The following is a 121,896-nucleotide window of genomic DNA, read 5'->3' as shown; positions in this document are numbered from 1 at the left end:
TGTCACGGATCTATCGCCTGTGAGTTTCCCATGATTTTTTTCTTTTCTTCGTCTGGAGAAGAAGCTAACGCTGCTCTCAGCTAACGTGCAGAGAGACCTGATGGCAGAGGGATTCCGCAGACCCGACCCTCTCATTTTTGACGGAAACATCGCCGAAAATTGGCGGATTTTCGAACAGGAGTACGAAATCTTCATAGAGGCGGCGCACTCAAACAAGCCTGCTAAAACAAAGGCATATATCCTCCTCAATAGAAGTACGAGCACCAGGCGACAACGGAGCCGTCCTCAGTCGATCGTATTGTGGGGAGTCCAGGGAGGAACCAGAGTGTTTGAAACGGAAATTCCGCGAAATATGTAACCCTCAAAACAACAAAACCGTGGAGAGACACAAGTTCCACTCACGAAACCAGAAGCAAGGTGAGACAATAGAATCTTTCATCAGTGACTTAAAGATTAAGGCAAAGAATTGTCATTTTGGAGACCTGACAGATGAACTGGTTTGTGACAGAATAGTGTGTGGGATCAGTAATGACAGTATAAGAAAGACTTTGCTACGCGACAGTGACTTAACCTTATCTAACGCCATTTCAATCTGCCGAATACATGAGATAACTGAGGAGAATACTAAGGCCCTAGCCAAGCAACAGACAGCCACCACTGTTGATGCCATTCAACCAGGTTCCAATCGGGAATATAAAAAGACAATACACCCCAAGCAAGTAAACATAACACCAAGACTATTGCAAATTGTGGCAATTGTGGAAACAGCCATGTCGCACAGAGAGATAAATGTCCTGCATTTGGCCAGCAGTGCCATAACTGCAAAAAGTGGAATCATTACAAGAAATGCTGCAAGTCCACGCCACATGGTTAAAGTCATGAAATGAACAGCTATGCAAAGAGAAGCCAATACAGACAATCAGTGCAGCAGTTAGAGCTAGAAGAGCCAGAATACAGTGCCACTGACGACACTTTCTATGTGGATGGCGTGGTGGAGTTCACTGATGTGTGTGTGGACACTGTCAATCCCCTGAAAGAGGAACGAGATGAAGGATTCGTCACGTTGCAAGTACATAACAAATCCATCGAGATGAACGTTGACACGGGAGCAAAATGCAATGTGATATCAAAAGACACCTTCGAACAACTCTCAAATGGGCAAATAGTGAAATGCAGCAAAACCACCAACCTAGTGGCTTATGTAGGCTGACCAAACGTCCTCTTTTGCCCGGACATGTCCACTTTTCACATCCCGTCCGGGTTTTTTTATAAACTGATGATAATGTCCGGTTTTCCATGTGTTTGTGTGTATGTGTTAGAGTGCGGCACGGGCCGCATATTTCTGTCCGAACCCGAACCGAGCCCGACATTATTTAATGACCAAAGCACTGAGTTTGTGTCACACACTTGTTATGGTTACAGGCCGGGCGTACTCAGCGGAGAGGGAGACCTCCGTGTTTGAGACGGGAGCAGGAGGCAGGAGGTCCGACGCTTCTAGCGAGAGGAGAGGGAGAAATAAAACAAAATAAGATACAATGGGAAAAACCTGTCTCTCTCTTTTATTTTATTTTCATCATTTAATCAAGTCGGAGGCGGGCAGCTGGAGGTCCGAGACTTCCAGCGAGGGAGAGGTAGAAACAAACAGCCAGTGTGTGTCTGTGTGTGTTATGTTCAGGTGTTGTCACGTAAATAACAGTGCCCAAGCAATAAACAGGACAGACAATAGGATTTTATTTATTTTTACACTATATTTTCACTGAAAGCTGACCGAATCCGACCCGAGCCCAAATACAATTTATAGCTACATTTTTGACCAAACCCGCCCAACCCGTCGGGTACCGTCGGGCTCGGATCGCCACACTCTAGTGTGTGTATGTGTCCCCTATCTATAGGGGCCTATCTGAATTTCTGTCTTTGAGAGAGATTATTTTGTAATATAACTGAATTTTCTATCCATACATTTTAAATATATTAAAATGATAAGGCATCTTTGAGTAAACTGCGAGTATCATTTAAGTAGGCTATGTCGTGGCCGGTCGAATGTCCTCTTTTTTGGAAATCAAAATATGGTCACCCTACTTATGGAGGCAGCAGAATACAGACTGCTGGTTTTGTCACACTGTCTTGTTGTCTAGATGGACAGCAACACATGCTTCCTTTTTTATAGTGGAGCATGATGTGGTACCACTGCTGGGATTTCGTGCATGTGTGCACCTGGGACTTGTTGCATTGAGCCCACACGTTCACCAGATCGGCACTGAAACCACTGTTGAAATCACCAAAGACATTTTTGACCAATATAAAGATGTGTTCAGTGACGAGCTTGGAGAACTCCCGATCACATACTCCATGACCCTGGATCCAGCTGTACAGCCTGTCGTCTGACCAGCACACCGCATCCCCTTGGCGATGCAAGCACGAGTCAAAGCAGAGCTTGACAGCATGACACGCAAAGGCGATATAACCACAGTGTCTGAAATTACAGACTGGGTTTCGTCCATGGTCGTCGCACACAAAAAGGACAAACAGGAAATAAGGTTGTGCATTAACCCCAAAGATCTGAACACTGCCTTAAAGAGACCCCACTACCCAATGCGTAGTGTGTCATATGTCAGGTGCAGCACTGTTCTCAGTGCTTGATGCAAAGAGCTCATTCTGGCAGATAACGCTTGATCACGAGTCATCCATGCTAACCACATTCAGCACACCCTTTGGTCGCTACCGATTCCTCCGCATGACATTTGGCATAAGTTCAGCAAGTCAAGTCTTCCAACGCTCAGTGGAGCAGCTGTTTGAAGGGTATCCATGTGCCATCATAGTAGATGACATCATCGTTGGGGGTCGTGATGCTGCAGAGCATGATGCCAATTTATAAAAGGTGTTTCGCCTCGACCAGGTCTGCTACGTGGGTATTGTGTTCACAAAAGAGGGCCTGAAGGCTGATCCCACAAAGACAGAGGCGATCACAAAAATGCCAGTCCCTGAAGATGTCCCCGCCATACAGTGATTCCTCGGCATGGTGAATTATCTTGGGAAGTTTATCCCAAAACTCAGTGAGCTTGCAGCACCTCTGAGACAGCTCACACATAGAGACACTGCATGGAGTTGGCTGCCACAGCACCAGCAAGCATTTGACCGCCTCAAATCATGTTTATCCAGCCCTCTTGTTCTATCCTACTATGATGTGAGAAAGCCTGTCACGGTGACCTGTGATGCATCACGTTACGGCCTTGGAGCTGCATGTCTACAGGATGAGAGGCCGGTAGCTTATGCGTCTCGCACGCTCACAGACACAGAAACACGTTATGCTCAGATTGAAAAGGAGCTGTTAGCGGTAGTGTTTGCATGCACCAAGTTCAGAGACTATATCTATGGGAAGGCAGCGGTCGTCGAAACTGACCACCAACCTCTCGTCACAATCTTAAAGAAGCCGATCCACACAGCTCCTGCCTGCCTGCAAAGAATGCTACTTCAGTTACAAGCCTATGACATCACACTGGTCTATAAGAAGGGTAAGCACATGTACCTAGCCGACACCCTGTCACGGTCCCCAGACACAAGTGCCTCCCAAGCATCAGTTATGAATGACACATTTGAAGTAATGTCTGTCAACTACATCTCAACTGCTAGGCTAGAGGAGCTACGGGCCCACACAGCACAACACCAAGTCTTACAGACTCTCAGCACTGTTATTCAACGTGGTTTGCCTGACAAAGAGCGCCAGCTTCCCCTCCCCATTCGTCCTTTCTTCCTCTACAGAGACGAGTTAGCGATGGAGGATGGCATCGTTGTTAAGGGTCACAGAACTGTCATTCCACACTCCCTTCAGCAGGAATACATCACTATCATGCACAGAGGTCACCCAGGCTTGGAGTCAACCAAGTGCAGCGCCAGGATGACAGTCTTTTGGTCAACAATGAACAGAGACATCACAGACAAGCTGCTGTCATGCTCAGTCTGCTATAGCACCCGGGCACACCAACAGAAAGAACCCCTACAGCCGCACCCAGTTCCAGTTTTGCCCTGGTCCACAGTTGCTACTGATGTGTTCGAGTGGCATGGACAACAATACATGGTGCTGGTTAGGGCTGCCACTAACGATTATTTTAATTGTCGACTAATCTGTCGATTATTTCTTCGATTAGTCGACTAATCATTTCATAGAAAAATGTGTTAAAATGTTGAAAAATGTCGGTCTGTCTCGCCCAAACCCCAAAATTACGTCATCTAATGTCTTGTTTCATACTCACGCCAAAGGGTTTTAGTTCACTGTCACGGGAGAGTGTGTAAAGCTGCCAATATCTGAACGTAAGAAGCTGCAGTAAGAATATTTTGGGGTAGTTTTATAGTACTTTTCTATAAAAAATGACTCAAACCAATTAGTCGACTACTAAAATACTAATCGTGGCAGTCCTAATGCTGGTATACTCATATTCAGGGTGGTTTGAAATCGACCTCCTTCGTAATGCATCTTCAGCAGCTGTGATCACAAAGCTCAAGCAACATTTCTCTGTTCATGGATCACCTCACACCCTTATCACCGATAATGCAAGATATTACACAAGTCAGCACTTCAAGGAGTTTGCCAAGCAGTGGGACTTTGTTCACGTCACCAGCATCCCCGAATACCCACAGTCAAACGGACTAGCTGAACGGGCAGTTTCCAGCGCCAAACAACTGATGGAGCGGTCTCATCGAGACGGGACTGATGTCTTCCTCAACCTGCTGAATATTAGGAACATCCCCCGCGACAAAACATTGGGCTCACCTGCGGAGTGTCTGATGTCACGACAGACACGTTCAACTCTTCCTGTCAGCAACAGACTGCTAGCGCCAGCCCCAAAGTACACAAAGCAGGTCACTGCCCAGCTCCAAATGAAAAGACTCATCCAAAAGCAATACTACGATGTCTCAAGTCATCCACTACAGTCACTGGCAGAAGGACAGGTCATCAGGATGCAGACAACCAAGGGACATGACTGCCTGGGCATCGTAAAGGAAGTGTGCAAAGAACCACGCTCCTATATCATCCAATCTGATGGGGGTATCTACAGGAGAAATCGCCGCCACATCCTTCCTGTTGCTGAGCCGCCACCACCACCACCACCACCACAGGTCGACACTGCAGGCTCTGATCGCCAGTCAGCTGACCCAGCTGAGCCAGACATTCCACCTTCCACACCGCAGACGCTGCAGACGCTGCAGACACTGCAGACGCCACAGCCATCTCAGGTGATACTTCAGCACGCTCCCAGCAAGCAGCAGAGACCTGCAGCTTACTCTTCTACCAAGGTAACACACATTAACAAACCATATGTGACACGAGCAGGTCGTATTTGTAAGCCAAACCCAAAGTATGGACAATGAACTCTGGGTATTCATAGCCCACTGACCAGAGACACTTTCAAGAACAAGGAGAGACAGAAAAGTACACAGGACTCTAAGGGACTCTTATGTGTAACTATTGTGTTCATGTGTACTACAAAAAAAAAAAAAACACTGGAAAAGAGTTTTGCACTCCATCGTTCTCTAATTGAAATATTCACAGCCACCATTGATGTATTTGATCCACTTTATGTTTGTTGACATGTTATGCATACAAGAGGTGAACATTATACAATATGAAAGTATAATTTGGCTGGTTGAGTTTGTATCCAGATTGTTGTTGAAACTACTGCTGGTTGCCATTGGTTACAGTAATACCTTAAAGCAGTCATGCAGTGTTTCCCATTAATTAACAAAACTATGGCGGTCCGCCATAGTTTAATTTGACCCGCCATAGTTTCTAAATAAAAGATTTAGGCTGCCGAAAGTATTGACTTCTCATGATATAAATAATATCTCGAACACCGTAGCGTTTTGTGCCGATGTGCTCAGGCTGTCAGATCCAGCGCTCGACAGTGGGAGCGTTTCACTCCACTAAAAATACATGTCTGCGAACTGTAAAAAATATTTAAGGGCACATGTGCGCATAAAAAAAATCAGCCGAAGCAGCCTATATTTTTGTCAATAAAAAAATATGATAATCTAACCGCAAATGTTGGAGGAACTCCAGCCGCCTTCCCTCTTCCCTCTTCCCTCTTCCCTCTTCCCCGTGTGACACGGTTATGGGCGGTTTTCCAAGCCACTGTCGGCACAATGCGCTCTTGCACCGCAGTAGCACATACACAATGAATGGGTTCGTCAGCGGAGGTCTGCGCTTTGCGCGCTCTGTGTGAAAAGGGCTTAAGTCCCGCTGTCGGCAACGTGGAAATAAGTCAAAGTGTGGAGGAGATGGACTGGGTTAGGCGGCGGATCTCCAGGGAAGCCTGCTCCGTTCTCCCCTCTCAAATGATTTCAACTCTAAGCGCAGCGCTCGGGCGGAAAATCAGAGCGGTGCGCGACGCCCTCTCCATAGACAAACAATGGGACAGCCAGCGCAAAGCGGTTTTACAGCTGATCATGTGTAGAGGCCTTTAGGGACCGTTCACCACGGTACCGCTGCTGGGCAGGGTGGAAATAAAGCCCTTTTCACACAGAGCGCGCAAAGCGCAGACCTCCGCCGACAAACCCATTCATAGTGTATGTGCTACCTTGGTGCAAGTGCGCACCGCTCTGCCGCCGAGCTGAGCGGTGTGCGAGAGTGCACATGTCGCGGCGTCTGTGCGCTGTGACAACACCTCGGCGCCACGCATCCAATAGCAGAGAAGAGCCTGAAGTAGACCCGAAAGCGGTCACCATGGAGCTGTAGCTCCTGAATGAGCCTGTACTCCCCGAAATCCTGTCCTCTGCGCCCTACCCCTCGGTGGGCGCTGCGAAAGCTCTGTGTGAAAAAGGCTTAAGTCCTGCAGAGTTTCAGAGGACCTGGAGAATGTTTTATGATAGTTATAACATTATATAAGATAATCATATTGCAAAGATAATGTACAGTGCCCTCCAAAAGTATTGGAACAGTGAGTCCAATTCGTTTACTTTTGTTGTAGACTGAAAACATTTGGGTTTGACATCAAAAGATGAATATGAGACAAGAGATCAACATTTCAGCTTTTATTTCCAGGTATTTACATCTGCATCTGATACACAACTTAGAAGATAGCATTATTTGTAATGGAACACAAAATTTTTAGGTGAGCAAAAGTATTGGAACATATAAACTTAAAATAGATTAAAGTGAATGAAACTTAATATTTAGTTGCAAATCCTTTGCTTTCAATAACTGCATCAAGCCTGTGACCCATTGACATCACCAAACTTTTGCATTCTTCTTTTGTGATGCTGTTCCAGGCTTTCACCGCAGCCTTTTTCAGTTGTTGTTTGTTTTGGGGGGTTACTCCCTTCAGTCTCCTCTTCAGCAGGTAAAATGCATGCTCTATTGGGTTTAAGTCTGGAGACTGACTTGGCCAGTATAAAACCTTCCACTTCTTGCCCCTGATGAACTCCTTTGTTGTTTTGGCAGTGTGTTTTGGGTCGTTATCTTGCTGCATGATGAAGGATCTCCCAATCAGTTTGGTTGCATCTGACTTCTGAGTTCATTTTGCTGCTGCCATCATGTGTTACATCATCAATGAAGATGAAAGAGCTCGTCCCAGAAGAAGCCATGCAAGCCCAAGCCATGACATTACCTCCACCGTGTTTCACAGATGAGCTTGTATGTTTGGGATCATGAGCAGATCCTTTCTTTCTCCAAACTTTCGCCTTTCCATCACTTTGGAAAAAGTTAATCTTTGTTTCATCAGTCCATAAAACTTTTTCCCAGAATTTTTGAGGCTCATCTCTGTACCTTTTGGCAAAGTCCAGCCTGGCCTTCCTATTCTTCTTGCTAATGAGTGGTTTGCATCTTCTGGTGTAGCCTCTGTAGTTTTGTTCATGAAGTTTTGTGCGAACAGTAGATTGTGATACCTTCACTCCTGCCCTCTGGAGGTTGTTGCTGATGTCACTAACAGTTGTTTTAGGGTCTTTCTTTACAGCTCTCACAATGTTTCTGTCATTAACTGCTGATGTTTTCCTTGGTCTACCTGTTCGACGTCTGTTGCTTAGTACACCAGTGGTTTCTTTCTTCTTCAGGACATTCCAAATGGTTGTACTGGCTATGGCCAATGTTTGTGCAATGGCTCTGATTGATTGTCCATCTTCTCTCAGATTCACAATTGCTTCTTTTTCACCCATAGACAGCTCTCTGGTTTTCACGTTGGTTCCACCTCTAAATGCAGTCTGCACAGGCAAAACCTATCGTACCCAATCTGAAACTGAGCTCAGACATTCAGTGCTATTTATTGTTTGAATAATCAATGTAATTGGGAGACACCTGGGCAACAAAACACACCTGTCAGTCACTTGTTCCAATACTTTTGCTCTCATGAAAAATGGGTGGGTTCAAAAAAAAGGTGCTATCTTCTAAGTTGTGTATCAGATTCAGATGTAAATACCTGGAAATAAAAGCTGAAATGTTGATCTCTTGTCCCATATTCATCTTTTGATGTCAAACCCAAATATTTTCAGTCTACAACAAAAATAAAGGAATTGGCCTCACTGTTCCAATACTTTTGGAGGGCACTGTATATAAGATAATAGCATTAAAGACAAAATTAAATTGCAATAGGCCTACTTTTTCAGAACTTGATGATTTTACTTTTCTGTACATTTTGTATACAAATTCATTAAATAATTTTGCTTGTAAATGTCTATTTGCATCACGTTTATTACGGAAAACACATTATTTGATCAATTTACATTGTGCCCCTAAAGTTCTTTGTGCGCTCCTTACTTTTTCAACTTAGGAGCACATGTGCTCCTTGGGAAAAAAGTTAGCGTCAAGCCCTGTGTTGTTTTACATTCCCGGCTGTAGTAGCTCCCCAGGTTTTGGTGTGTGTTCTTTGTGCTCGCTGCTTATTCTTAATAAACCACCAAGTAAGTTTAAAGTGCGAACCAGTGACTTATTTCCACATACACACATCAACAGTTACTTTGCTAAACCTAAATTCAAAATAACAAAGGCTGGTTGTTAGTTAGCATGCAATAGCATGCTAGCAAAATTTTACTTAGCTCCTATTGTAGTAACGTTAGCTGTCATTCCTATCTTTTCAGAAAATAAACATAGCCAGCTGCTTCTATTTCACATGGATATACAGCACATATAATAGGCTACAGACAGCAAAGTCTGAGTGAAACAATTGAACGTGAGCTCTTATGTGGTGGGACATTTTGTTTCACCTCATCAAGTCACACATAATGTTATGTCTGGTTCACACTACACACATTTCCGACAGTCAGTATGTCGCATTACATGATTGTGGAGTCATAAAATCGTGCCTTTACTTGACTGACAGACATGAGTACTTCCATTAGCATCAAGCCAGCAAAGAATGTCACTTCTTCAAATTGGAGGATATAAAGTAAGAAAATGAAAAAATAGTGACGGGGCTTTTACTCACCACAACTGCAGAGGCTACCACATTCATTTGAAAAAGACTATATTATCAACGGGCTGTTATTTATTATTCCCTCTGTGTTTTCATATTTTTATTTTTCATCCGCTCCTGTTTGCCTTGATAAAGTTAATGCATCACGCCATCATTTCAAAGTCAACACCTCCTGTGTGTGTTTCAAATTTAAAGTCCTCTATAACTTTGGATGAGAGAATCCCTTCATTTTCTAAAAAGGCTTTTATTGTGAAACATTTGCAGGAACTTATTGTGGAGGATTCAGTGACTTGCATGTTTGCATACGGTACTTCAAATGTAGCTCCTGCATCTGGTGGTGCTGTTTATATTACTACAATAACATTTCATGAACACACACAGTGACTGAAATAATAACAATAATAATAATAATGATAATAATAAAAATGTCTGTCAGCCAAGTCACGGCACCATTTTATGACTCCAGAATTGCCTTATGTGACATAGTGACTGTCGGAACGGACAGAAATGTGGTGTAGTCTGAACCAGGCACTAGACTTCCTGTTGGGATGTCCAGGTGTCCCAGACGTGGCGTCGGTTTTCTATGACTAACTACACGAGATGGAACGATGGATTATAGTGTACGATGGATTGTCGTGTATTGTTGGTCATGATCCATGCCGACACTGTACATCACTGCGTCGGGCTGGAATCGAGCTGATATCCTGTAGTCTTACCAGCATCACCTGTGACACAAACAGTCTGAAATTTCTCAGACTAGCAAACATTTTCAAAATCAGTTCACCAAAACTTAACCATATTCACATTGGCATTACTATATGCAGCCTATTGTCAGCATGTGAAACTGCAATGTCTAAAAGGTGGTTTTCATACAGTTTAACAATAAAAGTTCAGCAGTGTGCAAATTTAGAATGGCTGCAGCTCAACTATAATGCAATTTTGAATGTGCTTTTGGATGCTGAATATAAACTGTTCATCACAGGCCAATTATATATCTATGTGGTTTGTTATGTGAGATATGTGGGGCTTATAGGCATGTAACGATATGTCGAATTTCGCGGTGTCGCGATAAAATAAATTCTCAATACCATCGTGGGAGTGCCACGGTAGTTATATAGCTGCGTTCTCCTACAGAGCCGGTAATATGACTGTGTGACTACATTCCCCATAATCCTTTGCATGCAACTGCGCACGCAGGTGAAAGCAGACTAGTGCAGCTCAGCCTCTCAGCCTTTGACTCTGACCCGTGCGTGACCGGAGGAAACAGCGAATAAAAGTAAGGAGATTGACTGTTCTTCTCTATTGATTTTCTCCGTGACCGACAGAAGCCACGCATATCACGTAAAACAGTGGAATCGTGGCTTTCCGACAAGACCAAGCACTTGTCGGTAGTCCAATGTTTTCACAATGAAAAAAAATGATAAAGTTACACTAAAATAATGTATAACAAAGCTTTCATACAGCTCTGCACACACATTACTTTTGGATGGATTACTCGCGAATGCAGGGTCGCACAGAAATGCCACGCATATCACATGAAAGCGCATCTCCTGTTCTAGGGTCTTCTTGATGTCAAGATTGTCAACCTGGCGTGAACAAACTGAGTGAATGTGTGTTTTTGAGTTTTTCTATGACTTCAGGGAAATGGCTGGGCTTTATTTATTTTGGTTTTCTTTTACACACATCTCTCTCTCTCTCTCTCTCTCTCTCTGTCTCTCTGTGTATCTGTGAGTGAGGGATTGTTTGTTATTGAGTTTACATTATTTCTAATTTGTTAATTTTGTTGTTGTTGCAGGGTCTGATTGTTCTAAGTTCTGTAAATTTGATGAATATTAAGACTACTCTATCCTCACAATTTGATGTCATTCAGATGACTTTCTAGTAATAGTATTACACTACTTTTGTTCAGAGTAGGTTAAAAAATACTGAATGTTTCCATTTTCATATTCTGTCCCTATAGTTTTAATTGACATGACTTTGTTATGGCACTTTAATGTCTGCCTGCCTAATGGGGGGCAGTAATGGGGGGAAATGAAAGCACATGTTCAACTGTGTGTTGATTTGTTTATGATACGCTTCCAGGATAAAAATAACATGCTGTACAGTGTACATGCACTATTGTTGAATAAAATAGCTAATTTTAACAATAAATTTTCTCTTTTTTTCCCCTTGTATAAATATCGTGATATATATCGTATCATGAGTTTCTGGTATCGTTACATCCCTAGGGGCTTAAGATGTTATTTGGGGGATAATATTACCCTCTTTGCATGATTTGATTTAGCTTTCTAATACCATTAAGTCACATGCTACAATTTGTACACCATTCTTATTTACATGATCATTTTCTTTTTTTTTAAAGATTTTTTTTTTTTTTAAGCCACCGACGCCCCTTACATGATCGTTTTCATGTAAGACTTAGCTCAATTAACGATTTTTTGTCAAATACAGTGACTAATTTAATGCTTTTTAATCCTACCCTAAAATGACTTGTTTTGACCATTATTCCCTGAAAAGCGACAGCACTACTGAATCAGTGGGGTGTCTGCTGCAAAAGCAAGGTGTAAAAAAGATAACCATATGAAATAAACTTAGGTATTTTGTTGTTTAGGTATTTGTACAGTTTCTGCACGGAGACCTTTTGTTTAGGTTAACTGAGCTGAATCTTTTGAATTTCAAAAACAGCCTATGTAAAGTCTACAAACACGATGGTTTTTCAATCTCAGTGGCAACATAATTTTACAAACATATACTTTGTTTCATTAGTTGCATATAGTAGTCAAATTAGGTAAGTTGTGATATCAAGATCATACCACCATGTTTAAAATGGGTTGGTACCCTTGCTTCTACCCTTGTCCTTGCCATCTAGCAAGGCATTGTATCCTTGAGCATAAAGATAACCTGTGAAATTCCTGCTGGCTGCCTTCACGGACTGATGATTTAGTGGACAGCCTGAGGGAAGATTATGACGCATGGCAGAGGAGTGAAGTCTTTACACGGAGAGGAGCAGCAACAGGTGATTAAGCAATAGACAGCCAACAATTTACTGTACAGCCATCTGAATCAAGAAACAACAGAACAGACTCACAAGTGAAGCCTTAAGAAAACTTTTATATGAATAAAGTTATATGAGTTTTATGTGAAACTTATTCAGATATCCTTATTCCAATAACATCCTGTTAAGAATAGTATATATTGTAATAGGAAATATCTGTGCTCATTTACATCTGTGAGGTGCTAAGCCCAACAAAATGTCTTTTACTCTGGGACACCCACCATCTGAGATACTGGGATGTAAACTAGATCAAACTCTGTTTCTGTTTCTCCTAAGGTTGACTGGATTAATTAAAATTAATTGTTGCTTTTTTAGGTAGGGTAAAACACTGTATCCAATATTGTATTTTTGATTTTGATTTTGGTTGGTTTGGGTTTTTTCAGCAACAGGGAAGGAGGGAGGAAGGTTAGTACCATGGACAGTGACCTTCCCACTTCTGCCACAGGGAGGTACACCTGAAGTATAACAGCCCAGAGTCTGTAAGTAAACATTACATTTGTCTAATCTTGGAACCTTTTGTCTATTGTCTGACAACAATAAAGCTTCTTGGAGCAACGGCCGTTATCTGAGATCTGTTGTACCCAGTAGATATCCAGGCTAAAACCCCTTTCATGTACTTCTCATTATTTACACTTTGATTAGCAACTCGAGTCGGGTCTGGACAACATTTATGTTAATCTGTATAAACAGGTTTTGCTTATGAATGCAGATAAGTTGGAAAAAAGCTAATAAATATCTAAATTGTTGTCAGACAATAGCCCATGGGTCCCAAGATTGCTTTTCGTCTAATGCGTTCTGCCTCTTTTGCTCTCCACATGGACTGCCTGCTTAGAAGTGATTGGTCAACTATTGGTCTACTCTTACAACAAATGAAAACCAGAACGCTTCAGATACCGTCTTCTATTGTTGCCTACAGATTCTGCATATAAATCAAGATTACATTTTCTCCACTAAATTACAGAAAGTGCATCCAGAAGGACACACAGTGCAAACAGCTCTGATGTAACACTCAGTATCTTCTGATGGGAAAGAAATTCAGTCCACATAGTATGCTTCCAGTCTCAAAACAAGTAACATAATTCATGTATGCACACACATATTTTTAATACAAAACTCACAGTTGTACAATGCTTTTCTGTTTTTGTATCAGTTTTAAGAATGACAAGCAAAGTTAACTCTGCTATCAAACATTGCACTCACTGTCAATTATGCACATTTGGAGCAGTTAAAACCACAGTGATAAGCACAATGTGTCTGATTGGTAGAACTGCACCTTTCATACCACAGTATACAGTTTAGACTATGCAGTCTTAGCACTGGGGGGTAACAGCACTTAACAACAATTGAAAGCAAGTGAGGTTTCAGAATTCTCAAAGCCGGTGGTCAAATAATGCTTATGGCATTTTTAGATAGGGGCATACATACTGGTACACTTCCAAGAAACATATTTACACACACTACACACTTACTGGCACCTGAATGCATACTTATGTATAAAAGAACACATGATTATGGTTTCAGATGGAGTCAGTGAGCCAGTAGGAATACCGTATAATACACAGCAGAGGTGTTTTCTCCAGACTAGTTTACTCCTCTAGAGCTAAGTGCCACAAACCTTTCATAGAACAAAAGCAATATTGGTTGAAATCTAGTTGCCCTTAATAAATATCTGAGACTTACAATTGTACAGGGAGGCTATATTCTGTTTCAGCTTGTTCAGTCCATCTGTTGGTGCATCTGTTGTTTTACTTATAGGCAGATTGCTCAACCAAGGTCTCCATTTATGTAACTACAATAAACAGCCTCTGACAGCAACTCCTGCTGGACCACAGTTAAGTTCACCAGTGAGTTCAGGTAGTAGAGATATGATAAGAAGAAGATTGCAGGTTGTTATAGGGCTGAATGGTAATCCATCGAACAAATGGAGCGCATACCTGAGTTCTTGATTTTTCCATCCTAACTTCCTCAGTTGTTCTTCCTAAGCTTTCTCTCACTTTGACCTTGTTTAAGTTTTCTCCCTTATCTGAATTGAGGATCTAATAACAGAAGGTGACTTGTATTGTACACATCATGAAACCCCTAGAGGCAGATTTATGATTTTTGATATTGGGCTATGTAAAGAAAAATGACTTGCCTTCACTTGAGAAGTAACACAAGAACTACAATAGGTAACTGTTGAACAGGAACTTGCATTTAAGTTTACTCGATGGCTTCCATGATAGAGTTTCGAAAGGATGTTATACAGCAGACCCTGATATACCAAAACCTTATCAATAAACGTTGCTTAGCCAAGGTAACAATAGGAGGTCATTCAGAACGTCCTCCATACACTGTTGAAAATGTCTTTCCCTTTATACCGGAATTCTGACCTCCTTTACTTAGCGTAAATCTATTCCAGGCGAAGAGCACTCAGCCCTCTGTCAAAGGTCCCATTCCCAGCTGTCCACAGTCCTTGTACCTCCAACTTCTGCAATCACATGTACACACAAGGGAAGGTGTGAGGCACCTTGTCTCTCTTAAGTTTGAAATCTGAGCCAACTGTGGTTTTAGATGAGGTTGCTATTGTTAGAATGCTTGTTATTCATTGAGAGTCACTTGAGGAGGTGTTGAGTATTGGACCCTGCCTCCATGTGTCCTTCTCTTGTCTTACTCTTTATGCTTGCCTCCATTCAGACAATGAAGTTTGTGGCTGGTGCATTTGTGCACAGATCTGGAAGACTATAGATTTAGAAGTTGTTCTTCTGATGAAGACTGAACATGGCACATAACAGAGACACAGGGTAAAAAGGTAGGATTTGAATTATATGATAATTGTGTTGTTCATCAAGTGAAATATGACATATGCCCAATCTATAATTTATGCACAATAAATGTAAAATTTTTCATAAAATCTTACTGCAATATGTGTAATTCGAGTAATGTTGTTTTGAAAGATAAATATAGATAAAAGCGTTCCTTTCCATGATGACCCTTGTCGTGGGGATATGTGGTGACATTGTAGTGATTGTAGTCAACTTATTTTAAGTATTTCTGCAATAGTACCAAAGGCTAAAGGCTATGAGATGTTGTATTTTATGCTAGTAAACATACTTTGATGTATTCTTGTAAGTTTTTTGTAATGTATTTGAATAATTTGCTGATGTAGAAATTTCGCTTCATTTGTAATAATGCTGTATGTTTGAAGTGCCTTTGGTGATAAGTTCCTTAGCATTTCATGCTTGTCTTTCTAGGCTTTTTTTGGAAACATCACAAATCTTAGGAATGAGACACCCTCAGCAAGCGTACCTCAGTGTAACAGGTAAGGATATAAGAGAATTGCTGCTTCACATCTCATCATTATCAATGACAGGTCTATCTCTATAAAGAGGTCATAATTATTTGCCAGTAATGTTGCCACAATACTGGAATTTCTAACTTTGATACAAAACATTAAAAGATATGAATGTTCCATACCATTTTTATACCACAGTAACAAATTGACATTGAGGGTATAAAATATATTTTTTTAATATGCCTCTGCGCCGGTGACAGCCATGGCTGTGCATGTTTTCAGATTGTCTGTCCGTCAGTCCTTGCATCTGTATGTCCATACGTTTGTCCATCCCATTCTCATGAACGTTATATTTTGACAAGGAATTTCCTTAAATTTGGCACAAATATCCACTTGGACTCAAGGATAAATTGATTTGATTTTGGTGGTTGAAGGTCAAGGTAACAGTGACCTCACAACTCAGTCACTCTGTTAAACACAATCTCTCAAGAGGACCTGGAGGGATTTTTTTTTTTTTTTTTTTTTAAATTTTGCACAACTGTCCACTTGGAAAGATTGTGATGGTCAAAAGTCACTATGATCTCACAAAACTTGTTTTGGCCATAACTCAAGAATTCATACACTAATTAGGACAAAAATTTAAGACAAAAATCAAAAGATAAGTGGAGACATTTATATCCAAAAGGTCAAAGATCAACTTCACTGTGACACCACAATATTTTCTGGTCTTTATTCAATGTCATAACTCAAAAACAGAGGGAAAGATATTTGGTAAGATACTGAATTGGAGACACTCATCTTGAACATGTGCTGAATGCTGCCATGTTGAAGATGTGAGGGAATCATCCATGTTTTGGAGTTTGTAGCTTCTTTGCAGCATCCATATTCAAAACATCGACTACTATCATGGCTCAATCTGGACAGACACATAAACTGCAACTTGACTTGGTTGTTGGCATACAACCATAAGGAGGTAATTCTAGTTAGAAAATAAATGTAACAAGGCTATAACATGACAATGTTGTTTAGTAGCAGAGAATAGCAGAATGACTGTGGGAAAAAGTTTGAGAAAGTTCAGCTGTTACCGGTGTAACGATACTGCAGGAAATTTGTATTGAAACCTTTTCAAAAAATGCTGTGTGTATCGAAAAATCCATAAATATAATCTCGATAGATATTTTTAAAAAAACACTTCATGGTAACGTGAATTATGTTGTGGATATAATCAGTCTATTTTAATTAACAGTTCAATCACAAAGATTTTCCTGTTTAGTACAATGACTCTTTATCACGACTTAACTGAAACCCTTTATAACCCTTCTCACAGTGATCGCAGTTATTATCTGCAGGCTATTTGTGTCAACAAAACAAATTAGGGGGGCAGACCCATCAACTGCCCAGCATCCAATGAAATCATGCTTTGTAAAGATCATTCAAGTCCAGCAGGACTCTAGTGGTTTAACTCTAAACCTGCTGCAGTGATGTAGAACTGCACTCCAGGATTTGTGTCCCTACACTGTGATAGCACTGTTGGGTGTGAAACAGAGCATATTTCTGACCACACAGAACCCCTCCCTCCACCCTACCCCAACAGTGTTGCTGGATATGGTCAAAGGTGCAACACAAAATTACATTAGTGGTGTATGAATTATCTATAACTAATCACTCCTTGATGGGTGGCAACTAAAAATTGATATTGGTAACTGTTGATTCCAAGACATGTTGTTTGTTGCGTGGTAAAATTAACAAATTAAAGTTTTTTTCATTAAGTATTAACTGTTTTATGGAAGATACAACCAGGTTATAATGCAGAGTGTGTACTGTATACAGAAATCTAGTTGATCTGCTTGAATGTATGTCAGTATGTCACAGCATAAATATAAAAACTTCACAAGGTGATAAACCAATCACGCAGACAGAGATTCAGATTTTAACGAAAAATGCTGCTTTGAATTGTTGTGCAATGATATGTGCAGCTACAATCCCATATTTTACATGTAGGTTATAATTGTGACATAGATACTGCATTTTAATTATGTAGTAATGGCTACATCAGCCATAACTGTAACTGTACTTAACTATTTGAAGGCATTTATAAACATGCAAAATACCCCAGTTAACTTAATGATCACTGGTAGGATTTTGTTCAAGTGTACCAATATGAAGTTGCAGAAAAAGCCAAGGCACAGTTTGAGATGCAGATTACTTTATTCTACTGAACAACTGACATGCTTAGGGAGACACCATTATTCAGATATCAGATGCCTCAGAAACAAGAATTCATTCCATGAGCTTCACTCCCCATCATGTCCTTTCTGAAATAAGAGAAAAACAAGTCAATAGTGAAATATATAGTTCTTTGTTATTTTAAAATGTTACTTCTAAATGCATTATATTTTTTGACACAGTGGCACAATCAAAACAAAATGTTGTAAATTCACTGTCCTACATTTTAGTTTTGTGCGCACAGTATATTACTAAACAAGTGGCATTAATGGGTTCTAGTGATATACTGAGTGGTTAATAAACAATATCTTAAGCCTCGTTTCCGGCAAGCAGTCCGGTTCAGTTCAGTTTAGTTCAGTACACATTAGAACTGTTATTTTTCAGTTTCCATTGTGAAAAGTTGTGGATTGTACCAATAGAACTGTCACCATTTTTGGTCACTATTCTGCTGGGGTGCCTAGCAATCAGATCCGGTACTAAAAGGTGGAGCTAGAAACACTGCAGTGTGTTGATTAGTCAACAACTGTCACTTGCTCAGGTCTTAGTTGTAGCTGGTTTTGAAGGTTCTGTAACCACTGTTCATGCCATGGCAAGTTTTTCATACATTGGTAAACTTTAACTATAAAATGAAAGGATGTTTTGCTGCCTCGTGCAGCAGCCATAGACCGAGAAAAAATAAATAAGTCGCTGTGTTGACTGCGGGCAGCTACTGGCAGCTTTGATGGTGGAACCTTTACTTGTAATGCTGCTCAATGCAGTCAGTCAACTCAGCTTAAATATGACAACTCAGACCATTCCATTTGTTTTTGTTGGCTCTCTTGGATGACATATGCTTTAGGATTGGATCTTTAAGTGTTTAAAAAATGTATATGTATTACAACCGACATATACTCTAATCCTCATCTGGAGAAAAAAACTCAACTCCACTATAGTGCACAAACCCACTATATTTAAATATCCCATGAAGAGACTTTAACTCTTTAACTTTCTTTTTTGTTCTAAAGATGTCGGTGCGCCAACCCTGTCCTGTGGACAATAACAAGGTGCAGACATCCCTCTGTATCACAAATGAAGAAGACATACAGCAGAAGCTGGACGGAGCTGTGAGTAATAACCCTGCCCATATTTCAGAGTACTGTCTGTGGTGGAAACGCTTAATGGATCTACAGTGTATCGGTAGGGGTTACTTTTGGTTCTAAAGGTACGATACCAAAGGTTTTTGGTGGAAACGGCTTTAGTGTTTTATTTGTGATCCCAATGCATTTCATGTGATAAATCATTATATATTTTATTCATAACACATCATCCTGATTGCAACAGCACTGTATTTACTTTAACTCTGAATGGGCACAAAACAGGCACATGTAGAGTTCCTGACATAAAACAGGATAAAAATCAATAACTGACCTTTGACCCCACATCACGGCTCTTGGCACGTAGCTTGTTGACCTGAGACTCAGCGATATCAGCTCTCTCTTCAGCTTCATCAAGCTCATGTTGAATCTTACGAAACTTGGTAAGATTACTGTTGGCCTGTTCCTCCTGTGAAACAGAAATGCAATATCCTTATTAGTGCTTGACTTTACTGCACTTATGTTGTTGATGTTATGAAACTTTACTGCTGACAATAGTTTTTTCAATTGCATTTTCATATAATAATCAATTATGTTTAAGATTATTTATCAGTGTTAATTGACAGAATGTTTGTACTGGACTGTGCAAATCTAATGCGGTTTATCAAGGGCTTATCAGTCAACTCTATCCTTATGCTGATAAGAAAATGCTTGTTTTGGCCGTAGTGTCTAGCTCTACCACATAGCTCTCACTGTCTTGATCAGGAAATAAGCACACACAATAAGCTTTGACAGTTTTAATGCTTTTTTTTCTCTATTAGTCTCTCTAAAATACTAAGAGTACTTACAGCTTCCTCTGCAGCTCTCTTGTAGGATTTGACCTTTAGCTGTAGCTTGTCTACCAGATCTTGCAGACGGGCAAGATTCTTACGATCCTCCTCTGTCTGAAAACAACAAAAGACCAAAGACTTGTAGTTCTAATAGAAATTACACTTTCAGTGTTACACAATTTTGTAAATGAGTTAAAACTTGCCTGGTAAGTCAACTCTTTGATTCGTCTCTCATATTTTCGTATTCCCTTGACAGCATCGCTGGACTTTCTTTGTTCAGCCTCTACTTCACATTCCAGTTCTTTGATCTGTGAAGGAAATGATTTGAAGATTGAGTTTTTTATATTTCATATTTTTGTGTAGGCTTTTTGATTGTGAGGAAAAACAGTTCGAAGATCTATGATATAGTCTGATTTTGATGATTCAGTATTTTAATTAGGTTGTTCACTTTAAATTATTTACACTCACCCTGGCCTCGAGCTTCTGCAACTGCTTCTTGCCTCCCTTCATTGCAATCTGTTCAGCTTCATCCAGACGGTGCTGCAGGTCTTTGATGGTTTGCTCCATGTTCTTCTTCATACGCTCCAGGTGAGCACTGGTGTCCTGCTCTTTCTTCAGCTCCTCTGCCATCATGGCAGCATCAGTAATGGCCTTCTTGGCCTTTTCCTCAGCATTTCTGCACTCTTGTACTGCTTCCTCTACTTCAGTCTGAAGCTGAGCAGTATCAGCCTCCAGCTTCTTCTTTTGATTTATCAGACTAGTATTCTAATTTGACAAAGTTAATAATTAATAGTGGTATTTCCATTGTGAAAACAATGAATGTAAAACAAACACAGTAGAATGTATTGATGATTGCTGCATCTCACCTGTGAGTGCAGTAGCTGCACTCTTTCACTAACGTCCAGCAGCTCTTGCTCAGCAAGTTTGCGACTTCTCTCAGCTTGCTCCAGAGCACCCCTGAGCTCCTCCACTTCGGCCAGAAGTAGGTTGTTGCGTCTCTCAACGATGGCACTGTTTTCCTTTAGATCATCATTGGCTCGAAGAGAGTCATCAAGCTGGAGTTGAGCATCCTGGAAGAGTGGAACAATTATTGTGAAGCAAGGTAAATCAATTAATAACATACTATGTCCAAGGTGTTCTTTAAAAAAAAATGCAAACCTTCAGGTGTGCATGAACAGCCTTAAGTTGTTTCTGAGCCTCAGCTGCCTGCCTGTTGGCCTGGCTCAGCTGAATCTCCATCTCATTGAGGTCTCCCTCCATCTTCTTCTTCAAACGGAGGGCCTCATTCCTGCTTCGAGTCTCGGCCTCAAGAGAGCTCTGAAGAGTATCCACCATACGCTGTTGGTTTCTCTTTGTTTGCTCCATCTCTTCATCTTTTTCAGACAGCTTGCGCTCAATATCAGCCTTAATCTGGTTAAACTCAAGCTGGGCTCTGAGAATCTTGCCTTCCTCATGCTCCAGTGAGGCCTGTCATGAAATAAGAATGAAAATGAAATATATTTCAAGTTATTACCAATATTAAAAAATGTTCTTAAGGTTCACCATGAGCACTTTGAATTCATCACACCTCTGCTTCCTCCAGGGCTGTTTGTATCTCAGACTTCTCTTGTTCCAATTGTTTTCGAATCTTCTCAAGTTCATGAATGCTCTTTCCACTCTCACCAATTTGCTCAGTGAGGTCAGATATTTCCTCTGAGAAACAAAATGTAACATTATCACTGGTTTACTCATGACAACAAATTCTTCAATGGAGGCGTGAGCTGGTGTCACCCTTACCCTGCAGATTCTTATTCTCTCTCTTCATGGTCTCCAGATGTTCAAGAGATTCTTCATAGGAGTTCTTTAGTTTGAAGAGCTCAGTGCTCAGAGACCTGGCTTCCTTCTGAGAGCTCTCCAGCTCTGTTTGAGACTCTTCATACTTCTGTTTCCATTCTGCCAAGATCTGAAATATATGTGCTTCAAGGTCAGTTACACTGTCATTCTTCAACTGAAAGAGTAAAAGTGCCAAATGATTTTTAAATTTAACCTTGTCAAAGTTTCTTTGCTTCTTGTCCAGAGCAGCAGCAGCAGCATTAGACCTCTCCACATCCACCATGAGATCTTCAATCTCATTCTGCAGCCTGTGTTTGGTCTTCTCCAGAGAGGAACATTTAGCATTCACTGCTTCTACAGCCTCCTCGGCCTCCTGCAGACGCTGAGCCAGCTTCTTTCTGCATTATGACAGAATTCATTCATGGTTAATTGCTTTTAAACTTTGCCAAATTGTTGGAGTGAAAATACATTTTTACTCACTTAGCCTCCTCCAGTTCCTCAGTTCTCTGGATGGCATCAGTTTCGTACTTAGTTCTCCACTGAGCCACCTCAGAGTTGGCCTTGGACATGCTGCGCTGAAGTTCAGCCTTGGCCTCCTGCTCCTCCTCATACTGCTCCCTGAGCAGGTCACAGTCATGACGTGCAGACTGCACTGCATGGGCTAAAGCATTCTTGGCCTGAAATGAAAGCATATCTCAGTGCATCTTTATACCAACATCTGTAACAAGTTCTCACTTGTATTTGGTTGCTACCTTGACTTCCTCCTCTAGCTGTCTTTTTAGGTCTTCAAGTTGTTGAGTGTAGGACTGTTTTCCTCTGGTTAGTTGAGACACCAGGGAATCCTTTTCCTCAAGCCGCCTTGAAAGTTCACCTAATTTTGATGGAAGAGCCAAATGAGTACTTCATTATATCCCACACAAAACACACTGCTTAAATCAAATGCATACCATTCTCAGTCTGAAGCTTTGCTTTCTGCATGGTGAAGTCATTGATGGCACGCTGTCCTTCCTCTGCCCTTGTTTTATATTCATTCATCTGGTCTTCCAGAGACCGGCACATTTTCTCCAAATTGTTCTGGAAATAAAAAACATTAACACTGGCACATGACCTACCTCAAAAATATAAAAGGTGGTTTAGACTAACAAAATAAAATGTTCATCAACCAGTAGGCAGAAAAGGGATTAAACAAGAGTTACCTTTGCCTTAACAATCTGCTCCATATTGGAGACGACATCATCCAGCTCCAGTCTGAGCTCACTCTTCTCCTTCTCCAGTTTCTGCTTGACTCTCTGCAGGTTGTCGATCTGCTCTCCCAGATCAGCAACACTGTCAGCTTGTTTCTTCCTGAGAGTGGCAGCAGTGGCTTCATGCTGCAGAGTGGCCTCTTCAAGGTCTCTGCGGAGTTTCTGGAACTCAGCCTCCCTCTTCTTGTTCATCTCAATCTGGGCAGATGTTGCTCCACCAGCCTCCTCCAACCTCTCACTGATCTCCTCCAGCTCTCTGGATAAGTCTGCTCTCTGCTTCTCCACCTTGGCTCGGGCAGCTCGTTCTGCCTCAAGCTCTTCCTCCAGCTCCTCGATGCGGGCCTAGACCAAAATGAAAGCAAAACCCTTAATGGAATTTTTGGATTTTGACTGAACTATGAATCATTGTTTTGAAATTCCATGTCCATGCACCATCTTAATCAAGTTTCTTTATCCTATTTAAATTATTACCTGTAACTCCTTCAATTTTTTCTGGAGCTGGGCACTCATCACTTGTTCATCTTCTATCTTGCCAATAAGTTGGCTGATTTCAAAATCTTTCCTGTGGATAAAAAAGAATAAATTGACACGTTCCTGCTGATACATATTTTAATATCTGTTTTTATTTTTATAGAGCAAAATTTATGTTACTTTTTCAGCCTCTCTTCGAGTTGCTGCTTGTCATTTTCCAGGTCCATGAGACTCTCTTGAGTTAACTTTAGGTCTCCCTCAAGCTTCCGCTTTGCTCTCTCAAGATCCATACGCACTTTCTTCTCTTGCTCCAGGGACCCTTCAAGCTGTGGGTGGTAATGACTAACTTTTTATCAAGCCATTATTTTACATGTTAAAAACAAATGCATCTGATCTTGTAAATTCTTACATCATCCACTTGCTGCTCCAGCTTAACCTTGGCCTTCGTCAGAGTGTTGACTTTGTCTTCTTCACTCTGCAGGTCATCCAGTGTTTGCTGATGAGCTTCCTGTAAGGCTTTCTTTTCCTTTGTCAACTTAGCAATGATTTCATCCAAAGCAGCCATCTCCTCAGTCAGGTTCTTAACCTATGGCCAGAGGATTTTTTTTAATCAAGGACTTCAACACAAGTGAGTTGTTTTGTTGTTAATTTCACAACAATTAGTGTTTGTGGTACCTTGTTCTCAGTAGCGTGCTTCTCTTTCTCCACTTTGGCCAGAGTTAACTCTAAGTCATCAATGTCTTTCTTCAGCTCAGAGCACTCATCCTCTAATTTCCTCTTCTTAGCAGTCAGTTCAGCATTCAACTCCTCCTCATCCTCTAGTCTTTCTGACTGCTCTTTGATTTTTGCCTCCAGCTGGATCTTGCTCTTAATCAGCCCCTCACATCTTTCCTCAGCATCACACAGATTATCTTGCTCCTGTTATTTAAAAGGCACAGCATTAAACACTGGCAGACTTGGTTTTAGTTTAATATTTTTTCTAATGCTGACAGATTGTGAACATACAGATTGAACTTGAAGCTGCAGGTCATTCTTCTCTTGGAGAAGAGAGACCATTTTTTCTTCCAGTTCCTTTTTGCGAGCTTCAGATTTTGCGTAAGCCTCTTTTAGTTTGGCAAACTCTTCCTTCATGGTGGCCATCTCCTTTTCAGTCTCTGCTGATTTCAATAGGGGTTTAATCTTGAAGTACATCTTCATCCAGGGCCAATTTTTGACCCCCATGAAGGCACGGATGTTCCACTGGATCACAAGTAGTGCGTCCCTGTAGACAACAAAAAGTTGATCATAAAGCCATTTCCAGCAGGGATAAATCCATGATTTTTTTTTTTACTACCTCTTTTCATTGAGAAATAACAAACACAACACGTGAGAACAGCAATGTGTACATATGCCCAAATTAGATACCCACATTTCCTAAATACGCTCATGTTTTCATATCCTCACATTAACATGTACAAAATGAAACAAATAAATCCAGTTTTAACCTGATTGCAGAACTGTCTTTTTCAATATGACCTAAATCTATTCCCACCCCTCACAGTGCTCTCCCATGTTTGATATTTGGTTCAATGGCAGTTGTACTGTTTGGTTTGTGTACGTAAGGAAGAGCGCATGTCCATTTTGAGGTACTGCTTTTTGTGTGGATATGGTTCCTTAATATTTTCTTATAGGTTGATAGGTTTTTCTTGAAGTTTTCCCAGATACGAGTTAAGGGTCTAAGGATAGAGGATGTCGCAAGATTTACAGACTGTAAAGCTCCTTGAGCTTTATGAATAAAACTGACTTGATTTGAGCTGACTTACAGATTTGGGCCTTGCTGTGAGCAGTTACCTGCGTTCAACAATCTTCTGGAATTCAATTCTCGCCAGAAGTCCTCTTGACCGGGCTTGGATGCCAGTGATGATTAGTGCTAGTCGGTCATCTCGCATTTCCTCCAGCAGACCCAACAGTCCAGCTTTGAAGAACACCTTTTTTATTTTAGGCAAATTAGATATTCAGTTGTAACATACAGTGTATGTTATGAAAAATGCATTTTGTATATATAATACCGACCTTGGTGTGCCCCAGTTTGTATTGGTTATGGTCAATATCCAGAGAACCTAACAGTTTCTCAGCAGCCTTCTTGTTGTCGATGAATTGTCCCTCAGGAATTGCATTAGGGTTCAAAATACGGTATCTGACACAAATACAACAAATAAAATATGTAGGATGTTGTAAAAAAAAAAAAAAAACAACATATAATAATACCACAACAATTTAGACAAGACATTCACTGTCACTGGTAGTTATAAATTTGGGTTTGTCAATCACATGTCAACCTCTGTTTGAAGTCTCCATAGAGAATCCTGTTTGGGAAGCCCTTTCTGCAGATCCTGATGCCTTCCAGCACACCGTTACAGCGTAGCTGGTGCATCACCAGAGGGTTCTCCATGGCCCCAGGAGTCTTGGTCTCATTGGGGATGATGCAGCGTACAAAGTGAGGGTGAGTTGACCTCAAGTTGGTCATCAGCTTGTTCAGGTTCTCCTGCAAGTTTTAATGCATAACTTTGAACACACTTTATGTTTTTGTTGCGTTTGACACGATAACTTCAAAAAGACTGTATTGTAAAAGACAAATGTATACCCAGATGATTTAATCCAATATGTTAGCAGAACTCGGTAACTGTATCATAGCCATGGGAAAGTATGTACACAGTACTGTTGGTAAATTATTAACTTTTCTGTCTTGGTTTGCTTAGATACCCTTTTCATCTATGCTGTTTACAAAAACCTTGAACCTACATGTGAAGTGTGCAGAATTAAACTCCTTCTAACTTGGACACATAACCACTACTTGAACATGTGAATGAAAAAAAAAACGATAAATATCTTACCCTGTGCAAAGCTGATACTGTTTGGAAGGATGAACCTTTCTTCTTGCTGCCACCTTTGCCTTTCCCACCAGAATCAGCTATATAAAAAATTATAATCACTCACATTTCATTGACAGAAAGATGTACAAAAACTGTTCAGTGATTGAATCTGTATTAAGATGTTCACCATTGTCAACCATTACTGTATGTTTTAGTATATTTACATTAATTATAAGTAGTGAGTGTCAACATACCTGACTCAGCTCCTGCATAATTTGCAAAGAGGGTAGCTAACAGCTTGAGAGTAGACTTCTGGAAGAGTCCAACAACGGTCTCATTCAGAGGATCCTTGTTCTTCACTAGCCAGTTGTTGATATTATAATCAACAGTTCCAGCATAATGAACCAGGGAGAAATGGGCCTCTGGTTTCCCTTTGACAATTCTGGGCTTCTGAAAGTTACCAGATTTCCCCAGATGGTTGTCATAGAGCTTAGCTTTAAAGGTGGTATCAGAAGCTTTGGGGAACATGCACTCCTCTTCAAGGATGGACATGATACCCATGGGCTGAGGGGACAAAAATATGAGTGGTTGAAAACAGTTACAATATTTTCAGTCAGTCTTTATGTTTGTCTGGACATGTAATAGTCCAGTATCTCACCTTTTCAATCAGGTCAATGCAGGCCTGCAAGTCCATCCCAAAATCTATGAAAGTCCATTCAATGCCCTCTTTCTTGTACTCTTCCTGCTCCAGCACAAACATGTGGTGGTTGAAAAACTGTTGCAGTTTTTCATTGGTGAAGTTGATGCACAGCTGCTCAAAGGTGTTGAACTGTAATTACATTGATAGTAAGCAAAATTACCTCAGGAATAAAAATGTTAAACAAACATGTTTACCCATGTTTATTAGTTGTGTATTCCATTCAAAACTCACATCAAAGATCTCAAATCCAGCAATGTCCAGTACACCAATAAAGTACTGACGGGGCTGCTTGGTGTCCAGGGACTGGTTAATTCTCACCACCATCCACAGGAACATCTTCTCATATACTGCCTTAGACAGTGCACCGACAGCATAGTACACCTGGGGAAAAGATCATTAGTAACATCTTTATAAACTTAACTTTTTCTTAAAATAAGCTATCCTCAAAAGGTTCCCTCAAGTAATTACCTGAGCGACATTTTGTCCCTTGGTGACCCACTCATTTCCTACTTTGACTCTTGGGTGACAGAGACCTTTGATGAGGTCAGCAGAGTTCAGGCCCATCAGATATGCAACTTTGTCAGCAACTGAGAAAGTTAAGATATGCATCAGTCTCATATGCATAAGGCTCTGCCTCTTTAACCTGACATTTATCGCTAGACTGTAGTATTACACTGCATTAGTTTTAGCATATTGTAACTAATAAACAGGTACGTGAGTGCAGTGAGCAAAAACATAATCATTTGAAAAGTTTTATTTTTATCATATTATTGTGTCTCAGGAACGGCTAGGAGTCTGGATCTATGTTGCACCAAATCTTAAATAATAATAATAATATTAATAATAATGATGATGATAATAATATGTTACATTTTGTATTATATATTATATAATAATAGCCATCTACATATCACAGCCTCTCTCACCTTCAGTGCCATCAGCTTCTGCCTGCTCTTCTCGCTGCTTCTGCTTAAACTTCATGTTACCATAGTGCATGATGGCACCAGTCAGCTTGTAAATACTGTTCTTCTCTTCTTGAGTGAAGCCCAGCACATCAAAGGCGTCCTGAATAAAAGAAAAATAAATAATTATGATATTTTCTTATTTTGATCTAAATTGATGTTTGATTAAAATGTTGCTTTTGTCAGTCAAAAATTCAGCTCACATCAGTGGCCATCAGCTCTTCAGAATCATTGATAGAGGCTACTGTCGTCTCTCCTTGGGAGATGAAGGCGTAGTCATAGGGGTTGTTGGTGATGAGCAACATGTCTAATATTACAGTCACAAAAAAGAAAATATTTATTTTATGATAGAATGCATACAGTAGTACAGCATGGTAATAATAACCGTATGTCACATGTATAGCCCAAATCACTTTGATGTTGCCTCAACAACAACAATCACTTACAGGTAGAACACTGGCAGTTAATTAGAATTATGGAGATATGTAAAATCAGCAAACTTGATGATTTCTGTCATCATTTTCAGCCATAGCTCTAACATTTGAAAATATATAGTTTTTTTTTGTTTGTTTGTTTTTAAGATATTTTTTGGGGCATTTTTAGGCTTTTAATTGATAGGACAGATGAGCGTGAGGGGGGGGACAGAAAGGGGGAGTGACATGCAGCAAAGGGCCACAAGCTGGAGTTGAACCCGGGCCGCTGCGGCAACAGCCTTGTACATGGGGCACCTGCTCTACCACTAAGCCACCGACGCCCCTGAAAATAGTATATAGTTAAACACTGTGGTGTGACCTATCTGATGTTTCTGCTGTGCCTATTGTATGTACTTTGTTGCAGTGTAATCACCTTGGATAAACCAAATCTACCAGTACTGAAAACAAGCAATGTACTGCTGTGGACAGGGCCGCAATTAAATGTATTTAGCCACCAAAAACTTAGAATCAGTGTAAGTGTACACTGTATTTTGAGATTTGCTTCGCTTTACCTTACACACGAACCAACTGACCCCGCAGTAGACCAGCAACTCAGTGTTCTGCTAAGTTAAATTACTGCTTTTGTGAATGGATTTTGGTTGCTTTGATATAACAGCTTCAGTTTCCTTTTGGAAAAGGCCATTTAACAGAGAGGTAACGCAGTGAAAATATTCTATAATATAGCATGCGCTTAACCTTTATTTAATTTGTCTTTTTTGGTGGTCTTTTTCTAGATGTTTAAAAACTAAATAATTGAGGCAGTGTTTGTTTAGCAATGTTTGATTTTATGTATGTGATGCAACAATTTTCTACCAGTTATTGTAAATAAACATTGTGATTCTATCTATATTGTACACTTACCCAGAAGTTCTGGTTTTTGCTGAGACAAGATCTGGTAGAAAATGTGGTAGTCCCGCTCAGCTTTAAGCTGATAGGTCACACGAGACTTCTCCAGGAGGTCTGTTAGAGGTATAATTAATGTTACTGTGTTTCAGTATAAAATAATTTGCATAATAGGCATGGGTTTAACTTTAATTACAAGAATCTTACACTCAGCATCATGCAACTATACAAATTTAACAGTTTTGTACAGAAATAACACATTTTCTAAAACAAAATGGTCAGAACTGCCACAATTTAATGTGATCAAACATTTAAATACTTTTTGTTAATTGTGTTTTATTGGCACATTGGTTGAGAGGTTAGCATTAAGCTCCTGGGTTCAAATTTGCAATAGCCTTTCTGTGTGTCTGTACATTCCCCTAGTCTCTGTGCGACTTTCTTTGGTTACTCTGATTTCCTATGTGCAGGTTAGGCAAACTGGTGACTCAAAATCTCCCATAGGTTTGAATGTGAGTGTGTATTTGTGTGTTCCTTTAGTATGTGTGTTAGCTCTGTGATAGTCTGAAATCCTGTCACTAGTCTCTCACATACTTTCATTGGTTCTAGCACCACAAGTTATAAAATGAATAGGTGCCCTAGAAAATGGATGTAGAGATGTATTTAGTTTCACTTACATGTTTCGATGTCAGCAGAGGCCAGCTTTCCTCGGTTGTCAAAATGAATTCTGATAAATTTACCCTAAGAGGAAAAGTAGTGTTCATTTATATTTCTAATATGAAAAAATAACCTTCAGTGATAATCAAGTAGCCTCACTGCAGTCACACAGACACTCACAAATCTGGAGGAGTTGTCATTCCTGATGGTCTTGGCATTCCCAAAGGCCTCAAGAGCAGGGTTAGCCTGAATGATTTGATCCTCCAGGGTACCCTGAGTTCATCAAACAAAGACACTTCAGGTTTACAGCCATTTTTGAAAAGCTTTATGAAAGAGAACTCGACTTACTAACTTATTTAAACTAAATAATTTACAATTGATTTTTTTATTGTATTATATTAAGAAATATGTATGTAATACACACCTTCTTTTCAGCAGCTTGGTCTTTCTTCGCACCTGGAGCAGCAGCAATGCTGGCAAAGTACTGAATGACACGCTTGGTGTTTACAGTCTTTCCAGCACCAGATTCTCCACTGAAAGAGAGACAGAAAGTTTTAGTCTAAGATCCATGACCCTTAACTACTGGAGAGATTTTTTTTTTCTTGGCAACGTGACTTACGTGATGAGGATCGACTGGTTTTCTCTGTCTGTGAGAAGAAGAGATTTTCAAAAAAATTGTCAAATGTATAAGTAAAAAACGTAATGACATTAGAGCTTTTGAATAAAATTAAGGCTTAAGTAGACGTTTTACCTGCCAGCATGTACTGGTAGGCATTGTCAGAGATTGAGAAGATATGAGGAGGAGCTTCACTCCTCTTCTTTCCTCTGTAGGCAACAACCACCTCTTGGTTGTAGACTGGCAGCCACTTGTAGGGGTTGACAGTCACACAGAAGAGCCCAGAGTAGGTCTGCCATAATAAAAGAGGAATAGACAGTTGGGGTTTTAGATGCTGAGATGTCTCATTAATGAAGTAGTTACAGTTAAAGCCATCATCTTACAATTAAAGCCATTGTCTTACATAAATCATCCATGCTGCGTAACGCTCTTTGAGGTTAAACAACACAGCAGGCTCATGGAGGAAGGTGAACATCGCCATGTCCTCAATTTTATCGAACTTTGGCGGGTTCTGAGGGTGAACATCACACTCCTTCACTGTCACAGTCTGCAGAAAGAGATGACACAATTTTAAACAAAGGTTTAAACATGTATTAGCCTATATTTGAACTGAATTGAACTGAACTGAAATGATGTACATACCTTTCCAAATTCAGTCTGGACAGTGACAGAGTCACCGTCACGACTAGTGATGGAACCTTTGACATACTCAACCTCTGGATCAGGAACAAAGCACTCCTTCTTCATGTCAAATGGACGTGTCTGGGCTTCTAGACGCTCCTTATCTGACTTCCTAAGATAAGAAGCAGCTGTCCCAAACTCTGCCATTGCGGCATCACCCATTTTTTAACCTTTAACAAAAAAACATTTTGTGGCCTGTGATTTTCTTTGTACACACATATTTGACCCAATGATGATTAACATAAGACCCAACGAAAACACATACAGTCAGGTCCATAATTATTTGGACAATGATACAGTTGTCATCATTTTGGCTCTGTACACCACCACAATGGGTTTTAAATGAAACAATGAATACCTGCTTAAAGTGCAGACTCTCAGCTTTCATTTAAGGCTTTTTTCAAAAATGTAGTATGAACTGTGTAGGAATGACAACCATTTCTTCACACAGTCCCCCGAATTTAAGGGCTCATAAGTATTTGGACAAACTAACATAATCATCAATTAAACAGTCAGTTTTAATACTTGGTTGCAAATCCTTTACAGTCAATGACTGCCTCAAGTGTTGGACACATAGGCATCATCAGATGCTGGGTTTCTTCCCTGGTGATGCTCTGCCAGCCCTTTACTGCAGCCGTCTGCACTTCCTGCTTGTGTTTTGGGTGTTTTGCCCTCAGTTTTGGCTTCAGCAAGAGAAACGAATGCTCAGTTGGATTCAGGTCAGATGATATGACTTGGCCATTGCAGAACATTCCACTTCTTTGCCTTAAAAATGTCTTTGGTTGCTTTTGCAATATGCTTCAGGTCATTGTCCAACTGCACTGTGAAGCATTGTCCAATGAGTTTTGAAGCATTTGGTTGAATCTGAGCAGATAATGTAGCCCCAAACACTTCAGCTTTCATCCCGCTGCTCTTGTAAGCAAGGCAAGACTTCACTAGAATAAATACAGAGGGTTTATCACAAGATGCAAACCATTGGTTAGCCTTAAAAATGGAAGGCCAGATTAGAGTTTGTCAAAAACCATCTAAAAAGCCTGTACAGTTGTGGAACAGCATACTATGGACAGATAAAACAAAGATCAACTACCAGAATGATGGCAAGACAAGAGAAGGAAGAAGGGAAGGAACTGCTCATGATCCAAAGCACACCACCTCATCAGTGAAGCATGGTGGAGGTACTGTTATGTCATGGCCATGTATGGCTGCCAGTGGAACTGGTTCTCTTGTATTTATTGATGATGTGACTGCTGACAAGAGCAGCAGGATGAAAGCTGAAGTGTTTGGGGCACCATTATCTGCTCAGATTCAACCAAATGCTTCAAAACTCATTGGACGATGCTTCACAGTGCAGATGGACAATGACCTGAAGCATACTGCAAAAGCAACCAAAGACATTTTTAAGGCAAAGAAGTGGAATGTTCTGCAATGGCCAAGTCATATCATCTGACCTGAATCCAACTGAGCATTCGTTTCTCTTGCTGAAGCCAAAACTGAGGGCAAAACACCCAAAACACAAGCAGGAAGTGCAGACGGCTGCAGTAAAGGGCTGGCAGAGCATCACCAGGGAAGAAACCCAGCATCTGATGACGCCTATGTGTCCAACACTTGAGGCAGTCATTGACTGTAAAGGATTTGCAACCAAGTATTAAAACTGACTGTTTAATTGATGATTATGTTAGTTTGTCCAAATACTTATGAGCCCTTAAAGTTGGGGGACTGTGTGAAGAAATGGTTGTAATTCCTACACGGTTCATACTACATTTTTGAAAAAAGCCTTAAATGAAAGCTGAGAGTCTGCACTTTAAGCAGGTATTCATTGTTTCATTTAAAACCCATTGTGGTGGTGTACAGAGCCAAAATGACGACAACTGTATCATTGTCCAAATAATTATGGACCTGACTGTACAAGACAAACAACATAATATGAATAATGAACCTAGAAAATGTACATCCCCACACAAAAATCAGTACTTGCACAATCATTGTCTTTTTAGCATACCTGTATTCTTTAAAACATTTTATCTTTAGCTTTTTTCCTTTAATAAAAGGATGCACCTTTGACATTAAATTAAAGATTCAAGAAGGTTATTGTCATATGCACAGTAGAAAACTCAGCAGTTGGCACTGTACAATAGACATGCAGAGGTCCTTCACATGTAAGAAAATTGGATTACAGGCCCTTTTTAATGTGACAACAACCCCAGAATGTCAGAATCAGAAAAGGCATTATTTGTTGCATGACATATGCATGTATCAACAGAAAAGGAAGATACTTAATAATTGGGTAAACTGTTGAATTCCATAATAAAGAAATGATTGCAGTCACTTAAATGTAGCTGTAAATTTTACCTGAGGTGTTTCCCTCCACAAGTACTTGGGATCTGTGTTATTTGTATTTTGCAAACAGAAGCAGACAGAATGTCATGTTACATCATTATCTGAGACAAATCAAGTGACAAGTATAAAAAAGCAGTAACACAACGGATCTCCTCAACCACAATGTTTCACTAACCCCTTACGAAATGTTGTTAGCAGTAACAACTGTCAATATAGAGCACTCTTCACTTATGAAGCAGCAGTTTCCCATTTGAGTGGATGTTTTTCTTACCTTTGACCGTCAACCTTTGTCAAGTGAAATGATGGATCCAGTGGCTGACACCAGACTGCCTCTCTTAATAAAGGTTGTTAGTCAGCCAAATATGGGGATGCATATCAGAGAAATGGCATCCAGGTTTCCTTTCACAAAAAGCATTCTCCAAATTGGGTAGAGCCATGGGCTGCTATTGTTGCTCTCACCTTGTGAACAAGAGACTAATACGATAGACTGGACATGACAAAGAAAGGGGAAGGCAGGAGGTGGGGGAGAGGGGACAAGCTGCAATCTATCAAGTAATTCTCTTTTGTCTCCATAAGTTACATAAAGTAGTTTTGGAATGATAATCAACATCAGAATATCTAATGATAATTAAGTTTACTTGATACTGGAAATTTGATTATTAAAAGTTTCTATGCTTTGATTGAATTACATAAATCAATGCCTGGCAAAACTTTCAAAGACATCATTATTATAAAAGGGACTAGAGAATCCCTTTCTATCCACAACACTCAAATTAATTGTGATCCAATTAATTATTAATCTGTATCATGATCAAGACATGATAGGTCCTATGATACTGTATGCTCCAGAACAGCACTAATGGCACATGTTCTTTCTTAAAATACATTAATTCAAATGCTTGTAATTAAGGGCCATTTGTTAAGTAGAAGTTAGATCCACTGTTCTATATTATAATGGTGGTCCTATTCATATTTTATCATAGACTGTGCCTCTATAGTGTAAATAAAGTAGGCACGCAGGATTTATGTGACATCAAACATCTCGAGATCTGACGTTCAACAATAGTCCGTCAAGTGATAGGGTGTGAAATACATTTCAAGAGGGAGAATAAAGAGCTGCAGCTGTTGTCTACAGATAGGCAAGACAAGGCCAAGGTCACAGCTGTGAGATCCCTTTTTCATCACTCACCACTGTTCACAGATATATGCCTATCTATATCTAACCCTGGTCATTTGGCATTGTGTCCTTTCTTTACCATCAATAACATTGTTCAGACACTATGCAATCCAACTCCTGGTTATATTACATGAAATTTCAGTTACTTGAGCTGACCTTTTGAGACAGACACTTATCAATGACCTGAACCAGGACTGCAAGCACATGGGCTTTTAAAGTCAAGACCATTGAAATAGTTAAAAAGCAAAATCTGTAGGAACTTTCACTGACAATGCTCTCCTAGGATGTCAATACAGATATCCATCTGCAATACCCACAGTCTCTTTGGATCAGACACTAATCTAGGTACTGGATGTGGTGAGAGAAAGACAACAATCACTCCCTTCTATCAGTCTTTTGTAGGCAGTTTCCAGCATTGTGGTTTAGGTCTTTGCATTACATATATGTAGAAAATAGTATAAAAACAAACCAAAATGTAAAGTATAAAGTAATAAAGCTAGATAATTGTATTGCTATTTGTAATTGTACTGTATATGATGTACAATTAAGGTGTCAGATGTTGCAATTGTACCCTAATGTGTGTGTGTCATTGATAAAACAATTTACCTGGCCTGTGCATATAGAAAAATATAGATAAGGCAGCCCATTCTTATTCCCAAGTCATCAAATACTAAGGCTTTGTTATGCCCCTCTGTGTGGGATCCTAATGCCAAAGGCATCCTTTGCCGTCTCTATGACACACACTAGGCTTTCATCTAACTCTAGTGTAAACCCATACCTTGCAATATTTGATGCTCAGAGCAACTGTAATAGTATAAAGAGCAAGGAAGTCTGCGTATGGAGGGAGGGATTGTGAATGGGTCAAAGACAGGACTTTCACCCAGGAGAGTGAAAAAGATTGGTTGCATCATTAGTCCTTTTTTTAGGGTCCTAACTATCAGGATAACAAGACATAAAAAGTGCTCTACTATTATGTTAGTTAGAAATTAAGTAACTTCAATAATAATTTTATTTTAATTAGTTCAGCATTGAAAAGAGCCTTTACTTTATTGTTAAATTTGGTAATTGCCACATACTGCCACTAAAGAACTGTCAAGTTAAGGGTGACAAAATGCTAGATGTGCACATGGTTTTGCAGATGATGTTATCTTCTTTTTCCTTTGATGTGCAGTATTTATCATCATAACCATTTTTTATGTATTATGAAGGCAGTGACTGTGTCTGTGAAGTCTTCATATAATTTTAGGGTGTATATTTATTCTGATGACATTGAAACAAAGTTCCCTTTTTTCTTTCAAGCATAAAATACCCTGACTATGCAGAACAGATCAGTTCAAGATCAAATCAAAAGGTTTTATATGTAAAAAAAAAAATAGGTTTTATATGTAAAAAAAAAGTTGTCTGCTCAAATTAGCACAAACTAGTCATGTTTTTAGTTATCATTAAAGAATAAAAAGATAGTTTGACTGCAGTGTTGGCAGTTGTATTTTTAAAATCAGAATTTTAAATCTCAGATGTTTCATTTTTTCATTATATTATCACCTCTGTTTGATTGCTCCAATACAGGTGAATTTCCATTTTTAAGAAAAGAGTAACAATTTATCAGAATGAATATAATAAATAATAACCCACATACACAACATATATTTGTGTACTGAAACAAATTCATATTATTGTGACTATACTCCAGGCTTCTGTCCAAAAGTTGCCTGTTGCAAGTGCCCTTGGCCTGCTTCTGTTGACATGGCATTGTTTTCTTCTCTTTATCCTTGAGCACAAAGATAACTTGTGAAATTCCTGCTGGCTGCCTTTGGAGGCTTGGTGGTTTAGAGGACAGCTTGGGGACAGCTTGTGACGCAGGTAGTCAGGACAGGCTTTTATTCTTTCTTTGATCAGCAGCAACAGGTGATGAGACGAGAAACCTATTTTGCACTGTATGTATGTATATGTAGTGTAATACTGGATACTATATCTTGATGCAAGAATATGCTAAATGAGTCTGTATTCAGATGAAATTTTAGAAATTGCACAAAACTCAAGTGTTCCATACTATGAAGGACAATGAGGCCTATCAACCTGAAGCTACTATGAATGATGGCAACCAGGAGCTTTCTTAAAAATGTAATACGATTTTCTTGGCCTGACACAGTTAGGTATTAGGACAAAATGAAACTCTTGTACAAATACAATCCTACAAAGCATGCTGGCCAGTAATGCAAGTGGAACCTCAGCTGTCTTCCTTTCTATGAGATCACATCTCACCAGGTCTTGACTGTGCTTGCTTTCAAACTAGAATTCTCGTCGCCTTTAAAGGCCATCCATTAAAGGTCTCATTCCCAGCTGTCCATAGTCCTTGTGTCTCTGACTTTTACAATCCCATGAACACGTGAGGGAAGGTGTGAGGCACCTTGCCTCACTTAAGTTTGAAATTAGAGCCTGCAAAGCTATTGTTAGTATTTGTTCTTTGTTGTAGTGAAAGGTCCCTTCTAAGGGGATGTTGAGCTCTGGTGGAGGCAAGGAGTTGACTGTTCTCTTGCCTTGTCTTCTTCCCACTAATTCAGACCGTGGACCTCCGTGTGGACTCAAATCCTGAGTACTGCTTGTCTTCTGACCAGGACATGACAAAATAATGGAAAGGTACTGTTGACTCTTTAAAGCTTTTATTGTTCACTTTTTTCAATGCAAAACTTGTAATCTGTTGGAAAATCTTCTAATTTGGAAAACTGATAAACTGTTAATTTTGCCACAATATACTCTTAATGCCAATGTCCTATATTGATTATTGAAATGGTATTTATTGAATTCTTGGAGGACTCTATTCCTGAATACGCTAAATCCAGATTATCTGATGTCAGTCAGACATCTTTGTCAAGTCCGCCTCTTCTCTGTGTTCCAAATGGCCCTCCCTTGTCTGGCTTTGAAAAGAAGATGCTTGTTACCAGAGAAAGACTGACCCCCACTACTGATATGAAGGTTAGTAGTTTCAGCTTAATTAATTTAGATCATTTGACATTTAGTCTGTAATCTTATCAACATAGAGGGAATGTAAATGTTACATCTATGTAAAAAGCAAAGGTTGGGTCACCCCTGGATGATGTGAAATTTTCTGTCCAAAAGTTTTGGTGAAAACAATTTTTTTAATTTAATTTTTTTCAAATTTAAATGGGTGAATGGTTATTTTTTAAGTTGCAGCTACCATTCATAATAGTAGTTTAACAGTAGAAAATTTTGCTTATGTAGTGCACACTACACTACTCCATTTTTTATAGTATTATTTTAGTAGTTTCAAAGGGATTATTGATAAGGTTTTTGTTTTACGATGTCATACATCCACTGTTATCAGACCTTTCTGCTGTGGTGTTTCTGTAAAAACCTGTCGTAGTTCATTTGTTAAAAAGCGTGTGCACTACTATTTTGTATACATTCATTTCGCTCATGTTTGCTATCCAGATCCTCCACTAATAATCCCAAACATTCCACTTTTGCTAAAGAACTACTGCAGACAACTGCAATGTGTCCTATGCAGTGGGCATGTCTCCTCAGAAAAGCTGTTAGTCAACTAGTCAAGTAAACTCTGTACAAATATGTGTGCAGTTTATTGGTTGGTTGACCCATGTAATATTGAGAATGGTCCTAGCAGACTCTGCTGCAGTACTCTGCCTAGTCAGCCTTTTCAGTGAGGGACTGAGGCAGCATCATTCTGCAGTCTCTTCTTCTTATCACACTGTTACTTATGAAGCCTCTTCAATACTATTTATTTCACATTTTTTACAATCTGATTCAAATCCAGAAACCTTAAGAAGCATTTTAATTGTTGTATTTAATTTGGAAAAAATACTTTTTTTGTGTTTATTTTTAATTGGCATGTTTTAAGAAAAATAAGTTGTAATACTTGAATTCTAAAGAAAAGGTAAAACCATAAACATCTTATTAATTATTTACCAGCTCTGTAGTATGATCAGTATTAAAATAGCGCAATTGGTGTTATCAGCATGTAAGATTTAATGAAGAGAAAATGCGTGAGCACACTCTGCTCATCATGATGCTGAGTTACTTTTGCAACATCAGATAAATGAGGTTGAAAAAAGTCCAGTGTTCGCTGATAACAAATGTAGTAAGTAAACAGTGGAGTAGTTTACAGTATGTTCTCTCCTACGAGACACATAGTTTGAAGCCACAAAGCATTATCCGCATTGTTTTTTGTTTTGTTTTTGGTTAAGATTTACATGATGGGAACAGCTAGAGTGAACATGATAGTACATTGTCTTCACTGAGACAATTTAATTATATATGTAGTAATACATGTAGACCCCTTTTTTAGTTTTCAGGATCATGATTCATTTTTCCTTCAGGTGAATTGTTGGCAGTGTTTTTGGCATCGTGGCAACTATTGAAAATGTTGGCATTGTACATTTCTGCAAATCACAGATATGTTATATTTGCACCTTTCATATGTATCATGTGTATAATTATAAAGTGACGTAGTAGATGAACTGACTTTGTCATCAGGAGGTGAAGGGGATGGAGGATGACGTGACAGAGGCGAGATGTCTGCCAAGCTGCAGATCATTGTTTGAGAGCAACAAATAATAGAACTGGTTGTGATATAGCGAGTCATTGCTACGTTTCCAGCAGCTTTTTAGGCATGGAAACAGGGTTGGAAATCAACACCAGCCACCAGCCAAACACTGGTAACATGTGCAAATAGCTGATAGATTTGCTTCACTCACCAGTAAAATAAACAGTGGTTTTCTATTTAGTGGCAGGTAGTGGTTTTTGAAATCCACCAGTCACAGTTGCAGACGGACAAAAGTGTTCATTTCCAGCCGTCAATGAAATGCAGTTGTTTTTTAATGAGACATCACTGCGTTTTCTGCTGAGACAGTTCCCCCCAAACTGGGTAATTTTATGAACCTTAACAGGTTTCACAGTTTTTATTTTGGGGTTTTCGGTCCTTTTTTGGCCAACTACAATTTGTTGGTGTGAAATCACAGCAGGTGAAATAAGGCTAGATATTTTTGTCTGTTTTTATAGATGATACTTAACACACACATATAGTTAGGATTATTGATTTGACTGGGTATTAGCAATTCATGTTATAGGTCTGTCCAAAAAAAATAGACTTTTGGCTAGACTGCAGAGGCGAGGCCAACCTTATAAACCTGAAGGTCTGTCCATGAGTTAATTGAGTGTAGTGAGTGAGTGAGTGATTAAGCGATACCATTGGTCAGAGTAAGTAATGAAGTGTTGGTGTTTCCCCATTAGTCGTTGCTCTGACGCTGACAGTACCACGTAGCATAATAGCATAGTGAAATTAGCAAGCTAACAGGCTAACTAGCCAGCCACCTGGGCGGAGGAAAGAGAGGATCCCTTCATCTATTTGTTTGAGGAACAGCTGTGTCTATATGACACAAACCTTACATTTATTTAGACGTTATTTACGTTTACATGTGACAGTGTCAGAACTAGTTCCATCACCGTTATGGGGAGAAGGTGGAAACAAGAGACTGATTGAAATTTAAGTGAATATTACATGTTAGAATGTTGGAACAGGTACTGCCACAATAACAAAATGTTCCCTTTGGTAATTGGCATTGATAGGAAGTATTACAAACCATCTTTATAGGCAGAACTTGGCTTTGATAGTAGCCGATGGCTGTGCAGCCTTCACCAGTCATCCTGGGAGCTACATCAGCAGCTGAAGCTGAAGAGGGTAGAGGAGGGTTGTGTACAGCTTCAGAGAAAGCAGGTCCCTTTTGCTGTGTGACTGTGTCTAAGTGTACTGTTCTTCATTTTAACATGTATTTACATGAGTTTTTTTTGATTGGACTGCAACAACAGGGACAGCTCCCTGTTGTTAATGAAAAGTCCAGAAACAGTTTCAGATGCACATTACATTTATTCTACTGAACAAGACATGCTTAGGGAGACACCAGGCAGCAGGTGCCTCAGAAACTGATCTTTTTTGAGGAAACTTCACTCTCCATCAAGTCCTCTCTGAAACAAAAAAAGAAAATATAGGATAAATTGTAAGATGTGTTTCTGATTGAATAGTATTATTTCAGTCCCTGTGTCATAAGGGATTGCACCAATATCACCTATACTATTTGTCCTTTAGGCCCCTCAGAGTAGTATTCTAAATGTAGTAATAATATCCAATGCCCTGCTGAAAAACAACTGCCAAATAACGATGACCAGCGTCTTGTTGTTGTACAGCTTGTGAACAAGATTTTTGGCACTGCGCGGTGACATTTTTTCTGTCAAGGGAACTTGCAAAGTATCAGATTTTTTCCAATTTTCGAATGTATGGGCTAGGAATGTATGATAAATTGTTGGCTGATAATGGGACATTTCTATAATTATGCATTATTCCGATTATTAAAATTATAGCTGATAAATAGCGCCAATCACATGAGGCCAGACTGTTTTCATTGACTTAACAAGGCCAGCATCTACAAGTCTGACTCAGTGGATGGTAGTAAATGTACCTTTAAACTCTGGCTACGTGTGTGTGTGTGTGTGTGTGTGTGTGTGTGTGTGAGACATAGTTGTGTGTTTACCTACATTCAGTTTTAATGTGTGAGGTGAATAGATAGCGCATCGCTATTCTACTTGGTGGTTGGTTAGTCTGTCGTGGGTTGGTGGGATGACACCAGGGTGTGTTTATAAAAATGCAGCGCGATGATATAAACATTTCATACACCAGATGTAAGGCGGACCTGCTGACGCACATTCAACCTGTTCACATGAATCAGCTGTCATTGTTTCTGTTAGTAGAGACTCCACTCTGCAGTGTAGTTTATACACTTTACTGAGAATTACAAAGTAACACTGGGCTTCATAATCTGTCTCTCTCTCACTGTTAACTATAAATTTGATACTGATTAAAAGTCATTTTACTTGAACATCCTTGTATTTATTATGTTCATCTGTAGTGTGGGAATATATGGGGGCAGGGGCTTTGAAGGTAGGCTATTTGACAATACCCCAGAAAATCTCCCTCTTTTTCACAGCCTAATGTTGACAGGTAGTGAAGAGTCACAACTGTTCTTTGTTTTTCTGTTTCTTGTCAGGGCTATGGAATATTAAATCATCCATACTTTCTCACTACATCTTAGCCTTTCTTATCCGCAGGTGTACATTAACTACAGATTATACACTTCTTTTTAAAAACAAAAATGTGGAATTATTGGTTATCGTATTGGTTATTGGCCATGAGAAGCAGGTAATTATCAGTTATTGGTATCAGTTGAAAAAATTCATATTGGTGCACCTCTAGTATCAATCAATCAATCAATTTTATTTATAAAGCCCAATATCACAAATCACAATTTGCCTCACAGGGCTTTACAGCATACGACATCCCTCTGTCCTTATGACCCTCGCAGCTAGTAGGTGCAATATGTGTATACTGACCTTTAACCCCACCTCACGGGTCTTGGCACGTAGCTTGTTGACCTGAGACTCGGCGATGTCAGCCCTCTCTTCGGCTTCATCAAGCTCATGTTGAATCTTGCGATACTTGGTTAGATTATTGTTGGCCTGTTCCTCCTGAAGAACAAACACAACATGTATGGTACTTATAATATATGCTCACATAATATATAGTTTCACTGGTAAGATCTTAGTTTTGCATTTAAATCTTACTTACAGCCTCTTCCGAAGCCCTCTTATAGGATTTGACCTTAAGCTGCAGCTTGTCCACCAAATCTTGAAGACGTACTAGATTTTTTCGGTCTTCTTCTGACTAAATTGTGCAAAAAAAAAAGTAAATAATAATATGTACATATTGATTCTGAATATAATATCCAAAGCATAAACAGGCTTTGTTCCAGATTCAAAGTTACCTGATAGGTAATCTCCTTGATACGTCTTTCATACTTTTTCACTCCCTTGTAAGCCTCACTGGCCTTTTTTTGTTCATTTTCCACCTCATTTTCAAGTTCCTTGACCTGTAGAATGTTGTCAAAACAAAAGTCAGCCAGCACCTCTGCGCTTCACCTAGAGCAGCTATTGACTTTACATATTTGAGTGATGCAAGAAGCCAAAGAGCCAACTTATACTCACCCTGGCCTCGAGCTTCTGCAACTGCTTTCTTCCTCCTTTCATGGCGATCTGTTCAGCTTCATCCAGACGGTGCTGCAGGTCTTTGATGGTTTGCTCCATGTTCTTCTTCATACGCTCCAGGTGAGCACTGGTGTCCTGCTCTTTCTTCAGCTCCTCTGCCATCATGGCAGCATCAGTAATGGCCTTCTTGGCCTTCTCTTCAGCATTTCTGCACTCTTGTAATGCATCTTCTACTTCAGTCTGAAGCTGGGCAGTATCAGCCTCCAGCTTCTTCTTTTGATTTATCAGACTAGTATTCTAATTTGAAGTAAATTAATAATTAATAGTGGTATTTCCATTGTGAAAACAGTGAATGTAAAACAAACACACTAGAATGTATTGATGATTGCTGTATCTCACCTGTGAGTGCAGTAGCTGCACCCTTTCACTAACGTCCAGCAGCTCTTGCTCAGCAAGTTTGCGACTTCTCTCAGCTTGCTCCAGAGCACCCCTGAGCTCCTCCACTTCGGCCTGAAGTAGGTTGTTGCGTCTCTCAACGATGGCAATGTTTTCCTTTAGATCTTCATTGGCTCGGAGAGAGTCATCGAGTTGGAGTTGAGCATCCTGGAAGAGTGGGACATTTATTGTGCAGCAAGGTAAATCAATTAACATACTATGTCAGGTGTTCTTTAAAAAAAATGCAAACCTTCAGATGTGCATGAACAGCCTTAAGTTGTTTCTGAGCCTCAGCTGCCTGCCTGTTGGCCTGGCTCAGCTGAATCTCCATCTCATTGAGGTCTCCCTCCATCTTCTTCTTCAAACGGAGGGCCTCATTCCTGCTTCGAGTCTCGGCCTCAAGAGAGCTCTGAAGAGTATCCACCATACGCTGTTGGTTTCTCTTTGCTTGCTCCATCTCTTCATCTTTTTCAGACAGCTTGCGCTCAATATCAGCCTTAATCTGGTTAAACTCAAGCTGGGCTCTGAGAATCTTGCCTTCCTCATGCTCCAGTGAGGCCTGTCATGAAATAAGAATGAAAATGAAATATATTTCAAGTTATTACCAATATTAAAAAATGTTCTTAAGGTTCACCATGAGCACTTTGAATTCATCACACCTCTGCTTCCTCCAGGGCTGTTTGTATCTCAGACTTCTCTTGTTCCAATTGTTTTCGAATCTTCTCAAGTTCATGAATGCTCTTTCCACTCTCACCAATTTGCTCAGTGAGGTCAGATATTTCCTCTGAGAAACAAAATGTAACATTATCACTGGTTTACTCATGACAACAAATTCTTCAATGGAGGCGTGAGCTGGTGTCACCCTTACCCTGCAGATTCTTATTCTCTCTCTTCATGGTCTCCAGATGTTCAAGAGATTCTTCATAGGAGTTCTTTAGTTTGAAGAGCTCAGTGCTCAGAGACCTGGCTTCCTTCTGAGAGCTCTCCAGCTCTGTTTGAGACTCTTCATACTTCTGTTTCCATTCTGCCAAGATCTGAAATATGTGTGCTTCAAGGTCAATTACACTGTCATTCTTCAACTGAAAGAGTAAAAGTGCCAAATGATTTTTAAATTTAACCTTGTCAAAGTTTCTTTGCTTCTTGTCCAGAGCAGCAGCAGCAGCATTAGACCTCTCCACATCCACCATGAGATCTTCAATCTCATTCTGCAGCCTGTGTTTGGTCTTCTCCAGAGAGGAACATTTAGCATTCACTGCTTCAACAGCCTCCTCGGCCTCCTGCAGACGCTGAGCCAACTTCTTTCTGCATTATGACAGAATTCATTCATGGTTAATTGCTTTTAAACTTTGCCAAATTGTTGGAGTGAAAATACATTTTTACTCACTTAGCCTCCTCCAGTTCCTCAGTTCTCTGGATGGCATCAGTTTCGTACTTAGTTCTCCACTGAGCCACCTCAGAGTTGGCCTTGGACATGCTGCGCTGAAGTTCAGCCTTGGCCTCCTGCTCCTCCTCATACTGCTCCCTGAGCAGGTCACAGTCATGACGTGCAGACTGCACTGCATGGGCTAAAGCATTCTTGGCCTGAAATGAAAGCATATCTCAGTGCATCTTTATACCAACATCTGTAACAAGTTCTCACTTGTATTTGGTTGCTACCTTGACTTCCTCCTCTAGCTGTCTTTTTAGGTCTTCAAGTTGTTGAGTGTAGGACTGTTTTCCTCTGGTTAGTTGAGACACCAGGGAATCCTTTTCCTCAAGCCGCCTTGAAAGTTCACCTAATTTTGATGGAAGAACCAAATGAGTACTTCATAATATCCCACACAAAACACACTGCTTAAATCAAATGCATACCATTCTCAGTCTGAAGCTTTGCTTTCTGCATGGTGAAGTCATTGATGGCACGCTGTCCTTCCTCTGCCCTTGTTTTATATTCATTCATCTGGTCTTCCAGAGACCGGCACATTTTCTCCAAATTGTTCTGGAAATAAAAAACATTAACACTGGCACATGACCTACCTCAAAAATATAAAAGGTGGTTTAGACTAACAAAATAAAATGTTCATCAACCAGTAGGCAGAAAAGGGATTAAACAAGAGTTACCTTTGCCTTAACAATCTGCTCCATATTGGAGACGACATCATCCAGCTCCAGTCTGAGCTCACTCTTCTCCTTCTCCAGTTTCTGCTTGACTCTCTGCAGGTTGTCGATCTGCTCTCCCAGATCAGCAACACTGTCAGCTTGTTTCTTCCTGAGAGTGGCAGCAGTGGCTTCATGCTGCAGAGTGGCCTCTTCAAGGTCTCTGCGGAGTTTCTGGAACTCAGCCTCCCTCTTCTTGTTCATCTCAATCTGGGCAGATGTTGCTCCACCAGCCTCCTCCAACCTCTCACTGATCTCCTCCAGCTCTCTGGACAAGTCTGCTCTCTGCTTCTCCACCTTTGCTCGGGCAGCTCGTTCTGCCTCAAGCTCTTCCTCCAGCTCCTCGATGCGGGCCTAGACCAAAATCAGCATTAGCCAAATATCACATCCTTGAAAACTGACTATCTTCTTCTTATTTAATATTACCTGTAACTCCTTCAATTTTTTCTGGAGCTGGGCACTCATCACTTGTTCATCTTCTATTTTACCATTGAGTTGGCTGATTTCAAAATCTTTCCTGTGGGTATAGAATAATGAAAAATGTACCAGCTGACACTAAGTTTTAAATCTATTCATGTGTACACAAATGTTGTTTTCAAGTTACTTTTTCAGCCTCTCTTCGAGTTGCTGCTTGTCATTTTCCAGGTCCATGACACACTCATGAGCTAACTTCAGGTCTCCCTCAAGCTTTCGTTTTGCTCTCTCAAGATCCATGCGTACTTTCTTCTCTTGTTCTAGGGACCCTTCAAGCTGTAGTGGATGATAATTACAGCCTTTCGGTTTAATTTATCCACAATATTCAGTGTTTGTATTTAAGTGACAGTGAAACATGCCAACACATCCTTGTTTATGTTCTTACATCATCAACTTGCTGCTCCAGCTTAACTTTGGCCTTCGTCAGAGTATTGACTTTGTCTTCTTCACTCTGCAGGTCATCCAGTGTTTGCTGATGAGCTTCCTGTAAGGCTTTCTTTTCTTTGGTCAATTTAGCAATGATTTCATCCTGAGCAGCCATCTCTTCGACCAGGTTCTTCACCTGTTGCATGTAAAATTTGAATTTTCAGTCAAAAATCCCAGACCCATGTGCCAATTTCTATACAACAGAAGTAATAATTCATATGAAAAAGTTGCCATTTTAGAGCATGAACAATCAGAGAAGCCTTAAAAACATTGTCTGTAAAGCATATCTCAGTTTTTATAGTACCTTGTTCTCAGTAGCGTGCTTCTCTTTCTCCACTTTAGCCAGAGTTAACTCTAAGTCATCAATGTCTTTCTTCAGCTCAGAGCACTCATCCTCCAGCTTCCTCTTCTTAGCAGTCAGTTCGGCATTCAACTCCTCCTCATCCTCTAGTCTCTCTGACAGCTCTTTGATTTTTGCCTCCAGCTGGATCTTGCTCTTGATCAGCCCCTCACATCTTTCCTCAGCATCACACAGATTATCTTGCTCCTGTTATTATTTTAAAGGTACAGCATTAGACATGAGCTGACATGGTTTGATTTTGTTATTTGTTATGCTGACAAATTGTAAACATACAGATTGAACTTGAAGCTGCAGGTCATTCTTCTCTTGGAGAAGAGAGACCATTTTTTCTTCGAGTTCCTTCTTGCGGGCTTCACATTTTGCGTAAGCCTCTTTTAGTTTGGCAAACTCTTCCTTCATGGTGGCCATCTCCTTTTCAGTCTCTGCTGATTTCAATAGAGGTTTAATCTTGAAGTACAGCTTCATCCAGGGCCAATTTTTGACCCCCATGAAGGCACGGATGTTCCACTGGATCACAAGTAGTGCGTCCCTGTGGACATTGATTCATAAAGATGTTATAATGTTGCAGAGCAATACAAGTGGTACAATTAGTCGTTTTCTGCATGTACTGTACTTGTTATTTAATACAAATTTATCTGTATTTAGTATGCACATTAAGTCAGTCCTCAGTATGAGAAATGAAAGGTCACCTTTAAATCTGTGAAGGCACCTGGAGAATACCTTTGTATCATTCACTTGATTTAGTTTGTGCCTAATTCAGTAATTCTGGTATAGTGAGATATTGATGCAGAAAGCCATAATCTTAAATGCCACCTTGAATCTTTTGGATTTTTATTAATTTTGTGCACATACCTGCGTTCTACAATTTTCTGGAATTCAATTCTTGCCAGAACACCTCGTGACCTTGCCTGGATCCTGGTGATGATGAGAGCTAAGCGGTCATCTCTCATCTCCTCTAACAGACCAAGCAGCCCAGCTTTAAAGAACACCTGATTTTTGCAAACAGTAGCAAGCACAAATTACCCACATGGAGAGTGTGTATGTGCGTTCAAGATAATGGTTCAGACCTAGCCCATTACAAAAACATTACTGAATGTTATCACATAGATAGTTATATTTTGAATTAAAGGAGGTGTAGCTGAAAAAAGAGATCTAACAATTGCCTACAATTGTAGAATTGTGGTCAATTGAAAATGACAAAAAAACACAAAATACTATGTCACCCTGGACATTTTCTTTTTACACAGAGACATATGCTAATGATACATGCCAAAATGTATTTCACTAATGCTTACCTTGGTGTGTCCGAGTCTGTACTGAGTATGGTCTATATCCAGGGAGCCCAAAAGCTTCTCTGAAGCTTTTTTGTTATCAATGAACTGTCCTTCAGGGATAGCACTTGGATTCAAGATGCGGTATCTTTGTGATGAAGATAAAGAATAATTTCTGTTATATTTAATGTTTTATAAAATATCAGACTACCAAAATATGTTAAACTAAATATTTATCACTGGTAATTAGTAGAATGGTTTATTAGGTGACAAACAAAAGCAAAAGTTAAGAAGGGATACATAACAAATGCAAACAGGGCATGAAGATTCCCTATATGGTTTCAACAGTATCAAAATTATGTGAATCATATGCTGTGGTCTTTACAGTCACCGGATCTCGACCAAATTGAACACATATTGGAGATTTTTGGAGCAGCGAATTAGACACCAGTCTTAACTACATCATCAAAATATTAAATGAGGGAATATTTTATGGTAGAATGGTTTCCATCCCTTCATCTGTGTGCTCAGAGAATCTATGACAAGGCGCCTTGAAGCTGCTATGAAGACTGTTTTTCCTTTAATTTGTCACCCATCCATATATCTGACAAATACCTCTGTTTGAAATCTCCGTAGAGGATCCTGTTTGGGAAGCCCTTTCTGCAGATCCTGATGCCTTCCAGCACACCGTTACAGCGTAGCTGGTGCATCACCAGAGGGTTCTCCATGGCCCCAGGAGTTTTGGTCTCATTGGGGATGATGCAGCGTACAAAGTGAGGGTGAGTCGACCTCAAGTTGGTCATCAGCTTGTTCAGGTTCTCCTGTGGAGGTAATTAAAACCAGTTTAGGTGATTATTGTGGCACATAAGCATCTCTTAATTATCAATGTAAAATTAAAGGAGCTATATGTAAGAAATCTAAAGCAAATAGTCGTAAAATCATCATTGGCCTGTTGCACCACCCCCCACCGTCTACCAGTCACGCAGTCAGTAGAGTCTCAGCATCAGTTACAGTTACAACTGAGCTACAGCAGCACGGCAAGCAGCATTAGCAGTGTCCCAGTACATAGCATTAGCAGCCGGCTCCTCCTCAGCTGTATCCCGGCAGCAGTGTTAGCAGTGTCCCAGTACATAGCATTAGCAGTCTCCTCAGCTGTATCCCGGCAGCAGCGTTAGCAGCAGAGAAGCCGGACTTGCTTGAACGGTCAGCTGGAAAACCGAAGATCAAGGACACAGCGACGCGGCAACGCAGCCCTGCCACGGCAGCTGCCTGTGGGCAAACAAATCAGTCTCCAGTGTGCTGCTGTCCAGCAACCTTGAGGGAGGGGGGGGGCGGACACGACTCGTGACAGTATTTTGAATTTGAGTGCAGTAACCGTTATGGCCACATTCTTACATACAGCGCCTTTAAGTGTCGGTTGCACTGGTTTGTGTATAAATTAGCCATTTACACATATTTATATGTTTTTACTAACCCTGTGCAAGGCAGACACAGTTTGGAAGGATGAACCCTTCTTCTTGCTTCCTCCTTTGCCTTTTCCACCACTTTCAACTAATAAACCAATAATAAACTCATTAGACTGCATTTCCAGACACTGGAATAAATTATTCAATTTGACAGTTCTCACTATGACATGTTTGATAAAATATTGACATTCCCAGTGGAGGTCAGGGCAATACATTGGGTTTATTCTTACCTGAATCAGCTCCTGCATAATTTGCAAAGAGGGTAGCTAACAGCTTGAGATTAGACTTCTGGTAGAGTCCAACAACGGTCTCATTCAGAGGATCCTTGTTCTTCACCAGCCAGTTGTTGATATTATAATCAACAATTCCAGCATAGTGGATCAGGGCAAAATGGGCCTCTGCTTTCCCTTTGACAATTCTGGGCTTCTGGAAATTGGCAGATTTCCCCAGATGGTTGTCATAGAGCTTAGCTTTAAAGGTGGTATCAGAAGCTTTGGGGAACATGCACTCCTCTTCAAGGATGGACATGATACCCATGGGCTGAGGGGACAAAAATATGAGTGGTTGAAAACAGTTACAATATTTTCAGTCAATCTTTATGTTTGTCTGGACATGTAATAGTCCAGTATCTCACCTTTTCAATCAGGTCAATGCAGGCCTGCAAGTCCATCCCAAAATCTATGAAAGTCCATTCAATGCCCTCTTTCTTGTACTCTTCCTGCTCCAGCACAAACATGTGGTGGTTGAAAAACTGTTGCAGTTTTTCATTGGTGAAGTTGATGCACAGCTGCTCAAAGGTGTTGAACTGTAATTAAAAAGGACCACAGTATGAGGCATTATGATTTCTCCTTAACCAAAGACTTCTTCATATAGCATGTGTATTCTTTTCACAAACTTACATCAAAGATCTCAAATCCAGCAATGTCCAGTACACCAATGAAATACTGACGGGGCTGCTTGGTGTCCAGGGATTGGTTGATCCTCACCACCATCCACAGAAACATCCTCTCATATACTGCCTTAGACAGTGCACCCACCGCATAGTATACCTAACAAGGAAATATATGAGTACACCTTACTTTGATTTTCTGGACCTTATTTGGGAGTTGAATTGAAACGTTGATATTCTCTCACCTGAGCGACATTTTGTCCCTTGGTGACCCACTCATTTCCTACTTTGACTTTTGGGTGACAGAGACCTTTGATAAGGTCGGCAGAGTTCAGGCCCATCAGATATGCAACTTTGTCAGCAACTGTTGAGAAGTTATGGTATTAATTCAGTCATTTCTTCATTTAAGGTCCTCATCATTATCTTATCCTTGATTCCTTCAGCACTGTTGTAGTTTGTGTCAAAAACCATCTCTCACCTTCAGTGCCATCAGCCTCAGCCTGCTCCTCTCGCTGCTTCTGCTTGAACTTCATATTGCCATGATGCATGATGGCACCAGTCAGCTTGTAAATGCCATTCTTCTCCTCTTGAGTGAAGCCCAGCACATCAAAGGCGTCCTGAAAAAGGTATAAGATCAAAAATGCATTTCTAGCATAGTAAAAGTTGATGTATAAATCTATATTTGACCGGGATTTAAAGATTCAGCTCACATCAGTGGCCATCAGCTCTTCAGAATCATTGATGGAGGCTACTGTCGTCTCTCCTTGGGAGATGAAGGCGTAGTCATAGGGGTTGTTGGTAATAAGCAACATTTCTATGGAGAGAATGACAAAAAAGTGTTATAAAATATCTTACTGTATTGAAATATAGTAATAACTTTCAATGGCTGTTGAGATTAACAGCAATTTTGTCAGTTATATACCCAGAAGTTCTGGCTTTTGCTGAGACAAGATCTGGTAGAAAATGTGGTAGTCCCTCTCGGCTTTGAGCTGGAAGGTCACACGAGACTTCTCCAGGAGGTCTGTGAGAGAAATCATTGTTACTGTGGTGCATATTGTGGTATATAAGTTCATAAGTAAGAACTTAAAATTTGCTACATAAACCATGTTACCTACAAGTTTCAATATCAGCAGAGGCCAGCTTTCCTCGGTTGTCAAAATGAATGCGGATAAATTTACCCTAAGAGGAAGAGAGCCACTCATTTTAGTCCAGTTGATTCCCTTTAATTCAGTAATTAACATTTGCAATCCCACAAACACTCACAAATCTGGAGGAGTTGTCATTCCTGATGGTCTTGGCATTCCCAAAGGCCTCCAGAGCAGGGTTAGCCTGAATGATTTGATCCTCCAGGGTACCCTGAGTTTGTCAAATAAAGACACTTCAGGGTTACTGCCACTTTGAGGTAGAACTTGACTGTCCTACGTATTTAAACTGAATAATTTACAATTGATGTTTTTATTGTATTATATTAAGAAATATGTATGTAATACACACCTTCTTTTCAGCAGCTTGGTCTTTCTTCGAACCCGGAGCAGCAGCAATGCTGGCAAAGTACTGAATGACACGCTTGGTGTTTACAGTCTTTCCAGCACCAGATTCTCCACTGAAAGAGAGACAGAAAGTTTTAGTCCAAGATCCATGACCCTTAACTACTGGAGAGATTTTTTTTTCCTCTGTGTAACTTACGTGATGAGGATTGACTGGTTTTCTCTGTCTGTCAGCAGAAGAAATTTTCAAATTATCAGTGAAAAATAGAATGACATCAGAGCTTTTGAACAAAATGAAGGCTAAAATAGATGTTTTACCTGTCAGCATGTACTGGTAGGCATTGTCAGAGATGGAGAAGATATGAGGAGGAGCTTCACTCCTCTTCTTTCCTCTGTAGGCAACAACCACCTCTTGGTTGTAGACTGGCAGCCACTTGTAGGGGTTGACAGTCACACAGAAGAGCCCAGAGTAGGTCTGCCATAGTAAGAGAAGAGTAACAGATAATAGAAAGACACCATAATGCATCAATTAGTCATAAGGATGTTGCTCATTAATCAGTGCTGTATCAATGAAGGTAAAGTTTTATGTTACAGATTTAGTGTCTTACGTAAATCATCCATGCTGCATAACGCTCTTTGAGGTTAAACAGCACAGCAGGCTCATGGAGGAAGGTGAACATCGCCATGTCCTCAATTTTATCAAACTTTGGTGGGTTTTGAGGGTGTATATCACACTCTTTCACTGTCACAGTCTAGGAAAGAAAATAATACATTTTAGAGTCAAATTGGTCGTAACCTTACCAGATGCTTCTCTAGAAATGTGTACATCAGCATTCTGCTGCACAACATGAAATGTATCTACCTTTCCAAATTCAGTTTGAGCCGTGACTTTGTCACCGTCACGACTTGTGATGGAAGCTCTGACGTACTCAACCTGTGGGTCAGGAACGAAACATTCCTTCTTCATGTCAAATGGACGAGTCTGGGCCTCCAGACGCTCCTTGTCTGACTTTCTTAGATAAGAAGCAGCTATCCCAAACTCTTTCATGGCGGCGTCACCCATTTTTTAACCTGTTACAAATTTACAAATGTTGAGCCATGAATGATGACAGTGTTACTATTAACATACTGGTATAGGCAGCATTCAGATTTATTACACAGTGTGTACAACAGGACTTATGTCATAACTTTTCATGCAACACATTCGCCATCAGCACACCACATGTGCAATAATGACAAGTTACCAGCACAGTACTACAGTGCAAGTATAAACTGTCTTTTTAGTATGCAACTGACTCTTAAATCATGTCTCAGTTGAACTTCAACAACTGTACATAAACAACATTGACTGTAAGTCCTGACTAAAGTTGAGGGTATGGTCATCATGATTTAAGACTTCTCAGATAGAATCAAAAGTGGCTTCTACCTGGGGTTGGTTGGTGTTCAAAGGAAATGATGGTCAGTCAGGATCTTGCTGTTCAAATCAGGTTACAGAAAAAAACATTATTGCATTACAACTACCATACCATTACCACGTGTTCACACCAGCAAAGACCATGATTTACATGTGAAATATATTACTTAAAATTACACAAAACATTTTCTATTTACTTCACCATACCCCAGATATAACTGTTTGCTTACCTTTGACTCTCAACTTAAATCGAATGAAGAGATGCAGCCCCGTAGCTGCAACAGCCGTCCCTCCACTAATAAAGGTTGTTTATCCACCAAATATGGGATGAATTTTTGGAGAAAGGATTCACTGCTGCTATTTGTTGCTTTCACCTTGTGACAAACAAGGGGAGGACAATACATGGTACAATAAAAGGGGTGGGGAAGGGGGGGGGGGGGGGGGGAATCAGGGACAGGCTTGATATCAAGTGACTCTTCTTTTATTCAGATAAATTATAACAGGTTGTTTTATTTATATAATGTCTCACTAGCTACTGACTTCATTCAATTAAGTCTCAAGTGATTTTATTGTTTCAATATTTAGCTTTGTAGTTTTTGACTTCTATTTTATATATTATACTTTTATTTAGTATTTTACATATTAAAGAGTAATTCTTTGAAAGGCCATTTAAATGTTTAATTCAAATTGTGTTAAACCCTGTCTTGTTTTGTGAAGTAAGGTTAATTATTATGTTTTAATGATGAATGGAATGAACTGGTGAGCTTATAATATTAACCTGTTATGGTTATGCAGTATATTTTGATTTGGGTAAGATAATGAAAACTGGAAAAACTAAAACATGGCAAGGTTTCAAACAGCCAATTTAAATTCACACTGTGGAGAAAAAACAGAATCCATTTCTGTGATTCTTCCTTTCCTCCTTTCCTCCTTAGAGCACCAGTCGATTCTGTGTTTCTCTTGTAAATCTCAAACAGACGGGTGATAGACAAGAAAGATTAATGTCTTTATAAGATTAGTTCTTCAAACATTGTGCTTTGAGAGCAGCTCTGGACTTGCCATGTTAACACTCTTAATCAAAAAGATAAAGTTCAGTGAAGGTCAGTCATGTGAAGGAGAAATTTCTACAGCCTCTGCTGAGACAAGTGTGGCAGCTGTTGTAGAGTGAGAGCTAAGGTCAGGGACTTTGAATTATCACTCATCACTGTTGTGCCCAGCTAGGTCTACACCCTTTGTCTCATGGTGTCGTCATGGCATTGTTCCCTCTCCTTTGGCCTTGAGGACAAAGATAACCCTGTGAAATTCTTGACTGGATTTTTTCTCTCTGATTGTGAGGGGCAGCGGTATAGCTTAAGTGCAGTATCTGATATCATGATGGATGAAGGGTAACAGGTGCATGGCACTGAAAATATACCTTTACCCTTTATTATAGACCACACGTTGCATACGTTTTTCATTTTCATCCCATTATTGAATTTAATATTTGATGGTGGTGGTTTGAATTCATGCAGTATATACAAAGTGATTTCCTTTTGACTCCCTGCCATAGCCTTTTCTCAGTTTACAATTATGGAACATGCATCAAAACACATTCAAGTAACCACTGCTTTGAGGAGAATTTTTTTGTTTGTTTTTTTTGTCCTTCTTTCATAGAATATAGATATCTGTTCACTCTTAGCCCTTAACAGTTGAAGCCATTTATGCTCCTATAAAATGAGAACGAGTGGACCTTGTAAGAGTTGATCAGAAATTGCTTTCACATTGTTGGCCTCATTCTCATTCTCAGCTGTCCAGATCCCTGTGGAAACCTTCTGATTTGTGTCTCCTTCCTGGCTTTCATCCCCTTCTTACTGTTTGGGAACAGAGTTGTAACCAGAGTCCTCTAAGATGAGGCCAACAGTTGACAGCTCAAATCTTTGATGGAAAGAACAAATGGTGTCACCTTGATATGATATTATTGCTGCTGTCTGCTAATTATTCATCAAGTATGTCTGATCACCATAGTTGTACATGTTAAGCAGTTGACAAAGAGGAATCTATAGCACAAGGGTCATGATGTTAAAAGGTTGGTAAGTAAAGGGATCAGCAGGAACATAAACAAGGACATGGCTTACATAGATAGTGTTAGCATGTGGGTGAGAAAGAATAACACCATGCAGTTTATTTCTTATGTTGTAATCCCTCCGCAGATATCTAAAGCCTTGGAAGGACGAGGCCATGTGAGATCAAGGTCAACATGCAGCCCTAAACAAGTGCCAAGCTGATATCTACCCTTCACTTTGCTCCAACAGTGTAAGAACTTGAGCATCAGTTGCTCCTTTATGTTGCTGCAGGAGAATGAAGTACGGTAAGCCTGTCATAAATTCAGCTACAGTACAAGGTAGATTTAGTGTAAACATTCCTGATTTAAGTTAGTTTGATTTCAGTTAGTACACTTTAATATCAGCTTTTTACTTGTTTATATTGTATTTTGTTTTATTTGTTATTTACTAATTCTGATTCACTATATAGGACAGTTTAGTTTATAATGATTGCATGTTAGCTGGAGCAGTAATAACACTCAGCGTTACATTGTTTTACTGTGTGTCACATACTTGAATGCAGCTGGTTTGAATATAACATTATCAAAATGAATATTTTTCACAATTTTATCATATATTGATATGATGTGGCCAATATTCATTGAACTTATGTGTGAATCAATGAACTATGTTCTACTTTTATGCATACATGAGACCAGACTCTTCATATGTGTTAAACCAAAGTTATACAGCTTGCTCCATGGGAAGATTTTACCACTATGATGTGATTTATTTAAAAATCTAATAGCAATTAATCTAAAATTATCATCCATTGGAATTGACGAGAACAGTGTCAATGAATTATACTGTATATTTGGTGTTAGGTTAGAGCCTTTCCTCAAGTGTATAATAAGTATTATGCCTAATCTAGTACGATTATAAGTTACCAAACATACAAATAGATATATAATTGGTTATCTGTGTTTAAAACGTCTATCAAGATACATTTAAAATGCCTGTAGAAGTCTAAATTATCAACAGATAAACAGTATCTTCCAACATTTTCCACGTCTTAATGAGATTACAAAACTGATCTCATGTGATTTGAAAGGATATTTGACACTTCATTTTATACCCAGTTTTATTAGATTTATAAATATTACATTGATAAAAACAGAAATACTGTTGCATCGACGACAACACAAGATTTGCTATTTTTCTAACCTTTGAGTTAACTTTATCACTCAGATATTCAATATGGTGACTAGGACTCTCCATACTGTGAGAGCATTACAATCGTTTGCAGTGAAGTTTGTGTAGTAGTGCATTTGCAGAAATGATTGCAAGTATTTTTAACACAAAGCAGAATAAGGCAAGATGAATGCATTTTTATCAGGAAAATGACACTTTATTTGAGAAAATTCTTGAACAAGCTGTTTTGTACTGGAAATGGGTAAAGAAAGAATACTAGCAATATCACTGACAGATTTTACAGCTGAATAAGATCAAATATTTTTTTGTAATTACTACACTTTAAGGCTTGTATAAGACGAACATAACACCCCATAACTTTTCTCGATAGCCTAGTAAGAACACCTCTGTTAATACAACACAATAAAGCAAATTTTGTGTTTTTTGGTTATTGGGATTCTGTTGTTCTACAGTGTCGACAGGAAGTCATTTTCAGGCTGGGTGCAACTACTTTGTGTTTTTAAATGCCAATAAAATTGATTTCCTTAGAACTGATGTTTAACTACCATAGATTTACTATTATAATCCATGTTTCCCCAAGGTTTATTATGGACAAAGTGGAGAAAACTTTTTTTAAATTTTATTTTTAATGTAATCACAGATTTACAGTATCATTGTTGTGATCAGAAAGTGAATTTTACTAACTGACATACAGTATTCCAAAAAACCCATGTTGTTCCCATAATATATTGTCAAACTCATGTACTATACTAACCCTAATCTAGTCGTAAAGTCCTTCCTAGACATTATATTTTAGGTAGGGACAACAATGGAAAAACATTCTACAATAGAAAGTCAGAGAACAATTCAGAGTGTCGGCACAGGGTGGCAGTAGTGGCCCACCTAACATGAGTGAGGTGTTGATTGGCTGCACATATTGTTAAAATGGTCAATGTTTTGACCTAGTACAAATGTATTTGTGTGGCTTTTTGGTAATGCTTTATTTGGACAATAACTTACAGATAATTTATAGAGTATTTGTAACACTTCAGCAGCTTATTAATTGAGATTCAGTAATTCAACTGTTTTGCTTTGTCTGCAAGATGTCTATGACAGGTCACTACACATTCTCAGAATGATTAAGTTAAACTATTCTTGCAGCCTATGCTGCAATTGTTGAATCTCAACTAATAGGCTGTTGAAATGTTACAAATACTCTATAAACTATCTGTAGGGGGATGATAAAGGAAGTAAGTTAAGTAGCATTTTTTGCCTCAGTTTCTTTTGTGCTTTCTAATGCTAACCCTTCATCTACTGAAATACATTTACCAACTGGGTGATAGTTTCATTGGTTATGTAGTGAAAGCAGGCGAGAGAATATTTCCCCGATATTACAGTCCCTGCACTGGCTTCCTGTATCTTTTAGGATTCATTTAAAGATCTTATTGTTTATTTTTAAGGCTCTTAATGGGTTGGCCCTCTCTTACTTGTCTAGTCTCCTGCACCCCTGTGTTACCTCTCGAGCATTGAGGTCTGCTGACACGGTTAAAGCAGAAGGGTGACAGAGCCTTTGCCGTTGTGGCATCCAAACTTTGGAACGAGCTGCCCCTCCAGATTAGACTCACCCCTACCCTGCCTGTTTTTAAGTCTCGTTTAAAAACCCATTTGGTTTCTCTGGCCTTCTCAGTCTCTGTGTGATAGCAGGTTGCTTTGTGGTCTGAATTTTGTGTTCTTAATTCGTGTTAACAAATTTTTCGTGTTTTGTATTTTTGGCATGCTTATTTTCTGTACAGCACTTTGGTCAATGCTGTTGTTTTTAAATGTGCTATAAATAAATTTGTATTGTATTGTATTGTAAAGCTGGTGAATTTTAAAATACACATTATACAAGAGGTATCCTCACTGCCCCAGCCTCTCCAGGTTTATGTGGACAATTCTACCTGGTTGAAATAAATGAGGACTCTACACATTAATCTGAATGCACTTTGCTTTATTCTACAGAGTTACTTGGAAGACAAAGGGGACTACAGCACAGGAGATCCCAAAGGTCTTAGGTGGCCGTCTGTGAGTTTCACTCCTCATCTAGCCCTTTCTGTGATGAAGAATAATAAGAGAGTAGACAAAGAGAGATGGATTAGTGACAGGGGACCAACAAGACTCAACAAGTGTTACCAAAGGTAACTTGGCTAAAGATGTTACAAGTTAGTGATATGGCAGTAACTCTACGTGAATAGCATTTCTTTACAGAAAAAAACCATTTGAAATTTTGAATTTGTGGGATTAGATGAATCTAAAAAATTGTAGCCCTGAATGTATTTGGAGGACAATTAAGAGTGGGTAGGTATACCAACAAAACCTCAACATTAGCATGTTTCATGTGAGGGCTAATAATGCAGTAGAAACTGTTAACAAGTGGGAACATGCGTACATTGTCTTTATTACTTTATAACTACACACACACACACACACACACACACACACACACATACATAGATATAATTTAGTAACATTCAGCCGATTGGTTGAGTGTTTAATAATGTCTCTGCATTCACAAAAAAAACCATTCTGCTGGAGTTAATATTGTAAAGAATATTCATTTAAGGGTGTTATGGTAAACTAAATGTTAGGCCGCTAAAAATGAGCCGTCCCTGGTTTGAGTCTGGCCGGGGAGAGGACCTTTGTTGTTTGTTGTTCACATTCTCTCTCTCTACCCTCATTTTTTGTCATATCTTTACTGTCAGCTCACTAATAAAGGCATAAAATGGCCAGGAAAGTATGGCAATTATAATAAACTAAATAATGGCAATTTAAACTTTCTTGCTATAATTAGCGTTTAAATTGTCATGTTGACTTCCATGTGACAAAAACTGCATTACCACTAACCTATTAAATTGCACTAATACAACTTATCAAATCCACGAAAAATACAATAAAATGTATCTATATGAAGACTGGTCTGGTTTATTTAATCCTTTTAAAATATTTCTGTCATTGCTGATTCTGCTTTACAAATAAAACACAGCTTAAATGGATTACATTGAAATGTTAATGAGGATGATTGAAAAATACTGTGCTATTTAGTGAAGGCAGTAGGACAGTATATGAAGCGTAGCGCAGCTTCTTACCTTTGAGCTCACATCACGGCTCTTGGCACGGAGCTTGTTGACCTGAGACTCAGCGATGTCAGCTCGCTCTTCAGCCTCGTCTAGCTCATGCTGCAGTTTACGGAACTTGCCCAGATGAGTGTTGGCCTGCTCTTCCTAAAGGATTCACCAAAAACACAAGCCACATTATTCTGTTACTGCAAGAGGCAATGAACCTGGACTAACTGACTTAGCCACATCGTCTACAGTCAAAAGGGTAAAAACATCTCTCGTAAAGGTCAACATAGGTTTGTGGTGTACCAGCTAGGACTAAAACAGGTCAAAGTGGACACTGAGATGTTTCCTTGCCAAAATTCAAAACAGCTACTGTTTTAGTTGTATTTTAGCATCTACAAAATGTAATTAGCTGTAAATATAAACCTGCTTTGAACCTTAACTATGATCTTTGACAGTATTTTTAAGCCTCAGTTTACATTTTGGAAATGGAATAAATATGAATCAATAAAGCAACAGCGTGTAGATTGTGAGCACATGACTTTTCCAGCCCACACTTACAGCCTCCTCCGCAGCTCTCTTATAGGCTTTGACTTTTAGCTGCAGTTTGTCAACCAGATCTTGCAGACGCGCCATATTCTTGCGGTCTTCCTCAGTCTGTATAAATCAAGGGAGCAGGAAAGAGACAGTTTAAGTAGTTTAATAAGGTGCATCCTATTAGCGTCAACATTTTGACAACATAACAATTTGGAAAAGTAGATGTGATATAGTAGAACATAGAGAATAGTCATAATAATTTGATGATTCATGCATAAAGAAGGTGTCTATTATGTTGCATGTTGATACCTGGTATGTGAGCTCTTTAATGCGTCTCTCATATTTACGGATTCCCTTCACTGCCTCACTGCTCTTCTTCTGCTCTGACTCCACCTCATTCTCCAGCTCCTTCACCTGAAAACATCAGAAAATGATATATTAGAAATCCACTGGTCCACATGATCAAAGCTGTATTGATAAATATATTTTAACATTTATCAGCCAAACTTGCAGCTCTACAGAGCTTTTTAGCCAATTTCAGCTTTTGATTTTATGGCGATCTGAAAGCTCTGATAAACTCACTGTACACTGCCTGCTCATAAATAAACAGCAGAGAGACAAAGTTAGCAACTACCTGGTGAAGGAATTATAATGAATAAAAAATTATGATAGTAGTAATTATGTTGGTCCCACAGATGCACTTGCAGAAATGTGTGACACTTGTATTTTGGCAAATTTCTCTTACCCTGGCCTCGAGCTTCTGCACCTGCTTCTTGCCTCCCTTCATTGCAATCTGTTCAGCTTCATCCAGACGGTGCTGCAGGTCTTTGATGGTTTGCTCCATGTTCTTCTTCATACGCTCCAGGTGAGCACTGGTGTCCTGCTCTTTCTTCAGCTCCTCTGCCATCATGGCAGCATCAGTAATGGCCTTCTTGGCCTTTTCCTCAGCATTTCTGCACTCTTGTACTGCTTCCTCTACTTCAGTCTGAAGCTGGGATGTGTCAGCCTCCAGCTTCTTTTTCTGGTTGATCAGGCTAGTGTTCTACATGTTTTTTAGATGTGAGATTTGAGAAAATGTGTGTTACTGCACAAAGAAATAATTAAGATTTCAGTTTTTTTTAATCATCCAAGAAACCAGTCAGTCATCTGTAGTTATTGCAATAAATTGTTCAGTCTCACCTGTGAGTGCAGTAGCTGCACTCTTTCACTAACGTCCAGCAGCTCTTGCTCAGCAAGTCTACGACTTCTCTCAGTTTGCTCCAGAGCACCCCTGAGCTCCTCCAGTTCAGCCTGAAGCAGGTTGTTGCGTCTCTCCACAATTGCAATGTTCTCTTTGAGATCATCATTGGCCCGAAGAGAGTCATCCAGCTGAATTTGGCAATCCTTAATGGGATGATATCAACCACGTTAATCTTAAAGATTAGTTTGAATTGCATGAAACATCTTAAGAAAGTGAACCTTCCCTTTTCTAGTTTACCTTCAGGTGTGCATGGACAGATTTAAGTTGTTTCTGAGCCTCAGCTGCCTGCCTGTTGGCCTGGCTCAGCTGAATCTCCATCTCATTGAGGTCTCCCTCCATCTTCTTCTTCAAACGGAGGGCCTCATTCCTGCTGCGACACTCAGCTTCAAGAGAACTTTGCAGGGTGTCAATCGTCCTCTGCAGGTTCCTCTTGCTTTGCTCCATCTCCTCATCCTTTTCTGCTAGTTTGCGTTCAATATCAGCTTTGATTTGATTGAACTCTAGCTGGGCTCTGAGAATCTTGCCCTCCTCATGCTCCAGGGAGGCCTGGTGGACAGGAGGGTACAGAGTTGAACATAACAGCAGACAGTTACTCGAAAATGTTTCATTCATCAAAGATGGCCTGTACCTCAGCTTCCTCGAGAGCAGACTGGATCTCCATTTTCTCCTGTTCCAGTTGTTTTCTTAATTTCTCCAGCTCATGGATGTTCTTTCCACTCTCACCAAGTTGCTCAGTGAGGTCAGAAATCTCCTCTGTAGAATGTCAAGCAGTGTGAGTAAGATGGCTTTACAATTTAGGTATATCTGCAGAAACCTGGACACAAATCATGGCAGTAGATTTTACCCTGCAAGTTCTTATTCTCTCTCTTCATGGTCTCCAGATGATCCAGAGACTCCTCGTAAGAGTTCTTCAGTTTGAAGAGCTCAGTGCTCAGAGCCCTGGCCTCCTTCTGAGAGCTCTCCAGCTCACACTGAGACTCTTCATATTTCTGCTTCCACTCAGACAGGACCTACAGTGAATAAAAAGGCCAGCAATAAGTGTATATGTGCCAGATAAATGGTGGAAGGACTGCAGGCTTGGGGTGACTGTCTTGTATGAAACAAGTTCTCCTATTATTGAAAACAGAACTCCAAGGTGGAGACCACCTACACTAACCCTAAACAAATGTGCTCAAAAGCTTTTAAAAAGACATATTTGGACTGATGGAGTGATTCACCCCTCTAAGAGCCATTGTGTGCACCTTTTATAGAAAACTTAAATTGCTGGTTAAAATGTGTGGCTTAACAACCACTGATAAGGTTAGCTTGAGCAATAAACTTCACTAGTGGCTTCAATGAGGTTGCCCTGTAGTATCATGTAATTATACAACTTAATTGCCAGAAAAAATATTGGAATTGAATGTTTCTGCAAACCAAGGATACATTACATTTGTACGTCATCATCTAGCGGATACGTTGAGACTTAAACAATGCTGTGGTTAATATGTGGTTATGTTAAGGGACACACCTTGGTCATGGTTGGGAAAAGATTATGTTTTGGCTTAAAATACCCACATTTGGTAGCACAGAAGCTGCTGCAAATGAGGCCACTGGTCGCTGTTTGTTGGTCTCTAACAGTGGTCTGCAGTGGTTTGCAGCTTTGCAGCCGTCTTGCCTAGGTGTTGGCAAAGTCAGCTCATATACTACGTCACTTTAGAAACATTGTATATAATAGGTATGAAATGTACAAATGTAACACATCTGTGGTTTGCAGAAATGTACAATGCCAATATGTTTTTCTGGCAACTGGGCTGAGTTGAACCGGGCAGCTCCAAGATGTGAATGTTTGTAAACATGAAGACAAAGAAGTCAAACTGAAAATTAATTCTTGGTATTTCTGCTGGTTCAAAGGTTCAGAGGCTACATCAACCCTTGATACTTTTGGTGCTCACAAATATTTTGTCGTATTTCACCTTGTCAAAGTTCCTTTGCTTCTTGTCCAGAGCTGCTGCAGCGGCATTAGACCTCTCCACATCCACCATGAGATCTTCAATCTCATTCTGCAGCCTGTGTTTGGTCTTCTCCAGAGAGGAACATTTAGCATTCACTGCTTCTACAGCCTCCTCGGCCTCCTGCAGACGCTGAGCCAGCTTTTTCCTTTAGAAATCAATCATTCAAATCAATTAATGTTCCTGCAGTTGCGCTTGTTGGATTAATTATTAAAAAAAGTCAACCAATATGACTGGCTGCTTGGTCATCTAACAGACAAACTTTTTGTTCGTCTTACATTTTAGTAGGAACATAACACAAACAAAAAGCTGATCTGCAAGACGAAGTAAAATGTCTCTTTAGGAAATACATATTAAATCATAAATTTGAATCTCAAACTGTCTTACTTGGCCTCCTCCAGTTCCTCGGTCCTCTGGATGGCATCAGTTTCGTACTTAGTTCTCCACTGAGCCACCTCAGAGTTGGCCTTGGACATGCCACGCTGCAACTCAGCCTTGGCCTCCTGCTCCTCCTCATACTGCTCCCTGAGCAGGTCACAGTCATGACGAGCAGACTGCACTGCATGGGCTAAAGCATTCTTGGCCTGTTGAAAGACAGTTATACAGATGAGTAACACTGTCATCGCATTAACTAGGAATTAATGTCAAGTGATGTCACTGTGCAATAAAATATTATTTCACCTTGGTCTCCTCTTCCAGTTGTCGCTTTAGGTCTTCTACCTGTTGAGTGTAGGACATTTTTCCTCTCGTCAGCTGAGATACCAGAGAATCCTTCTCTTCCAGTTGCCTTGAAAGCTCACCTAGTATTGGCAAATGCATCATTTTATTGTTAGTGTAATTTTGTCTGGTTTTCTCATTATTCATGATTTTAATAAAGAAAGTTTTTAATAAAGAAAAAAGCATACCATTTTCCGTTTGAAGTTTGGCTTTTTGCATATTGAAGTCATTGATGCAGCGCTGAGCCTCTTCAAATTTGGTCTTGTATTCATTCATCTGATCTTCCATAGTCCTGCATGTCTTCTCTAAATTGGTCTATATTTAAAATAAACATTTTAAATATCCCTATTTTACCCACATATCTGTGCAAAGTCAACATAAGCAAGAATTTGTTGTCAGTTTAGCCAACCTTTGTCTTCACAATATGTTCCATATTGGAGACGACATCATCCAGCTCCAGTCTGAGCTCACTCTTCTCCTTCTCCAGTTTCTGCTTGACTCTCTGCAGGTTGTCGATCTGCTCTCCCAGATCAGCAACACTGTCAGCTTGTTTCTTCCTGAGAGTGGCAGCAGTGGCTTCATGCTGCAGAGTGGCCTCTTCAAGGTCTCTGCGGAGTTTCTGGAACTCAGCCTCCCTCTTCTTGTTCATCTCAATCTGGGCAGTTGTTGCTCCACCAGCCTCCTCCAACCTCTCACTGATCTCCTCCAGCTCTCTGGCCAAGTCTGACCTCTGCTTCTCCACCTTTGCTCGGGCAGCTCGTTCTGCCTCAAGCTCTTCCTCCAGCTCCTCAATGCGGGCCTGTAAAGGCAAGATTTGGCTCTTTAGTCACTACTTATTATTAAGTGTTTTACCAATTTTGAGCCATAAAACACTGATTGTTTATTACCTGGAGTTCCTTCAGTTTCTTTTGAAGCTGAATTGTGATGGCCTGCTCATCTTCTATTTTACTGTTGAGCTGATTGACTTCAAAATCTTTCCTGTGGTAAAATACAGTAGATAGAATTATAATAAGTGGTCATCTTTTCTGCCTGTATCTGTACAGCTTTTGTGTATGAGATGCAGAATAATGTGATTACTTTTTCAGATGCTCCTCAAGTTGCTGCTTGTCATTCTCCAGGTCCATTAGGCTCTCCTGGGTTAATTTCAAGTCTCCCTCTAGTTTCCTCTTAGCTCTCTCAAGATCCATCCGAATCTTCTTCTCTTGTTCCAGTGAACCTTCAAGCTGGATGATAGCATGAAGAGAGAGTCAAATTATTTCCCCCAACATGCAAGGAGTATATGATCTCACTAAACAGTCTGAACTAAGACTGCGACAATACGGAGTAGAATTCTTACATCATCCACTTGCTGCTCCAGCTTAGACTTGGCCTTAGTCAGAGTGTTGACTTTGTCTTCTTCACTCTGCAGGTCATCCAGTGTTTGCTGATGAGCTTCCTGTAAGGCTTTCTTTTCTTTGGTCAACTTAGCAATGATTTCATCCAGAGCAGCCATCTCTTCGACCAGGTTCTTCACCTAGGAATTAGTGATAAGTATTGAAAAATGTGTACAAGTTCAAAATGTGTTACTTGTTCTATTTGAGAAAAATCAAGCCCTTTTCAATTCACATGTGCTGGCTTGACTTGACTCAGTTTGACATTGCAAGACAGCCCAGCACAGCATGTTTTTCTGTCCACCCTGCTGGTGTTATTGTGGTCAGCAACTTTTTTACTGCTCTCGGAGGGTTTTAATTTTCTCTCGGCACTATATGAATATTCCCACTTCCTCCAGCTAGCTTGCAATGTATTGGGATATAGGCATAGTGCTGCCGGAGCACACCATCAGAGTTGTCACGTTGACATTGAAGTTGTGTGGACTGATTCATGATGTCAACTCATGCACTGAGAGAAACATTCCACCACCTCAAAGGTTGCTGGTAGCTGCCAATCACCTTTGAGCGGCACAGTGAATTGAATTATTTTTTCTCAATCTATATCTGATAGATTACGTCATTGCAAAACCACTTGGAGGTGGATCAGGCATCCTTCGGTCTATTACAGAGATGGTCTATCTCGGGGCCACCTCAGCACAACTTGGCAAGTTTAAACTTGTAATGGAAATGCAAATGAATGCAGCATGCTTTGACTCAGCTAAGCCATAAGTGTCAGTGGAAAAGCCCTAGAAACAACTGAGTCATTGTCATACCTTGTTCTCAGTGGCGTGCTTCTCTTTCTCCACTTTAGCCAGAGTTAACTCTAAGTCATCAATGTCTTTCTTCAACTCAGAGCACTCATCCTCCAGCTTTCTCTTCTTAGCAGTCAGTTCAGCATTCATCTCTTCCTCATCCTCCAGTCTCTCAGTAAGCTCTTTGGCTTTTGCTTCCATCTGAATTTTGTTTTTGATCAGGCCTTCGCATCTTTCCTCAGCATCAGCAAGATTATCTTGCTCCTAAATGGAAATGGTCATAAATGTGATAACTTTGTTCACTATCATATTAGAAGGATCCTTCCTTCATTATCATATACAGAAGGTATCATTTATTCATATTCATTTGCTATATACTGTTTGGTTATGTTACCATTTTGACATTAGAATATGAAGAATGATGTGATTAGACTTACAGCCTGGATATGGAGCTGCAGATCATTCTTCTCTTGAAGAAGAGAGACCATTTTCTCCTCTAGTTCCTTTCTACGAGCTTCAGATTTTGCGTAAGCCTCTTTCAGCTTAAGGAATTCTTCCTTCATGTTGGCCATCTCCTTTTCTGCCTCAGCAGATCTCAACAGAGGTTTGATTTTGAAGAACAGCTTCATCCAGGGCCAATTCTTGACCCCCATGAAGGCACGGATGTTCCACTGGATCACAAGTAGTGCATCTCTGTCAAAGATCAACCAAATTTATCACTGCCACTTACACAAAACAAGATTATTTAAAATAATTATTGTCATTTCTTGTTTTCAGTTCATTTGAAGTTCTTGATTCCTCTAACCTCCTTTCAACAATCTTTTGGAATTCCACTCTGGCCAGCAGACCTCTTGCTCTTGCCTGGATTCCAGTGATGATGAGTGACAAACGGTCATCCCTCATCTCTTCAAGTTGCCCAAGAAGACCAGCTTTGAAGAACACCTTAAGGAGCATGTAAATATTCACAAGGTGTTACACATATGGGCTTCCGCTGTAGGACTTAAAGGGCCAGTGTGTAAAATGGGTTGAAAACAGTGACATCAGTGGTCAAATTCTAGATTGCAGGGCTCACTCGCTCACCCCACCGTCATTTACCCCCTTGGGTAAATGACGGTGGCCTCGTAGGGACAAAAAGCCTTGCACATGAGTTTTTCAGGAGTAGGTCTATCTTCTGCGTTCGGGAAAAAGGCCAGTTTATTTGAGCACTCCAGAAACTCCAGTAACACTCCAGGGGGTAGAAGACTCCGTCCCAAACTCTGACTCTTCTAGCGTAACAGACACACTTCATAACTTTACACACATACTCGTTTACCCTACCAAGTGGGGACCCCCCCCCCCCCTCCCCTCTCTGCTCCACCAATCTCCAGCCCGCACACTGACTGACAGCGTAGCCGGTAAACAGAGCTCAGCTGTTTATTTAGCCTAGCAATATCTCTGGACTATAGTAGCTGCAATGGACGACTTTGAACGCGATTTTGAAGAGTTTCTTGTAGCGCACACAGACCCAGAGCCATACCTGTTTGAGCCGGAGCATACAGATGAGAAACTCCATGTGTTTGATGTTGAGCGGGCAAGAAGAGAGGCTGAATGCACAGAATGGGATTCGGTGCTACTGCTACCATCGTTGGGGAGATATATCATCAGGAGGAAAAGCGCTGCAGAGAGTGCATCACAAGGAGTGAAGTTGCGTCTTCTTTTCCTCGCAGATGACGGTTCGGGTTCATTCTCTCCTGTTGCGTGATAAGTGTGGTCCATTCGCAAACTTTATAACTAAAAAAGCTTTTCACTACTCTCTATCGACAAACTACTAACACTCTCTGCTGTTTTCTCCTCCTCCTTCCTTTCTTCCGCTGTCTTTGTTGGTTTATTTATACACGCGAAACGCGTTCTCTGGCTGGCTGGATTGTCTGCTCGGGCTGCCATACATACATGGCGGCGCAAGATGTCGACCTCTCTAAAGCAAGGCCCTTGCTATATATATATATAAAAGCATAATTATAAGGCTACGAAAACCAAACGAATTTTATTTTATAGCGATTATACACTTGTATAAACATATTAACGGGTAGAATATTCAGATTCAGATTCAGATTGACAATAAACCATGCCAAATATTACACACTGGCCCTTTAAAAGCAAGAGTCTAACTTTTGAAAGAAGAAATAAAGCACTGTTTCTCTTAAAAATGAAAAGTTGAACTTAAATGAACCCTTGCTTAATTTAACTCGTGGATTTTCTGCTACAGGCCTATTTGGTGTGGTGAAAATAGTAGCTTATGGTGGCAAATATTAGTTAAGGTAAGACTGCTGTATAAGTGGCATCATTCAGTTGGTTTACTGTCTTGATGACTCTTCTTGAATATTCTTCTTCTTATACTACTGTTGAACTGTTCTCTTTCATGAATTACCTTAGTGTGTCCAAACTTGTATTGGTTGTGATCAATATCCAGTGACCCAAGAAGTTTCTCAGCTCCCTTCCTGCTGTCAATGAACTGACCCTCAGGGATGGCAGCAGGATTCAGGATGCGATATCTGGAAAAGAAGAAGTATTTTTAAAAATAATATTTACGCTGTGTCTAGGGGGAATCACAAAGTATGTGAGTGAATATTTGACATATGAGCTAATACCTCTGTTTGAAATCTCCATAGAGGATCCTGTTTGGGAAGCCCTTTCTGCAGATCCTGATGCCTTCCAGCACACCGTTACAGCGTAGCTGGTGCATCACCAGAGGGTTCTCCATGGCCCCAGGAGTCTTGGTCTCATTGGGGATGATGCAGCGCACAAAGTGAGGGTGAGTTGACCTCAAGTTGGTCATCAGCTTGTGCAGGTTCTCCTGTGGACATAATTAATGTGATGCATACGTGTATCTCATTTATCAGTGCAGAGTTGACTGATTCATCTGACATGGTGACATGAAACAGCCATTTCTTAGTTGAAAAAAAGACCGACCAATGAGTGCCATAGGGGATTAACGATTAGCCAATCAACGCCACGGGCAGGACTCATGCCCTTGTCAAGCCTTGTAATGTGATGCACCGGAACCAGTAAGGAGTAATAACAACAATGCTGGGTGCTATAGACAAGATAACGCTGCTATCGAAGCTGTTATAAATTGACATGTATCTTAATGTCGCTAGAAATTAAGAGACATGTCAATTTATAACATGTCTCTTAATTTCTGGCGACATTAAGAGACATGTCAATTTATAACATGTCTCTTAATTTCTGGCGACATTAAGAGACATGTCAATTTATAACATGTCTCTTAATGTCGCTAGAAATTGTTGTTTGTTTTTACTTCACTCCGCTGCACTCCTAAAAAACAGGTATGTTGCCTAAGCATTAGTGAGGACTTAAAATAATGTTAGATTCAGATGGACACGTTGATCTGTAATGATTGGTTAGGGAAAATCAAACCTCCCGCCACGCATAAATTGGTTAGACTGGGCAGACTGAAGACAGAAATCAAGTGAAATGAATTGACAAGTCTCTCTGATATCAGGTAATATTCACACATGTGTATGTTTTTTACTAACCCTGTGCAAGGCAGACACAGTTTGGAAGGATGAACCTTTCTTCTTGCTTCCTCCTTTGCCTTTTCCACCTTCAGCTAATAAACCAATGTACAACTCATGAGACTGCATTACCAGACACTGGAATAAATTATTCAATCTTGCAGTTCTCACTATGACATATAAAATATTGATATTCCCAACATGATAAATGCCATACATTGAGTTTATTCCTACCTGACTCAGCTCCTGCATAATTTGCAAAGAGGAAGGCTAATAGCTTGAGAGTAGACTTCTGGTAGAGCCCAACAACGGTCTCATTCAGAGGATCCTTGTTCTTCACTAGCCAGTTGTTGATATTATAATCAACAGTTCCAGCATAGTGGATCAGGGCAAAATGGGCCTCTGGTTTCCCTTTGACAATTCTGGGCTTCTGAAAGTTACCAGATTTCCCCAGATGGTTGTCATAGAGCTTAGCTTTAAAGGTGGCATCAGAGGCTTTGGGGAACATGCACTCCTCTTCAAGGATGGACATGATACCCATGGGCTGAGGGGACAAAAATATGAGTGGTTGAAAACAGTTACAATATTTTCAGTCAATCTTTATGTTTGTCTGGACATGTAATAGTCCAGTATCTCACCTTTTCAATCAGGTCAATGCAGGCCTGCAAGTCCATCCCAAAATCTATGAAAGTCCATTCAATGCCCTCTTTCTTGTACTCTTCCTGCTCCAGCACAAACATGTGGTGGTTGAAAAACTGTTGCAGTTTTTCATTGGTGAAGTTGATGCACAGCTGCTCAAAGGTGTTGAACTGTAATGAAAAGTGACAATAATACAGTCATTTTATACTCATATCTTTGTAATTCATATTAAATTGAAAAAGATGGAGTTGAATAAATTCATTTGCCTGTACAATATAGATTATATAAAAATAAACAAGAATCTCACATCAAAGATCTCAAATCCAGCAATGTCCAGTACACCAATAAAGTACTGACGGGGCTGCTTGGTGTCCAGGGACTGGTTAATTCTCACCACCATCCACAAGAACATCTTCTCATATACTGATTTAGACAGTGCACCGACAGCATAGTACACCTAAAGAAAATCCAACGTTTAAACATTACAGTAAATAGACTTCATGGTGCATTTTGTGTTGCTTCCTTCATCTATTAGACTTTAAGGGACACCTTACGATAAATTCAAGTTTTTTTTCCTACCTGCTGGACATTTTGTCCCTTGGTGACCCACTCATTTCCTACTTTGACTCTTGGGTGACAGAGACCTTTGATGAGGTCAGCAGAGTTCAGGCCCATCAGATATGCAACTTTGTCAGCATCTGAGAAATTACATGTGCGTGTTAAATATCTCAACAAAAACAATAAATCTTGATGTCTGTCATATTCAGTTTATCATGTTTCAGGGCTGTAGAGAGGTTCTGTCACCTTCAGTGCCATCAGCCTCAGCCTGCTCTTCACGCTGCTTGTTCTTAAACTTCATATTTCCATGATGCATGATGGCACCAGTTAGCTTGTAAATGCCGTTCTTCTCCTCTTGAGTGAAGCCCAGCACATCAAAGGCATCCTGAATGAAAAAAGGGGCATTACATTTTATATGTCATTGACTTTTTGCATTATGTTAGGGTATGCAAGAGAGTGACAGGAGAGATCTGGGGGATTAGTAGTAATTACAACAATTAATATTTTAAATCTGACATGAGACATCTAATCCAGTCTATTCAAATCATTTTCTCATCTTGGGACGCAGTAATACTGGATTACAAGCAGATTTTGGGGACTCAAGTCACATACTTGATGCAAATCGATTTGACTTCGATTTGACTTTGACTTTGGATTCATTACTTGAGACTTATATTTGAGACAGATGCTTTGAAAGGACTTGTTTTAATTATATATTTGCATTTTTTCTAGATAACATGAAACATGATTTCTAGTGCTATGAGTGCAAACCTGGCAACCTACAAGGACATGGCAGACCAGCAGAGGCCAGTGCACAAAGCATCGTGGAGGGTCTAGTCCAAAAAAAAGTACAATTTGGATTAAAGTGTTTTTTGGGAAAGTTTTTCCTTATCTGCTATGAAGGTCCAAGGACAGATTGATGTTGTATGCTGTAAGCCTTCTGAGGTAAATTGTGATTTATGATACTGGACTTTAAAATAAAATTGAATTGAATTGAATTGAATTATGTTGTCGATGACAGTATGCAAGGTCTACAGCGACACAATCAAAAACATAGCTAGCAGGTGAAAATAAAAAATATTTTTTAACAGCCACTGTCTAACAGAATGTGGAAACTGGGGTAGCTCATCAGAATTTCTTATAACTTGACTTGTAATTGCTTGTTCTGAGCAATGACTTGACTTGTCTTGCTTGACTTATAGCAGGGACTTGATTTGACTTGCTTGCTTTGCACAGCAGTACATTGGGACTTGTTTAAAACTTGAAGGTTAAGACTTAAGTCTTGCTTGTAACTTGCCCATTTGTGATTTACTCCCACCTCTAGACAAGTGACATCAAGTATCATAATCATGTCTCAACAGCTAGTTTCAGAATAAGGTGTGGGAAGCCAGATCAATAGATTCTCTTGCTTTTTAACAACCCTCATTAATAATCTTGTATTGTTTTGTAAACTCTTCTAGGCCTAGAACAGCAAAATGTATAAATTACACTGATACCACATATTAACAACTTTTACTTTACTTTTTCATTTGAGTGACTTTTCTATGAAAATACATTATGGCATAGCCCTACTTACATCAGTGGCCATCAGTTCTTCAGCATCATTGATGGAGGCTACTGTCGTCTCTCCTTGGGAGATGAAGGCGTAGTCATAAGGGTTGTTGGTGATAAGCAACATCTCTGAAAAGGAAAAAGGAAATGTTAAATATTGTATGCTAGGGATGCAGCAACATTACAACTAGTAGTTGTTACAGGTCCAAGGATCGGTTGTTTTCATTTACCAAGCAGCTCAGGTTTCTTCTGAGACAGAATCTGATAGAAGATGTGATAATCTCTCTCAGCCTTAAGCTGATAGGTGACTCGGGACTTTTCCAGCAGATCTGTAAAGACATTTTGTATTATGTAAGTGGAAAGGCAATCATTGACAACATATGAACGGACAAGATGAAAGTTTGGAGAGAAGACTGCTTACATGTCTCAATATCAGCTGAGGCTAGCTTTCCACTGGCTGCAAAGTGAATTCGGATGAATTTGCCCTAAAATTTATGACAAAAAAAAGGTTAAAATAGAATAGGCGCAAAGGGGTATTTCATAATAGACAGAAACTTACAAATCTAGAGGAGTTATCATTCCTGATGGTCTTGGCATTACCAAAGGCCTCTAAAGCTGGGTTAGCCTGAATGATTTGATCCTCCAGAGTACCCTAAAGAAACATGAGGGCAACATTTGCTGAAATAGGTCAACACTAAACAAAAAGATGCAGTTGAAGGATCTATTTTATGTCAAATCAGAAATATAACCTTTTTGTCAGAGCCTGCGTCCTTCTTCCCGCCTCCAGCTGCAATGCTGGCAAAATACTGGATGACTCTCTTAGTATTGACAGTTTTCCCAGCACCAGATTCTCCACTGAAGAGGCAAATTTAATTGTTTTAATAAATAGGTAACACAGGGTTTGATTACTCAACAAAAATGCAGATGAGTTATAATCAGTAAAGGCATAAATCATTTTGATATTCATTGTTTTGTATTGGCCTATTTCAGCCAGTAAATTATTACAGCTGTGACAGCATCAATGATTAGCATCTAACTGAATTACATCACATTAAAATTGTCTAAAAGATTGACTACTGAGCTTTGTTTAGTAACTTAAGTTTCCTGTTGATATTCAGGTCTTCTTGTCTATTGTGGCATTAACATGCAGAACTGTTCACTGATAACATACCACTTAAAAAAATAACACACATTACTGGGATTAACTGGAGCATAAAAGCAAAAACTGACAAACCAATAAATGATATTTCATTAAAGGCTGCTGAATGCCACCATAGACTTTATAAAAGAAGTGCATGTAGCCTCCAGATCTGAGAAGCGAAGCCAATGCAGAAGTGCCTTAAACTTGCATTCTGTCTAATGGCCAGTGGGGGGTGACTCCACTGGTTGCAAAAAGATGTCTGATTGTATCTGTGAGAAAATCTGTGAGAAAATGACCCTACTTATCAAGGGAAACATATTCATATGGAGTTTATGGGCTCAGTCGCTAGTTTCAAGTTACTTCAAATAACCATAATGTTCACTTTGTAAACTATGGTCACTAGAGTCAAATCAGGATAGAGACATAGTTATCTCTGTAAGTAAATAGATATTTGCATAAGTATGGAGAATCAGTATCCAACGATTCAAGATTCTGGTATTAGAAACATTCTGGTTTCTGTTTGTAATCCAAGTAGAATTGACCAATCACATTTAAGCGGCAGGTAGAAAGTCCACGTGGAGAGCAAAAGAGTTGCATTGGCCAAAATACAATCTCAGAACCCATGGGCTATCTTTAATAATGGTTTAGCTTTGTGTTGGCTTTTTTGTTGTTGTTTTTGTTTGTTTTTCATCTGCATTTATATGCAGATATCTGTTTTTGTAGAACAGCCAAGATGAGCAGTTCACGGAAGAGAAAGTCTTGGCCAGGATATCCACTTGCTACACCGCATCTCCCGAAATATTGGCCATCACTCCCAGAAGCTTATTGGCGTAAGACAATAGCCAGTGGGTTCCAGGACTGGAGGCATAGCATGGTCACTTCAGGCTCCAAAAGATCAAGATGGCAACAGCCAAAATACCAAACCCAAGACTACAAAATACAAGTCCACAGACCAATGGGTGACATCATGGTGGGTATGTCCACAGCTTTTACACAGTCTATGCCACTTACTAAAATTCTCGTAGCATTATACAATTCTTAATTGCAGTATAATGAAGTCATGAAAACATAACTTACGTGATGAGAATTGACTGATTTTCTCTGTCTGGAAAAGATAAGATAGGATCACTCAAGGATTCAAGGATTCCTTAGTGTTTTTACACTGTACCTTTCTGTGATTATAAGACAACTGAGGGTGAATTACCAGTCAGCATGTACTGGTAGGCATTGTCAGAGATGGAGAAGATATGAGGAGGAGCTTCAGTCCTCTTCTTTCCTCTGTAGGCAACAACCACCTCTTGGTTGTAGACTGGCAGCCACTTGTAGGGGTTGACAGTCACACAGAAGAGCCCAGAGTAGGTCTGTGAAAATGAGAAAAAGGAAGCAACAGTTTCTAAGATACAATGATATTAGCCATTGACATATGAATGAAGTATGTTGTTGTACTACACTTGAGGGATATAATATTTGCCTCATAATGTTTTGCAAAGCTTTAAACTCACATAAATCATCCATGCTGCGTAACGCTCTTTGAGGTTAAACAACACAGCAGGCTCATGGAGGAAGGTGAACATCGCCATGTCTTCAATTTTATCAAACTTTGGCGGGTTCTGAGGGTGTATATCGCACTCCTTCACCGTGACAGTCTGAAAATGGAGATATTTAGTATTAATACACTGCTATGTCTCTGATTTCTACTGTGTCTCTTCTATGTACGACTAAAGGACAAATTGGCCTCAATCATCTCTGTCATTGCTGTGTCATCATTAGGAAACCAGTTGCATCCAGGGCAGCTGTGTCTGCCAGCTTACTGACCTTCCCCCTTTCAGTCTCAGCAGTGACTTTGTCCCCCTCACGGCTGATGATGGAAGCCTTCACATACTCCTCTTCAGGATCAGGAACAAAACACTCCTTCTTCATGTCAAAGGGACGGGTCTGGGCCTCCAGACGCTCCCTGTCTGACTTCCTCAGGTACGGGGCTGCTGCGCCAAACTCTTTCATGGCAGCGTCACCCATTTTTCACCTTGTCTACAGAAAAACGATTCTTAATTTAAATTCAACTGACATGTATTTATCTAAAGGAAACTGCAAGATAAAAAAGAATGCATATGCCAATGTAGTCAGTTTTTTTAATTTATAAATGTATAATATTTTGGTGTTATATTTTATTTCTTTTCCCACATCATAAAATTCATTTTCGAAATAATTCAAACATATTTTAATTTTTCAGATGCTCTTACCTTACCAATCCCTACCGAGGAGACTGAGGTGTAATGGTCCTGAGGAAATAAACCATGGAAACTGATGACTGCGATTCACACCAAGACAGGTAATGCTTTAGTGTCAAAGTGTGGTTTGTAATTTGTAAGCCATTGTCTCTGCACCTTACCTTGAGATAGAATGGTGACCTCTTGGGGGTTTCACCAAGAGTTCTCTTTATAAACAAAGCCTCTCTGCCAAATATGGAGGAGCGTTCAGGGTCCAGGAATGTTATTGTGTCTGCGTTGGGTTGGGGGTGTGTGAAGGGAGGGGGTTAATGAGTGGCGGAGAGCAATATAGAAATCAGCAGGTCAGAGTCTTATCAGTGATGGGGTCTGCTGACAAGGCCATATTAGGAGCTCCATGCACTGCGGTGATTAATCATAGGTATCTTCAAGCAGCCAGGGGACCACAACTCAGTCTTTAAATAGACATGGGGAGGAATTCCTTTCTCATCATCCCTTAAGTGTGCTTCTGTTACAGGAACAATACATGCTGAACTGAGCAGAAGCATCCTCACTTAAGACAGACTGATGCTGACAAAAAACAGTATAATGTGTTTAAATACCGTATGATTTAGATAGATCTGGTTACATTTAAGAAGATGGTCCTATGCTTAACTTCTGTGTGTCAGACGCTTTCTAGTTTTATTTTTATTAAAGTATTTAATAATGAAATCTTTCATACCTTTTCATTCACCGTCTTTTTTAAATCAGGCGTTTATAATTGATGCAATAGAAAATGACAGTGTGCACAAAGAGTTGTTAGCTATCAGAGGGAAAACACCAAAATTATATTATATTATATTATATTATATTATATTTTCATGTATAATTCCATAATCTTTCCATAATGGTCTGCATGTTACTATTACACAAATTTTTAAAAGAATGTTACAATGTGCCTTTTTCTGATGAAAATGTGTGTGAGAGCTGGCCGCCGTTAGCTGCTGCGGCTGCAGCTGCGGCTGCGACTGCGGCTGCTGCTCCAGCAGCGCATTTTAAAATCTTTCAGCACAACCTACAGGTGAAATTGTATCAGTTGCCACAGACTTGCTCAGCATCTCCATCCGTACAACTTTGCTGAATTTGGTTACCATGCATTATTACATTAACGAGATACTGCAGGTAATAAGTACAAAGGTGGCAATTTATTAATGACCACTAGGTGGGGCTGCATAAATATGCCATTCACATGCTAACAGTGAACAAGTTTGATTTTATTTAAGTCAACAGACTTCGAAATATCATGTTTTGATGTTACCATAGTGCACCCAGTGGGTAGAATTGTATGTGATGTTACACATTTGTGCAATGTTGCTGTATGTTCAACATTTCTACTTTCAGTTGCAATTCAAATTAGCATTAAAGTGTTATTGCCTGTTAAGTGCATCAGGCCACGCCTTCAAAAGTTTGGTAACCAATTACAGACAAACGGTAAGTGATACTCAAAAACAAACTCATGAGTTTTGATGGGGCTCATCTATATGTGACACAAATTGGGAAGACCATCCTGATGACATGGGCTCAACATTCTGTTTCACTGTTTGTATCAGTCTGGACTCAGTACTGCCCCAAACCCTTTCAGAGGGCGTGAGTACTCGCCTTGACAGACAAACTCTTTCAGCCAATCAGCAAAACAAAACACTGTGGAAAATCTTCTTCAACGGATCAATGGAGCCAGTTGATAAATCAAGCTTTTGCCAGATCTAGTTGGAAGAATGGACAAAATGTCTTTTCCTCAGAGAATTTCCATGAGTTCATGCTCTTGTTCTGTTATTATTATTGATGTTATTGACTCTATTAATAACTAATAATTTCACTTACTGCTGTGTTTACTCTACTAACATTAGAATTGGCACTTGCTGCTATGGGAGCCACCATTACTGCTCTGAAAGCTGCGACCTGTATTCGAAGTCATCAACTACAAAGCAGTCCCTGATTGACTGTTTATATTGTCAACTACGGTGCAATCCGTGATTGGCCCTGATTTGATTTTAATTTCTGGAAAGTGCTTTGGGGCGGCAGTGAGTCCAGACTGATACAGAGAGTGAAACAGAATTGAGGCCACATCATCAGGATAGTCTTACCAGGTTATATGTAATATGCATCAAGTATGGTGAAGATTAGATGAAATATGAGCCAAAAGAAGCACAAAATGTGTTTGCCAAAAAATCCAATATGGTGGAAAAATTCAATTTATATTTTATATAGTGTTGTTTTTCTGCACCTCACATTTCATGAATAATTTGCCAAAACATAAAACACTTTTTTAGCACTTGTTGTTGATATTTCAGCTCTTAAAAACATTGCTCCTGTAGACTTTCCATTATAAATTCTTATACTTAAAAAAATAAAAAATCACTGCAGCATGTTACAATAAAGAAAAGTCATACCATACATCTCCTGAACAAAACAATGTGACACTGAAACAAAGTTTCTGTGACAAACAGTACAGCACAGACACCAACAAATGGTGAAAAGAGCAAAGAGAACATTAGTGTGAGAGCAGTTGCCAGCTCTCACACTAATGATTAAATAAAAATGAAAGCATGTAGACAACAAAAACAAATTCATCATAAAAAACTGAAAATGCTTATCGCTGAAATCCAGAGTGAAAATAGCTGAAGTTATGTATAATGTTTTGTATTGTTTTGTTCTTTTGTTTGTTTGTTCTTTTTTTGCATAACTGCAGAAATATTTTAGAAGTCATCACATTACATTCTAATTTTATATAGTTTTGCATTAACAAAAGATAAACTGTGAAATAAGTTGGAGATTGAGAAAGAAATAAGTAAACATTATCAATGTGTCTTGGACCAGAAACAAAAATCAAAAGGGTGGTTCACATTCTTTGCGCGCTTTACAATAACACAGAGCATTCTATAAATGTTAACTACTGGTGTTGTTGGCTAAACACAAAGGAAGACGCAGAAAATATCTGGGGAGATATTCTAGAGAAGTATGTCATGTATGGGTCTCATTTACCCAGAAGGCTTAAGTGGAGTCGCTGTGAGGCATTGGTAACATATTGTGTTCAGTTATCATAGAATGGACTTTGCAGTACCAAATGGGTAGGTCTAAATAAAGAACATTAGTCCATGAGATTAACCAGGCGACAAGTGCGAGGCAACACAGACTGACGTCTGCCACAGGTGACATGCTTGAGATTCACTGAAAGGCAGTAATGATGACACACAATGGAGGACTATGCCAGTGTGATATGCTCCAATGCAATGCCAAGGTCACTGTGGAAGCCTTCTCCCATTATCAGTCAGCAGCTCACAAAAGCTGGCCCCTTGGTTACAATCCCGTTGACACGGCATTGTGTCTTTGAGGACAAAGATAACTGTGTGAAATTCCTGTTAAGCACACAGCACTGATGAGGAGAACAGCCACAAAGGCTTTCAGGATCCTGCTCTTGCCTGCAACTAGGATCAGTTGTAGCAGATGAGATGCCTCACACTGCATGAATATACTGTGATTGACAGGTAAAGCCCACTGCCCATCAACTTTTAATGTGCCATTTAAATGCCACTCCAGTGTGGAGTCTAAGATGAGCTGCATCACATTTATAACAGGTTTTAATTCCACTCATCATTCTGGTATCTGTGAAATCTACTTTGTTAAAAATGCGTTTGTCCAAAAATAAAAACTGCTCACCCTTGGGTGCTGTTCATCGCCTGTTTTTGACCTAACCCACTATTTAACAACACCTAATAATTTCTAACTCATAGAAGTTATACAACATACATTGTAATTATGTATAGCAACTATCCACAGCCAGTCACTAGCACCAGTAATCACAGCCCCTTCAGAGGTTAAGAGATAAAAGGAGGGTCAACAGCTGGTGACAAGTGCTGAGATTATTTCCATTCTGATAGTTTCCCAGCCCTGTTACTGACAGCTGGCGTCAGGGTGGCAAATGTAAGTGAGAGATTCCAGGCCCCTGCTAAAGACCAAGTGAAGATCATACTGACCTTATGGGTCAAACTTCTATTCATTAAAGGAAACATGATTCAGATGCTTTGTTTATGTCACAACAAATAAACATTGTCATCACATGTATTTAATTAAATAGAAGCAGGGAAAGGATAATCAGATGGAGCTTTGAGCCACATGTTTCTGGGCTTTGGTCCCAGAGGACACCTCGACAATAGACACCACATTATATCAACCTCTTAGAGTCTCTAAGGTAGTTTTCTTTTTCTTTTTCTTTCAAACTAAATTTTACCGAAAAATCTTGGTTCTAATTTTACAGTTCCTTTGTAACTATTTGATTGCTATGTACTTTATTATTGTTTTAGTCACTAGGTTGATGATGCTGTGTCTTAGTTTCTATGGACATCAAATCCTGTCAGTACAACTGAGGGTTTAAAGGAGGTTTTTATGGTTTTATTCATCATTACTACTGAATAATTCTGTACATAGTCTTTATAAGTAGATATTCTGTTAGATCCCATTTCAGTATTTAGTTGTACATTTTTCCCAATTTAACCTTTTCTTCTCATCTTTGGCACCATGAGGTGGTACTTCTGCAACAAATATGACCTTGAGGGGTTACATTATTCTACCTGGATTTTCGGTGAATGAGGTTTGAGTGTCTTTGGTTCAACCATGCTTATTAATCCTGCTCATGGTTAGTAATTTTTTTTTCTAAACAACCACTGATGTTTATGCTGCTGCTACTGGAGAAGCAAATGGCCCTCTGTGTCGTGGAGGAATTTCCACCGGAGAGACCTAGGTCAAACCTATGTGAGTAAAATATTTTATAACCTGGCTTTGTGCCATTGTGTTAGACCAGTCAGTGGTAGTGGCAAACATTTTTTGTATACACGATATGACAGTGTCAAAGGTGACTGCTTTTAACTCTTGAGATAAGACCATAAGCATCATATACCATGTTAAATATGGTCTAATTATAGAGGCAGTGAATGGTTCCATCTTTGGTCAGTCCTTTTATTCATTCAAGTATGTGCTGAAATATCCTGTTAATCATGCTGATAATCCCCAACACATACTGTGCTGTATGTGTTGCACCTCTTTAAGCAAAGGTGTGAATGTGCTTTCATTAGCTAATAGATACCTGCTTGTCCGCTCAGGGAGTTGAGGACATGACATGTAATAATAGAAGAGGCAGGACTCCCTGAATTTCACACAATGGGAGTCTGGGGCCTCCCTCTCCTCCCTTCTCCTGCCTTAAATCATTATTTAGTCTCCAGCAGCAGTTACAATTACTTAGAGCTGACATCAGCACCAATGCAGACCTCTAGACACACAGGTAAGGATCACATTCTTAGTTCAAGGTATAAAACAAAATTGATAATTATAATTTATAGTAATTTGTTGTTTTCTCTTGATTTATTGTAGTATATGAACTGGATATTTAATTACTGATTTTTCGGAATCCTCCCTAGCCCTTTGGAGGAGCAGACAGGCTTGGACAGGTATTTGCTGAGCAGCTGCAAGTGATTATGCATGGTATTATGGTAGGTCTGAGTATGACCTTGAGGCCCAGGCTCTTGGGCTTTCTTTAACTCTATTTTAAGAAAAAGGGCTTTGTTTTATCTCTTTCTATTTTAGTAGTCACCTCTTCATAACTTCCTACTTTTTAGGCCCTGTGCCACCACACTTTATTAGTCCACAGTTTTCCTGCCTAGGCCTAACTCTGGAAGGTAATGGCATTTACAGTCCTGTTTAGTTTCCAATAATTGATGGTGAGAATTAAATTAGTAACCTAAGTTTTATCACTATATATATGTGTGTAAAATGGGGTTGAATACATAAATCTACACACATGCACATATACACCAAACAGTAAGACCACTGACAGATGAAGTGAATAACATTCATTCATCTTGTTGCAGTGCAATGTTCTGCTGGAAACCTTTGGTCCTGGCTGTAATGTGGATGCCACTTGACGTGCTTACAGAGTTACAGACTAAGTACACCCTCAAATAGCAACCCATACCCTGATGGCAGTATGGATGTTGTAACAAAATGATTAATGTTATTCACTTCGCCTGATGGCTGATTTTTCTGTACAATGTTCCATGAACCCACTCATTCCTTTAAAATAGAAGAATACAATGTTGTGCAGTAGCTTGATAAGATTTTATTAAGCACTACAGTTTATGAATAGTAGTTTAGGAGATCTATATAATGGAGTATTATGGCCACTGTTAGAAAAAAAAATCAGAGATGACAACTGAGAAAAAAGTTGCAATTTTTGAGGAAAAAGTCATAATATTTTAAGAATAAAGTGAGAATAGGTTACATCAAGTCATATCTACAGGATTTAGCATTTCAACTGCTTTCCTCCAAAGTTTCATTTTTTAAAACTCTAATAAAGAGCAGCGCACATTTGCTACTCTGCCTTTCACATCATTTGCATAAAGCCCACTGACCTTTTATCACATTCTAATCAATGACTGAGCTCTTGTCTCAGCTGTTAAGTCCCTGCTGTACACCAGCTGCTGCTTCAATACACATCTGCTTTTTGACTCATACATCATGTAACTGCTATCATTTTCTCTGATAATGAGAAAGGTTACTTACTGGTGAGACCTGTACCTCATTTGACACAATAAAGATAAACCTCTATCATCTGTTTACTATGAAAGGGTATTAAAATCTTGAGTTGCTGCATGTGAGATTATGATTTTAGTCTCATAATATTATGATTTTTTCTTGAAATATTGTGACTTCATTCTAATGAAATAATGACTTTATCATTGCAACATTATGTTTTTTTTTCCTCAAATTATCACAACTTTATTCTCAAAATTGCAATTTTTTTTCCTCCTTAATGTGGGCATAATACTTCATTGTACATCTACGTTACACAGCAGGCAAGGGGATTTCTGCAGGCTCCAAAGCTTCACTCCTCCTCAAACCCCTTCTGTTACAGCCAGGGAATTGGGAAAGAAAGAAGAAGAGAAACAGCTGTTAGTGTCTTGAGATTAGTATTGCTTGATTGCCACAAAGCTGTGTATTCATTAACAGACTAATTTAAACTGAAGCACTGCAATATACCTAATACATATATTTGTACAAATACTTGAGGAGCTGAGCAACATGTTAAATGCAGCCAACAGAGGGCAGCATGTGTCAGGGTCAGATCCTAAGCACCTGCGACAAAGTGCATGCTTCAAACCTTGGGGCCAGCATCACGGCTCTTGGCACGCAGCTTGTTGACCTGTGACTCAGCGATGTCAGCTCTCTCTTCAGCCTCATCCAACTCGTGCTGCATCTTACGGAACTTGCCAAGATGCACATTAGCCTGTTCCTCCTGTTTAGGGTAAATAAAAGAAATATGGTTACACACTGACAGGGGAAGGAGCCAGATGGAGACCTTCCTTCACACATTTCCACTTACAGCCTCCTCAGCAGATCTCTTGTAGGATTTCACTTTCAGCTGCAGCTTATCAACCAGATCTTGAAGTCGGGCAATATTCTTGCGGTCCTCCTCAGTCTGTTGAAATGACACACAAGGTTGAGGTAATTTCTTTTAAAAGAACTTAAACCACATATGCAGAATAATAAAGCTTGCTACTTGCTTCAAACCTGATAAGTAAGCTCCTTGATACGGCGTTCATATTTACGGATGCCCTTCACAGCTTCAGCGTTTTTCTTCTGCTCCATCTCAACCTCATTTTCCAGTTCCTTCACCTGGTCAAGGACAATATTTCAGATTACTCTCTGAATAACTACTTCAACATCACTGCTGACCACAAATTACCCAAATCATATATGTAAAAAAAAAAAAAAAAACCTCACCCTGGCCTCGAGCTTCTGCAACTGCTTCCTTCCTCCCTTCATGGCGATCTGTTCAGCTTCATCCAGACGGTGCTGCAGGTCTTTGATGGTTTGCTCCATGTTCTTCTTCATACGCTCCAGGTGAGCACTGGTGTCCTGCTCTTTCTTCAGCTCCTCTGCCATCATGGCAGCATCAGTAATGGCCTTCTTGGCCTTTTCCTCAGCATTTCTGCACTCTTGTACTGCTTCCTCTACTTCAATCTGAAGCTGGGATGTGTCAGCCTCCAGCTTCTTCTTTTGATTTATCAGGCTGGTGTTCTTTTATTATACACATGAGGCAATTTCATTATACAATGTACGAAAAAGCAACATTTTAAAAATAAAAAAATTCTAAATCTAGCATCTACCATACCTGTGAGTGCAGTAACTGCACCCTTTCAGTAACATCCAGCAGCTCTTGCTCAGCAAGTTTGCGACTTCTCTCAGTTTGCTCCAAAGCAGCCCTGAGCTCCTCCAGTTCAGCCTGAAGCAGGTTGTTGCGTCTCTCCACAATTGCAATGTTCTCTTTGAGATCATCATTGGTTCGAAGAGAGTCATCAAGCTGGAGCTGAGCATCCTGGAAAATGTTCAAAGGCTCCGGTTACAAAGATGCCAGAGTAATTATGCGAATTACAATGAAAGATGTGTCCTCTTTTTTACCTTCAGGTGTGCATGAACAGCCTTAAGTTGTTTCTGAGCCTCAGCTGCCTGCCTGTTGGCCTGGCTCAACTGAATCTCCATCTCATTGAGGTCTCCCTCCATCTTCTTCTTCAAACGGAGGGCCTCATTCCTGCTGCGAGTCTCAGCCTCAAGAGAGCTCTGCAGGTTTTCAATCATCCTCTGCAGGTTCCTCTTGTTCTGCTCCATCTCCTCATCCTTCTCTGCTAGTTTACGCTCCATTTCTGCCTTAATCTGGTTGAACTCAAGCTGAGCTCTGAGAATCTTGCCTTCCTCATGCTCAAGAGAAGCCTAAGATAGACATCAGGATATTTTTTAAACATATGTATTACTTACTATTCTCCAAATTATGGCTTCATTTTGAAACTATAAATGTAAGTACGTGAGACACTGAGGATTTGAGATTTTGGTCTTACCTCGGCTTCCTCAAGGGCAGACTGAATCTCGCTCTTTTCCTGCTCCAGCTGTTTACGGACTTTCTCCAACTCATGAATGGTTTTTCCTCCTTCACCAAGTTGCTCAGTGAGGTCAGATATCTCCTCTGTGAATGAAAGTAGTTGTATTAAGTTGGCTTTTTAGGCACCTGCAATGTGCATGTATTGCCTGTTTAGACAAATTCAGTAATATGTTACCCTGCAGATTCTTATTCTCTCTCTTCAGGGTCTCCAGGTGGTCAAGAGATTCTTCATAGGAGTTCTTCAGTTTGAAGAGCTCAGTGCTCAGAGACCTGGCTTCCTTCTGAGAGCTCTCCAGCTCACACTGACACTCCTCATATTTTTGTTTCCACTCAGACAGGATCTAGACATTGAGATACAAGTTGCATGATTTCAAGTTAAACTCACCACATCGAGCTCTCAACATTTTGGCAAATGATAATTATTTAAAGGGGCAAGTTGCACTGTAACAATACTTTGAAACCCCAGGTTTCTGGCGATTAGAACATGCTGATATACTTTGTCAAAGTTTCTTTGTTTCTTGTCCAGAACAGCAGCAGCAGCATTAGACCTCTCCACATCAATCATAAGATCTTCAATCTCATTCTGCAGTCTGTGTTTGGTCTTCTCCAGAGAGGAACATTTAGCATTTCCTGCTTCAACAGCCTCCTCGGCCTCCTGCAGACGCTGAGCCAACTTCTTTCTAAAAAACAAAACCAGTATTATTCACTGATGCTTAAATGTTCTTTTTATTTTGGGGCAGTTTTAGCAACCCCCTACTACATTCATGGCAAACATGCCAGGTTGAATAAGAAAACATAATTTTAAGTGTTCTTCTCTCAAAGTCTGTCTTATGTCATATTAAGGTTGATGTTCTTGCATGTACAGGACTTACTTGGCCTCCTCCAGTTCCTCGGTCCTCTGGATGGCATCAGTTTCGTACTTAGTTCTCCACTGAGCCACCTCAGAGTTGGCCTTGGACATGCCACGCTGCAACTCAGCCTTGGCCTCCTGCTCCTCCTCATACTGCTCCCTGAGCAGGTCACAGTCATGACGAGCAGACTGCACTGCATGGGCTAAAGCATTCTTGGCCTGGATGAATATTGATAATGCAGGTATTTCTCTTTGACATGCAACTGTATTTGCAACTTAAAGATAATTTAACTAATTTTCCCATTTTCATACCTTTACTTCCTCCTCTAGTTGTCTTTTTAGGTCTTCAACTTGTTGAGTATAGGAGTTTTTTCCTCTGGTCAGCTGAGAAATCAGAGACTCTTTTTCCTCCAGCTGTCTTGAAAGTTCATCTAGATGGGCAGCATTTAGTTTTAGAGTTGCAGTGTTCTACATTAAACAATTTTATTATTCAGGTGAAAAGAGTAATGCTGACCATTCTCAGCTTGAAGCTTGGCTTTCTGGGTGGTGAAGTCATGAAGGGATCTCTGATTTTCATCACACCTGTTCCTGTATTCATTCATTTGATCCTCCAAAGTTCTGCAGGTCTTCTCTAAGATAGTCTTCAAAAGAAATACACCATTGTTCACAAGCACTGTTAAATAATTGTCAGCATTAGACATATCCAGACATTTATTTACTACATTGAACTCCCAGTTCCATCTTGGAGGGACAGAATATTTTATATTAAATTTAGATTGTCTCACCCACCTGGCCTATAACAACATCAAATTAAAGTTGAAGGTGTACATGTTCACTGTTTACTAATGTTGCATCTCCTCTAGGTATTGAACTGTTACAATTCAGTTAACAACCAAGTTGCCAGTTCAGCCCGTGTGGAAATTTACCTAGAGCATCTTCATGTGCACATACCTTAGATTTAACTATTTGTTCCATACTGGAAACCACATCATCCAGCTCCAGTCTGAGCTCACTCTTCTCCTTCTCCAGTTTCTGCTTGACTCTCTGCAGGTTGTCGATCTGCTCTCCCAGATCAGCAACACTGTCAGCTTGTTTCTTCCTGAGAGTGGCAGCAGTGGCTTCATGCTGCAGAGTGGCCTCTTCAAGGTCTCTGCGGAGTTTCTGGAACTCAGCCTCCCTCTTCTTGTTCATCTCAATCTGGGCAGATGTTGCTCCACCAGCCTCCTCCAACCTCTCACTGATGTCCTCCAGCTCTCTGGACAAGTCTGCTCTCTGCTTCTCCACCTTGGCTCGGGCAGCTCGCTCTGCCTCAAGCTCTTCCTCCAGCTCCTCTACACGAGCCTAGTGCCAGAAGAAAATGTTTAAATATAGCAATACTTTGGGAATATGTTAACATCTAATTAGACCCACTAGTACACATCTGTACCTGTAGCTCTTTCAGCTTCTTCTGGAGTTGAATGATAATGGACTGCTCATCCTCAAGTCTGCCATTTAGTTGGCTGATCTCAAAGTCTTTCCTGCAGAATTTTGTTTAAACAGTGTTAGCTAATTAAAGCTGTGTACACAATATTACATGACCATACTGAATGAGCAGTTTCATGCTGAATTTGTACTTTTTCAGGCGCTCCTCCAGCTGTTGCTTGTCATTTTCTAAATCCATTACGGTCTCCAGGGTCAACTTTAAGTCTCCCTCCAGCTTTCTCTTAGCTCTCTCAAGGTCCATTCGAACCTTCTTTTCTTGCTCAAGAGAACCTTCAAGCTTAATGCAAATACATTTGTGAATTGTTTAATTATTAATACTTACAATGTCATCTAAGCAGTACAATTTTGATATGGGTTCTTACATCATCCACTTGCTGCTCCAGCTTAACCTTGGCCTTTGTCAGGGTGTTGACTTTGTCTTCTTCACTCTGCAGGTCATCCAGTGTTTGCTGATGAGCTTCCTGTAAGGCTTTCTTTTCCTTTGTCAACTTAGCAATGATTTCATCCTGAGCTGACATCTCTTCAACCAGGTTTTTCACCTGTCAACCAAGAAAAGATAAGATACTGAGTGCCTGATTAAGTTCCTGATGTGAAACAAATAGTTAAGTTAGATGTCATACCTTGTTCTCAGTAGCGTGCTTCTCTTTCTCCACTTTAGCCAGAGTTAACTCTAAGTCATCAATGTCTTTCTTCAGCTCAGAGCACTCATCCTCCAGCTTCCTCTTCTTAGCAGTCAGTTCAGCATTCATCTCCTCCTCATCCTCCAGTCTCTCAGTAAGCTCTTTGGCTTTTGCCTCCAGTTGAATTTTGTTTTTGATCAGCCCCTCACATCTTTCCTCAGCATCACAGAGATTATCTTGCTCCTGCCAAACATTTGATGCCATTAACACATTGCTTAAAGACATGTCCAGAGGAAATTGTCAGTATAGTGACATTCTCACCGCTTGAACTTGAAGCTGCAGGTCGTTCTTCTCCTGAAGAAGAGAGACCATTTTCTCCTCTAGTTCCTTTCTACGGGCTTCAGATTTTGCGTAAGCCTCTTTCAGCTTCAGGAATTCTTCCTTCATGGTGGCCATCTCCTTTTCTGCCTCAGCAGATCTCAACAGAGGTTTGATCTTGAAGAACAGCTTCATCCAGGGCCAATTCTTGACCCCCATGAATGACCGGACATTCCATTGGATCACTAATAATGCTTCTCTAAATAATTTTTTAAATAAAATGGAAGGCTTTAGTTAACTGTACAAATCACAAACCAATCATTTTTGAATCTTCAGCAACAATATCAGCTGGGCACAAAAGATACCTGCGTTCCACCATCTTTTGATACTCAATACGAGACAAAAGCCCACGGGACCTGGCTTGAATAGCAGTGATGATTTTGGAGAGACGCTCGTCTCTCATCTCCTCAAGCAGACCCAGCAAACCAGCCTTAAAGAACACCTGACAACACCAATGGGTATTTTACTTTTTTGCCATCTTCTTCGTCTCCTACCAGAATGTTTCCCTTTTACAGTATCACAACAACTTCAGATGATACCTTTGTATGTCCAAACTTGTACTGATTATGATCAATGTCCAGAGACCCAAGAAGTTTCTCAGCTCCCTTCCTGCTGTCGATGAACTGACCCTCAGGGATGGCAGCAGGATTCAAGATGCGATATCTGGAAAAGAAAAATATATATATACATGTTGGAGAACAATATTGAACTTCTGTTTTGAAGCATAAAGTATGTTATTTAGATTAGATAATACCTCTGTTTGAAATCTCCGTAGAGGATCCTGTTGGGGAAGCCCTTTCTGCAGATCCTGATGCCTTCCAGCACACCGTTACAGCGTAGCTGGTGCATCACCAGAGGGTTCTCCATGGCCCCAGGAGTCTTGGTCTCATTGGGGATGATGCAGCGCACAAAGTGAGGGTGAGTTGACCTCAAGTTGGTCATTAACTTGTTCAGGTTCTCCTATTAATATGATGAGGCATACATTTGTAATTGTTGGCTGTTGAATTAATCGGCATCATACAAAATACCATATAAACAATAATACACAATACCCTATGAAGAGCAGACACAGTCTGAAACGATGATCCCTTCTTCTTCTTCTCTTTTTTGCCTTCAGTAACTTCGGCCGCAACTGTTCAGAAATACAATCTTAAAGTGTAACATCATAGCTAGACAAAAAAACATTGTTATTTCCAAACAAGAAATTCATTGCAGGGTACCTGAATCGGCTCCAGCGTAGTTTGCAAAGAGGGTAGCTAACAGCTTGAGATTAGACTTCTGGTAGAGCCCAACAACGGTCTCATTCAGAGGATCCTTGTTCTTCACCAGCCAGTTGTTGATATTATAATCAACAATTCCAGCATAGTGGATCAGGGCAAAATGGGCCTCTGGTTTCCCTTTGACAATTCTGGGCTTCTGGAAATTGGCAGATTTCCCCAGATGGTTGTCATAGAGCTTAGCTTTAAAGGTGGTATCAGAAGCTTTGGGGAACATGCACTCCTCTTCAAGGATGGACATGATACCCATGGGCTGAGGGGACAAAAATATGAGTGGTTTGAAAAAAAAAATCACAATACTTTCAGTCAATCTTTATGTTTGTCTGGACATGTAATAGTCCAGTATCTCACCTTTTCAATCAGGTCAATGCAGGCCTGCAAGTCCATCCCAAAATCTATGAAAGTCCATTCAATGCCCTCTTTCTTGTACTCTTCCTGCTCCAGCACAAACATGTGGTGGTTGAAAAACTGTTGCAGTTTTTCATTGGTGAAGTTGATGCACAGCTGCTCAAAGGTGTTGAACTGCAAATAGAAAAAAAATAGGCTTATCCATCCAGTTTCTGTTAAAAGGGAGCTGGTTTACTGTGGGCTTACAGGACAACTTACATCAAAAATCTCAAATCCAGCAATGTCCAAAACACCAATGAAGTACTGGCGAGGCTGCCTGGTCTCCAGTGACTGGTTGATTCTCATCACCATCCACAGAAACATCCTTTCATATACAGCCTTGGACAGAGCTCCAACAGCATAGGTCACCTGGGGAACAGACAATTTATGTAATACCAAGCAGTGAAATGTTTCTTTATTTTTTTGTGATTTTTTTTTAAGCAACCTTTCAGCTTTTGTAGCAGTAGCCATATATGAAACATAATGTGACCCTTGGTAAAGAACCTTTGTGTATAAGAAAGAGTTACATTGACTTTTTTGCTTCTTACTTGAGCAACATTTTGTCCCTTGGTGACCCACTCATTTCCCACTTTGACTCTTGGGTGCAAGAGACCTTTGATGAGGTCAGCAGAGTTCAGGCCCATCAGATATGCAACTTTGTCAGCATCTGAAGAAGAAGAGTGAATGTTGTAAAACTGCATAAGTACTGTAACTGTAAGTGTCTCTTCTGATTGGTTCTGAGCCAACCTGACAAACCACGGTCTCTCACCTTCAGTGCCAACAGCCTCAGCCTGCTCCTCTCGCTGCTTCTGCTTGAACTTCATGTTGCCATGATGCATGATGGCACCAGTCAACTTGTACGCAGAGTTCTTTTCCTCTTGCGTAAAGCCCAATACATCAAAGGCATCCTGTCGAGGAGCATGTGGTAACTTGTCAGCATTTGGGTAGGGAAGATGGCTTTAATCAAAATTATACAAAAAACTATGCTAAACTAGTTACGGTTTTCTTTGACTAAGATAAGATGCAAATGCCCGGACTTTAAAGGTGAAGTGTGTAAGATTTAGGAGGATTTGGTGGTGTCCAGCAGTAAGGATTGCAGATTGCAACCAGCTGAAACTTCTCCTGGTTAGGATTCCTTCAGTGTTCATTGTACAGGAGGTTCCGAGGTCTCCTCCTCTCCATAACAAATGGACCCAGTGATTTAAACCATGAAAACACTGAATAAAGCAGTTTAACATTACAAATCAGCGTTTCTCTGATGCTGTTTTGCATGTTGAAGACAGGTGGCTAACCAACCACATGGTAATGTGTGCTCACCTTTTTTCTCTCTGATAACTTATGATCAAGATGTTCACAGACTAGGTGATTTTAAGCATTACAAATACTAAAAAATATCAGTTTTACATTACAAATCGGTCTTAATCCCGCTTGCTACAGACGGGCTTCTGAAAATGGTGGCAGACACGTAAATATAAAAAAACAAAAATGCAAAATGATCCTGTCTAGAGCTGGTGTTTAGTTTGTCCATTCTTGGCTTCTGTAGAAATACACCAGTGCAACATGGTAATCTTCATAGATGACCTATGAAAATATAAACAGCACATTATAAGGTAACGAACACTAGAGAAAACATACTTATTATACAATACTATATAATATTCCATTTCTGCCAATATATCCCCCTAAATCCTACACACTGAACCTTTTAGTCAACAAAAAATTGACAAAAAAACAAAACAGGATGAGGTTGACTAAATATGATAAAAACTAACAAAGACATTTGACGCAGGACTAAAAAAAAAGCTGCTAGTTGCTGCTGTGATAACTAAGTTGTAGAATCCTGTCTCTGGGTATGATAAACTGTTGTGATGTTGTTTTGGCATCTGATAAGTCTTTAGATACATTAATCTGTTACTCCAACTAGACTTCCTGGATGTATTTCATTCTCTCATCAGTACCTAAACCAACATGGCCCCCTGCGTTGTTCTAATACAGGATTGTTTTAACACGGGGTTGCTTTTCGTATGAATCCAGTGTAACTAATTTCGTCATTATGATTAAAGTTTAATGTCTTGTAAAAAAGAGGAATGAGTGAGAGCCTGACATCTGTTGCCATCAGTTCCTCTGAATCATTGATGGAGGCCACTTGGGTTTCCCCCTGAGAGATGAAGGCGTAGTCGTAGGGATTATTTGTGATCAACAGCATCTCTGGAGGACACAGAGAGAGAGTGGGACAAGGTCAGATGGATGGACACACAACTGAAATAAAATATCAGTGACAGCCATGTCTTTTTTTTTGTCTTGTGTGTGTTGTGTGTGTGTGTGTGTGTGTGTGTGAGAGAGAGAGTGAGAAAGTTGGGGGGGGGGGGGCAGCCACCACAGCCTTGTACTCACCCAGGAGTTCAGGCTTCTTGTTGGACAAAATCTGGTAGAAAATGTGGTAATCTCTCTCAGCCTTGAGCTGGAAGATCACACGAGATTTCTCCAGAAGGTCTGACATGTGAAAAATACAAGAGAGAAATTACTTTGTGTGTAAGTATGTGTAGTATGAACTATATTACTATGTTAAAACATGTAAATAAAATAATATTCCCAGTATTAGTGTAAAAGGGTGTTTGTTCTTACATGTTTCAATATCAGCAGAGGCTAACTTCCCCCTGGTATCAAAATGAATTCGGATGAATTTACCCTGAAAGAATTAAGTTTGTTTATTTAAGAACACCTTGATATCTGCTACCACCACTGATTGTGTTTGCATGGGAACTTGATTACATATTTTTCACAATTAAGTCAAACAAAGATTCAACACTCACAAATCTGGAGGAGTTGTCATTCCTGATAGTCTTTGCATTCCCAAAGGCCTCCAGAGCAGGGTTAGCCTGAATGATTTGATCCTCCAGGGTACCCTGTGAAAGAGGAACATTGTTTATGCTCAATCTGTGATTAATGTTTAGAGATACACAAAGAGACTTTAGCAGCCTCTGGTGTCAGTTTGTGAACGTTTGAGGAACAGAACCTACAAATTATCGACCACAGTAGCTATTGAAGGTGGAAATCATGACAGGAGTTTGATTTGGGACCAGTGCACAAAGATTACTGTCGGTGTTACTTAATACCAGGAATTTAATTGAGCATATAAGGCAAATCTATTCCTTTGTAGTTACAGGGGATAAGAGTTGATAGTTACACTCTTTTTTTGTTGTGTTATCTGTAGTTGTAGCCTGTTAGAGATGCACCAGACCTCTGAGAACTCACACATTTGACAGAGCTTGTTATTTACCTTGTCCTTGGCAACGGTGTCTTTCTTTATGCCTCCAGCTGCAATACTTGCAAAATACTGGATGACTCTCTTTGTGTTGACAGTCTTTCCTGCACCAGATTCTCCACTGTAATAGTAAAGTCAATGATCAATACCTACAGTGACATAATATAGAATAAGATTTTATTCCAGAGCATACAGTGTCATTTATGTTTTGAAGTGTAAGACATTACATACGTGATCAAAATTGACTGGTTTTCACGGTCTACAAAAAACAAGTTTCCAGAGAGGACAATTTTGTAGGTAGCAAGATTCATTATAATTATGTGGAACAAAAGTTACATGTACGAGACATGGTGACATCATCTAATGTTCTTTTTACCTGCCAGCATGTACTGGTAGGCATTGTCAGAGATGGAGAAGATATGAGGAGGAGCTTCACTCCTCTTCTTTCCTCTGTAGGCAACAACCACCTCTTGGTTGTAGACTGGCAGCCACTTGTAGGGGTTGACAGTCACACAGAAGAGCCCAGAATAGGTCTGTGAAATGGAAGACAGTATCACTGTTTTAATATTAACCGTTTTAACCGCCCACAGTTTTTCTTGTGCAAATGAATGATTTGATATGTTTTGATATATTGATGATTTCATGTTTTAGACACATTATTCTCTCATTTAGTATTACTGTACTTGTTATTTTCTTTTTGTTCACATCTTGAGTAGTAGGTGCAAAATTAACTCCACACACATTTACTATGAGTGTAAATGCTTTTTTATCAAAACACTTATTGAAAGATTTTGTTTATTGGATTGTAGACTACTCACATAGATCATCCATGCTGCGTAACGCTCTTTGAGGTTAAACAGCACAGCGGGCTCATGGAGGAAGGTCAACATGGCCATGTCCTCGATCTTGTCAAACTTTGGAGGATTCTGTTGCAAAATCTGGGAATCTTTGACCACCACAGTCTAAGAAAATGAATGCAGTTTTCTGATTACTATTCAATGGTCAAATACATTTCACCCAAAAATGTTATTTTAATTAGTAAGTAAGCCAAACGTTCAAACAGTTGCTGTTGCTGTTTTTGATAACCCTATTATTGTCAACACTGCGTGTGTGATATTACAGACTGTGCCACACAGTGTGAATGCCAGATGGCAGCAATGCCTCATTTCATCATACACTTAACTGGAGAAACAAAACATGTGCTTAATGTCAAGTTGTTGCCTTTTCAATGTGAAATTATTAATTCACACAGCTTTTTGAGAGTCACACATAACTTTCATCTCTACCAGTTTACAAGATTAAGATTATTACAATTGCAGTATTTCAGCAATGTGCTTAGACTTAGATACATGATGACATGTTAGGCTTTAGGTTGATAGTAATTTTATTACTGCAACAAGAAAAGTGTATGTAGTGTTAATAATATGATCTAAATGGTAAAATGCAACCACTGACCTTCCCATACTGTGTCTCCACAGTGACCTTGTCTCCATCTCGGCTGGTGATGGTTGCCTTCACAAACTCTTCCACTTGATCCGGGACAAAGCATTCCTTCTTTATGTCGAAGGGACGTGTGGATGCCTCCATACGCTCCCTGTCTGACTTCCTCAGGTAAGAGGCAGCCAGCCCAAACACAGCCATCTCTGCATCCCCCATGGCTGCACTGCTGTACACACAGTTAGTAGAGATGATAAAGGGTTCACTCTGTCTGTATCTTATTTTTCAACTGTTGGTTTCAAGGCTTTTTTTTCTTTGCCGTCTGTATTTGAATTTAAGCTATTCTGTCTGTTTTCCACAAGAGAACATAGTCATATTATATCAGTCTTAACGTTTATAGTATAAATTGTTATGAAAGCATTAGGAAAGGAAAGTTTACCAGTGGATTCAACTCAGATGACAAGTGAGTTCAGACTTCAGAGTATGTCAGTGACCTGAAGTGGGCAGAGAAAACAATAAGTAGGATATTTTAAGGCTATTTTAAACATCTGAAATACAGCAGCTTACTTACATCACTATTTGTAGAAATAACATGTCTCCTGTCTTGTCAGTATTTTGGAGCATTAGTTCAAATGTTTAGAAGTATATCCGATAAAGACATTTTCTGGCATACGTCTTGTGAAATGTGTTAGCTATGCTTCAAATTTAAGAAAAAAAAGCACCTATTCATCATCTCTATTTTGTTAGTCAGATCATATTAAATCAATTTACCTTTAGTTTAGACAACAGAGAAATACAGCATGAAAACAAAATACAACCAGTTGTGCAGACTTACAGAGGCCAGGTGAAGAGGAGGCAGCTGCTAGACCTGCAGGGAAGGCAGGGATCAAATATATAACCCCAGATAACCCTGCCTTACAAGGCCAAGGGCACCACCCTGACCTACTAACTAACACACACAGACACACACACACACATCTGAACAGGTACACTACCCACTCACACCCCTTTTCCCCTGACACACACATTGTGGTAATCACCATCGCTTTCATCACTTATGACAGAGCTCTCTGTGGCTCTCATGATGTCTGGCTGCCCTCTCTGCCCACGTCCAAATAATGTGATTTTTCGGGAGCAGTGCCAGGAACTTTCTCCTGCATAACTTGTTTGTGACTCACCCAAACATACCCTCTCTATCTCTAATTCTACCGCACTTTTTTTTTCTGTCATCGCTTGTGCTAAATTCTTTATCCAAGTGAGGGCTGGTTGTGGACAGAAACCAGTTTCTATTTATTGCCTGTGAGGGGGAGCAAAAAGTGTAACAAAAATGTATGAATTGCTACATCAGTCAAAAATAAAGTAACAAAATTGCAAATATTGTATGTGTTTTGGGTGTTTTTTTTGTTTGTTTGTTCCTTTTTTCTTTTTTGTTTTTTTCTTGCTCTGAGAAAAAACATCTCTTGCATGGTACTAGAAACTGCTGTTATTCTCTGTTTACAATATACTCAGGTCTGTCTTGGAAATAAGATTTTTTTTTTTTTTTTTTTTTTTTTTTTTTTTTTTTTAATACCTTATTAATCCCCCTGAGGGGAAATTCAATTTTTTTTCTCATTCTTTTTGTCATTAACACACAGGTCCGATAGACACACACATGCACAAACAGGACCTATACATGCACAAGGTGGAGAGATGTTAGAGTGAGGCGGCTGCCTTGGTCAGGTGCCCCGAGCAGTTGGGGGGTTCAGTGCCTTGCTCAAGGGCACCTCGGCAGTGCCCAGGAAGTGAACTGGCACCTCTCCAGCCACCAGTCCACGCTCCATGTTTGGTCCGGACGGGGACTCCAGCAGGCGACCCTCTGGTTCCCAACCCAAGTCCCTATGGACTGAGCTACTGCCCCCCATAGCCTGGGGTATCAGCGCATATGCCAGCGGTGCTACATCGGGCATGCATTCCACCAGGTTCCCTGATTACAGCAGCCTCATTTAAGCATATTTTTACATATTATTTATTTTTTATATATTATTATATGGCATATATGTGACAATTCATGAACATACCTACATATTCTCAGAGTAATTTAGTTGAACTTGAACTGGTCACTCAAGGTTGAGTTAATAGTTCAAGTTCAACAAAATTACTCTGAGAATATGTAGTGAATTGTCACATATACTTTATAAATCTCTATATAAACAAAGCAAAACACTTGAATTTTTGAATCTCAGCTAATACGCTGTTGAATTGTTACAAATACTCTATAAACTATCTGGACATCAGACCTGGTCACAGGCTATCCACGTCTTATGCAAGATGAGGTAGTTGATAAATTTATCTGGTGCACTTTAGGCCTTAGATAGGTGATTGCAACCATGGGCTCTAGTTTCCCGGCACAGGGTGGCGTGGCGCAGGGTGGCGAACCCCTCGCAGAGCTAGTTTCGAGCAGCACCAACTGGGTGTGGCCAGGCGGATTTTGCAAGTTTGGCACACCGTGCGCCTGGCGCAGCTACTCCTCTTTCCCACCTCCGTCCCTCCTACCTGCACAAGTCGGAAAGAGGGAGGAGAGAAGGCGTGGAGTGGGTTTTACACACATCACACCAATCAAATGAGCCCCTCTCCTCGCCCTTAAATGCGCTGCGCGAAGGCGTAATGAGAGTTTACTCAATTTGCCATGGCAGAAGAGAGCAGCAGCGTCAGACGGTCAAACTTCTCCCAGGAGGAAACTGATGTTTTGGTCCAGGAGGTCCAAGCTCGCAGTGTCCGAATATACGGAACTGCGAGCAGACCTCCATGGGTTTCCATTACACGTGCCAAACGTGCCAAACGGTGCCAATCCCCTTTGATCTGACATCAGATGTGACGGGACAGTCGATATAGAGATACATTTATGTGCTGATTGCAGGTAGTTGCATTGCATAGTGATTTTTGTGGGTATTTATTGCATTGTTAATATGCCTGATATTCTGGAAACCTGTCTGTGAGGTTTTGGTGACATGTGCGCACTGTCCACCTGTCAGCCAAACTTTCATTACACCGGGTGCTCTCCGCCTGTGCTGACAGTAGACCTGGTTTCAGCTGGCGAGCTTTTCGCGCACCTTCGGCGAAGCCTTTTGGCACGAAACTGTCACTGCGCCAAGCTGGATCTGTCGACACCTCCCCCTGCTGCGCCACCACACCCATCTCAGCACACCTCGGTCTGCCAAACTACCAAACTGAGCGCGCCTCGGGTTGCGCTGCTCGAAACTAGCTCTGCGCGGGGTTCGCCTCCCTGCGCCGTGCCGGGAAACTAGAGGCCATAGAATCTGGTACCTGTTCAAAGCCTACATTGTGTGGCCAGAAGGTTGTGCTAATCTGATGAAGAGTGTGTAGCTCAAAATGCCATTTCAGTGGTAATTTAAACGCCTATAGGAGCATAGTGTGCAGTGTGCTGCCTCTATTTTTTCATCTCTTGTGCCAGTCATACCTGTCGTGGGGGATATACTAAAACCCACCGGTGGACAAACTGAAGTGGAAAAAGCTGTCAGGCAGAAGACTCATGGAATTGTTTGGCCTGTTTAGGACTGGCAGAAAGAGCGATGGTTCCCATTTTCATAACAGGGGGTAGAAAAATCTGCTCACAATCAGGTATCACACTGATGAGCCTCTGCAGGGACCCTCCAGGCTGACTGCTGGGCATCTGGTTCAGAGAGAGAAATACACATGCCTATCCTGGTCATAGAGCGTTGGCTCAGGGGTCACAGGAGTTTGCCCATGCAGTTGCACATGTATTTTGTGGACTTTACGGCTTATGACTGTGTCCCCCAGGGTGTCCTGTGGCAAGGGCATGGGTTGCTGGGGTCGATGACACAAATCACCCAGCATATAACTGGATAAGAGCGGTTCTCTGCAATAACTCTGGCACATCACAAGGGTGGTCCCTTGTCATCTGTTCTGTTTGTGATTTTTATGGACACAGCCATCAAGTGGAATGTGTCCAGTCTGGTGATCTCAGGATTACATTGCTGTTGTGTCTGCTGACTATAATTCTGCTGACCTTACCAATATGCATCTGATTGTGACGTTCCCAAGTCTGAGGCCATGATACTCTGCCAGACAACAAGGAACACCACTTCAATGTGGAAATCAGTGCTAAAAATTCTACAGAATTCCAAAGGGTCACGACTGTTTTCAGAGCAACAAGTGTTTTGGTTAAACAAGTGACTGTGTTAACTGGTGTTTCAGCCGAATGCACTGTGGTTGCTTGTAGCTCCAACAGCTGTTAATCACAAACAGAACATGAAAGTGTCTGTAAAAACCTTCAGTTTTATTGTAATAATATTTATATTTACACTCATCTGTGTCTATTATCTATGTCAACAATCTATTTGTGTTACTAGCAACCATGAACACATTCAGTTGACACACAATAACTTGTTAATTGCTGTTGTAATGGGTTGACTACCACTGGACTCAGGACACAATGGAAATTATTGTGTTACAGTCAAACAAAAGCAGAATTCATGTTTGCATAACAACTGTATCATCCAACTCTGAACAATGCAAGCTAGTGAGCCGACAACACAAAATAATACAAACCTGCGATGCAGGTGCAATTCCTTCTTAGAACAGAATAGAACAGAAAGAATTCAATTCATCATTCATAGGGAAATTCAACTGTCCAGCAGCTTGAAAAACAACAACACACACACAGGGCGGCTGTGGCCCAGAGGTAGAGCGGGTTGTAAGCAGTTCGATCCCCGGCTCCTCCAGTCTGCATGTCGAAGTATCCTTGAGCAAGATACTGAACCCCAAATTGCTCCCATTGATGCTTCCATCAGTGTGTTTAAAAACTGAGTAGCAGGTGTCACCTTATACGGTAGCCTCGGCCACCAGTGTATGAATGTGTGTGTGAATGGCGAATGTCTCGTAGTGTAAAAAGGGCTTTGAGTTGTCGGATGACTAAAAAGGCGCTATACAAATGCAGGTCCATTTACCATTCTCTTCATCAACAACAACACAGTGGTATTAAAAAAGACATAAAATAAAAGAAATTAAAATAAGTGCATAAATAGAAAATAAAAATAAAAATTAAATTAACATTGCCCATTCCACAGTCCAGTCCAGTTGTGGCTAAGGTGATGTGTGTATGTGTGTGACTGGATTCAGGAAGTGTTAAAAAGTCTTATTGCGGTGGGAATGAAGGATCTCCTGAAATGCTCCAGTGAGAAGAACCACCTGCTACAGCTACTCAACTGTCGCTCCAGGAGGCTGTGGAAAGGGTGTCTGCTATTGTCCATTATAGCTTTCAGGTTGTTCAATGTGCCCCTCTCCACCACAGTTCTTAGTGGGTCCAATCTCCTGCCGAGCACTGAGCCAGCTTTTTTAACCAGCTTGTCCAAACGCTTGATGTCTTCGTCCATCAAGCTGCCTCCCCAGCACACTGCAGCCTGCACTGGCCACCACCGTGTGATAGAATATGGTAAACATCTCCACACACACATCAAAGGACCTCAGTGTCCGCAGGAAGAACAGGCGGCTCTGCCCCTTCCTGTAGAAGGCGTCAGTGTTAGAGGACTAGTCCAGCTTATCATCCAAGAGGACCCCCAGATATTTGTAGGTGTGGACCACCTCAATGTCCTCCCCCTGTATGGAGACTGGTTGATGGGGTGACCTCTTCCTTCTGAAATCCACCACCATCTCCTTGGTTTCTGCTGTGTTGAGGGGGAGACAGCACTTACTGCACCGGTCCCTGAAGGCATCCACAAGGTACTGTACTCCAGCTCCTGATAGCTCCTGATACAAGCAACAATAGCTGAATCATCAGAGTATTTTTGTATGTAGCAGGACTCTGAGTTGTACTAAAAGTCTGCTGTGTAGAGTGTGAACGGGAATGGTGCTAAAACAGTTCCCTGTGGAGTACCAGTGCTGCTCCTGACCATCCTGGAGACACAGCTTCCAAGCTTGACATACTGAGGCTGCTCTGTCAGGTAGTCTGTTATCTACTCCAATCCTGTCCAATCGGTCTCTCAGTATGGGGGGCTGGATAGTACTAAACGCACTTGAAAAGTCAAGGAAAGATCCTCACACAACATCCCTGCTCCTCCAATTAGCTGTAGGCACGATGCAGCATGTAAAGAACCACATCTTCCACTCCCATGTGCTCCTGATAGGCAAACTGGAGGGCGTCAACCACATCAGTGACCTTTGACCTCAGGAAATGGAGGACCAGGTGCTCCAGGGTCTTCCCTAATGTGTGATGTTAAGGCCACCGGTCGGTAGTCATTTTACTCAGCCGGGCGATCCACTTCAGGCACCGGTATGAGACAAGATGTTTTCCACTGCACCAGGACTTTGCCTGTTCGAAGACTCCTGTTAAAGAGCCGCTGAAGGGGCTCTGCTAACTGGGCTGCACAATCTTTCAGGAACCTTGGACACACTCCATCAGGGCCTGCATTCCTCTCTGTATGCAGTCTCCTGAGCTCCACCCTCACCTCTTCTGCTGTAAAGGACAGTGGTAGTTGGCCCTGAGTGGTAGATGTTGTAGCTGTAGCTGTAGCTGCAGTAGTGGGGGAGGGGCTACTTCCAGGTGACAGTGGAGCAGGAGCAGCAGCAGCAGGTGACACTGTGGAAGGGGGGATGGATGCAGGGGTAGGGTGAACACTGCCTCCTCCATCAAACCTGTTAAAGGGCCAGTGTGTAATATTTGGCATGGTTTATTGTCAAATCTGAATCTGAATCTGAATATTCTATCCATTAATATGTTTATATAAGTGTATAATCGCTATAAAATAAAATTTGTTTGGTTTTCGTAGCCTTATAATTATGCTTTTATATATATATATAGCAAGGGCCTTGCTTTAGAGAGGTCACCATCTTGCGCCGCCATGTATTTACGGCAGACCGAGCGGACAATCCAGCCAGCCAGAGAACGCGTTTCGCGTGTATAAATAAACCAACAAAGACAGCGGAAGAAAGGAGGAAGGAGGAAGAAACAGCAGAGAGTGTTAGTAGTTCGTCGATAGAGAGTAGTGGAAGTTTTTTTAGTTATAAAGTTTGCGAATGGACCACACTTACCACGCAACAGGAGAGAATGAACCCGAACCGTCATCTGCGAGGAAAAGAAGACGCAACTTCACTCCTTGTGATGCACTCTCTGCGGCGCTTTTCCTCTTGATGATATATCTCCCCAACGATGGTAGCAGTAGCACCGAATCCCATTCTGTGCAGCAAAATGGGAGCGGAGGATTCAGCTTCTCTTCTCGCCCGCTCAGTATCCAAGTTCCTCATCTGTATGCTCCGGCTCAAACAGGTATGGCTCTGGATCTGTGTCCGCTACAATTAACCTTCAAAATCACGTTCAAAGTCGTCCATTGCAGCTACTATAGTCCAGAGATATTGCTAGGCTAAATAAACAGCTAGATAGACCTACTCCTGAAAAACTCATGTCTGCGCAAGGCTTTTTGTCCCTACGAGGCCACCGTCATTTACCCGACGGGAGGGGTGAGCGAGTGAGCCCTGCAATCTAGAATTTGACCACTGATGTCACTGTTTTCAACGGTTTTCAACCCATTTTACACACTGGCCCTTTAAAGAACAGGTTGAAATTGTTGGCTTTGTCCACATCACCATCCATAACCTGACTTTTGTTCTTTGAATAGCCTGTGATGTTCCTCATTCCCTTCCACACCTCTGTCGTTGTTCTGCTGCAGCTTACTCTCCACCTCCACTTGTTAGGACGTAACATTAGTTTTCTGGTTTGTTAATTATAACCCAAGCCTCATAAAGAGTTGTTCAGTGTCTTTTAGAGGGAGGATTTCCAATTTCAAGACACAAAACTCTAATTCTGTGTCATGGTATTTTATGTTCTGTACATGACCAAGTAGTCATAAGCATCTAATTACTTGTAGGCTCATAATTTTGCGCTGGTGTATGTTACACACTAGGTTTCTCCATCAAATAGGTGTATATATCTGGCCACTGAATACTGGGCCATTTGCTAATGTCTTGTACCCACTCCCTTATAGTATACAGACATGGAAGTCAATCACCATTTGTCAAAGACAGTTCGTTTAGGTAGCATATGTGATCTTTGGTGGTTAATGCCATTGCATAGCTTGAACAAGTTACTGCACTCTGCCATACTTCTATTGCCATACTTCCTGCACACACTACATACATCATCATTGTTTACAAACTGTGAAAGAGTCTATAGATGGGCTTTGTGTTGTGGGTTACTGAAAATGCATTCTACATGTAATTCATGTGGTGTGTATTTCATGCTGTTGAACTACACCATAGCCAAATGGAGCATACCAAGCAGAGCCATTCTGTCAAGTCAAACTCTGTAGTCTGTATTTCTATTTCTATTCTATTTAACAGTCCAATTCTCATAGATTCCTGGCAAAAATCATTAGTTAAGGCAGAACAGTGGAAGTTTCTATGCTTGGTAGAGCAAACAGCTACATCCATTGCATCTCATTGGACTGATTTGATGGTCTATATAAAGGTCTTCATGGTTGCATTCCCTCTACGAACGCTGTTCCTGAGAAGCCCCCCCAGCCCAGCCTTCACTTCTTTTAGTCAGAGTCTGATTGTGAGCACCCCAGAGAATCTCTATTTTTAAGTGTATTCCTACTGAGGGGTTATTTGGAATATTTTGTAATAAGGAGAAGCTCCAGCAGCAAAACCCTATGTCAAAATTTATATCCACAGTTGCTTCAGCAGAAGTTGTTCAGATTTCACAAACTACTCTGCCTCTACTATGATCTTGGCAGAAACAAGAACAGATCCGTCACCAGGTGCTAATGGTCCCTTAATGATAGCAGGGTTAAATAGTTGGGTGATACCTGTAAATGAACACTTGTCATTACAACGTGCTTAGCACAGCCAGGGCTTTAGGTCTTTTGAATACACTGTAGGCTGGTCATGCTACATGTGGTTGGCATCCTGTCAGCAACCACTACAGACAGTGACAGCTCTGTCATGAAATCCTGCATGCTATGGACTGGTGAAAAACAGCTGACACAGATGGGCAGACCTCAAAGAAATAGGTGGTGAAAATTAAAATGTCTGCGGCCACATTCTGTCACATACACATTAGCTGTTGAAAAGCAGGTATTCAAACATGAACACTGAGTGACATTTATGTTAGCTACAGTACATCCACTTAAAGACTGAATGACCTTAGGGACATTATTTGTTATACTGTTCAACTCTAGTGTCTCCACTTGTCTCTACTGTACATTCATTACATTTAACGTGTTGTTTTTACATTAAAACAATGCTAGCATGCTAGCAATGCTTTTTGTCACAGCAACAATATGTGTTTGCCAATTCATGTTTCTTGCGATGTATGTTATTTTATGCTTTGTACGGTGACCTTGGGTGTTGTGAGAAGTGCCTTTTTAAATAAAATGTGTTATCATTATCATTATTATAATTATTACAGAGAATGTCCGCCTGTCTCTCTCTGTCCCTCCTCCCCAGCCACATTCCCCATTATCTGACTGCCCCACCCACCTGCTCACCTGTCCCCACTTTCCTCATTAGTCCTCCAGATATTTAACCAACCCATTTTCATTCACCCCTTTTTCAGTTCATCCTAGTTGCTTTTTTACTTTGTGCTTTTGTGTTCAAGCATCTATTATGTGTATGTTTATCTGGACCTGGACTGTAGAAAAAGAATGGGCATAGAACAGACAAACTGTTTGCTCTGGTCATTTTACCAGTAAAAAAGAAAATGCCGATTGTTGTTAGTTGTTATGGTGACAATGCATGTTGGGGCCGTAAAGTGCAACACAGTCATTACTCACTACGAGACACAGTGACGTCATGCGACGCAGCAGGGGACCTTCATCACTGCTAGTTCTCTGAAGTCAGTTTGGTGTGTCTGGGCTTTTACATGCACTCAAACACCAGGTATAACCAAAAACTGCACAAGACAGGAATATCGGTGATCAGTGCTGCCACTGGTAGCCTAATGATGTAGAATAAGCCTACTACTACCATTTAAATCACTACTACTTCTGCAATATAGGAATTGGGGTTAGACAGTCATCTACTGCAAGTTAGTCGTTTTAGGAAGAGCAGAAATGTGGCCATCCACCAATGAAAGCCTAGATATTATAGGTTGTGTATTAGTTTTTACAACTCAATATTAAGGGAATCAATACTTGGATGCATACTGTCACCAGGTGCTAATTCATCTCACCACACTGATTGTGTCGCAAAACTATGAAGCTCAGCTAGCTTAAACCCTAATGTGGACTTTGGACAGCCTGAAATGTTGAACACATGCTGTATTCTTCTTTTATTTTCCACAATCAGTTTTTGTTGACCACAGCAACATTTTTATATCCAAATGCCAAATGTAATAAAGCTTTGTATATTTTTTTCTTCTTTCTGCTCTCAAATGACAAATCTAACCTTTTCTCTGCACATACAGTTTGACTGGCTGCTAGTTCAGTTCAGTTGATTTACAACATAAGTCATAAAGTTGCAAATGTAATATCCTTCAATAGATGCCATAAAGTCACTGTTGTTGTCCTAATAATGTACAATAAGTGAATAAAACGGGTCCTGTATGAACACTTCTGTGCTCCCAGGAAATAACAGATTGAAATAAGGAACAGTGGCAAAAAGGGGGTATTAATACCATTACAGTGACTTCTTTTTAAGTGACCATTTTTTGTAAAGTGTATGTATTATATGGTAAACCAACTAAAATCAAAGTAAAGTCTCTCCTGTGCACTCCTAGACAGTGATATCTCTATCCATAGAAGCCTGCACTCACTCACCATTGTTCTCATCATTTTGGCATTAAGCACATGTGCAGTTTATTAATACTCTGGGTGTGATGGATATTAATAAACCTTTTGTTTAATACCTTGCCTGACCCTTCTGTCTTCTGCTGCCTGACAGACCACACAAACTGTGCCAGTTTACTGGCTACACCATCAGTGGCATTTTCAGCCTGATAGCAGCAGAGGAGATAAGGGTTCCCCTTTACTAGAATTGAAATGCACCATGCACAGAAAACACAGTCATGGGGCAAAAATAACCACCACAGCTAGACAAAGAACTTAAACTGATACAAGTGTTGTTCGTGTTTATTGTCTGTGTCATGATTTGGCTGGTACATTTCAGACACTAAAGCTTTAATAATGTATTTTTAGTAAGTATTTGTATTCGTTTTATTGCAGCTTTTAGCTGCAGAGGTGTCCCCATGAACAACTGATTTCAACCATCATACGAGTAAACTGTTTTAATATCACAAGGGATATCGCAGTCATGTATGTGAATGTCCCCGTACTATTCAGCTCAGATTTTGTAAGTGCAGGAAGTAAGCACTTACTGTGTTCTATCATTAGAACTGAATTCAGACATGTTTTTGTCTTTCAACAGGAATGAACATAAGGCCTGCATGTCCACCCATGTCCTTCCTTGTTGGCTCTCTGTTTTGGAACATTTTCAGCAGCGAGGCAGAGCAGATCAGGCAAGCAGCTGTTTGCGTTTTCAGTCAGTGGAGGATTAGAGTTGTGACCCCACAGCTGACAGTCCCTTTGGGTGCCTGGACGCCACACAGACAGCAGGCCCTTTAATGGATCTGCAGTGGGAGGGGTGAGTATGTGCTACTACATCCTACACATGATGAGTGCCAAAACAGAAACAGTAGTTGAAGGACACTGACAAAGATCCAATTTACACTCTGGGCCTAAGTTGTTTAAAGTTTTAATAGCATGATGATCAAGTACTGTATTTAATATTCAAAGTCTACAAGAGTTGTTTGCAAGACAGCAGACAAAGGGTAAGGTGAGCTACAGGGAGTGAACTCACTTTATTTCAGCTTTATTGAAAGAGATGAAAACCTTTTTGCATCTTCAGTGATACAATGATTATGATGCCAGCTAGGCTCAAGACATGGTATTATGGTGCGTTCGTTTTGTACTCGGAGGTCAGACGTCGGAAGTGGGAATGACGATACCTCTGAGCTGACAACAGTTTTTGCATTTTTTGGAGTATAGACAGCTTCCAAACCATCATGCACTCCAAATGATGAACGCCGCAGATGAGGATAAAAAACGGAGAAGGTAGCAATTGCTATAAACAGTACTTTTGCAGAGTGTTTACTCACAATGTATGTGACCGGCAGCCATCTTGAATTCGTAAGTCGGGGTTGATGCGGTTGCTCCGAGTTTCCGAGTTGGAAATCCGATCTCAGGTGCGTTCGAGTTTAAACTTCTGACTGGGAACTGGGAATTTCTGACCTCCGAGTACAAAACAAACGCACCATTAACTATTAGAGAGGTCCCAATCCGACCTCAAATATTGCTAGCGATGCCAATCAAGGCATTTTTAACCAAACAGGATCGGCTATAGTGAGCTACATAGAGCCCGATCCGATCCTTTGTTTTACGTCAGCTGCCACACAGGTATTTTCTTATGCAAAGCCTTCATGTGCAGCAATGCAGGGTGCAGCCTTCCTCAACTCTACTCCACTTCACTGAGCTCCCGAGTGTGTGTAAGAACAGAACCTGAGTCCCGCCCACAGAGAAACACCATACAACATAAACAAAAACGCAGTATGAGACTGTTTATTTATATGATTTACTGAGGTTATAAGCACTCATTTCATTTAAGCTCAGTGTCTCCCGCTTGCTTTCAACTATGACGCATGTTGTTTCACTGCCTTGCTCAGGGGAGAGACAGACAGCGAGACATGTACTGTATAGCTGCAGACCCATTCCGTTTGTATCATACACGACATGCCCCTACAAACCACGCCCACCATGAGTACAAGACAAACTCAGTATCTCAATGGCTATCTGAACCTTCCTATAATCGCAATAATCCACTACACACGAGATGTAACCCTTTCCATTACCCATGGACTGACATGTAGGTGTGGTGGGCAAATCATGTAGCTAGAGGGCATCACGTAGCTGCTCCAGCTGCTGCTCTACCTACTCACAGACAGCGGTGCAGAACCAATGACAACCATGCTCGCCACACCACTGTAAGTGAAACAAAAGCCCCTCAAGCAAAATGGCAATAAGAGTGATATATTACTGTGGCCTAAAACACGCAATAGATGTACAGATGACGAAAATAAATACTGAATAAAATACTGATCAGTCAGGTAACTCAGACAGAGGCTGCACCAAATATTTCTTAAAGGGACAAACACATTCCCTCGAGACAGCAGCAAGGCCAAAATGGTGTTTATCACTGCTGCACTGTTGCAGGAGTTTGTTATTTTCTAATTTTTATTTTGTTATAAATTAATAAATAAATAACAGATCATAGATTGAATAAAATAAATAATAAAATGAAAAAAGTAAAATAATGAAAATAAAGTTAAAAAAAAATAGGCATAGGCTATACATCAGATTGATTTTAATAACTTTAAAGTCCCTGAAGTATGCACTATGCAGCTGTATTATCTAGGAAAATAGAAGTATCAGATCAGGACTCCAATATTAAATGACTTAGAGTGGGATTGGGGGCACAAAAACTTGACCGGGACATCCCGATTGACTATTACTGTTCTCTTCTAATGTTGTTTAAACAAATCAGTGTTATGTTTCTTTGTAATGTTCTTATTTAATAACATCAAAAGCTGTTTTTGTTCCCCATTAAAACATTTTAAAAATACATCTTCTCCTTGTCCCTCATTGAAAACTCCACGAAAATGCGATCGTTGTTCTTGTTGATAGTTTCACTGTGTCTGTGTCTTCTACTTCACCGAAAAGCCCAATCTTAGTGTTTGTGACATAGAGGAAGCTTCTACATCACACATATGTAAGTTGCATGTTGGGAATGAATATTTTGGTTGGCCTCCAAACCAGCTGTGATGTCACAAAATCCTGCCCATGTGATCGTGTCAAACAGAGATTTAAGCTGAGCACAGAGAAACTCTTACCTCAGCAGATGAATGTGGAAACAAATTGGCACATGCATCATTCTGCACAATGAAGGCTAAACCTCCAAGTGATCTTTGTAGGGGGAAAAAAATATGAGAGAAGAGGAGCTTTAAAAATGCAGAACATAAATCAGCATACTATATATGCTATTTATGGATGCTCTTTTCTAGGGACGGGTTTTGCAGCAGTGTTCAGTGGGGTTGATATCAGGGGATTGTTGGTGAAGGTCATATCATCTGAATGATCTTTAATCCTTTAAATCCTGTACCATTCTGGTACTAGCCAGAATCAGCATGTGCATTGTTTTGTATTTCCTTTTGGAAACATGATGATCATGTATAATGTTAGGTATCCTCCAGCATCAAGGCATCATTCTGCAGGTATTTATTGTACCCTGTGTGTGTCAGCTGAATGTCCCTATGCAAGTATGGAAAAGTATGGAAATAAATTTGATGAATTTCCAGGTATTAAAAAGTATGGAAAAATATTTATGTTTCCAGACTATTACCACTGTTCTAAAATACTGTTTTCCAAAATAGAAAATTAGGTATTTCCTAAAATAATTTAATCAATCCGGATCGTGTTTTATGCCGGGCCAAGCACAGTTTGTGTGAGAGCAAACGTCTCAGAAAACATACCGCCCCTTTTACCTGATTGACAAGTGGTATGTCCAGTCCGCTGCCCCATGAGCCTCCTCCAGCTCCCCAGGTATCAAGTTTCACTCCAATACTGCACCTTCGACAAGAAGACGAGTTTCACGTGGTTCACAATGGGTAGATGCAAGTTTTTGGATGGATGGCTTGACAATACCGTATATAAATACTGGTTGGCCAAGGATTCCCAATTCATACGCAGAGCTAGATGCAAGCTTTGTGTGAAATCGTTTGACATCGCCAACATGGGGGAGGAGGCGATTCTGAGCCACATGAAAGGAAAAAACACAGACGTCTCGTTACTGCATCGTTTGCACCCAGAGTCCCAACCGTTTTGCCTCAGCCCAGACATTGAACTTACCTGAGTTTTATTTACATGCCATTATGGTACTTGGCTACAATTGCCTATTAAGAATAATTAAATATGATGTGAAATATGATACACTGATATATTTACTCAGATGTCGCATATTCTCTGGAAAAAAAAAAAAAAAAAAACGCCAAGAAGTCTGGAAATTAGGGTATGGAAAAGTATAGAATTTTGAAATTCCAAATGTGTAGAAACCCTGCAACCATAACAAGTCTACCATCAGCATGTACAGCTGTAGTCTTGATTCTAAACAGCTGGAAACAAGCCTCAGCACATTGTCCAATCATCAGCTGCTGCCTCTTTGGCGAAGCTCAAAGTCATCCTGGTTGGTACAATCATGACTTTGATCTAACATCTGTTACATTCTGGGAATGTTGCAACACGTGTAAGTGAGAAGGTGGACCCCCATCTTCTGTAGGGACGGACAGGGGTTTTATTTTCTGGTTATTTAGTGATTGTCTTTTAGTGACTCCTTGCTGACACAGAACTCTTGAACTTATTGCCAAACCACTCTCATGTCAAATATACATCTTGAAAATACACACATGAAGGACATCATACTGCAGTGACATATATCATAACATACAGGAATGTAGAGTACTCCTAACAGTGTGTTCAACAGCAGGTTTCACAGTCACCACTCGGGAACAGGTGAGGGATTGTGGGAACTGGAGTGGGATAAGCTTATGAGTCTTTGGGTTCACGTGTAATGAGTGAGCGACCAGGGCCGTCGCAACCGGACAGGCAAACTAGGCAATCACCTAGGGCCCTGAGCTGGAAGGGGGCCCCCAGAGACGGCTGACATTGGTCCATATCAATGACAATACGATGGAACCCCTATAGATACTGCAACAACGACAACACGTTGGAATCCCCCCTAATGGGGCCCCCTACTAGCTGCTGCTTGCGAGTGGCTAAGTAGGGTGACCAGACGTCCTGCACTGTGCAGGACTGCACAGTATTTCTGTCTCTTTTCACGCGTCACGCAAATTGAGACCATGTCCCGAATGATTGGTTGCCACCCACGCTAGCATTGTTGGAGTACCGTAGTACTACGGTACCTCACGGTACCACTACTGTGGAATAAGTTCAAAGTCCAATCGCAAGAGTGACACTCACCCTCTTGCGCAAGCAAAACAAATCATTCAGCAAGCTATGCAAGTACAGATTTCAACCAGCAGCAGAAACAAAAGGCGAATCCTGCCAGTTTGGGGGCTCCAAGGTGCCTCTTGCCTAGGGCCCCCAGAGTGTCTTGAAACAGCCCTGTGAGCGACTAACTTACTATGGGAACCAGCGTTGAGCGCAGTCACTTTAATCAGACATTAGTAACAATATATTACTTTGTTAACTACTTTAAAGGTAAAGTAAGTTATTTAGAGATGACTTGTCTTCCCAACAGTGTCCACTGCTGTGATGTCCTGATCTTAAGACAAGTGTAGCTGCTTTAAAGCTACAGTTGGTAACTTTTATTGAAAATATAACTTTTATCATATTAACTGAAACTTTCACTATATCCAGACAGTAGCACATGAGACAGACAATGTGAAAATCATGAACCTCTCTGCCTCCTCGTAGTGCTTCTAATGGCATTTACAGAGTCCCACTGTGGCTGAATGAAAATGACGTGTCAGAGCTAAGGAATCTCTAACACAGCTGTCAATCACTGTTCATGTAGGCTACTGTGGTCAATTGACAAACTAGGCAGCTCTGATCAAATATGAATCAAGATTCTGTTACTGCATTGCCCATTGCTCCCCTCAAATGTTTTCAGAAATTGATGTTAGTGCAGGAGTCTTCAACATTTTTAAGGCCAAGGACCCCTTAGCTTCAAGAGAAATGGAGCCAGGACCTACTACAGAGATAATTCTTTGAATATTTTCAGGTCTTCTCTCATTTGCACTTGCCTGTAGCTGCTAAGTTAGCATCAGTTGTAGCATGGTTAGGCGCATTAGCCTCCTCTGCACTTTCACTGGAGATTTCTGAGGGGGTGGTGTGTCCGTCTCTTGCTTCAAAAGTTACAAAAAGACCCATTGTGACAAAAAAAAGTGCTACACAGTGATTTAGCATTAGCATGATTGCAGAAGGATTCATATGTAACAGTTAGCCTATCCTCCTATCCTTAATGTTGTGTACTGCTAACAAAATAGATTTTATGAAAAGGCCAATTTGTCTTCACTAATAATACGTTAGGTTCATGTTAATGTGTATTTTCAGTCAGGTTTTACATTTTGAAAAAACAAAACAATTAAAACTTCCTTTAAATGATCAACTCTGAGGACCCCTCAGGGCCCAAAAAGCCCCTGTGGAAGACCCAGGGTTTGGTGTGTTGTTGAGCTGTTAAATGAGAAAATGCATGGCCCACTTGCCATCTTAAAAACAGTGGGGCCAAAATAAAGCAGCACCCAGTGGCTGGAGTAAACTTTCATAATGTATAGCCAAACAGTACACTACAATAATGTTTCTGAAAACATGGCAATGCAGAATCTTGTTTCATATTTGATCAGTGCTGCCTAGTTTGAGTTCATGAGCAATGATTCACATGTATGACATCTGCATTAAAAACTCCTCAGCTCTGATTGGTTGTTGTGCTGTCAGAGGCACTAAGAGGAGGCAGAGGAACTTTTTTATTCACAGATCATCTGTCATATATATGTCTGTCAGGATATAGTGACAATTTAGAGAAAATATAACAAAGTTAGTTCAATATAAAGTTACCAATGGTAGTTTTGAGGAATAGCTCAGTCTGGAAGCTAAAATGTTTAACAGGATGTTTGAAGATAGAGTTTCTGAGTCATTCTTAGCCCATTTAGCCATGGTGGCTATTACTGCCCATGTTAATTATGTTGCAGGTCCATGTTGTAAGGGGGTGGTCATCCCTCAAGCCTGACTGGTCAGTCATGATTGGTAGATGGCAATGTTGGTGATAAAACATTGAAGTCAGCACATTTTATTCCAAAATTAGTTCCTAAACAATGTGGAGCCAAGAGAGAACCAAACATGGTCTTCCTTGTGGCTGAAAGTATGACTGATGACCAAATTGACCAACTGGTGTGTTTGGCAAAGATTAAAGCAGCACACACTTTCATGGTATGATAACGTGGCATGCACCATGTGACCTGGTTAGCACAGTTGTTGGGACAACAATAAGGGTGCTAAAGTTAGATATTCAAATGTGCATGTGTGTATGTGAGAGAGAGACAGACAAGAGTTTATGCTTCACCTCTGCTGCTGAAAAGGAGAGATAAAGCATAGTTAGCACTCATCTCCCTGTTAACTTTTGTAAATACTTAAAGGTAGCCAACATTCACCAGCTGAGCACAGGATGATCTAATGCTCCACTTCGAGGATACCGTTCATCACTGCAAGCCATTTCCCCTCTGTCAGAGTAAGCTGTACTGCCTCAGTTGAGCCACACAGTGGCAGTATTTTTTCATGAAGGATTCAGGAGGAAGAAACATCCTCATATGCCTCTATTTCCATGTTTAAACTGAGGTGGGCTGGAAAAATACACTTGTAATCACATTATGTCAGCTGTGATCCACTGGCACTAAGTGAATTTATGTGACATCACTTCTGATGCAAAGCAGAATCAGTGATTTCCTTCTAAATACATTTAACGTGTTAGAATGTTGGAAACATGTAGAAAGACTGGGAACTGTGAAGTAAGACCGTTTTAACTGTTTTCTGTGACCTTTTCTTTTGGTGGGCCTAAAAGCCTGCTTGATGATGCATTAGAGCCATCCTTAACATAGCCCCTCCCCACTCCCCACTATATAAAAAGTACATTACTTCAAACGTTAATTCAGGGTGCATAGCATCAGTATCATTTTTTTCGTCGACCATGTGTGAACAGCAAGTTCACTACGTCGCATAAGCTATCTTAGCTCTCCGGTAAATGCTACAAACATGTAAATACAAGCATACATAATGTACTTCTACTTTTCAGTCTTTCTTTCAGCCTGCAGTTACTGCTCACTCTTGTGGTTGTGTGTGTTGTGCTAATGTAAGCTGCTGAACGAGAGGCTATAGCAAATTTGCTCTTGTTTCCTGGTTCGTGTGTGTGTTCTGTGTTACTATAGACTGCCTGTGCTACTGACTGAGCTGCTGACGAGAGTCTGTCCATGTGACTTTCATTCTGTGTGCATTGGGTAGGTTACCAAAGAGCGAGTGGGTATGCTCTATATTCCAATGGTGTTTTGGCTGATATTTGGGTTTACTGTAAACAGCCAAAAAAAGGGGTGGGTAAACCCTGTATACCTGCGGATACCTTCGACTACACCACTGTCTGAGCTGAAGAACCAGTCGTCCATGGGCACACACCCCCGAGCCAAAGAACAAGTTGTACGTGAGCAAACTCCACCAGAGCTGTAGAACAAGTGAGAGCCACTACTCAGCAACAGCGAGCTAACCCAGTAGCACAATGCACGCATCAACTGAGTTGAAAAACAATAGCTGATTTGAACTGAATGACTGAAAGGTATGTTTGTGATGGCTGTTTTGCTCGTGTTTATATGACTGTGTAACAGAGTTGTTCATTTATTAGACCAAAAAAGGTAAGAGAGTCTGTGGAATGTAGCGAACTCGCTGCTTGGTCACATCTCCCAGCTGGAGCTGAGGTGGCACTGTAGATGAACAAGAAGGACCAACAGAGTTGTCCATGAGTCAGTTCACTGATGACAACTGAACAATACAAACCAGGTTACTTATAAGAACCAGTCCTCTCATCACTACTCACTCTAATTTCTGTAGAGGTCAGCAAAACAAATCTAACTGTGGTAGGCAGTGCCACAGTCCACACACACAGTACAGTAAGGACACTAGTATTGCTCTTGGAGGTGCTGTTGCACCAAAGATTGATCAATATTGTAACCACATTATTCCATCTTTGCGTTTAGTCTCAACATGTCAAAATCAACTTGACGATATGAATTGCAGTGTGGCAGCAAACTAAATAGCTCACCACCAAACTGAATGATAACACTCTTAATGCAGTGTAAGTTAGTTATATTGATTGGTCTCAGTATTGAAACTCTTGTTTTCTTCCACAGGATGGTCAGAGGTCAGGGTCAGACAATTAACCAGGGGAATTACTTTTCAGAAAGACTGTGAATGTCTCTCTCCTCACTAACTCAACCTGTAGCCTTAAAAGCTTTGTACAGCACCAGATCAAACCTGCAGTAAATGTTCCATAAATAGTTGGAGTCACCTTCCTCATAAAGTTCTTGTGGTGACTGACAGCAGGTGCTGGACTGACACAAAAGTTTTGAATACTTTCAGACCAGTGTCAGGCTCACTTATTAGATGGTGAAAAGTTTCCGGGCCATATTCACAAAGCTTTCGAATACTAAGAGTAGAGTACTGAGAAAATTCTTAGAATTGTGACGTTTTCTTAGAATTTTCCCTTAAAGTTAAGATTAGGTCCTTGTAAAGATAAAAGTTATTCACAGAGCATCTTAGACCTTAAAAGAGCTCATAAGGTGAAAAACTGTTAGGAGCATGGAGGAGGACTTTTAAGAGGCTCTTAAGCAGAGGAGAAAATGGTGGAAACACAAAGAGGTCAGAGAAATATCCTCCAAACGCTGGATGACAGTGAGGTAATGAAATACCACAGATTAGATTGTGCAGGGATAATATTTGTTGTCAATGTCATTAGTAGTTTGCAAACATTTTCCACCCAACGCCAGAAACAAAATGATCACAACACAACAGTGCAGCAGTGATGACTTGGGTCCGTCTCAACTTTCCATCAGCAAAGTGATCACACTAACAATGACAACACTTTAACAGTCAGTAGTGCATTTCACTTCCACTGGGTGTCCACACCTTGCAGGATCACAAAGGGCGTGTCTCTGACAACCAATCACATCTGTTAAGAGGATGCATCACACCTAGCAATGGGGTCAACCACACCTCCTCACTGATGTAAAAGTTTCTGTCCCGTCCTTGCTCAGAGTTGCTCTGACAACTTACCTAAATCACTCCAAAGCTAGGACTCCTTACTAAAAGAGTTTAGGCTAATTTGGGAGGTCTCTGAGAATATTCTCAGAATGTTTGTGAATATGGGCCCAGGTGTTCATGTTCTGAGGCATTTGAGTGATCTGTTAGATCCACTAACAGAGTTTGACCAGTCTGCCAGGGCTTGTAGAGGTTGCAGTATTCCCTCTCTCAGTGATTCTTTCAACAGCTGAAATCTGATTAATCATTTTCCTTAAGCACTTGACACCATCCAGCCATAACTACTTTCTGGAAACTTCTCTCCTGGTCCTGGGCTCTTAACTGTTTTTAAGCATCCGCTCTGGCGACAGCTGTGGCTGAAGGCATTATGTTCTACAGTTGTCCGTCTAATGAACTAGTGAACTGATCAGAATTTGGTGGTCAAAGGTAAAGGGCAGTGTGACCTAACAAAACAAGTTTTTTGCCATAACTCAGGAATTCATGTTAGTTATGACAAAATTTGGAATCACTGGACTATATGACCAGAAAAAAAAATGTTTTAGTGCAATATACAATACAGTCCAACAGAAAAGCTTCTGAAATGATCCTACCTGGACAGTTAATGACACTATGGCAGAGACTCTATGGTCATCCTGCAGTCAGTGTTTATCATTGTATTATAATGCACTGTTTTGAGAGGTGTTTCTATTCTCATTTGAAAATAATTTGAAAAACCTTTCAACATGATACAGTCCTTCAACCAACACAATGATCACACATTTGAATAAACATGTCCCTGACACTGTAAAACAAAATGTGAACACAAGTAGCTTCGCATACATAAGAGCTATTGTAGGACTAATGTATTAGGTTACATTGCCTTGCAGAAGTGTTTCTGTTTGTCTGTATTAATGTTGTTATTTATAGCTTTCTATGTGAAGTCAGGCTGCAGACTGAGTGAGTCAGTGGACACAAATGATACAGATAGACCTTTCAAACATCTGAGGATCACTTAGAGCAGTACACACACTTTCAGTAGAAGTCCAGAGAAAATAAGAAGTTCAGTTCCTGTGATCTAATGATCACCATTCCTAAAAAAGTATGGCCATTTGATGTGGAAATAATCCACCGTGTTGCACTGATTGATTGTTAATTATCGGCCATATTAAAAAAAATCTAAAATACTTTATTTTCCAAACTCTGAAAAGCATGTAGCTCTGTCCTGCTGGCATTTAACTTGAATAACAAATGCAGTGGTTAGTGTCTGTAACTTAGAGTGTCCAGCCTTTATGCATGCAGTTGGGAAAAGAGTATAGAGAGACATTTAACACTTTGAAACCAGGTCAACCTTTATTTCTGGACTGACAACAGGCAGGTTTCAAAACAGAAACTGACAGATGGACAGGAGAGTTTAGTTTAGACATTTCAGGAATACAAAGCACAGCAAGGAACAGAAGATTATAGTAAGAAATGAGGAAATAAAGGGATAGTGCATCAAATGAAAAGGAACCTCTGTAATGTTGAATTACACACTGTTTAATCCAAGTTTTAGTTGTCACCAGCCAAAACATACAGAACCTTTCAACTAACCTACATCTGTCTGGTGAGCATAATCATCCTCCTTGGAGTTTTTTTTTTTTTTAGCACAAACATAAAAATAACACATAAACTAATGATTTATACTTGTCCTTACATCATTGTACAGTAGGAATATTAATTGCACAAATGACAAGTAAAGATATGCATTGAGATAGGACTTAGAGTCTGATGCATCTCTTTGGTCACTGTAGGAAAGGAAAAATTCTCATAGATTTTTCCAGAAAAAAGTTTGTTGTTATAACAGATATGAAATTTTATTCTTATTGTGGGAAAGAGACTCTGAAGGAAAATAGAGTGCAGTCACAGCACTGCAACAAGTGCTAGCCCCAAAGATATAATTGCTACAACAAAACCAAATAGTTAAATCTGGGAAATTCTATTTAGCAGATATTAAGGGTGGGTCATTTGCATGATATACTTTTGCCAGTGGATTTAATAATAATGTTTTATAAAATGTAAATTGTCAGCATGGCTGTATTACCAAAGGTGCTCATTGTTCCCAGGGCCCCTTAGCAGGTTAATACAGCCACGCCTGTCATGCTGCATTCACACTACAAGTGACACAGCAACAGGTTACAAGTCATTCTCATTGGAAGCTGGTTACATGATGCTACAATCTGACACCTGACACTTGTTGTTGCTGATCGGCATGACGCACTACAAATTAAACACTTCTTCAGTGCTCCAGTGATGAGATGAAGTGTCAACAAATCATGTTTTGTTTCTAGCTGTGGTACTGTGTTATTTAGCTTAGTTAGCTGCCACTACGCTAGCTGCAGATTGATGGAATGGGGTGGTGAAATGTGATGTTAAAATTACACTCAGATATTGATGAAAAGACTTTTTATGACCAAATATAAACTTTAGATGACATCCAGTCGAGGTGCTTTGTTGCAAGTAGCAGACACACACAAGCCATTGACAATGCAACTACATTAAGTCATGCTTAAGCAACACGTCAACAGAGACACTGCAATAATGCAGCTGGTCACACTGTTGCATTGTCACTCGAAGTGTGAACACAGTATCAGTGTGCACAGTAAGTATGTGGCTCCATAAAAATAGACTTTGATTATGGCTTAGATTCAACAAATACAATAGCAATAGCTCTTGACCAAAGGAACAGTTAGACTTTTTTTGCACATAGTTACTGTAGATGTGTGTCACTTTGTGTGTAAACCATGGATGTTGAGAAAGAACTGGATACAGTGTTGGAGGTGGGGCCTCATTCATTCCTATGAAAGTTGCTCAGTGGCACATAAAGCCAAAAAAGTTTGACTTCCAAAGGCATAAAATTTATACGCATCTTTCAAATTGTTGGGCCCACAGAGCTGGCGCACTAGAGACTTCGCCGGCCAAGCAGCCTACATTCAGTATAGGCTGGGAAACACCCATAGTCAGCTGATTGGTGGAAGTGGTGGGAGTGGGATAGAGAGAATTGTGAATGGATATAGCATAAAGATTTAACTACACTGAAGCTTTTTTGCGGGGGCCCAAACATTTACCTGGTTTGCGTCATCTAAGGGTGCACCTTTAAGGGGACTAATGTGTTATGGCAAATTCAGTCTACCTGACCAAACGAGATAAACCTGAATTCTTTTTTCTTTAAGCACAGGCAACTTCAGCACAAACTGGGTACCTTTTCTAACAAAGACAGAATATTTATAACCACTAACTCATATTAGTCAAACACAACTAGAGTCTCCTGAACTTGTTTGCAGGAGGAGCTTTGTGGATTTAAGGTAACTATATGGCTGTTGATAGAATTGCCTTCAGGGTCATTTAAAGAAACTTAGTTAAAGTGGGTCATGTAAGAAAGAGGAGAAAGGACAGTAAACGTGGACTGCGTGTGTTACCATTCACTGATTGACAGAGACAGACTGCTGCAACAGCTGAGTCTCAGCCCAGATACAGTACAAAGGTTACTGCTAATAATACATGTGCAAACACGCACATGCAAATTGACTCACTGCATCTAATTTCACATCATTGTTAACACTTAATTCATGACTTTTCTGTAACACTGTTTTTGTTGGTGCTGCTGCTTTCTCTCAGCCTCTGACTCTGCTCACAACCAAGACTAAATTAGTCAGAAATCCTGTGATATCCATATCACTACCAAGGAACACATGTCATTAGTTTAACCTCTCTCTACCCTTCAGTCATCTCAGTAGGAGCAATGTGACACCTTCAAGGCCCAGGAGACATATGACAGGGCGAGAACATACCCTGTGTGTTGAAAAGGGTGAGTGTGGGTGACAGAGAAGAGCAGAGAAGTCACAGTTACTGCGGATGTTGTTTGAACAGGAGAGGAATTCTAAAGCTACAACCATTGCACGTCTCTCAGGGTAACTCAGTGGTAGCTGTTGCTGAGTAAAACACAGTGGCAGCCATTTTATTTCTGCAGAAGTGATCCAGAGATGGCCAGTGATAGTCACATGGAAAACCTGTAATGCAAGGTCAGAGAAGACTGATACTCAACTCGCCTTTCTGCAGCTGCAAGAAAAACCAGCAAAGCAACGGATACATGGTTTGTTTGCATTGTTTATTTGGCTGTGGCAAAACTACTTTGCACCGAAACTACTAGCAGATACATTATACTGTACTGAGTCAGGAGGGGGAGGAGCGCTATTGGACTTAAGAATTCCATGCTTGGATTTCACAGTGTGCACATATTTGCAGTCTGTGGAATGCAAGGAGCCAGCTGTCATTTCATTCATGTTACACTCTGAGCATGGATGCCGAACACTAGCAGCTAACACCAGCGGACTTCAACTGGACTTCAACAACTTCCACACAACCAGCATCTTTGGATTTCTGGATGTGAATGAATCTTCCATCAACGTGCCAATGGATCAACTCTCAAACTTTGAAAATATAGTTAAGTTTGTATAGATTGATTCCAGCCAGACTTAAGATGCTGTAATGTTCCGTTATGCAACAGAGGTAATCCACAGCATCAGCTAGTGTGTTAAGGGCATTCTAGACAGGATTACAGGCGTATTACATGAAACAGTGCATGCTATTGAATCTGAGGTGGATAACACGCTGCAGTATTCAGAACCAGCTGCAGTCCAATTTCATATAGAAACCATCAGTGAAGTTGCGTCCTGGTCAGAGGATTGGTTTTGGGTCCAGATGTTCCTCAACACGTTGCTGGTGGTCCTGACGGACCTGGCGGCCCGGCTCCTGGGTAGCACTGTGTTTCGGCAGCACTTCCACCTGTTGCTGTCGGGAATGGTGATGTTCGGCCCTGCGCTGAGCTTCTGGGTCTCCCAGCACAGCATCTTTGCCAAGAGAAGCCACTTCCTCTACAGGTGAGGCTGCTTCCTGTTTACTTCCTGGTCACTTGTCTTCTTCATACAAGTGGTATTTTTGTGCCACTGAGTTACCTACACTATCTGTTACTGTTCAAAGATAATAACTGCTGGCACTCTGAAGACATGTCACTGCTTTGATAGTTTGATTTGTTAAAAGCTGTTGCACAATATATCCAGTGTGTTTAAGAGTAGTTTATTTGTGTTTCCTCCTCTGTGTTAAAGTGTTGACACAACACTGGCGTCATTTTCATCAGTTTCCTGGGATAAATCTAAACCAAGTCATGTATTTGCTACAGTGACAAGTCTTTACTGTGCTGTAGTGCAGGTGTGCCCAATCTTCTGGCAGTCATAAGCTGTGTTCCAATTCCACATTACATATTAATACTGCAAACTAAGTACACACTACATTTAAGTACCCATCTGCATAGTATGCTGTTTGGCACTGCTACACAGCATTTATGTTTCATCATCTTACAAAGTTGTTGTGGTGAACTTCTGAGCAGTTACCTATTCACAGATTATTGGTGAATAAATTATTATAAAATATTGCTGTAAAAGCACAAAAGCCTTGAGCACAATAGCATTCTTCAGCAGTTGCAATTATTCCCCGAACATGAGTTTTTATAAATTTAAGTTACCAAATGTTGAAACTTTCATTGTCATTTTACGAGAACACCCGAATGTTACCTTGCCCATGTTTACAGTGTTTTTGTGATTAGTCATGCTTGCGTACAGCACATGTGTGTGATGAATATATAGTACTGGATTTCGGATCCCAGGAAGACTAATTGGTGCCACTGGCTAATGGGGATCCTTTTAAATATATAAATATTTACACATTCAGTAGTCACAGAGGACATTAGCATTCATTTGGATAATGGATGTAGAGCAACGACCTCCACAAACTCATATCTGTTTTTTTAGCTGCGAAACGCTCCATTTTATTCACCCACTAGTCTCTAACTGGGCCTGTCTGCTGTTTGGTGCCTGCCGCAGCTGAAACAAGGTTGATGGGAGCACTGAGACTGAAGCAAAACTGAATTTGTGGGCTATAAAACCAAAACAATGCGCTAACTGAAGCTGACAAGCTCGATAGAGTTGAGGGAAACTGCTGAGTCATGTGATAATTCTCCATAGGTTCAGTAGCTACAAGTGATCCATTTCACATTATACTCAATGATATAAAAATATGATTAGTTCAGCTTTGACAAAGAGAATCGGTACAGTCAAGATTGATGTTAATTCTAATTTTACCCACTCAATATAATGAAATAGTGTCCGAAAATAATGACTGATCACAAAATTATGACTTGGAATCTAAAATACATGAAAACATCTCAAAATAATGACTCACAAAATCAATTTTGTGTTTTTAGTTTGTTTGTTGAAGTATAGGCCTAAATAAAATGAGATTCAGTAAATTTACAAAAAGAGAGAAAAACTTTCTCAAAATGGCATAATATCTCAAAATAACGAGAAACATAATGTGTCATTATTTTGAGCACATTTCTCATTAATTCGAGATTACAGGATATTTTTTCATCAGACTGAAATGAACTTCCATACAATGGCAGGGTGAATGGGATGTGTTATGGGATGTTAAACAGAAACCATCAGAGGATACCAGTCTGCTGGGTTTTCATAATTACAGTTATTTGTCAGTTAATGTGGCAGTGGTGTCCTAATGGTTAACTACTACACTTAATTTTCACATTTTCAACATGACCAAATCTAATTTATCTCATTTCCTCCCCCCATACTCTGCAATGTCTCACTTAACT

At 40.3% G+C, this 121,896-nt stretch overlaps 5 protein-coding genes and 3 long non-coding RNA genes across 12 annotated transcripts in view; 4 read left to right on the top strand and 4 right to left on the bottom strand.

Moving 5' to 3' along the window:
• The first annotated feature begins 15,132 nt into the window (after positions 1 to 15,132).
• On the top strand, positions 15,133 to 19,386 carry LOC144465067 (uncharacterized). The gene is made up of 3 exons (XR_013492423.1): positions 15,133 to 15,241; positions 15,684 to 15,751; positions 18,955 to 19,386. It is a non-coding gene; the product is annotated as an uncharacterized LOC144465067 (long non-coding RNA).
• LOC117271988 (myosin-7-like) lies at positions 17,914 to 33,885 on the bottom strand. The gene is made up of 39 exons (XM_078172915.1): positions 33,770 to 33,885; positions 33,511 to 33,542; positions 31,123 to 31,331; positions 30,884 to 31,027; positions 30,616 to 30,772; positions 30,484 to 30,511; positions 30,289 to 30,397; positions 30,045 to 30,137; positions 29,885 to 29,948; positions 29,229 to 29,327; positions 28,098 to 28,201; positions 27,859 to 27,997; positions 27,401 to 27,519; positions 27,164 to 27,313; positions 26,891 to 27,061; positions 26,487 to 26,796; positions 26,254 to 26,330; positions 25,699 to 25,904; positions 25,433 to 25,556; positions 25,211 to 25,347; positions 24,386 to 24,641; positions 24,056 to 24,298; positions 23,790 to 23,966; positions 23,561 to 23,706; positions 23,381 to 23,471; positions 22,862 to 23,251; positions 22,613 to 22,739; positions 22,418 to 22,536; positions 22,146 to 22,342; positions 21,880 to 22,063; positions 21,630 to 21,795; positions 21,421 to 21,545; positions 21,012 to 21,320; positions 20,720 to 20,923; positions 20,322 to 20,618; positions 20,053 to 20,161; positions 19,872 to 19,963; positions 19,358 to 19,492; positions 17,914 to 18,039 (listed from the first exon to the last, which is right to left on the bottom strand). The coding sequence occupies exons 3-39, from the start codon at positions 31,321 to 31,323 to the stop codon at positions 18,019 to 18,021; spliced, it is 5,820 nt and encodes a 1,939-aa protein (XP_078029041.1). The 5' UTR covers positions 31,324 to 31,331; positions 33,511 to 33,542; positions 33,770 to 33,885; the 3' UTR covers positions 17,914 to 18,018.
• Positions 33,886 to 37,197: 3,312 nt separating this feature from the next.
• On the top strand, positions 37,198 to 59,262 carry LOC117271991 (uncharacterized). Its single transcript, XR_013492424.1, has 4 exons — positions 37,198 to 37,312; positions 37,604 to 37,648; positions 55,291 to 55,448; positions 58,315 to 59,262. It is a non-coding gene; the product is annotated as an uncharacterized LOC117271991 (long non-coding RNA).
• LOC117271987 (myosin-7-like) lies at positions 40,555 to 53,437 on the bottom strand. The gene is made up of 39 exons (XM_033650608.2): positions 53,332 to 53,437; positions 53,114 to 53,161; positions 52,550 to 52,758; positions 52,296 to 52,439; positions 52,006 to 52,162; positions 51,887 to 51,914; positions 51,695 to 51,803; positions 51,464 to 51,556; positions 51,316 to 51,379; positions 51,123 to 51,221; positions 50,911 to 51,014; positions 50,679 to 50,817; positions 50,446 to 50,564; positions 50,211 to 50,360; positions 49,946 to 50,116; positions 49,542 to 49,851; positions 49,320 to 49,396; positions 48,461 to 48,666; positions 47,870 to 47,993; positions 47,427 to 47,563; positions 46,848 to 47,103; positions 46,518 to 46,760; positions 46,173 to 46,349; positions 45,918 to 46,063; positions 45,740 to 45,830; positions 45,278 to 45,667; positions 45,029 to 45,155; positions 44,834 to 44,952; positions 44,562 to 44,758; positions 44,296 to 44,479; positions 44,046 to 44,211; positions 43,837 to 43,961; positions 43,428 to 43,736; positions 43,142 to 43,345; positions 42,743 to 43,039; positions 42,523 to 42,627; positions 42,327 to 42,422; positions 42,092 to 42,226; positions 40,555 to 40,672 (listed from the first exon to the last, which is right to left on the bottom strand). Exons 3-39 carry the CDS (start codon positions 52,748 to 52,750, stop codon positions 40,652 to 40,654), a joined length of 5,820 nt encoding a protein of 1,939 aa, XP_033506499.2. The 5' UTR covers positions 52,751 to 52,758; positions 53,114 to 53,161; positions 53,332 to 53,437; the 3' UTR covers positions 40,555 to 40,651.
• On the bottom strand, positions 58,287 to 75,883 carry LOC117271990 (myosin-7-like). The gene is made up of 39 exons (XM_078172919.1): positions 75,848 to 75,883; positions 75,699 to 75,737; positions 75,274 to 75,486; positions 74,961 to 75,104; positions 74,663 to 74,819; positions 74,536 to 74,563; positions 73,067 to 73,172; positions 72,877 to 72,969; positions 72,739 to 72,802; positions 72,548 to 72,646; positions 72,343 to 72,446; positions 71,013 to 71,151; positions 70,788 to 70,906; positions 70,516 to 70,665; positions 70,208 to 70,378; positions 69,804 to 70,113; positions 69,591 to 69,664; positions 68,682 to 68,887; positions 68,462 to 68,585; positions 66,860 to 66,996; positions 66,492 to 66,747; positions 66,076 to 66,318; positions 65,230 to 65,406; positions 64,971 to 65,116; positions 64,781 to 64,871; positions 64,303 to 64,692; positions 64,082 to 64,208; positions 63,858 to 63,976; positions 63,564 to 63,760; positions 63,141 to 63,324; positions 62,033 to 62,198; positions 61,817 to 61,941; positions 61,426 to 61,734; positions 61,128 to 61,331; positions 60,694 to 60,990; positions 60,258 to 60,362; positions 59,973 to 60,068; positions 59,439 to 59,573; positions 58,287 to 58,405 (listed from the first exon to the last, which is right to left on the bottom strand). Exons 3-39 carry the CDS (start codon positions 75,472 to 75,474, stop codon positions 58,385 to 58,387), a joined length of 5,814 nt encoding a protein of 1,937 aa, XP_078029045.1. The 5' UTR covers positions 75,475 to 75,486; positions 75,699 to 75,737; positions 75,848 to 75,883; the 3' UTR covers positions 58,287 to 58,384.
• Positions 68,719 to 75,831, top strand: LOC144465068 (uncharacterized). The gene is made up of 4 exons (XR_013492425.1): positions 68,719 to 68,845; positions 74,182 to 74,428; positions 75,288 to 75,429; positions 75,689 to 75,831. It is a non-coding gene; the product is annotated as an uncharacterized LOC144465068 (long non-coding RNA).
• Positions 75,884 to 81,808: 5,925 nt separating the features above from the next.
• On the bottom strand, positions 81,809 to 95,278 carry LOC117271989 (myosin-7-like). 5 transcript variants are annotated; one of them, XM_033650612.2, is made up of 39 exons: positions 95,180 to 95,278; positions 94,784 to 94,838; positions 94,363 to 94,573; positions 93,726 to 93,869; positions 93,284 to 93,440; positions 93,139 to 93,166; positions 92,923 to 93,028; positions 92,456 to 92,548; positions 92,268 to 92,331; positions 92,037 to 92,135; positions 91,747 to 91,850; positions 90,412 to 90,550; positions 90,191 to 90,309; positions 89,862 to 90,011; positions 89,607 to 89,777; positions 89,199 to 89,508; positions 89,031 to 89,110; positions 88,733 to 88,938; positions 88,518 to 88,641; positions 88,284 to 88,420; positions 87,922 to 88,177; positions 87,601 to 87,843; positions 87,343 to 87,519; positions 87,112 to 87,257; positions 86,925 to 87,015; positions 86,450 to 86,839; positions 86,013 to 86,139; positions 85,811 to 85,929; positions 85,521 to 85,717; positions 85,145 to 85,328; positions 84,824 to 84,989; positions 84,608 to 84,732; positions 84,174 to 84,482; positions 83,887 to 84,090; positions 83,496 to 83,792; positions 83,283 to 83,387; positions 83,095 to 83,190; positions 82,848 to 83,007; positions 81,809 to 82,617 (listed from the first exon to the last, which is right to left on the bottom strand). In XM_033650612.2, exons 3-38 carry the CDS (start codon positions 94,561 to 94,563, stop codon positions 82,867 to 82,869), a joined length of 5,805 nt encoding a protein of 1,934 aa, XP_033506503.2. In that variant the 5' UTR covers positions 94,564 to 94,573; positions 94,784 to 94,838; positions 95,180 to 95,278; the 3' UTR covers positions 81,809 to 82,617; positions 82,848 to 82,866. The 5 variants fall into 5 exon arrangements, with proteins under 5 accessions (XP_033506503.2, XP_078029044.1, XP_033506501.2 ...); XM_078172918.1 differs by having other exon boundaries at positions 81,809 to 82,614; XM_033650610.2 differs by having other exon boundaries at positions 82,873 to 83,007.
• A 24,508-nt stretch (positions 95,279 to 119,786) lies between these two features.
• The window catches only part of fitm1l (fat storage inducing transmembrane protein 1, like), a 4,694-nt gene continuing 2,584 nt past the window's right edge, over positions 119,787 to 121,896 (top strand). Inside the window, exon 1 of the mRNA XM_033649640.2 lies at positions 119,787 to 120,112. Within this exon, the coding sequence (XP_033505531.1) occupies positions 119,934 to 120,112 (179 nt within the window). The 5' untranslated portion in view covers positions 119,787 to 119,933. The remainder of the gene's footprint in view (positions 120,113 to 121,896) is intronic.

The sequence above is a fragment of the Epinephelus lanceolatus genome, chromosome 12 (genome assembly GCF_041903045.1).
Source record: "Epinephelus lanceolatus isolate andai-2023 chromosome 12, ASM4190304v1, whole genome shotgun sequence".
Classification (NCBI taxonomy): domain Eukaryota; kingdom Metazoa; phylum Chordata; class Actinopteri; order Perciformes; family Serranidae; genus Epinephelus; species Epinephelus lanceolatus.
The sequence above is the reverse complement of the archived record's forward strand: the minus strand, read 5'-3'. Positions and strand labels throughout refer to the sequence as shown.

Bases quoted from the DNA above. Each gene is read 5' to 3' on its own strand.
- LOC117271988 (XM_078172915.1), bottom strand. From the start codon at position 31,323: ATGGGTGATGCCGCAATGGCAGAGTTTGGGACAGCTGCTTCTTATCTT. The intron at 29,949-30,044 runs GTGAGTGTCTGT...TTTTCCTCTTAG, and splicing joins ATGACAACTCCTCCAGATTT to GGTAAATTTATCAGAATTCA. The intron at 26,797-26,890 runs GTGAGATACTGG...TTGTCCCCTCAG, and splicing joins GCATTGACCTGATTGAAAAG to CCCATGGGTATCATGTCCAT.
- LOC117271987 (XM_033650608.2), bottom strand. From the start codon at position 52,750: ATGGGTGACGCCGCCATGAAAGAGTTTGGGATAGCTGCTTCTTATCTA. The intron at 47,564-47,869 runs GTAAGCATTAGT...TGCAAAAATCAG, and splicing joins ACAGACTCGGACACACCAAG to GTGTTCTTTAAAGCTGGGCT. The intron at 43,737-43,836 runs GTGTGATGAATT...ATTTCATGACAG, and splicing joins CAGCCCTGGAGGAAGCAGAG to GCCTCACTGGAGCATGAGGA.
- LOC117271990 (XM_078172919.1), bottom strand. From the start codon at position 75,474: ATGGGTGACGCTGCCATGAAAGAGTTTGGCGCAGCAGCCCCGTACCTG. The intron at 62,199-63,140 runs GTGAAATACGAC...TATTCACTGTAG, and splicing joins AGCAAAGGAACTTTGACAAG to GTCCTGTCTGAGTGGAAGCA. The intron at 61,942-62,032 runs GTAAAATCTACT...GACATTCTACAG, and splicing joins AGAGAATAAGAACTTGCAGG to AGGAGATTTCTGACCTCACT.
- LOC117271989 (XM_033650610.2), bottom strand. From the start codon at position 94,563: ATGGGGGATGCAGAGATGGCTGTGTTTGGGCTGGCTGCCTCTTACCTG. The intron at 90,551-91,746 runs GTCAGGCTCTCA...GCTCCTCGACAG, and splicing joins AGGAACTGATGGCAACAGAT to GATGCCTTTGATGTATTGGG. The intron at 83,793-83,886 runs GTATGGTAGATG...GTATAATAAAAG, and splicing joins TGCAGTTACTGCACTCACAG to AACACCAGCCTGATAAATCA.